This window comes from Oncorhynchus masou, chromosome 10 (assembly GCF_036934945.1).
Source record: "Oncorhynchus masou masou isolate Uvic2021 chromosome 10, UVic_Omas_1.1, whole genome shotgun sequence".
Classification (NCBI taxonomy): domain Eukaryota; kingdom Metazoa; phylum Chordata; class Actinopteri; order Salmoniformes; family Salmonidae; genus Oncorhynchus; species Oncorhynchus masou.
Genome location: NC_088221.1, coordinates 13,901,577 through 14,009,108, shown reverse-complemented (window position 1 = coordinate 14,009,108; position 107,532 = coordinate 13,901,577). Strand labels below are relative to the sequence as shown.

Below are 107,532 nucleotides of genomic sequence, written 5' to 3'. Positions count from 1 at the left end.
AAGCTCCAGGAGTTCAAACAATCAAGAACAGGTGTATGGCTAATCAACTAAAAATACCTGCAAAATTCTTCTTCTTCGTGTGAATTTCCAGCAGACTAGGCGATTTTGGGCGAATTGCTGTACATTCCACATTGTGACAAAACAAAAAAGAAACAACGGGAAGAAAACAAAATTGCGCCACACATAACCCTGCAACTATAAAACCAAAACTGCTAAACACCTCCCTTATCCCACTACTTTGACCTAACCGTTCCTTCTCCTGGCCACCAGCCTGGGGGGACGGGACTCCTTCCTTCAACATCTCCTGTAATTCTTCTGGCTTAAAATCTTTCTCTCCCAATAACTTTTCTGCTGCTGCTACTACTTTTAGATTATGTGACTTCCTTTCCACACTTTGCAGTACAGTTAATTACCATAGCAATGAATGCCAAGAAACCATCCTTGATAAAACACAAACTGTTCGGGTCATTCAGTCCTGGCCTACTTACTACTTAGTGGTATCCGCTCATGATCCCTCACCCTTTGCCCATCATCCTCTACTTCCTCACTGCCTCAGCATATGACACTTTCTGCCCATCTCAAACCCTGGCAACCTCAACCTGTCTCACTCACACAGGACATTTCTGATCCCCAGCAACATGGGCTCCTCCCACAATTGAAACACTACTTTTTCCTCCAAAACTACACACTCCTTTGTCCGGTGCCCTCCTGCACACTTCTCACACCCCAGCATCTTCATCCTACACACTGCTGCTACATGACCATAGCCTTGGCACCTGAAACATCGTAGTGGATTTGGAACAAACGCTCTCAATGGATAACTCCACATATCATAGCATGACTTTATCAGGCACTCAATATCAAAACTCTAAATGATAGACGTGGTCTCCCCGGTGTCGCGCTCTCCACCAGGTCTGCATCTCACCAAACTGCATGCATCACAGACTCCATGGATCCTCAACTTCAGTTGATCCATCTTCACACTCAAAGCCACCGCCTGCAATCATTCATTTAAGTGGTACTCTGCTCCTGAGAGCAAAGCAATATACAGCTCTTGTCCTGAGGGCGCGAGGCAGAGCGTCCGCTCTTCAGGGTGGAAGATATACAGAATATCCACTTCTGGATACTTTCAGTGTGATAACAACAGCCAACTGCTTTTCCACTCCGCCAGATGCCACAAATGGTTTCGGCCAAAAGACATGACTCCACTTTCTCCACAAAATGCACTCCCACTGGAGTGGGAGTCATCTCAGAGTCATCTCAGGCATTTTCTTGATCATTGGGGTAAGGCTCAGAAGCCTTCTCCACACCTGTCAACGCAGGTTCTTCCTCTTCACTTTTGTCAGATTCTATCTCTAAACTCCCACTATCCGCCTCCATTTCATGGTTTGCAAGGTTCTCAAGCAATAAAGTCGATCCGTAAGTAATCCCAATTTGCTTGTATTCCGGGGACATAGGTTTATACTTAACACTATTGTTTCGCCTTCGCGTCATTGCACTTCCTCAGACAATCCCACTGCACAATTAACACAAGAAAACAATTCAAGGTACGCTTTGTAGTGCTGAGCTCAATATCGATTCCATGCCTGCACTTCAACGCCCTTTATTTCGTGCCCCACTCTCTATGAGCTTGACTGACTAGAGTGGAAATGGCATTTAAGAGCTGTTTTTACTTAAAGGGATCTTTTAATGTTGACTGTACTGTACTATACTGACTGAATATCTATTAGAGGTCAGAACATAGAGATATCTGGGTGTCCTCTTGGACAATAATCTTCAGTGGAGTAAATGTACAAACCGTATCTACAAAAAGGTTCAGCAGAGACTGTACTTTCAAAACGCTGGGATCTTTTAATGTTAACTGTACTACACTGACTCTGTTGTAGAAATCTTTCAATGAGAGAATTTGAACTTTTTGTATTGTTTGTTGGTTTGGCAATGCCACTGTCAGCCAGAAAAAATATGCTGAGAAGGTTTATCACCACAGCAAGCAAGCCACTTAGAGTCAAACGGGCAGGCTTGGATGAGATCTTTAAGGTCAGTGCCCTCATCAGGCTCACAAAATCCTTTTAGACCTAAGCCACCCCCTGTACCTGGACTTTGAACTACTCCCCTTTGGGTGTAGGTATAGGGCACCCGCCGGCAGGAAAAAAACAGAACTAGACAATAATTTGAGCCAGGTGTGATATCCCTCCTAAACAGCTTAGGTTAATGATTCTATCCAACCAGTAAGGCCAGCAGGCTGATCTTCTTTCATCGATGTATAATGTATCTATATACTGTAAATGTTATTCATTTTGTATTGTCAAATTGTTGTCTATTGTATTTAAACACCACTTTAAATGTGTACATGATACTGCAACAACATTTCCCAACGGGGACAGTAAAGTCGGTAAAGTAAAGTGGAAATGACAAAGGAAAAATTCAACCAAAATCTATCCACTGTTTGATTCAGTCCCAAAAGTGTCACTTGCCACATCGATTAAGTGTCACTTGTCGATGACGTTGATTAAGGCAGACAACTCTGATTCAGAGGGGTTGGGCTAAATGCGGAAGACACATTTCGATTGAATGCAGCTCATTTTGCTTATTGGGATTATTCTGTCACGCCTGCTCCCGCTCTCCCTCTCTGGTGCTCGAGGGCGCCAGGTTGCCTTTCATTACGCACACTTGTCACCATCATTACGCGCATCAGCGCTCATTGGACTCACCTGGACTCCTTCACGTTTTTGATTGCCTTCCCTATATCTGTCTGTTTCCTCTGTTTCATCATTGTGTCAGCATTATTGTTGTTTCCATTCCCCCTGTCCAGACGCTGTCCGTATTCTGTTCCTGTCTGTGGTTATTAAATGTTTTGTCCCTGTACCTGCTTCTCGTCTCCAGCGCTCATGATCCTTACAGAATGCTGACACCACTATACGAAGCATCATGGAGATTTTTGTTTTTTGTTTTGTTGGTGACGTCGGGTTCGGGTGCCGCCGCCGATGGAACCGGGGGTGCCTCAGCTGGCTCGTCAGGCTTTCAAGGCTTAGCTGGCTCGAGAGTTTTCCTTTCCCCGGTTGGGTCGGCAGGTTCCCATACCACGTCATGCCTCAGCCAGCTCGTTGGGCTCCTACGCCTCAGCAGGCTCATCGGGCTTCTACGCCCCAGCCGGCTCGTCCAGCGCCCATGCCTTGGCTGGCCCTTCAGGCTCGCCCAGGTGGGATGCCGGGTGGCGCCCCTAGTGGGGGGGTATTTATTTTGTCTCGCCTAGGGAAAGAGAATGGCCAGGACAGGATTTTTTCCCCTTTCCCCCCCTCCATCATGGTTTTACAGATGGGCATTGGCAGATTTGATTATGCTGAGCCCCGGAGCACCGGACTATGGCCCGTCACGTGAACGAGGTTTTCCCTTCCCTCAACCATGGACTAATCAGAGATGGGGCCAAGTCCTAACTTTAGTGTCTCAAGTCAAGTCCCCAAGTTTTTGAATCATCATTACTCATACAAATGCCATCCAAATGATGATTTACAGCTAGTGTTGATAATCAGCTATCGTTCGACTGACATTGTGAAATATCCAGTTAGAATCAAGTGTTTTCTCCTCGGCCACTACATGCACGTTGAGAGGTCTGTGGTGAACTGAGAATAAACACTCACATAAACTCTTGCTCAGAGCGCATATTTTCAAGTGACAAGCATTGAAAGTATAGGAGAGTGCTCTATTTTTCCCTTTGCGTTTCCGCACCTGCCGGCACTGTGGTGCTAAGAACATAATTTAATGATAATTTCCCATCTGCGATTCTCCACTTTGAGCAACAGAATTGTTTACGGTGTAATAAATTAATTTAACAGGAGAGGAAGGTGGTGCTGTTCTTTTGGGAGGGGGAAATACACGTCTCTCAAGTCTCTTGAGTGTTACAGCTCAAGTACAATTTCAGTCCTGAGTCATAGATACACAACTCGAAGTCGACTTAAGTATCTTTCTTTTTGCCATGTTAAGTCTCAAGTTGCAAAATTAGCGACTCGGGACCAAGTCACATGACTCGAGTCCACATCTCTGGGATTAATTTAAAAAATACCAAAATAATGTTTTTGAGTGGAGCTTGGAGGGTACTATGGTGTCGAATGCTGAGCTATAGTCAATAAACAGCATTCTTACATAGGTATTCCTCCCATCCAGATCAGAGAGGACAATGTGCAAAGTGATGGTGATTGCATCATCTGTGGATTTATTGGGGCAGTAAGCAAATTGAAGTGGGTCTAGGGTGGCAGGTAAGGTAGAGGTGATATGATCCTTGATTAGTTTCTCAAAGCACTTTACGATGACAGAGGTGAGTGCTCTGGGGCAATAGTCATTAAGTTCAGTTACCTTTGCCTTCCTGGGTACAGGAACGATGGTGGCCATCTTGAAACATGTGGGGACAGCAGACCGGGATAGGGAGAGACTGAATATGCCTGTAACCACACCAGCCACCTGGTCTGCGCATGCGGCTCGGGATGCCGTCTGGACTGGCAGCCTTGCGAGGGTTAACACGTTTAAAAGTTTTACTCATGTTAGCCATGGAGAAGGAGTGCCCACAGTCCTTGATAGCGGGCCGCGTCGGTGGCACTGTGTTATACTCAAAGCGTGCAAAGAATGTATTTATCCTGTCCAGAAGCAAGACGTCAGTCTCAGCGACGTAACTGGTTTTCCTTTTGTAGTTTGTGATCGTCTGTAGTCCCTGCCACATACGTCTTGTGTCTAAGCCGTTGAATTGCGACTCACATTATCTCTATACTGACGTTTAGCTTGTTTGATTGCCTTGCAGAGTGAATAACTACACTGCTTATATTATGCCATATTACCAGTCGCCTTGCCATTGTTAAATGCGGTGGTTCACGCTTTCAGTTTTGAGCGAATGCTACCATCTATCCACGGTTTCAGGTTAGGGTAGGTTTTATACACTTCCTTATGAACTCAGTCACCGTATCCGTGTATGCATCTAGATCAATTGTGCACGCCACCCGCAACATATCCCAGTCCACGTGATCAAAACATTTCTGAAGAGTGGATTCCGATTGGTCAGACCAGCGTTGAAAAGTACAAAGCACAGGCACTTCCTGTTTGAGTTTCTGCCTATAGGACTGGAGGAGCAAGATGGAGTCGTGGTCAGGTTTGCCGAAAGGAGGGCGGGGGAGGGCCTTGTTAGCATCCCGGAAGTTTGAATAACAATGGTCGAGAGTTTTAGTAGCGCGAGGAGGAGGAGAATTCTCTTGGGAGATAATATGGTCGACATTTAATTGTGAGGGTATTCTAGGTTGAGTGAACAAAATTACTTTAGTTCCTGTTTGTTCCTAGAATTACACCATGAGTTGTTAAAGTTGAACCCCCTACCCCCCCACCCTTCTGCTTCCCGGAGAGATATTTATTCCTGTCTGCGCGATGTACTGAGAATCCTGCTGGCTTTACTGACTCTGACAGAGTATCCCGAAAGAGCCATGTTTCCGTGAAACAAAGTATGTTACAAGCCTCAATGTCTCTCTGGAAAGAAATCCTTGCTCTAAGGTCATCAGCTTTCTTATCCAAAGAATGAACATTAGCGAGTAATATACACGGAAGCGGTGGGTGGTGTACGCACCTCCTAATCCGAACCAGCAGGCCGCCACGAGTGCCTCTCCTCCACCGGTGATGTTTTGGGTCGGCCTCCTGAATAAGTTAAATTGCTCTGGGGAGAGTGAACAAAGGATCTGCTCCAGGGAAGTCGTATTCCCGGTCATAATGCTGGTAGTCCTGGTGAGTTACCACCGCTCTAATATCCAATTGTTCTTCCCGGCTGTATTTAATGACACAAAACATTTTCTGGACTAATAATGTAAAAAATAGTACATAAAAAAACAAAATACTGCAAAGTTTTCTAAGAGCTAGTCCGCGATTCTGCCATCTCCGTCAGCACTATTGACACATCCTGCACCAGGTTTGACACCATACCCTGTTCCAGGTAAACCATACTTACCTGCAGGACAAAGCATGCCTTATCCAGTTCCAGTAACACCAGGCTTCCATCCAGGTTTAGCCGTATCCCAGTCCAGATGCACATTATCCTGCCCCGGGACAGATGGCACCCTACCCGGAGCCTGCTCCGCCACCTGGCATGGATAAGCTGATTGCCTCATCATATATAAGAATCAAGTACTCATGGCCCACCTGAAAATACAGAGTGCAGTTCAGCTCACTAAGGCCTACATGGACAACACGAGACCTTACACTGCTGCCTTACAAGCCCTACAGGACAAGTATGGTCAGTACTGTCTATCCACTCTGGTAGGCATGCTCAGGACCCTTGAGGGGCAGAACGGCTATGAGCTCAGATGTGGATCCAACATCGACCGGCTCTTGAGCAAGATGCCACAGAGCTACCGGGATGAATTCATTGAGTAATGCTTAGATCGTGGCATCCTCAGGACTGGCACGGACCAGACGTACACCCAGCACAACTTGTCAGCCTGGTTGCAGAAGAAATCCCAGGCTAGGCGCATATTAAGCAGAGACTCAGCCCTCTATCAATGTGATATGCCTAAGCCATTCAAGAAAGACCGCCATGACTTCACGAGACAGAAGGGGAAATCTGCTTAAATCTTTTTCAACGCAAGTGGAGATCCAAACCCCAAGGAGCCTGCTCAATCCAAGGAGAAATCCAAACCCAAGCCATACTGTCCCCACTGTGACAATAAAGAACCCTTTCTCAACTCATGTAAAGAGTTCAAGAAGCGTAACACAGGACAGATTGTCAAGTGGATAAAGAATGGAGGAAAAAAAGCTGGACGATCCCACAAAGCTGACCCTCAGACGACCTTGCAAGACATGTAAAGAGCAGCACCTAACGATCTTTCATGACACCATACAGGAAAACCAGAAAAGCAGGATCATGGTGAGTGTCCCTAAGACCAAGGTATACTTGGACAGTCCCAACCGATCACAGAAAGTAATGCTAAAGTTCATGAAGGTCTTACTTCACAATGGAGACCGAGCCCTGGAGACATATGCTGTGCTCGACGATGTTCATCACCCGTTTCTTATGATGTGTTACAAATGACAATTTGTATGATATGTTACGAATTTGCAAAATGTACAATATGTTAAGAATTTGCAAAACGTATGATAATTTACAAATTCTAACTAGGTGGCTAACGTTAGTTAGCTCGCTAACATTAGCTAGGCTAGGGGTTTAGGAGTTAGGTTAAAGAGTTAAGGTTAGGGGAAGGGTTGAGGTTAGGGTAAGCTAACATGCTAAGTAGGCACAAAGTAGCTAAAAAGTAGTAAGTAGGTGAATTAGCTAAAATTCTAAAGTTGTCCATGATGAAAATTTAACTAAAAACCATTGGGTTGCTAGATGTTTGCGATATAAACCCACCCATCATTTTTACTTAACCATACCAAACATTATATCATACTAAATCTAGTGTCTGAGATTTATGAATAGAATAATACGAAACGCTCTGAGACCGGGCTGGTTTGTTTTGTATTATAGGTGGATTCACACCGGTGTTCCTCAATCGTTCCATTTATTGGAAGTTTAGTAGTCAACAGCTCGTTTTTTTATCAATACATTGCTCTAGTGGTAGGCAATTGTATGGCAGTGCTTCCTCGAGACTGCAGTGTCGTCACTAGTTTCCACAGCCATAAAGTCATAAACCTCGCCTATGGAGGGATGTACTGCTTGGAATCTTTACCTACGATAGAAATAAGCTGAAACATTTTTATGTAATTAATTTCATAATTCTTTTTGCCAAATTTCATATTCACAAATGTAAATTTACAAACAAAAAAAACAAATGTTCTTACATTACAAAAAGAAATTGAACTGTATTTTAAGACAATTAAATACTCTACTAACAAAAAAGCTGTTACAATTATAAGTGTATGTATGTCCCTTAAGGTCCTTGTGTAATGTGATATTGTACCCCTTAGCCCTACTCCTAGCCCAATTGTCCATTGTATATTATTCATATATACTTGTGTTCCCACATGTACTTCCTGTATTGATTTGTTGTTAATAAAAAAAAATAAAAAAAATCATAAACCTCGCTTATTTCTACAGTGTATCATCTTAAAATGTTATTTTAAACCTAACCACACTGCTTAACTTATGCCTAACTTAAAATAAGACCAAATAGCTCATTTTAGTTTTCATTAATATGTTGACTTTGTGGCTGTGGTAACTGGTGGAAACCAGATTGAAGAGGGAGAAACGAAACTGAAAGTGCTTGCATTGACGGGAATAGAATCTCGATTGACTCATGTTGATTTAACTATTTGCACTGCAGTTAGCCTACTCTTCCGTGTGCTTTTCTACGTGACTCAGGACTTCGATGTGACCAGGCATTTCGTGTATATATCTCTGATCAACCTGATCGATGGCCACTGACAAAGATAACACCGCCAACATCAGTCTGATTGAGGACTTCAGACCGAGGCTGCGGAAACTCATTGAAATCGATTTTGTACTGGATCACCTGAACTTCTTAGACAATGACAACAAGGACTTGATCCGAACTAAGGCGAGAAAAGAGAGCAATCTAAAGGCAGTGGATCTACTTATTGATACAATCGTCAGGATCCGGCCACTTCCGAATGGTTGGTTCAGGGAGTTTGTGGATGCACTGTCAGCTGGGGGTTGTAAACATGCTGCCACCTACGTGGAGAATAGCCCTCCATGTCCTGCTCTGGAGGCAGAGAATGACAACTGCGTCAGACTAATTGAACTTCTGTCGCCAAGTCTTTTGGCGATGAAGACTACTGATGTTTGCTGGGATTGTTTTTCTAAAGGTATTCTCACCACAGAGGACCGTGAAATTGTAAGTAGTTGTATGTGCGTCATCCGGGTTTGGCCGGGGTAGGCCGTCATTGTAAATAAGAATTTGTTCATAACTGACTTGCCTGGTTAAATAAAAAACGTTTTTTTTAAAACTCTTATTAAATCAGATTATTAATGATGACCTAAATGTACAAGAAGGGTGCAATTTCGGCTCACAATCAAGGCATTCCTGCATGGCAATATTCTGGATATCCCCTGATTGTGTGCGATTTAAAATGTGGGTCAAAAAGGAAATAACAGTATGATCTGCGTTTTTAACTAGCTGTAAACAGAATGAACAGAAACAGATATATAATAAATATGCTATACACGAGATAAATACACAGGCCCGAATAGATATTTGTAAAGTATGATTTGCAAAGCCAATCCGGGCCTAGAGAGACTGCATGGCTATTGGTCCGATTGGCTGAAGCCATGAGCTGGAGGTGATATTAATCTCTCATGTGAAGGCGAGAAAGGGTGAGGTTTGGTGGGAGTCAGTCAGCGCAGCTCCAGTCACACATAAACAACAAAACATGCAGGGGGATTCTGTAACAAGAGTGTTATGGATGGGGGTGGTGGATGGACATAATCCCATGGCTCTGGTCCAAAGGTTTGTTTTAATGTTTTAACCCTATCCCAGACCTTGACCCTTACCGTAACCATTCGGAATGAGTGCCTCAATTTAACCCTTAAAATTAGACATTTTGAGAGATGGAAACGATAGAGTGCAGCAGGAGCAACAATCCCATGACTCTGGATCAGAAGGTTTCGTGTTCGATCCCAGTCGTGGACACTAGTTGTAATTTTTATATTAGTGTTTTGGAATTAAAAAAAAAAAATCTATTTGACCTTTTGGAGAAATTAAATGATACAGAGCAGCAGGAGCAACAAAAACACTTCGAAATTTGACTTTTAGAGAATGTGGATAAATGTCTAATTCTGCAGTGAGACCTTGTTGAGCTACCGGTGTCGCCCCCACTACCCTCCTGCTGTGTACCAGAGTCCTTCTAGAGATAACTATCTAGCTAGCTAACACACAGTGTCCTTCGCTCCCACCGGGAGGACACTGGTACACAGCTAGCTAGGACACTAGTAGACCGTGTCCTTCGCCTCCCAAAAACTCAGAATGCATTATTTGTTTCCCTTTTCTCCCACATTTTAATAGCATAGACAATCAGAGAAAATCCTTTTTGAGCATGGTATATTTGTCAGTGCCAGAAAGAGAATGGCAAAAAATCGTCAAGATGACATGCGGGCCCCAAACAGGCAAATAATGGTGCAGTGTACAACGGTGTACAGAACGGCATCTCTGAATGCACAACGCGTCGGTCCTTGTCACGGGTGGGACGGGTGTGGGCTATTGCAGCAGACAACCACACCGGAATCAACTAAAAACAAGAAGCGTGGGCAGCTATCACCAACACTGGACAGTTGAGGAGTGGAAAAAGATTGCCTGGTCCAAGGAAACCCGGTTCCTGTTGCATCATGCTGATGGCAGTCAGGATTTGGCTCAGCAGCATGAGTCCATGGCCCCATCCTGCCTGGTGTCAATGGTACAGACTGGTGGCGTAATGGTGTGGGGAATGTTTTCCTAGCACACGTTACATCTCTTGATGACAATTCACCAATGTTTTACTGTCCCGAAGAATTCACTATGTTCTGGGGGCAAAGGGGGATACATCCCGGTACTAGATGGGTGTACCTAATAAACTGTCCTCTTAGTGCATTTATGTCATATACCTCTGGACCAGATGAGGGCAGACTAATGCCACTAACTGCACTGCAGCTTTGATGTGAGTACATAACGCTTACATTAGCCTATTTTTAACCCATTCTATTTCTGTTTTAGATTTTAGCTGAATGTCAAAACCGAGGAAATATGGGTGGTGCTCGTGAACTGCTCAGGAGAATCGTGAGATTCCCGCCCGGATGGTTCTCCATCTTCTTGAAGTCCTTACAGGTCACTGAACACAATGACCTGTGTAAAGAATTGACAGGGGAGTCACCTGGTGATAACTTGATAGGTAAGAATGTATAGATTGCCCATACATTGTCCTTCATGCTCGCCGAAACCATGCTCATTTGAACTTGAAAAGTAGCTTTGAATAAGTTGTAAATATTGACTAGCCTATCCCTGTCTTTTTCCCATCATGATATAATTTATAACATGACAAATACACCAGATGAGCCAGGTGTCCTGATGGCTGTGAATGAAGCTCCAGGGAATGTGGATCCCATGGTGGAGGAGGGTCCTGTAGAAGCAGCGGGGAAATCTTTTCTCCCAGAGCAGGAGACATTGGATAGCAGTGTGACCAGCATGCATCTGGATGAACCTTCAGAGGCTGACTCAGAAATTGCAGGTGCAATATAACACAGTCACAACCTTTTACTGACCTTTACAGCATTGATCATGAGAGTCAAGGTTGTAGGGCTGGGCCTTTTGTTCATAAAGCGTCTCATAGTAGGAGTGCTGATCTGGGGTCAGTTTTGCATTTTAGATTATAATTCATGGACACGGGCGACATGCCTGTTCATAGGTCAGCACTCCTCCTCTGAGATGCTTTATGAACAGGTTGGATATTCAACCTTTAAGGATAAATAAGTAGAGTGCTAGAGGAAGGTGCATTGCAGACACATTTTTGAAACACTGAAGCAGTACTAGTTCAAAGCAGTAAATTCTGTTGAAGTCGAAAGTTTACATACGCTTAGGTTGGAGTCATTAAAACTTGTTTTTCAACCACTCCACACATTTCTTGTTTTACAAACTACTATTATTCTAACATTTCACATTCTTAAAATAAAGTGGTGATCCTAACTGACCTAAAGACGGGGAATTTTTACTACGATTAAGTGTCAGGAATTGTGAAAAACTGAGCTCAAAATGTATTTGGCTAAGGTGTATGTAAACATCCGACTTCAACTGTACAGTATTTATACTGAACAAAAATATAAACACAACATGCAACAATTTTACTGAGTTATAGTTCATAGAAGGAAATCAATCAATTGAAATAAATGAATTATGCCCTAATTTATGGATTTCACATGACTGGGCTAGAGTACAGCCATGTTGGGAGCCCGTCCCAGCCAATCAGAATGAGTTTTTCCCCACAAAAGGGCTTTATTACAGACAGAAATACTTCTCCGTTTCATCAGCTGTCCAGGTGCCTGGTCTCAGACGATACCGCAGGTGAAGAAGCCAGATGTGGCGGTCCTGGGCTGGCATGGTTACATGTGGACTGTGGTTATGAGGCCGGTTGGACATACTGCCAAATTCTCTAAAATGACGATGGAGGCGGCTTATGGTAGAGAACATTAAATTATCTGGCAACAGCTCTGGTGGACATTCCTGCAGTCAGCATGCTCCCTCAACTTGAGACATCTGTGTCATTGTGTTGTGTGACAAAACTGCACATTTTAGAGTGGCCTTTTTAATGCCCCCCAGCACAAGGTGCACCTGTGTAATGATCATACTGTTTAATCAGTTTCTTGATATGCCGCATCTGTCAGGTGGATGGATTATCTTGGTAAAGGAGAAATGCTTATTAACAGGGATGTAAACCAATTTGTGAACAAAATTAGAGACAAATAAGCTTTTTGCGCGTATGGAAAATATCTGGGATCTTTTATTTCAGCTCATTAAACATGCGACCAACACAATACATGTTGCATTTATATTTTGTGCAGTATAAAGTCTGTGTAAACAAATGTTAACACATTAAGCTGAAAATATCACATTGAGATGGATGACTTTAACCTTTGAAAAGTATTAACACGCCAGTTGTGTAAATAATTTATTGTTTGATATTTTTAGACATATATAGTGGCACAGAAGAACCAATGGAAAATGGGAAACCGGAAAATAGCTTGGATCTCTCAATGTCAGGTAATATTTAATTCACCTTGTCCTGTTCTGTTTCATATGCAGCAATTTTTGGAAAATAGCTCAACCCCTAATCATTCTTTGAACAAAAGTTAGAAACTGTATCTGACATTACCTTAGAAAATAATGCAGTTGGATCACATGTTAGATTCATAGCATAGGCTCTTTTTAAAACAGTTTGAACAACTGTCATGCCTTGGCCATAGTTTACTTTGTAGTGCCCCCCCCCAAGGTGCGGACTCCGGCCGCAAAACCTGAACCTATCGGGTATGGTCTCGGTGGGCATCTGTCCGCGGTGGTGGCTCTGGTGCTGGATGTGGCCCCCACTTCACCGCAGTCTTCCCCCACCTTGTCCCCTTCCGTGACCTCCCAGCCACGGCAACCCTACTTAACAACACGGGACAGAGGGGCAGCTCGGGACAGAGGGGCAGCTCGGGACAGAGGGGCAGCTCGGGACAGAGGGGCAGCTCGGGACAGAGGGGCAGCTCGGGACAGAGGGGCAGCTCGGGACAGAGGGGCAGCTCGGGACAGAGGGGCAGCTCGGGACAGAGGGGCTCTTCAGACTCCGGCAGCAGCACCGGACAGGCGGGAGACCCCGACAGCAGCGCCGGACAGGCGGGAGACCCCGGCAGCAGCGCCGGACAGGCGGGAGACCCCGGCAGCAGCGCCGGACAGGCGGGAGACCCCGGCAGCAGCGCCGGACAGGCGGGAGACCCCGGCAGCAGCGCCGGACAGGCGGGAGGCTCTGGCAGATCCTGGCTGACTGGCGGATCTGGAAGAGTCTGGCGGATCTGGAAGAGTCTGGCTGACTGGCGGATCTGGAAGAGTCTGGCTGACTGGCGGATCTGGAAGAGTCTGGCTGACTGGCGGATCTGGAAGAGTCTGGCTGACTGGCGGATCTGGAAGAGTCTGGCTGACTGGCGGATCCTGGCAGACTGACGGCTCTGGCTGCTCCATGCTGACTGGCGGCTCTGGCTGCTCCATGCTGACTGACGGCTCTGGCTGCTCCATGCTGACTGACGGCTCTGGCTGCTCCATGCTGACTGACGGCTCTGGCTGCTCCATGCTGACTGACGGCTCTGGCTGCTCCATGCTGACTGACGGCTCTGGCTGCTCCATGCTGACTGACGGCTCTGGCTGCTCCATGCTGACTGACGGCTCTGGCTGCTCCATGCTGACTGACGGCTCTGGCTGCTCCATGCTGACTGACGGCTCTGGATGCTCCTTGCAGACTGGCGGCTCTGGCTGCTCCATGCAGACTGGCGGCTCTGGCAGCTCCTTGCAGACTGGCAGCTCCTTGCAGACTGGCAGCTCCGGCTGCTCCATGCAGACTGGCAGCTCCGGCTGCTCCATGCAGACTGGCAGCTCCGGCTGCTCCATGCAGGCTGCCAGCTCTGGCTGCGCTAAACAGGCAGGAGACTCCAGCAACGCAGGAGAGGAGGAAGGCTCTGGCTGCGCTGAACAGGCAGGAGACTCTGTCAGCGCTGTAGAGGAGGAAGGCTCTGACTGCGCTGAACAGGCGGGAGACTCCGGCAGCGCAGGAGAGGAGGAAGGCTCCGGCAGCGCTGGAGAGGCGAGGCGCACTGTAGGCCTGATGCTTAGTGCTGGCACTGGTGGTACTGGGCCGAGGACACGCACAGAAAGCCTGGTGCGGGGAGCTGCCATCGGAGGGCTGGTGTGTGGAGGTGGCACAGGATGGGCTAGACCGTGAAGGCATACTGGAGATCTTGAAAGCAGTGCTGGCACAGGACATGCAAGGCTCGGGAGGTGCACAGGAGGCCTGGTGCGTGAGGCTGGCACCAACTTCACCAGCCGACTAGCACGCACCTCAGGACGAGTATGGAGCGCTGACCCAGGTGTCATCAAATCCCCGACAAGCCCCCAGTCGGGCGAATTCCATATTTAAAGCACCAACACAGCAACTCCCACATTACTCTCTCCTCCAATTTCCCCATTAACTCCTTCACAGTCTCTGTTTCGCTCACCTCCAACACCGGCTCTGGTTCTGGTCTCCTCCTTTGCTCCTCACAATAAACAGGGAGAGTGGGCTCAGGTCTGACTCCTGACTCTGCCACACTCTCCCTGAGCCCCCCCCCCCATAAATTTTGGGGCTGACTCTCGGGCTTCCATCCGCTTCGCCGTGCTGCATCCTAATACCGACGCCTCTCCGCTTTCCCCGTCTCCAGTTCTTCCTTGGGGCGGCGGTATTCTCCAGGCTGAGCCCAGGGTCCTTCTCCGTCTAATTCGTCCTCCCATGTCCATTCCTTCTTTTGTTGCTCCTGCTGTTTCTTTTGCCTGTTACCACGCCGCTTGGTCCTGTTGTGGTGGGTGATTCTGTCACGGCTTTCGTTGTGGGAAGGAGGAGCGGACCAAAATGCAGCGTAGTTGTGATTCATTTTATTTAATACGGAAACTATACACGACAAAATAACAAACGTACGAAAAACGATCTGGTGCAAGAGACAGCAACAATCACCCACAAACACACAGTGAAACCCAGGCTACCTAAATATGGTTCCCAATCAGAGACCATGACTAACACCTGCCCCTGATTGAGAACCATATCAGGCCAAACACAGAAATAGACAAACAAGACATCCAACATAGAATGCCCACTCAGATCACACCCTGACCAATCAAAACATAGATACATACAAAGTAAACTATGGCCAGGGCGTGACAGTCAGGACCTCGACCAATCGAATTTCAGAACCAGGTGTTGCGCTGATGAATAATATAGATCCCTAAAAATAATTATTAATTTGTAATTATAGTAAAGGTATAATAGGCATTGTTGCTTGTACTTTAGTTAACCTTTTGAATATGATAGAATGAAAGGAACTTTCTATTGGTTTTTCCATTCGGAGGAGAATCCATAGTTTGGGTGGGAGAGAAATGGAATGAGAGACCAGTTTGAATGGAAGGCTCTAGGGAACTCTATCCTATTTGGCTCAGAGAGTATGTTCAATGCGTATCATGACAAGCCACACAGGTTAAAGAGGACGGAGCATAGCCAAAGCTCCCAATTGCAAACACATGCTATTTAGAGTCCATATAGGGACTAAAGGAAGAGTTGGATGTTGTTACATGGTTATGATTCAGTAATATGCCAAGAGTGCACAAAGCTGTCATCAAGGCAAAGGGTGGCTACTTTGAAGAATCTAAAATCTAAAATATATTTTGATTTAACACTTTTTTTGGTTACTACATGATTCCATATTTATTTCATAGTTTTGATGTCTTCTACTATTCTACAATGTAAGAAATAGTCAAATAAAGAAAAACCCTGGAATGAGTATGTACTGGTACTGTATGTTAGACAGTGATGCCTTGGGTTTCCACATGTTTCACACGCTTGAAATCCATTTAAGTATGAAGGAATTTGGCCCTTTTAGAGGCAACACTTTTAGTTTTCTCACCTCACATAAAAAGGTGACTGATTAGTTCACTTTAATAGGCTTTTTATAAATCAGCCAATTGATATTTATGCCATGATTCCGCCACAAGGGGTCTGTGACATCATGATGATGATACGGAGTGATGAGTCATGGGATGTCAATGTTACGTGGCAGATGAGCCAGCTGCAGGCCTCGGCCAGGTGAAGCCTAACACACCGACGCGGACAGCTCCTGTCACTCAAACCAGCCTCTGATGACACCACTGTGTGCCTGTTTGTATATTGCCTTTAGTTTGAGTTACTCTCAATCTTGCTTACATTACTCTGCTATCGAGACCATGAGTCACCATATTCAGCCACATGTTGGGGATTTTTGATTTATTTAGCTACTCTGGAAGTTGGGCAGAATGCCTGACGTGAGCAGATCCAATACATATGGGGATATGGTGCATTTCCATAAACCAGTTGCATGTGTGCTCTGCGGTTTAAAGAAGACATTGGGAGTACTTCATTAAAATACAGTATATTGCGTTCTGCTTTCTCCATCAGGTGGAAAAATACTTTGTGGGATTCGTATCTTATTGACATGGCATTAACCATGGTGGAATCTCCTCTCTAATAAGTCTGGGATTTGCTGATCAAAGACCAGGAGACCACAACGTTCACTGTCATTTTCCTGTTGAGTTTAGGACACCATATCTCTCCGTTGGTTTTTGTTGCCGGAGTCCAATTTAATAATGCTAGTTGAGACAAGAGACCTCTAACATACAATGTATGCGTAGGGAGATTAAAATGGTTTCCTTGTAGTTATACATGGAAGCACACCTGCTTTTCCAATAACATAGACTGACCAGGTGAATCCAGGTGAAAGCTACGATCCCTTTTATATGTCACTTGTTAAATCCACTTCAATCAATGTTGGTGTAGGTGAGTTAAAGAAGGATTTTCAGGGTGCTGATGTGGACAACAATTTTGATCTGAACCTCGCTCCTCTGCTCTAAACAGGCTGCATTGCCCCTGCTGCTGAAAGCTCCCCAAAAGCTGTCATTGTTCTTCGAGATTATCAGATGGACGTGGCCAGGCCCGCCTTGGAGGGAAAAAACATCATCATATGCCTCCCGACAGGAAGTGGTAAAACCAGAGTTGCTGTCTATATTACCAAAGAACATCTGGACAGCAGGAGGAAAGAGGGCCGACCAGGGAAAGTGGTCGTCTTGGTGAACAAGGTACTCCAGTTTCCCATACAATGTCCCATGCACACAACCTGTCTGTACTGTATGTGTGTGTATTGTAAAATACTGTAGCTAGGCCTATAGAGATCACAAAGAAAGCTGCTAGCACAGTATAGTACTGGGCATGACAGTCTCTACTCTTCACAAATAATGACCTTTAAGAGTAATAGAATACACCACTTTACACTTTTCAGTTTGGCACAGACATTCCCATGTTCTTTTTCTATATTGGAAAAACCATCGTCATGTCACATCTAGCACGGTTCACATGTAGGGTATGCTGGTACTCATTTTGGGTGCCGGTACTGTTAATATTTAAGTGCAGGAGCTTCACAATACTTTTGAGCTAATATTATATGAGGTGCATGAAGTCCAGCAGTAGAAAAATGTAGGTCCCCGTACTCAGCTCCAGTGAGCTCCTGCCCAAGTCGAGCGCTGCATATAAACGATGCACACCCCAACAAGTGTGACTGTGTTATGGAGTTACTTAGTGGTCTTTTTCTCAGCATCTAAAATGTACATCCCGATCCAATTTGAGAAATTAATTCAATAAAAACACACAACATGATATGCATCTTCATTGAAGTAGAAATCACTTTTCTAGTGCTGTTTTTGGCAGGGAAGTGAGTACCTCCCCAAACTCAAAAACACTAAATATGTAATCTTGTTTGCACTCATTATTGTGCCACACGTCCAATTTGTCAGTCTAAACCATTTTTTTTTAAATGAACTCTGTTCATAAGTTGTTGTACTTTCAAACATAAAGAACTGTGCATATGCACCAGCTAAGTGCATACTGACAGTGAGAAATACAGTATAGCTTTCTTTTTAGAGGCAGACCCTCGCATATTGAATGTGAGTAACCTCTAGTCTTTCTAATATTGATATGTTCTCCTTCAGGTGCCCCTGGTCGAGCAGCATTACTCCACAGAGTTCTGGAAGTTCCTTAAAAACAAATACAAAGTTGAGAGGGTCAGTGGGGACTCCCAGCTCAAAATCTCCTTCACAGACATTGTCCAGAAAAATGATATTGTCATCTGTACAGCCCAGCTTCTAGAGAACTACTTGGAAAGGGCTCACAGTGGAGATGACGATGGGATTCAACTTTCAGGTTCGGCATAATTTTCTTGAATCGAGTTTCCTCATCACTACATCTGGGATGGGAGTAATGTTAATGGGAAACGTATCTGCAGTAAGCTAGGCATGTTTGTGTAAAACTTTGACCGCGGGTTTTTATCTCCTCCTTAGTCCAAAGTCAGCTTGCTGGCCACAGCTATGGACGTTAGCGAGGTTTCGAATTGGAAAGTAAACAGGACGTGTCTCCTCTGAGAATGAATTTGACAGGTTCTTGTCAGTCAGTTGCTTCCGGCTCTCCTGCTTGCTCTTGCTGGCACTCGCCAGTCCAAGGTGGAGTTTCCCTCGGTGTAACATATGCTGTTTGTTGAAACGCCTGAGAGGGTTAGTTTTTTTTTCTTCTTCTGGTGCTTTCCAGGCCACACGTCTGTTCAAGCCATCAGTGTGTGGCTGATCAAATTCACATGAGAGCCTCTGTCACTGCATCAGACTGAATGTTCCACTCCAGACTCTTATGCCCTCTGGGGAAGGGAATTATAGCACTTCTGTTTTGTATTTGTGGATGTTCATACCTCGTCACACGTCTCCCGGTGCTGTGAAATACACATTTAAACCTTTCTGAGAAATGGACTCTCGCGACACAGCAGTCAGGCAGTGTGGTGGAAAATGCATCGCAGACTTCCTAGAAAAGTAGTGGTTAGTGTGGGAGGCCCTCAGACATAGAGCCAGACCAGGGAGGGTGTAATTTGTGGGTGTCAATAAGCCACTTAAGTATATTTACAGCACTCGCATTATGGGAGACAAAACAAAGGGACTGTTGAAATCAGGTAGTAAAGCTAGAGCCAACTATTGTTCCTAAGAGCCCTACAGCAATGTAACCAGACCCACGGCAGAATGTAATGGAGGAGGAGACAAAGTGATCAGCAGACCAATGGTCTGGGCGGAAGCTTTTCTACGGTCTATGAAGGTCAGACGGTTTTAGATTGTTGAATGAGTAACAGCAGGAATGTTTGCAATTTGAAATGTACACCAGCTGTCTCCTATATCCATTATATGACCCGTTCTTATGTTAAACCAATATGTTTCCTTTTGTCTTCCAACAATCACATTGAGTGTATTTGCTCCTTGTTTCTGCTGTGTAGATTTGTCACTGATTGTGATCGATGAGTGCCACCACACACAGAAGGGAGGAGTCTATAACCACATCATGATCCGCTACCTCAAGCAGAAGCACAAGAACGCCAAGTTAAAGAAAGAGCAGAAGGATACAGTGGCCATCCCACAGATCCTAGGCTTGACCGCCTCACCCGGCGTCGGGGGAGCCAAGAAAATTGATAAAGCAGAAGAGCACATTCTACGAGTAAATACCATACACTACTACCAGACTACATATCTTTTTTTCTCTCTTTCTCATTCTCTCTCTCTCTCTCTAGACACATACCCTCGTCATTCTCATTCTTGCCCTTCCTCTTTTCATTAAGCACTTTCCTCCCTCCCTGTCAAGCCCCACCCACCCTTTGTCCCTTCCTCATTCAGTTCCTACTCTGCTAAGTGCTCACCCCTGCTCAGCCAAGCTGTTTCCAATGTTCCACATGGCCTCAGCACTCCAGGCAGCCGTAAACCTCACCATGCCTTTTTTTAACCATGACTACGTTGGGCTCCTGAGGGGCGCAGCGGTCTAAGGCACTGCATCTCGGTGCTAGAGGCGTCACTACAGACACCCTGGTTCGAATCCAGGCTGGATCACAACCAGGCCGTGATTGGGAGTCCCATAGCGCGGCGCACAATTGGCCCAGCGTCGTCATCGTTTGGTCGGGATAGGTCGTCATTGTAAATAAGAATTTGTTCTTAATGACTTGCCTGGTTAAATAAAGGTTAAATAAAAACTTTTTTCACCACACAGGAAAGAATTGGAAACAGCTTTTGGTTTTAACTCTCAATGGGTCACACTGAAGTGGTGATGCAAAGTAATGTTAGTGTTATTTTATTTGAATATACTCAGTGGTGTAAAGTACTTAAGTAGTACTTTAAAGTATTTTTACTTAAGTTGTTTTTTGGGGGTGTCTGTACTTTACTATTTATATTTTTGACAACATCTACTCCATTCTTGTGTGTTTTACTCCATACATTTTCCCTGGCATCCAAAAGTACTCTTTATATTTTGAATGCTTAGCAGGACAGGAAAATGGTCCAATCCATGCACTTGTTAAGAGACCATCCCGGTCATCCCTACTGCCTCTGATCTGGCGGACTCACTAAACATATGTGCTTCGTTTGTAAATGGTGTCTTGAGTATCTTTACTTTTACTTAAGTATGACAATTGGGTACTTTTTCCACCACTGAATATACTGTGTGATTGATTAATAGAACACTACTTTGGAAGTACCGTATTGCATTGCTAAGCTTTGTGAATGTATTACAGAGGACAGGTGGTTTCTAATAAAACCTCATGGTATTTGTTTTGATGTTTTTGCTCATTGGTTCAATTCATGTTCTGTCTTTTTTGTAGATCTGCGCAAACTTGGACGCATACAAAATAATGACGGGGAACCTTGGGGAAAACAAAAAAGAACCACACAAAAAAATAGCCACTGCCGAGGAGAGAAAAGAGGTACTCTTTAAAAAATAAAAATAATCATTTATTCCCAGTAGTGAGAGAGATGTGGATTTTCATGAAATTATATATATATACATCATCCTGAGTTTTTGAAGTATGTAAATGTATTTATGTGCTTACATCTGTTTAATTATCTCTTGTCAGGATCCCTTTGGCGATGTTCTCAAAGGAGTCATGAATGCCATTCACGTCCATGCTGAACTGAACCCTACCTGTGACCTAGGCACCCAGAACTATGAGCAGTGGGTGGTCCAGAAAGAACAAAATGGTGAGGGAACACATTTATTTTCATGTTCTTTTGTACTGGAGGGCTACTAATAAGAGGCGTAATCGAAATATATTTCAACCGTTCTCAATACCAAGTGTCATAGCTGAATAAATAGACACCCTATTATACCCCAACAGTATACTGAACAAAAATATAAATGCAGCATGTAAAGTGTTGGTCCCATGTTTCATGAGCTGAAATAAAAGATCCCAGAAACTTTCCAGATGCACAAAAAGCGTAGTTCTCTCGAATTTTGTGTACTCTTTTGTTTACATCCCTGTTAGTGAGCATTTCTCCGATGCCAAGAGAGTCCTTCCACCTGACAGGTGTGGCATATCAAGAAGCGGATTAAACAACATGATCATTACACAGGTGCACCTTGTGCTGTGGGCAATAAAATGTCACTTAAAATTTGCATTTTTGGCACACAACACAATGCCACAGATGTCTCAAGTTTTGAGGGAGCATACAATTGGCATGCTGACTGCAGGAATGTCCACCAGAGCTGTTGCCAGAGAATTCAATGTTAATTTCTCTACAATAAAACGTTGTTTTAGAGAATTTGTCAGTACGTCCAACCGATCTCACAACCGCCGACCACGTGTAACTACGTCAGTCCAGGACCTCCACAGCCGGCTTCTTTACCTGCGTCTGAAACCAGCCACCCGGACAGCTGATGAAACTGTGAGTTTGTACAACCAAAGAATTTCTGCACAAACTGTCAGAAACCATCTCAGGGAATCTCATCTGCTGGCTCATCGTCCTCACCAGGGTCTTGACCTGACTGCAGTTCTGCGTCGTAACGAGATCCTGAGGCCCATTGTCGTGCCATTCATCCACCGCCATTAACTCATGTTTCATCATGATAATCCACATCCCATGTTGCAAGGACACAATTCCTGGAAGCATAATGCCATCGCATTAGCTCAATGGGTTCAGGAAAACTCCAAGTTCGAGGAGGTCAGAGTAAAAGCTTGCCATGTGATTGGAGGAGGAGGCCAGAGTGTCGTGAAACCAATGACCGCTGTGAGTGCACGGTTTCTTCCATGCTCACAAGACATGTCACACATTGAGCCTGTTTGGGATGCTCTGGATCGACTTGTACAACAGTGTGTTCCAGTTCCCAGAATATCCAGAAACTTCGCACAGCCATTGAAGAGGAGTGGGACAACATTCCACAGGCCACAATCAACAGCCTGATCAACTCTATGCGAATGAGATGTGTCGCACTACATGAGGCAAAGGGTGGTCACACCAGATACTGACTAGATTTCTGATCCACAACCTGTTTTAAGGTATCTGTGACTAACAGATACATATCTGTATTCCCAGTCGTGAAATCTATAGATTAGGGCCTAATTTATTTATTTAAACTGACTGATTTCCTTATATGAACTGTAACTCAGTAAAATATTTGAAATTGTTGCATATTGCATTTATACACTGCTCAAAAAAATAAAGGGAACACTAAAATAACACATCCTAGATCTGAATGAATGAAATATTCTAATTAAATACTTTTTTCTCTACATAGTTGAATGTGCTGACAACAACGTCACACAAATTATCAATGGAAATCAAATTTATCAACCCATGGAGGTCTGGATTTGGAGTCACACTCAAAATTAAAGTGGAAAACCACACTACAGGCTGATACAACTTTGATGTAATGTCCTTAAAACAAGTCAAAATGAGGCTCAGTAGTGTGTGTTGCCTCCACGTGCCTGTATGACCTCCCTACAACACCTGGGCATGCTCCTAATGAGGTGGTGGATGGTCTGCTGAGGGATATCCTCCCAGAACTGGACTAAAGCATCCGCCAACTCCTGGACAGTCTGTGGTGCAACTTGGCGTTGGTGGATGGAGCGAGACATGATGTCCCAGATGTGCTCAATTGGATTCAGGTCTGGGGAACGGGCGGGCCAGTCCATAGCTTCAATGCCTTCCTCTTGCAGGAACTGCTGACACACTCCAGCCACATGAGGTCTAGCATTAGGAGGAACCCAGGGCCAACCGCACCAGCATATGGTCTCACAAGGGGTCTGAGGATCTCATCTCGGTACCTTATGGCAGTCAGGCTACCTCTGGCGAGCACATGGAGGGCTGTGCGGCCCCCCAAAGAAATGCCACCCCACACCATGACTGACCCACCGCCAAACCGGTCATGCTGGAGGATCTTGCAGGCAGCAGAACGTTCTCCACGGCGTCTCCAGACTCTGTCATGTCTGTCACATGTGCTCAGTGTGAACCTGCTTTCATCTGTGAAGAGCACAGGGCGCCAGTGGCAAATTTGCCACTCTTGGTGTTCTCTGGAAAATGCCAAACGTCCTGCACGGTGTTGGGCTGTAAGCACAACCCCCACCTGTGGACGTCGGGCCCTCATACCACCTTCATGGAGTCTGTTTCTGACTGTTTGAGCAGACACATGCACATTTGTGGCCTGCTGGAGGTCATTTTGCAGTGCTCTGGCAGTGCTCCTCCTGCTCCTCCTTGCACAAAGGCGGAGGTAGTGGTCCTGCTGCTGGGTTGTTGCCCTCCTACGGCCTCCTCCACGTCTCCTGATGTACTGGCCTGTCTCCTGGTAGCGCCTCCATGCTCTGGATACTACGCTGACAGACACAGCAAACCTTCTTGCCACAGCTCGCATTGATGAGCTGCACTACCTGAGCCACTTGTGTGGGTTGTAGACTCCATCTCATGCTACCACGAGTGAAAGCACCGCCAGCATTCAAAAGTGACCAAAATATCAGCCATGAAGCATAGGAACTGAGAAGTGGTCTGTGGTCACCACCTGCAGAACCACTCCTTTATTGGGGGTGTCTTGCTAATTGACTATAATTTCCACCTGTTGTCTATTCCATTTGCACAACAGCATGTGAAATGTATTGTCAATCAGTGTTGCTTCTTAAGTGGACAGTTTGATTTCACAGAAGTGTGATTGACTTGGAGTTACATTGTGTTGTTTAAGTGTTCCCTTTATTTTTTTGAGCAGTGTACTTTTGTTCAGTGTACGTTCCTAAGCAACTATCAATGTTTTCCTACAGCTGCAAAAGAGGAGAATCAAAAAGTGCGAGTTTGTGCTGAGCATCTACGGCAGTACAACGAGGCCCTGTACCTAGGCAAAACCATCCGCATGTGGGATGCCTTCAGCTTCCTGGACAAATACTTTGACGAGGAGCTGAAGAAGAAAGTGGCCCCAGAGGACGAGGAGGCCATCATAAAGACTGATACAGAGCGATTCCTTTTCACACTCTTTAAAGGTAGCTTACTGTACATCTAATGTTTTTAGTACATTGTAATGCCCTACATAGATACCTGGAAGTTTATTTTTCACGGCTTTCTTCAAAATCTACTTTCTTGCAGATAGCAAAGTGAAACTGCAGGAGTTGGCTAAGCTTCCCCAGTATGAAAATAATAGCCTAGCTAAGCTGAGAACCAAAATCCTGCATGAGTTTACATCTAGAGAAAAGGCTAGAGGGATCATTTTCACGAAAACCCGTCGCAGTGCCATCGCATTAGCTCAATGGGTTCAGGAAAACTCCAAGTTCGAGGAGGTCGGAGTAAAAGCTTGCCATGTGATTGGAGGAGGAGGCCAGAGTGTCGTGAAACCAATGACCGCTGTGAGTGCACGGTTTCACATTTTACAAAGGCTGGCTGTCTGCCAGCTCTGCTTTTTATACTTAAATAGATCACTTTGAAAACATTCACTGTGAAAATGTACTTAAGTGGATGACAGTAGTATTACATCAAATTGGTTCATCTTTGTTTGACTAATTGCACACTGTCATACATCCTCTTCTGTGTAAAGTTGTGCTTAATTACATTGTATTGAATCATATGTTTTGCCCACGTTTTGTGTTTCTCAGGCAGAACAAAGGGATGTTTTGAACAAGTTTCAGAATGCGGAGATCAACTTGCTGATTGCAACAACAGTGGCCGAAGAGGGTCTGGACATAGCAGCATGTAACTTTGTGATACGATATGAGCTTGTGACCAATGAGATCGCTATGATTCAGGTCAGTGATTTAAAGGTTAACTGGCTTTGCCAAAAACATGTCAATATCCACAGTGTCATTATTAACTAAGAACTATGAACTTAGATTCTGTATCGTCTGCTAACTCGTTTGGTATGCGCCAAATAAATAGTATTCACTGGTTAGCAGACGATCATGCTGTTAGCCTGACTGCAAGCGCTCACTGCCATGGTTTAATGAGAACATGTTTACTGTGTTTGTGTCTTGTAGGCCCGAGGCAGAGGCAGAGCTGAGGACAGTAGTTATACCTTAGTGGCAGGGGAGGGTTCTGGGGTCGCCGAACGAGAGAGTGTCAACGAGTACCGTGAGAAGATGATGAGCAAAGCTATCGATAAAGTCAAGAAATTAGATCAAGAGGAATATGAAAAGAGGGTAAGTCTCCTCTCAACTCTTAACTGCCAGCTTGATGTTAAATGAAATATATTTTAAGATTTGATTTCTTAAACCTAGTTGAGTAACGTCAAAAAAAAATGATATACTAATTGTGTTTTAATTGTTTGTTGCAAGATTAAAGAATTCCAGATTCAGGCAATCATGGAGGAAAAAGTGCGAACAACCAAGAAGAAGCAGAAAGGAATGAAAAAGGAGAGCCCGTCCAAAGTGAAGTTCAGTTGTAGAAGCTGCAACAAACCAGTCTGCTCTGGGGAAGATGTTGAAATCATTGAAAATATGCACAGAGTCAACGTAACACCCCAATTTAAGTATGTTCTGCTGCAAACAGCTGTCCTCTTGTCAAAGTAACCCAACCTGTGCACGTTTGTAGCAGTACTATACAGTACACGGTTGTTGGTAAAGATGTGTAGTACACACGTTCTAGCATTAGAAAACTAAAAGATATACCCCAAACCCCTATATTCACATTTTAAAATGCTTGCCTTGAGTCTGCATACAGCCCCTCAACCACAGATGTAAGTTATTATTGAAACAATGTCTTCTCTCTCTTTTGCAGGGAACTTTTCATTCAAAGAGAAAACACCTCACTTGTTAAAAGGCTCCTGGACTACGAGACCAATGGTTTCATAGCATGCAAAGACTGTGGACAGGTAGGCTTCTGCCCTGACCTAATTCTGTAAAGAGAGGTCGACACCAACGTCTATCGTTCTATCATAGACAACAATTAAACAGTTAAATTTTGAAAGGCACTTGCCAATCTAGCAAGTAAGGAGTATTTTTTTTTTTTTTTTTCGGATGCCTGAAGATTTGCCTAAAAATGTACATTTGCTTTTTACATGCAGGAGAGCCACATATGGCCTACCTTACACCTACACATATGGGAGGAATCAGAAAGATCAGTACTGGAATTACTGTATTTTGTTTGTTATCAGTCAAAGATTCTCAGAGCAGGCTCAACTTGTCCGACTGCCATAAAGTGTCTGTCTTTCACTTAAACCATTGGGAGAAACCCAAGTGATCAGTTTAAAGGCTACTAGAATTCTTTCTGTTTGTTTGTTTTCAGAGCAGGCTCAACTTACGTGACTGCTTAGTTCATTTGCCCAAGGCAATAGGGCAACCCTTAATGTCAATCCCTGAATAGATATTCAAACATTTCAATCTATATCCACTGTAAGTGCATGTTACAAAGCCAACTGTCCACTCACATCGATTTCTTCCTGCAGAGGTGGGGTTCAATGATGCTCTACCGTGGAATCGAGTGTCCCTGTCTTCACGTCAAGAACTTCCTGGTGAAGTATGATGAAAAGAGGAAGAACGTCAACAAGTGGAGCGAGCTGGGTATCCAGTTACCTGCCTTTGACTATGCTGAACACGCTCGATCTGTGGCCGAAAGCTCTGAGGATGAAGAATCAATGTAATAATATGGTAACGACAAGGGTTGTTTTGCGAAAAGTAAGAATCAAAACAAATGCATGCAGCTCCATGTATCTGTGGTAGTTGGATTGAATAAATCAGCCTTACATTTTCTCTTGAAGTTGCACACGTGCAAGCTTTTACAATGTGACTTTGCTCATATCCTTTTAATTGCGAAAGCCTTCATTGATGCAGTATGATACGGGGGGTTCAGGTGTCTTACAAGCTGCTGCTTTTAATTGTCATGAATTAATCATTGTATTATTCAATTTATTGTCAATGGCTATCAGTAAATGTTGAATCAAATGAATAATGTGCTTTTCTGATTGAAAAAAAAGGATTGTGGAGAAAATATGACATTACTATGTGCCCTAGATATCTCCATGCTTAATCACTGATTTGGGGAAACGGGTTCAGCAGGAAGAGAGATTTCTTGTTGAATATGGTGTGCAAACATTTTCTTTTAAAAACATTTCTAATCTGTGCTCCTAGACGAGCTGTTGTTGTGTCAGATACCTCATACATCATGAATGGGTCAAACTAAAAATGAAATTGAACTTCTCGACACACTTCCTCTCCCTTGGGATCCGCTGGTGTTTTCCCGGACCCTATGGTCCGCACCGGTCAGCACACGTTTATGTTTAGATCTAACACACTAGACAGGTGGGGGTTTTTTTTGTGTATTGTCGGTAAATTCACTTATCACTTTGCCCAATGTCACAGGTGTGACCTGTCCAGGGGTATGGTGATGTGTTGCCCTGGCTACTGTGACTTGATAGTTCAGGGAGTAATAAAAGGAAAAAATATGGGTGCCCACGTGATTACTTTTTTCTTCTTCATTGTTTTGTTTAATCCTAAATTCATAGCTTTCAAAATATTTCCATAATACAAATGTCTGCAATGTGTAAAGTGTATGAGACAATAAATTGAGCAGGCAATTTGCCCCAATGTGTGTTTGCTTTCAAACATCTCTGTCACTTGGCACACCCCTGCATGGAATAAACTGTATATACTTTGCAGACATACAAATTAATGTTAATTTATTCACAAAATGCCTAGAACTCCACAACTTGCGAATGTATTCTATATAATTCCAAAGGTTGACCATGTTCACTGATAATAACTGGACTACTTATGAGATGTGGTGAATGCAAAAGCCACTTCGTAAATTCAGCGCCCTTTGAAAGTTAATTGGGCTGCTGACTTCGAGGAGGCATCCCTGACTAGTATGCCTTACAATTTCCAGATTAATAAGGGATGCCAAGTGCAACTTTAATTGGAAGGAGTAACATATACTGTATATATATTTTTTTTTTGGTGCTTAAGTTTTGATTTTTCTGCGTTATGTTAAATATTTGACATCCAGAGAGTGTGCGATGAAGTTGACTTGTCATTCCACTAGCGGATGAATGCCTATACAGAATCGGTGCTACTACGGTCAGTAAAACTAATTCACATTAGAAATACATACAAATTGTGTTTTTAAATGTATTTAATGGGAAGCCTCATCAAAATGATCTTGAAAAATACCTCACAAATGTTTTGTTGCTAATATATATAAAGAAATCCCGTTTCAGCATTGTGAAGCATCATGTTGCCTTGTCTCGTTTTATGCAGGTATTCATTATCTATAGGAGAATAAGACAGAAATGTTACTTTTTGAGAGACACATGAGCAAAACGGGGTCACTTCAAAAACAAAACTGACAGTGACAAGGAATGCATGCATACTCTATTGGAAGCAATTGAATAAACAAAACAAGTAAATACCTGATATCAATCGCAAATGATAGATTTTATACCTAATGGTGTCATTGAAAGAATCTGCCAGGGTAAAAGACCTCGTGGCGCTTCAGTCCTTTCCGAACATGAAAATAAATGAACTTGTGGATATCTGTCTACAGTGTGTCAGATTTAACATAAACATATCTTCAACAAATCAGTGGAAATTGTACTGCATTCACAGAGGCAATAGCAATCACTTGGTGGCAACACATGGTTATCGGTATACTATATTGCATGTCGTAGGCCGACTTGAATTTGCAATGTTCACATAGGATGGGGTTTATTGAACCACCAATCTCACCTTTGGATTTAGCGATGTATGAAATGTAAAGACTTCTAGAATTCTAAAAACAAGACTAATTCATGAATGCTCATACTGGAAGTTGCAGTGAATCAACAAACTCATTTGAAATGTAAAATCATATTTCTGTTGATTATTCATTATGACTGACTCAATTGAACTTGGTGAAGTTGAATAATCATCCGTTTGAAGGGTCATTGGTCAGCAAAAAAAAAAAAAAAGCACAATAAGCTACTCAGTGGACACCATAAAAAAAACATTCTCATATAATTAAATGTTGAAATCATCCATGGATGATAAGATAAAGCAACTTACTATTTAGATATATTGCCATGGGGACGGTTATTAACGTGATGACAACAGCAACCCACTTTGCTGCAGCAATGTTATTAAAGCTGAGGGTGAAACAACGTCGCAAAAAGCAGAAAAGACAGATTTCCGTCGGTCTAATGTCCATTGCTTGTGTTTGTTGTCCCAAACATGTCTCTTGTTGTTATTGGTATCCTTTAGCAGTGGTTTCTTTCCAGCAATTCTACCATGAAGGCCTGATTCACACAGTCACCTCTGAACAGTTAATGTTGAGATGTGTCTGTTACTCGAACTTTGGGAAGCATTTATTTGGGAAGCAATCTGAGGCTGGTAACTCTAATGAACTTATCCTCTGCAGCAGAGGTAACTCTAGGTCTTCCTTTCCTGTGGCCGTCCTCGGGAGAGCCAGTTTCGTCATAGCACTTGATGATTTTTGCGGCTGCACTTGAAGAAACTTTAAAAGTTCTTGAAATGTTCCGTATTGACTGACCTTCATGACTGTTATTTCCCTCTGCATATTTGAGCTGTTTTTGGAATAATATAGACTTGGTCTTTTACCAAATTATTTCTTTATTTTTATTTAACCTTTATTTAACTAGGCAAGTCAGTTAAGAACAAATTCTTATTTACAATGACGGCTTACCAAACGGCAAAAGGCCTCCAGTGGGGACGGGGGCTAAAAGCATAAATAAAATGTAAGTATAGGACAAGACACACATCCCGGCAAGAGAGACAACACAGCACTACATAAAGAGAGACCTATGACAATAACATAGCAAGGCAGCGACACATGACAACACAGCATGGTAGCAACACAACATGGTAGCAGCACAAAACATGGTACAAACATTATTGGGCACAGACAACAGCACAAAGGGCAAGAAGGTTTAGAGATAACAATACATCACGCAAAGCAGCCACAACTGTCAGTAAGAGTGTCCATGATTGATTCTTTGAATGAAGAGATTGAGATACAACTGTCCAGTTTGAGTGTTGCAGCTCATTCCAGTGGCTAGCTGCAGTGAACTCCTAACTTGTCACAACGCAACACAACTGATTGGCTCAAACGTGTTAAACGCATCAAACACATTAAGAAGGAAAGGCACACCTTTTAACAAGGCACACCGGTTAATTGAGATGCATTCCAGGTGACTACCTCATGAAGCTGGTTGAGAGAATGCCAAGAGTGTGCAAAGCTGTCATCAAGGCAAAGGGTGGCTACTTTGAAGAATCTCAAATATAAAATATATTTTGATTTGTCAAACACTTTTTTGGTTACTGCATGATCACATATGTGTAATTTCGTTGATGTCTTCGCTATTATTCTACAATGTAGAAAATAGTACAAATAAAATAAAAACTTGAATGAGTAGGAGTGTCCAAACTTTTGACTGGTACTGTATATCTGAGAGCCATGAGAAAGATCAGGAAACTATTTTAAAATGTTTTTGCATGTATTTATCCTCTTAATTAAGGCGCTAAACTATCTCCATATAGACTGGCACCGAGACCTTAAGCCAAACGAAGAACATCATCCTGTTAGTGAATGTCTCATCTTTCAATAGAGGGGTCATAATAGTTTTGTTCGACCAAACCGTTCGGACGCAACAGACGTTTTTGTGAGGAGATCGATTTTCAGGACATCTCATGATCTGACAAACACTGCTCTAGCTCTGCCACCTCTCAGGGCGATGTCAGCGGATGTGGCGGATTGAGACGCAGCCCATGCAACAACAAAAAACAACAACATATCTCTAGTTTCAACAGATTTTGATGGGAATTTCTGTGTGATTTTAGGTATTCTTATTTTTTTAGGTGGTAGACCAGCTTTAATATTGCAGATAGATTGTAGCATCCATCTATGTGATTGTCTGCATCATTTCCAATCCCCCATATATTTTTGGGCAACTTTATATATATAGTGAACAACAACGCTTTGGCCTCTACTTCCAGTTTATATATACTATATACATATAATGGACACAGTCTATTTTACAATAGTTATATTCTGTTTGTTTTTACTCCTGTCCTTCCTCTACCCTCAACCTCCCCCATCTATTTCTGATGTCCATCCGGTTTGATTTCTATTTGCCATATATTTCAAACTGTGCTCTTTCACAAAAGTTCTTAGCCCATAAACGTTTTGTTGTTGCTTGTAACATTTGCAAAAAGCTTTGGGAACTTTGTGTCTGTAGTCAACTTCATTCTGATTCTGCGGTCGCAGTCAAGCTGATACCTAGCCTAAACATCTTGATTCTATGTTTAGCGTTGATAAAGGGAAGAAAAAAACCATCTAACAATGTCCTTTGGCTGCTCTATGAGTGGTCTGGATCACTCTGCGATGTGGGAAGGTGTTTAAGAGCAAAGTTACTAACGAAGGCTCTGGGAAACGAGGCCCTGATGTTTCCATCTTTTTCCCCCCCTAGAACATATATCAATATATCAAATTGTGCCAAAGGCCTGTTGCCAAAGGCACATCTTATCTTTAACTTTCACCCAAACACCAGATGTGCTCTCTCTCCCATGTCAAGTATGGGCAATGGCCCTGAGCGATAAACATGCAAAAGCACAGTGGGGTTAGCGCTGCACCAACCAAAAGAATCTGGAATAGGAAACCACTGAAGAGGAAGTCCCAGTAGGCTGTCTCTAGTGTAAACTAAAGAGAATGGAATGCTGACATTAACTTGACTATCGGTCTCTCTGCAGGCTTACGTCTGGAATTACAACATTTATTTGAAACCCAACACCACTGCTGGAGCCATGCAAGTCACCCATAATGGAAAAGATCATCAGATCCTCAACGGTGGCCCTGACTGGGCATATGAGGGTGAGTACTGAGTAGCATTGACACATGTTAGAGGGAAGGGACAAGGTGGGTTTCATCACACACAAGGCTTTTGAGTAATGTGATATCTTCCACTTTTTTTCAGAGCAGGTTTTCTCATCCATTGAGGCAATATGGTGGTCACCAACTGGAAAGTGCCTGTCTTATGTTGATTTTAATGACACAATCAACTTATTTTTGTATGGATATGGACAATACCCCAGAACGGTGGTTGTCCCATACCCTAAGGTGGGATGTTGTAATATGTGCCCTTTTTAAAACATGGTATGAATGTCAGAAGAATGATATATATACCAAAGACAGCAGGTAATATGTCAAATATACAGTATACCGTGATCACACATTATGTGTGTGTTGTACATTTTACAGAGTAAATACAGTATTTGAAGTACAGTGGGGCAAAAAGTATTTAGTCAGCCACCAATTGTGCAAGTTCTCCCACTTAAAAAGATGAGAGAGGCCTGTAATTTATTTTTATCATAGGTACACTTCAACTATGACAGACAAAATGTGGAAAGAAAATCCAGAAAATCACATTGTAGGATTTTTAATGAATTTATTTGCAAATTATGGTGGAAAATAAGTATTTGGTCAATAACAAAAGTTTATCTCAATACTTTGTTATATACCCTTTGTTGGCAATGACAGAGGTCAATTGTTTTCTGTAAGTCATCACAAGGTTTTCACACACTGTTGCTGGTATTTTGGCCCATTCCCTCATGTAGATCTCCTCTAGAGCAGTGATGTTTTGGGGCTGTTGCTGGGAAACCAAGATTTTCTATGGGGTTGAGATCTGGAGACTGGCTAGGCCACTCCAGGACCTTGAAATGCTTCTTATGAAGCCACTCCTTCGTTGCCCGGGCGGTGTGTTTGGGATCATTGTCATGCTGAAAGACCCAGCCACGTTTCATCTTCAATGCCCTTGCTGATGGAAGGAGGTTTTCACTAAAAATCTCATGATACATGGCCCCATTCATTCTTTCCTTTACACGGATCAGTCTGTCCTGGTCCCTTTGCAGAAAAACAGCCCCAAAGCTTGATGTTTCCACCCCCATGCTTCACAGTAGGTATGGTGTTCTTTGGATGCAACTCAGCATTCTTTGTCCTCCAAACACGACAAATTGAGTTTTTACCAAAAAGTTATATTTTGGTTTCATCTGACCATATGACATTCTCCCAATCTTCTTCTGAATCATCCAAATGCTCTCGAGCAAACTTCAGATGGGCCTGGACATGTACTGGCTTAAGCAGGGGGACACGTCTGGCACTGCAGGATTTGAGTCCCTGGCGGCGTAGTGTGTTACTGATGGTAGGCTGTGTTACTTTGGTCCCAGCTCTCTGCAGGTCATTCACTAAGTGGTTCTGGGTTTTTTGCTCACCGTTCTTGTGATCATTTTGAACCCACGGGGTGAGATCTGGATCTTGGAGCCCCAGATCGAGGGAGATTATCAGTGGTCTTGTATGTCTTCCATTTCCTAATAATTGCTCCCACTGTTGATTTCTTCAAACCAAGCTGCTTACCTATTGCAGATTCAGTCTTCCCAGCCTGGTGCAGGTCTACAATTTTGTTTCTGGTGTCCTTTGACAGCCCTTTGGTCTTTGCCATAGTGGAGTTTGGAGTGTGACTGTTTGAGGTTGTGGACAGGTCTTTTATACTGATAACAAGTTAAAACAGGTGGCATTAATACAGGTAACGACTGGAGGACAGAGGAGCCTCTTAAAGAAGACGTTACAAGTCTGTGAGAGCCAGAAATCTTGCTTGTTTGTAGGCGACCAAATAGTTATTTTCCACCATAATTTGCAAATAAATTCATAAAAAATCCTACAATGTGATTTTTCTGGATTTTTTTCCCCCTCATTTTGTCTGTCATAGTTGAAGTGTACCTATGATGAAAATTACAGGCCTCTCATCTTTTTAAGTGGGAGAACTTGCACAATTGGTGGCTGACTAAATACTTTTTTGCCCCACTGTATATGTACTGTATCCTGAAAGAATGCTCATCATTTTTGTTATTGGTGTTATCTCCTGTCAAGGCTGGTTCAACAAATTCTGAGGCAAAGCTGTTTGTGGTGGACACAACAAATCCGTCAAGGCTACCTGCCAGGGGTGGTCTTTGTTCAAATGTGTAGATTTGAATTATTGATTCCAGTCTACTGTAAATGTTAGCAATATCAGAATTCAATACCTACAGTATGAAAGTGTATATCATTTCAAAGGGAAAGGCAACACCCATTACCTCAGGCAAATGGGAGGTCATCTACACTTCAAAATAGAGTAAACCTACTATTTATCTATCACTTTGACCACATTGTCTTTAATGTGTTTCTCATAACCCCCCATGGATATTTCAGTTCAAGTGGTTTCTCTAAATTCATGATCCTGAAAACCAAATAAACCATGAAAGTATGTTCAATTGTTCATCGTTCAGATGGAGATGTTGACTCGTATGAACCTGTGTTTGTTTGTTTGTGGGGGTTATGATCGGAAGGAGCCACTCTGCTCCCCAGTGCGTCACCTGCGGCCTGTATAAGGACAGGTGTCAGTACAACTCAGCCTGCTTCAGCTACGATGCCTCTTACTACCGCATGGACTGCTATGGTCAGTGGTCAGTTACCCCATTCCCCATTCACACCCTGAGCACTAACCCATCCGTGATCAATGCACAAAAATAACTGTGCTGGTCAATATCAATGAGTAACACAATAAGTGTCCCAGATAACACCCTATTCCCTATGCAGTGCACTACTTTTGACTAGGGCCTATAGGCCACAGTCTCAGTTCTGACCTCTGACCTCCAGGTCAGTTAGTACCTGAGGTTATGTGGTGAACAATTGGCCTACGTGATGTTTTAGTGCATTGTGTGTGCTGATTGTTTCTTAACAGGACCTGGAACACCTTTGTTCACACTCAGGGACGATAGAGGCTCAGGTGAAGGTATGCAAAAAAGTACCACTATTATGAAAATACTCTTTGTAACTGACCAATACTCAGGTTCATGAATCTTCACCACAAACGGGCCAACTTCTGATATGTGTTACAGCAAATGAGTGAGGAGGTGTGGAGTCAGGCGCAGAGAGCAAAAGATGTGGGAAAAAACACGCTTTAATGTCCCGGAAAAATAACATGAACAAAAGTAGGAAAACAAATGATCAGAAATATTAACGGACAGTGTGAAACCCAAAATACAAACAAAATACACTCAAACATTGAACAGACGAACAAGCCCGCATGAAACAGAAGCGGGCTGAACAAACTATATATAACCCTACCCTAACAACCAAACAAGAAACAGGTGATACCAATCAGACAAAACCAAAGGAACACAGAACAACGGATCGGTGATAGCTAGTAGACCGGCGACGACGACCGCCGAGCGCCACCCGAACAAGAAGGGGAGTCACCTTTGGTAATATTTGTGACAATATGACTTTTAATTGATAAAGAAGTTTTGTTTTAAAGCTCCTGGTTCTTCGTGACAACAAAGATCTTGAAGACATGATAAAAATAATTCCAAATGCCGACCATGCAGTGTGGGACCCTGAGGGTAGCAGAATTTGGTGGAACTGAAGTTTTACAGACTGGCAGATCAAATCATACCACGCTAAATCAAATGTATCTCTATTGGCCTCATGTTTCACTACCTTTTTGCCAACAGATCTTTCGTATCAAATGATGTAACTCCCTTATTTCCTCCAAAAACTCAAAGTACCCTCTTCTAATTGATATGTAAGTACACAGGCCTAAGCATCTTACAGGATTTGCAGAGAGTTGATTATCCATTCCACTTCACTTTACTGCCTCCAGATCCAGTACATTATATTACAATAATTGTAATTGGTCAAGTTATATACTGATTTCCCTTGCAGATATGGAGGCCCCTGTAGTCAGAAGGCAGATTATTGCTACAGACTGAACTGGGGGTTCATACCTCTCCCGTACAGAGGAGATCATAGTGGCCAGTTTCGATGGATGGGGAAGCAGTTACCAAGGGGACAAAATAATGCACTCCATCTTCCAACGTCTTGGAACGTTGAAGGTGGATGATTAAATAACGGCCGTGGGGTAAAATGCTATTGAACTACAGAGACCTCAGTGTGTCAAGTATAACATCTGTTTAACAGTATGTAAAAACAATTTACAAGTTCAGCAATGTATTCATTTCTGATAATTCATGCAAATTGGAATACCCCAAAGTGGGCTATCTGTTGCTCTTGAAAATGGTCTCATTAATGTAATCTGCTCTCATCAGTTTTTGATTCTGATGAGATCAACACTTGAATGACATAATTCTGTAGCTAGAGCAGATCAAATAAATATGTTTAGTTTTTTTGTAACTAGGAAATTCATTGACGTGGGCTATATAGACCATGAACGAATAGCCATATTGGGTTGCTTAAATTGGCTATTCTCTTAGATTATATATATATTTCTGATAAAAAAATGTTGTTGTAAATATTTGTTCAATTCAATTAACTGATGTGGTTTGAAATAATCAGCTTTTCAGTCATATGGTGGCTTTGTCACGTGGATGGCTTTGGGTGTGTCACGTCTACTCCTGCTCCTGCCCTCCGGCGTTCGACGTCGCCGGGAATACTAACCACCGGTCCTGGGATCCATCATTACGCACACCTGGCATCCATCATTACGCACACCTGGCATCAATCATGACCTCACTCATTACCTCCCCTATATCTGGCACTCCCTTAGGTTGTTTCCCCACTCAGTATTGTTGATGTGTTTCATGTCTACACGTGACTCGTGTTTGTTATGTTGTTCGATGTTCCGTTTATTATTATTAAACTCACCACCTGAACTTGCTTTCCGACTCGTATACACCCAGATCCCACGATCTCCTTTGTGGTGGAGGTGGACGCTTCAGAAGTGGGTTTGGGGGCAGTTCTGTCTCAACGACAGGGTCATCCACAGAAATTGTATCCGTGTGCATATAACTCTTAAGAAACTGTCCCCTGTAGAGAGGAATTACGACGTCAGTGATCGAGAACTCCTGGCGGTGAAGTTGGCATTAGAGGAGTGGAGACACTGGCTGGATGGCGCCAAGGAACCATTTGGCATCCTTACCGACCATCGGAACCTGGAGTACATACGGACAGCGAGGAGGCTGAATCCGCGCCAAGCAAGGTGCGGATTCACAAGGTTTGACTTCACGCTGGCCTATCGCCCGGATTTTTTTGAAACACCAAGGCCAATGCCCTGTTCCGTCTCTACAATTCGGGAGAGGGTCCTGTCCAGAATGCACCTATAATCTCATCCTCCTGAGTCGTAGCTCCTGTGGTCTGGGACGTAGATGTGGACATTCGCCAAACTCTGGAGAGGGAGCCCACACCCACTAACTGTCTTCCTGAGCGCATCTAAGTTCCCAAAGGGATAAGGGATCGGCTGCTGACCTGGGCACACACAGCTGTTGTCACTTGACATCCAGGCATTTCTCGCACTTCCCAATCCATCTCTGAGAAGTACTGGTGGCCCACCTTGGCGCAGGACGTCACTCGTTACGTCAACCCCTGTTCCGTATGTGCCCAAACCAAATTCCCCCAGAACACTCCAGCAGGGAATCTCCTTCCCATGCCTCAGCATCCATGGTCCCATCTATTCATTGACTTTGTTACTGATCTCCCCTCCTCTGACGGTTTCACCACCACCAAACAGTGGCCCCCAATTCACATCACAGGTATGTAGAGCCTTTATGGAGAATCTTGGGGTCACGGTCAGCCTTACTTCCAGGTATAGGCCTCAGTCCAACGAGCAGGTGGAGAGGATGAACCAGGACCTGGGGAGCCTCTGAGGAGTCACTGTCAGGACCGGCAGGACCGGCAGGGAGAGTGGGCTCGATTCTTTCCATGGGCGGAGTATGCCCAGAACTTGCTACATCACTCCTCCACTGGGTTTTTTATTTATTTGACCTTTATTTAACCTTTATTTAACCAGGCAAGTCAGTTAAGAACAAATTCTTATTTTCAATGACGGCCTGGGAACAGTGGGTTAACTGCCTGTTCAGGGGCAGAACGACAGATTTGTACCTTGTCAGCTCGGGGGTTTGAACTTGCAACCTTCCGGTTACTAGTCCAACACTCTAACCACTAGGCTACACTGCCGCCCCCTTCCAGTGTATTCTGGGTTTTGGAGCATCTCTCACGTGGGACTGCAGCATGTCATCCACCGTCAAAAGGAGCAGGCAGACCCCCACCACAGTTAAACCCCCGTGTACCACCCTGGGGACCGTGTCTGGCTTCCTATCAGGAACCTCCCACACCGCCTGCCCTGCAAGAAGCTGACCGGAGGATCAACGAGGTCACATATAGGTTTCAGCTTCCCATTGACTTTTGTACCTCACCTTCTTGGTTCCCTAGCTGATGCTGTCCCCCACGACACTTCTCCACCCATCCTGGACTTCGAGGGGGGTCCGGCCTAAGCCGTCAGATCTCTACTAAACTCCACTATCTGGTGGACTGGGAGGTGGCCCGGAGGAGCGGTGTTCTGGGGGAAAGACATTCTGGATCGCAACATCATCCGTGATGTCCGCCGTCATCCTGCGTCTGGAGCCGCGCGGGGGGGGGGTGGGGGTGTACTGCCACATCTACTCTCACTCCTCCCCTCCAGCGTTCGATGTTGCCGGTATATTAACCACCGGTCCTGGGATCCATCATTACAAACTCTTGGCATTAATCATTAAACGCACCTGCACGTCATCAGGCACACCTGGACTCCATTATCTCACTTATTACCACTCCTATATCTGGCACTCCCTTAGGTTGTTTCCCCAGTCAGTAATGTTTATGTGTTTCATGTCTATACCTGCTTGTGTTTGTTACATTGTTCAATGTTCCGTTTATTATTAAACTCGCCACCTGCACTTGCTTTCCGACTCCCAGCGTCTACGTTACAGGGTGCTGGAAGTGGAGTTTTTAAGTGTCGAATAGCAGTTGCCCCAGTAGCTAAGTGGGTATATTATGGTATGTATCAGGGCGTATAATCATACAACCGGTCTAATACTATAAAAACATGCATTTAGTAATGCAAAAAGTTCAAAAGGCAATGTTTGTTTCATGTTTATATGAGTACAGTCACTAGCTGGATATTCCTTTCCCAGACTTGTGTATACTGAATGCTATATTAGGAAACCGGAGAAGAATGCTGAAGGTAAAGACATCAGAAATATCACAATGTCCCTCTTAGTCATCAAATAATCAATTGTATGTCAACTGTAAATGTGTCTACATTAAAAAATATATTATATTCTATAGAATTCTACAGTAACAACTAGAGCACAGAATTTCAAATCAGTGGACGATCTCCTGGTTCATGGGACAGCTGCTGGTATGTGTCTTTGTTTCAGTTAAATATTTTACATGCTACTCAGTCACGCACTCACACACAATGCTGTATTCTTAGTTTTTAATGTATAGAATCTAGTACTCGGTATAGCCATTAACAGGTGAATGATCCTGATCTTATTCGAAATTGGTTTTAATGGTATTTGACAGATGCATATATTTCCTTGTTCAATAAAGTATTACAAACAGTTTGTTTTTCTTGTAGACAATGTTCACTTCCAGCAATCTGAACAGATCTCCAAAGTCCTGGTGGACCAGCACGCTGACTTTGAGGCAATGGTAAATAATTGGTTTGGGGAGGACAACCTGAGGAAGGTGGTGGGGATGATGAGTTGCACTTGGAGTCCGCGTGAGGAGTGTCAAATATTCTTCATTGGTTCTGATCTACAGTATGCCTATGTTTGATAGTCATAGGGCTAACTATAGTACGTGTAATAATATTTTGGGGAGTTACTACTGTATGTTACATGCAAACTATATTACACACATTTGACAGTTTATAAGACATTTTGTATACCCTTCACTGAGTGGTTTGAATATGACCTAACTGTATCTATGATATGAACTACACTGAGTGTACAAAACATTAAGAACACCTGCTCTTTCATTGACATAGACTGACCAGGTGAATCCAGGAGAAAGTGAATCCAGGTGATCCCTTATTGATGTCACGTGATACATTCACTTCAGTCAGTGTAGATGAAGGGGAGGAGACAGGTTAAAGAATGATTTTTAAGCCTTGAGACAATTGAGGCATGGATTGCGTATGTGTGCCAATTCAGAGGGTGAATGGACAAGACAAAAAATGGAAGTGCCTTTGAGTGGTTTATGATAGTAGATGCTAGGCTCACCGGTTTGTGTCTAGAACTGCAACGCTGCTGGGTTTTTCACACTCAACAGTTTCCCCTGTATCAAGAATGGTTCACCAGTAGTGGTGACCCGTCATTCAGGTTTAGGTGGGGCAGAGCTCCACCTGTTTTGACCCCCACCTGTTCAGCAAAAAAAAAGTATTCAGACCCCTTGACTTTTTCCCCATCGATCTACACACAATGACCATAATGACAAAGCAAAAACAGGTGTTTTTTTTTATGTTTGCAATCTTATAAAAAACGTAAAACAGAAATATCTTATTTACATATGTATTCAGACCCTTTGCTATGAGACTCGAAATTGCGGTCAGGTGCATCCTGTTTCCATTGATCATCCTTGAGATGTTTCTAACGGGCTTGATTGGAGTCCACCTGTGGTAAATTCAATTGACTGGACATGATTTGGAAAGGCACACACCTGTCTATATAAGGTCCCACAGTTGACAGCGAATGTCAGAGCAAAAATCAAGCCATGAGTTTGAATACATTTTACGTAGAGCTCAGAGACAAGATTCTGCAGCACTGAAGGTCCCCAAGAACACAGTGGCTTCCATCATTCTTAAATTGAATACGTTTGGAGCAACCAAGACTCTTCCTAGAGCTGGCTGCCCGGCCAAATTGAGCAATTGGGGGAGAAGGGTGTTGGTCATGGAGGTTACCAAGAACCCAATTGTCACTCTGACAGAACTCTAGAGTCAGGCCTTTATGGAAGATTGGCCATACGGAAGCCACTCCTCAGTAAAAGGCACATGACAGCCTGCTTGGAGTTTTCCTAAAAGCACCTAAAGACTCTCAGACCATTTGAAACAAGATTATCTGGTCTGATGAAACCAAGATTGAACTATTTGGTCTGAATGCCAAGCGTCACATCTAGAAGAAACCTGGCACCATCCCTACAGTGAAGCATGGTGGTGGCACCATCATGCTGTGGGATATTTTTCAGCAGCAGGGACGGTGAGACTGGTTAGGATTGAGGCATAGATGAGCAGGGCAAAGTACAGACAAATCCTTGATGAAAACCTGCTCAGGAATTCAGACTGGGATGAAGGTTGACCTTCCAACAGAACAACGGCCCCAAGCACACAGCCAAGACAACGCAGCAGTGGCTTCAGGACAAATCTCTGAATGTCATTGAGTGGCCCGAACATGAACCTGATTGAACATCTATGGAGAGACCAAAAAATAGCTGGGCACTGATGCGCCCCATCCAACCTGACAGAGCTTGAGAGGATCTGCAGAAAATAATCACCCCCCCCCTTAAATAATCACCCCCCTTAAATGATTTAGATGCACTATTGTAAAGTGGCTGTTCCACTGGATGTCAGAAGGTGAATTCACCAATTTGTAAGTCGCTCTGGATAAGAGCGTCTGCTAAATGACTTAAATGTAAATGTAAAATAATAGGATAAACTCCCCAAATACAGGTGTGCCAAGCTTGTAGCTTCATACCCAAGAAGACTTGAGGCTGTAATCGCTGCCAAAGGTCCTTCAACAAAGTACTGATTAAAGGGTCTAAATACGTACAGTTGAAGTCGGAAGTTTACATACACCTTAACCAGATACGTTCAAACTCAGTTTTTCACAATTCCTGTATTTTAATCCTAGTAAAAATTCCCTGTTTTAGGTCAGTTAGGATCACCACTTTATTTTAAGAATGTGAAATGTCAGAATAATAGTAGAGAGAATGGTTTATTACAGCTTTTATTTCTATCATCACATTCCCAGTGGGTCAGAAGTTTACATACACTCAATTAGTATTTGGTAGCATTGCCTTTAAATTGTTGAACTTGGGTCAAATGTTTCGGGAAGCCTTCTACAAGCTTCCCACAATAATTTGGGTGAATTTCGGCCCATTCCTCCTGACAGAGCTGGTGTAACTGAGTCAGGTTTGTAAGCTTCCTTGCTCGCACACGCTTTTTCAGTTCTGCTCACAGATTTTCTATAGGATTGAGGTCAGGGCTTTGTGATGGCCACTCCAATACCTTGACTTCGTTGTCCTTCAGCCAGTTTGCCACAAATTTGGAAGTATACTTGGAGTCATTGTCCATTTGGAAGACCCATTTGTGAACAAGCTTTAACTTCCTGACTGATGTCTTGAGATGTTGCTTCAATATCTCCACATAATATTACTGCCTTATGATGCCATCTATTTTGTGAAGTCCCTCCTGCAGCAAAACACCCCCACAACATGATGTTGCCAAACTGTTTTTTTGTTTCATCAAACCAGAGGACATTTCTCCAAAAAGTACCATCTTTGTCCCCATGTGCAGTTGCAAACCGTAGTCTGGATTTTTTAAAGACGGTTTTGGAGCAGTGGCTTCTTCCTTGCTGAGCGGCCTTTCAGGTTAGGTCGATATAGGACTTGTTTTACTGTGGATATAGATACTTTTCTACCTGTTTCCTCCAGCATCTTCACAAGGTCCTTTGCTGTTGTTCTGGGATTGATTTGCACTTTTCGCACCAAAGTACATTCATCTCTAGGAGACAGAACGCATCTCCTTCCTGAGTGGTATGATGGCTAAGTGGTCCCATGGTGTTTATACTTGTGTACTATGAATGTGATACCTTCAGGCATTTGGAAATCTGCTCCCAAGGATGAACCAGACTTGTGTCGCTCTGGATAAGAGCGTCTGCTAAATGACTTAAATGTAAATGTAAATGTTGTGGAGGTCTACAATTTTTTGGGGGGTCTTGGCTGATTTCTTTTGATTTAACCATTATGTCAAGAAAAGAGGCACTGAGATTGAAGGAAGGCTTTGAAATACATCCATCCACAGGTCCACCTCCAATTGACTCAAATGATGTCAATTATGATGCCTATCAGAAGCTTCTAAAGCAATGACATAATTTTCTGGAATTTTTCAAGCTGTTTTAAAGTCACAGTGAACTTAGTGTCAACCCACTGGAATTGTGATACAGTTAATTATAAGTGAAATAATCTGTCTGTTTACAATTGTTGGAAAAATGACTTGTGTCATGCACAAAGTAGATGTCCTAACCGACTTGCCAAAACTATAGTTTGTTAATGAGAAATATGTGGATTGGTTGAAAAACTTGTTTTAATGACTCCAACCTAAGTGTATGTAAACTTCCGACTTCAAATATATGTAAATGTGATATGTCAGTTTTTATATTTGTAATACATTTTCAAAATAATCTAGAAACCTGTTTTTGCTTTGTCATTATGGTGTATTGTGTTGAGGGAAAAAAATATCTAATACATCTTAGAATAAGGCTGTAGCATAACAAAATGTGGTACAAGACAAGGGGTCTGAATACTTTCCAAATTCACTGTAAATAGTATATTGTTACAATAAAATGTTTGACCGCTTTTCTTTAATTATGTTCTTATTGATATTCTGAAGTTATATTGATATTCTGAAGTTATTTTACAAGTTATATGCTGTAATTAACATTGTGTTGCTTGTATTGACTATTTGTATTTGATATTAAATGATTTTGTTGATCACAAGAAAAATGTGACCATTGAATTCGCCAGTATGTACTGAAAGCCAATGCATGCTTGTATTGTATAGTATTTTCATATAAATGATTTCAGTGGTATTGGTTAAACTATTTATTGCACTGAATTAGTTGTGTAATGTTAATCTTGTTTTTATTTTAAATTGTATGAGAAATGTAATTCAACTGTATTGTAATTTAAACATTGGTATAAGTATAATGTACCAAGTGCCTTTAGAAATGCATACATTTTTTAAAATTAATTACAAATGAAAAGTTTTGATTCAATAATTATTCAAACTCAAATAAGTAAGAATTTGCCTAACAAGTCACATAATAAGTTGCATGGACTCACTCTATGTGCAAAAATAGTGTTTAACCTTATTTTCGAATGTCTTCCTCATTTCTGTACCCCACACATACAATTATCTGCAAGGTCCCTCAGTCAAGCAGTGAAAAGGGCACGTATTGGTAGATGGTTGAAAAAATGAAAGCAGACATTGGATACCCCTTTGAGCATGGTGAAGTTATTAATTACACTTTGGGTGGTGTATCATTGCACCCAGTCCCTACAAAGATACAGAAGTCCTTCCTAACTCAGTTGGCGGAGAGTAAGGAAACCTCTCAGGGATTTCATAATGAGGCCAATAGTGACTTTAAAACAGTTACACAGTTTAATGGCTGTGATAGGAGAAAACTGAGGATGGAACAACAACATTGTAGTTACTCCACAATACTAAGCTAATTGAAAAGAAGGAAGCTTGTACAGAATAAAAATATTCCAAGACATGCATCCTGTTTGTAACAAGGCGCTAAAGTAAGACTGCCAAAACCATTTGAAAAGCAATTATCTTTTTGTCCTGAATACAAAGTGTTATATTTGGGGCAAATACAAAACAACACATTACTGAGTACCACTCTCCATATTTTCAAGCATAGTGGTGGCTGCATCATGTTATGGGTATGCTTGTAATCGTTAAGGACTGAGGAGTTTTTCAGGATAAAATAAATGGAATGGAGCTAAGCACAGGCAAAATCCCAGAGGAAAACCTGGTTCAGTCTGCTTTCCACCACACTGGGAGATGAATTCACCTTTCAGCAGAACAATATCCTAAAACACAAGGCCAAATCTACATTGGAGTTGCTTACCAAGAAGACAGTGACTGTTTCTGAGTGGCCTAGTTACAGTTTGGACTTAAATTGACTTGAAAATCTATGGTAAGACTTGAAAATAGCTGTCTATCAACAAACAATTAGACAGAGCTTGGAGAATGTTGAAAAGAATAACAGGCAAATGTTGCACAATCCAGGTGTTGAAAGCTCTTAGAGACTTACCCAGAAAGACTGACAGCTGTAATCACAAACAAAGGTGATTTTAACATGCATTGACTCAGGGGGTTGAATACTTGTCAAATCAGGATACATTAGTGTTTTATTTTTCATGAATTTACAAATGTTAGCATTTTTCTTCAAATTGACAAAAAATCAACTTTAATTCCTCATTTTGTGGAAAAGGTCAAGGGGTGTGAACACTTTCTGAAGACACTTTATATGATTGCTTAATTGGTATATGATTGTTCAAATGGTACGCTACATTGCCAAAAGTATGTGGACGCCTGCTCGTCAAACATCTCATTCCAAAATCATGGGCATTAATATGGGAAGGCTTCTGGGAAGGCTTTCCACTATATGTTAGAACATTGCTGCAGGGACTTGCTTCCATTCAGCCACAAGAGCATTAGTGAGGTCGGGCACTGATGTTGGGTGATTAGGCCTGGCTCGTAGTCGGCGTTCCAATTCATCCCAAAGGTGTTCAATGGGGTTGAGGTCAGGGATCTTTGCTTGATCGTTGCTTCCCGTTCTGTGAGCTTGTTTGGCCTACCACTTTGCGGCTGAGCTGTTGTTGCTCTGAGACGTTTGCACTTTACAATAACAGCATTACAGTTGGCCGGGGCAGCTCTGGCAGTGCTGAAATTTGACGAACTGACTTATTGGAAAGGTATCATCCTATGATGGTAACACGTTAAAGTCACTGAGCTCTTCAGTACGGGCCATTCTGCTGCCAACATTTGTCTATGGAAATGTCATGGCTGTGTGCTCGATTTTCTAGACCTGTCAGCAACGGGTGGAGCTGAAATAGCTGATCCACTGATTTTAATTGGTGTCCACATACTTTTGGCCATGTAGTGTCTATGAGTATATACCAAGTTCACATGGTATATGATTCTTCAGTCTGGACACATTATTGATACAGACTGTGTGTTTTGCATATGATCACATTAGTATTGAACAAATAAACAAATAAATATAATACTGAATTACATTGTGTTCGTTCCTTGATCACCTAAATATCTGATCAGTCTCTAAATTCCACTCAGGGATAAAATGCTGAAAGGAGGTGTTTCAATGTTTGCTTAACTCCATGTTCTTACGTTCCACAAACACTGAACCTGCAGTGAGAACCAGGCTATCTGAAAACAGATGGTAGACTGTTATATAAGTATTTGGATTTGTTGGACAGGATGAAATCATGTTTGATTTCGACACCTAAGTGACAGCTTTTACCTCTGGACAGTTCCACATTTAAACAAAGATGGACTGCAAATGTATCTAGTGCGTTGAGTCGAGTTCTGACTAATGGATTGAGAGTAACGAATGTGCTTGTGCGTCTGTGAGGAGGGTGCCACCTGAGCAGACAGTCACCCAGCTCAACTATATAAAGGCTGGCCAGACCAAGAAGGGGCCAAGAAGCAGCTCCAGGGAGCCAAAGAGAGAAAAACACAGCAGAGATCTACTTACGCACAGCAGGCAGCCAGGTACAGACTCCCCTTTCTCACCGACACTCAACAGAGGGAACAGAGGTGAGCAGCACCAAACCCCTAAAACTCATTTTCAACCGCTGATACTTCACATCAGGAAGTTTCTCTGAATTTGTTTTTAACAATTTCCTATTTCCACTGCTAATATCTAGGAGGTCAAAAGATGAAAGGCACCCACTCTTTCGCTGGACTTCTGCTCTTGATCATTGCTCAGAGCAGCTTGCAAATCCCGCAGGAGGACACAGAGGACAACTCCAGGTAGGAGCCTCTAACTCTGAGAAACTTTTGAACTCTGCACCAATCAGGTTGTCTCTCTCTCTCTCTCTCTCTCTCTCTCTCTCTCTCAGCATCCTGTAACTACTGACTTGTCTGTTTCTGCAGCCTATTGACAGAGGACTCTATGTTCAGCGAGCCAAGGGAGCTGTCGAACACGAAGAGACATTCAGAGGGAACATTCTCTAACGACTACAGTAAATATCTCGAGTCGAGACGAGTGCAAGACTTTGTCCAGTGGCTAATGAACTCGAAGAGAAGTGGGTGAGTGTTTCTTTCTTTTTCTCCTACTGTGTGTGTCTGTTTTCCTCATTCCATTTCAAAAAGCAGTAGATCATCTTCCAATATGTTCCAGCTTAACCTGAAACTGTATGAATGCAGTACTTAAGCGATAGGATCAATGAGCTATAATGAGCTATAAACAAAGACAAAATGCCCAAAATGTTTATGACATACTGTAGATATTTACTACATGTTGGTGATTTTCATGGTTTTACATGGTTTTCAGTTACAGCTCAGAGAAATCTTACTATAGCAGCTTAATAATGCACAGTGAATCAATGTGTTTAACAACTGCTTATTTCTCATATATTATTAACTTTATATAGTTACTATCAACACTATAAAATCTCTCCATATTTTTTTCAGGGGTCCCATCAAACGACATGCAGAGGGTACCTACACCAGCGACGTGAGCTCCTACCTGCAGGACCAGGCAGCCAAGGAGTTTGTGTCCTGGCTGAAGAATGGCCGAGGCAGACGAGAATAGGGCTCCTCTACTCAGTGTCTTATTATTCAGCCACAGAGTCCCAGTGTCTTATTATTCAGCCACAGAGTCCCAGTGTCTTATTATTCAGCCACAGAGTCCCAGTGTCTTATGTCTTATGAGCCCCCAGTCAAGAGAGAATGCAACTCGTCCAGAATGACCCCCCCCTGTTCAATTTCCTGTTTCATAACCTGTATCCTCCTTCCTCTGGTCATGCTAATAAATCCCCCGACAAGAAATTGTGTTGCCTGTCAATTGCTTTTTGTTTGTTAACATAAAATGGTGATGTACTGTATTAACTAAATGCTTCACTTTGTACTTCAAGGGCAAGATTTTCAGTGTTAGGAGGGGAACAAGATCGAATGGTTAAACAATAGCCTAATTAAAAAAGTTAGATTTAAAAAAAACACTCTCCTTCTAAAAATAACAGGTTAAAAATGTTGGTAAAACTGGCCCAAAATCTGTAGTCTGTACCTTGCTAATTTTGTTGGAGAAAAATTTTAATAAACCATTATTCTTGCCATACAAAATGTATTCAAATATACAAAGATACACTCAAAAGTATGTGGACGCCCCTTCAAATTTAGTGGATTTGGCTATTTCCCGTTACTGACAGGTGTATAAAATCGAGCAAACACCCATACAATCTCAGTGCTCCGTTACTTTCAACGTGGCACCGCCATAGGATGCCACGTTTCCAGTAAGTCAGTTTCATCAAACTTCTGCCCTGCTAGTGCTGCCCGGTAAACTGTAAGTGCTGTTATTGTGAAGTAGAAACATCTAGGAGCAACGGCTCAGCCGTGAAGTGGTAGGCCACACAAGCTCACAGAGCGGGAACACCGTGAAATGGGTTTCTATGGACGAGCAGCCGCACACAAGCCTAAGATCACCATGCTCAATGCCAAGTGTCGGCTGGAGTGGTGGCCTGCACAAAGCCCTGGCCTCAACCCCATTGAACACCTTTGGGATAAATTAGAACGCCGGCTTCGAACCAGGGCTAATCGCCCAACATCAGTACCCAATCTCACTAATGCTCTTGTGGCTGAATGGAAGTCCCCGCAGCAATGTTCCAATATCTAGTGGAGAGCCTTCCCAGATGAGTGGAGGCTGTTATAACAGCAAAGGGCAGACCAACTCCATATAATGCCCATGATTTTGGAATGAGTGTCCATATAATTTTGGCCATGTAGTGTATCTAAATACTAACCAGAGAGATGCCTTATCATATGAACCCATAAACACAAATATTGTGGAAATACTATATTCAGTTCAAATATAATCCTTACTTTTATAATACATGTAATTGTAGTATATATACATATAGAACCTGTGTCAATCGATGAGTAACAATTCAAGATCATGTTCGAGTAGAGAACCTGTGATCACGGAGGTGGAACCCAAATCAATCAGCCTTGAGGACAGCCGTATCACCAAGGGGAAAACACACCCAGGGATTTCAATCAAGTAATGGAATGACGTGATGTGAATCAACAGCACTTCCTAGGTGTTACTGGCATGGAAATAAACTAGTCACATGTGCCAGATATATGTCATGCTTTGGGATGTGATACCTCTCTAAGCTGTCAGCTAGTGAATTGAAAACCATCTGTTGATTTAGAAAAAAAAATGCCTGCCCACACAATTCTATTTATATTCCAAATCTCTAAGGGTCATACTGGGCATTTGTTGTAATAGAATTTGGGTCTCTTTTGTTGTTGAATAAAACATTATATGTAATTCACTTCTGTGGATGAGGCTGTCATTGTTTTGTACAATATGTTCAAGTGAAGTCACAGTGTATAATCCAAAATATTACCTCCAGGCAAATTGAGGTCCTGCAATGAATGACTTCAGCAATTGTACTTCCTCTTTATCCAGCCTTATGCTCAACAAGGCAGATGTGGCTGTGAGTGAAGTGGAAGACTCAGTTCAGTTGAGGGGATTTCTGTCAAACACTTTCACCCACAGTGTAATGTGACCTGACCTTTGACCAATCACATCCAATTTTTTTTCAGAGCTGATCAGATTGGTCAAAAAAACAATTAGTGAAAAAATTATTCTGAATTGGACTGCCTGTCTAAACGCTGCCCTAGTGTACAAGGTTAGTCAACATTTGAACTCAAAGTTGACCCTCCCTGCCTTTATTCACTGGAAATTGCATACTCCTTGGCTTTCTCGTAGATAAAGCATACAGAGTAAATCTAAAAACTCTTACAAATTTAGAATTAGGGTTCTATTTAGGGCATTTGTTTTAGGTGTCAAGGCCACTTCAGATCACTAGTTGACTTACTCCAAATCAGAAATTCCAAACAGCATGCAGTAATATTGATGGGGACAAGAAACATGTTCAAATAAATGTATTAAGATTGAGTTTTATACTTTCATAATAAATGTGCGTGCATACAGTTGAAGTCAGAAGTTTACATACACTTAGGTTGGAGTCATTAAAACTCGTTTTTCTACCACTCCACAAACATCTTGTTAACGAACTATAGTTTTTCTACTTTGCACATGACACAAGTAATTTTTCCAACAATTGTTTACTGACAGATTATTCCACTTATAATTCACTGTATCACAATTCCAGAGGATCACAAATGTACATACACTAAGTTGACTGTTCCTTTAAAACAGCTTGGAAAATTCCAGAAAATTCTGTCATGGCTTTAGAAGCTTCTGATAGGCTAATTGACATAGTTTTAGTCAATTGGAGGTATGCCTGTGGATGTATTTCAAGGCCTACCTTCAAACTCAGTGCCTCTTTGCTTGACATTATGGGAAAATTAAAAAAAACAGCCAAGACCCCAGAAAAAAATTGTGGACCTCTACAAGTCTGGTTAATCCTTGAGAGCAATTTCCAAATGCCTGAAGGTACCATGTTCATCTGTAAAAACAATAGTACGCAAGTATAAACACCATGGGACAACGCAGCCGTCATACCGCTCAGGAAGGAGATGCGTTCTGTGTACTAGAGATGAACGTACTTTGGTGCGAAAAGCGCAAATCAATCCCAGAACAACAGCAAAGGACCTTGTGAAGATGCTGGAGGAAACAGGTACAAAAGTATCTCCAGTATATCCACAGTAAAAAGAGTCCTATATCGACCTAACCTGAAAGGCCGCTCAGCAAGGAAGAAGCCACTGCTCGAAACCCTCCATTAAAAAGCCAGACTACTGTTTGCAACTGCACATGGGGACAAAGATTGTACTTTTTAGAGAAATGTCCTCTGGTCTGATGAAACAAAAATAGAACTCTTTGGCCATAAAGACCATCGTTATGTTTGGAGGAAAAAGGGGGAGGCTTGCAAGCCGAAGAACACCATCCCAACCGTGCAGCATCATGTTGTAGGGGTGCTTTGCAACAAGAGGAACTGGTGCACTTCACAAAATAAATGGCATCATAAGGAAGTAAAATTATATGGATATATTGACGCAACATCTCAAGATATCAGTCAGGAAGTTAAAGCTTGGTCGCAAATGGGTCTTCCAAATGGACAATGACCCCAAACATACTTCCAAAGTTGTGGCAAAATGGCTTAAGAACAACAAAGTCAAGGTATTGGAGTGGCCATCACAAAGCCCTGACCTCAATCCTATAGAAAATGTGTGGGAAGAACTGTGCGAGCAATGCGTGTGCGAGCAAGGAGGCCTACAAACCTGACTCAGTTACACCAGCTCTGTCAGGAGGAATGGGCCAAAATTCACCCAACTTATTGTGGGAAGCTTGTAGAAGGCTACCCAAAATGTTTGACCCAAGTTCAACAATTTAAAGGCAATGCTACCACATACTAATTGAGTGTATGTAAACTTCTGACCCACTGGGAATGTGATGAAAGAACTAAAAGCTGAAACAAATCATTCTCTCTACTATTATTCTGACATTTCACATTCTTAAAATAAAGTGGTGATCCTAACTGACCTAAGACAGGGAATTTTTAGTAGGATTAAATGTCAGGAATTGTGAAAAACTGAGTTAAAATGTATTTGGCTAAGGTGTATGTAAACTTCTGACTTCAACTGTATACAAGATACATAATAAACAGTAATACTTCAGCTCTAAAGACCAGTAACAATAGCAGAAATTAAACTTAATTGTTTTGCAGTGCCATGTTTCCTTACACTGCTTCACGGATTTCTGCCATAAACAAAACTGATTGAGTGACTTTTCAAACACATTTATTCAGAGCTAAGTACAATTAGTAACACGAGTAGTAGTAGCAGAGTAGAAATGTTCAACAAGAGATTTCAAAATATTGTGCAGATACTGATCATTTAAAATGAAGCAAAATCTGTTATAGATAAATAGGCTTAGAAAATTAGATGTGAACAAATTTGTTTGTTGTTATTGTACAAAGGAAATATATTTTAATAATCTTTATAACAATAAATATAGCTCCTATAAATGTTCCCCTTCTAGAAAAGTGCTATTGCATTTCTTTCTATAGCCCATGTATGTTGCCCTTTTAGTAGACACCTTCAAGTATCAGTTAAGCTTCATATTTAGTTACTGAGTGGACAATCATTCCTGGGAACACACAATGCCCCCATGACAAACAACTCACATAAAAAATAACACACAAGCATTAACTTTGCAGCTTGAAAATATTGATACACTGCAATAACTGCAACTATTTCAACTTTGGCAACAAATATTATGATTTAAAATAAATGCCAGGATTTTATTTTCTTCTTGAACATTGTTTCACGACAATCTATTGATATGCATAACAGTATTCTACAACGTAAATCAGGCGTTTTACTAATCAAATGCTCAATGCAATGGTTGCTCTTTGTACAATAATAAATTGCCAACAATAAATAATATAAAAATGCTATTTTCAGCTAATCTCTTTACTGGTAGTAACACAATTGGAAAATATTCTAAACTTAAAGACTATTGCAAATAGCTAAACTCATAATGCAATACATTGAATGTTTTAACACAGATACTGTAGATTTTTATTTGCCAATGAAAGTAGCCAATTCCTGCAGTCAAACGACCTAGTGGCCCCATGGGTGAAATGTTTTTTTTTTACGCCGGGATGCAAACTTAAAAGGTAATAACAAATGTTTAAACCCATAACCATCTGTGTGAGGTGTATACTTTTGTTTCAAAGTAGATTTGTTTAAGACGACCAAGAAACACTCCAAGTGACCCTGATTGAGCCCACTGCAGTAAAAGGTTCATCAGATGCTGTATATTTCACAAAAGTGGATTAATTAAAGTTGCATGCATACAGTACATTTTCACTTTGCATATATTGTAGATATATGAACTCTTGTATATACTGATGCACAGTACATAGTCTTTAACTGCAGTATTGTACACACTTTTTTAATCGATTGTTTATCTGGTTGGATAATTTAGCAATTTCAAAACAACTGTCATATTATGATATTGAAAAAAATACAAAAACATACAAAATACATTCAATAAATTAAAAAACAAACACAAGCTGAAAACAGTTTCTCAATGTGACAGATACATCCTCGACAAGAAACATTCCGTTGCTTTCACATACAGTCAAACTTACCTCTCCTATATCACGCTGGTATTACTTGACATTTAAAAACACAAAAACAAATAAAAACAAAGAAGCAGCTTCCGACACATAAACTATAAACACTAACGCTTTTGAACACACAAAGATTCACAAGACGAATGTAAAGGAATGGTAAACTGTGGCACACAATTTTGATTTGTTTTCAACACAGTGAAGGGGGAAACGTCATAGACTTGTCTCCCTTGCGAAGGAGCCCTTGTACATATTTCTCCTCTTCTTTTGTTTCCTTCCACTGTTCTTGGATAAGCTGTGGGTATCAACACTGGCTGTTAGTGCTTTCAAGTATACAATTTCAGAACGTAGCTTATAACTATCAGCTGTCCGGCTCCAACAATGGAGATTCTCCATTATGAATCTTTTTTTTTGTCCAGGATTAGGCTTAATCTGTGTCCCCAAATGTATCATCAACTGATGTTTTAGTAGGGAGGGGCTTTAACGTGAACATTAACACCATAATGATGTGCTTTAGTAAATCGCATGGTAATCCCATCCCATACAGAGTTGCACTGTATGTTCAGGCAGCTGAGAAGTATAATGGGATCAGAATCTCAGACAATGTTCATGAAAGAGCAGTTTTCACAAGAGAGATGTACTAATATAATTACACTCTCCAGCTGTTGCGTAATGGGAGCCTGCAGCTAGTATGCTGTCGTGCTCCTTGCCGAACTGCCCGTCACGGCCATTGGCTGAGTCATAGTAGATTGGGTAGAGGGATGACTGTCATGCTAGCAGAGCCTGATTGGCACAGCAGCATCATGTTGTCAGAGATGCACTTTCCTACATGAACTTTACATCCTTGCTTTCTCAGTCATGTCACTTTAGACTGAGCACATTCATTTGTCACTGCCTGTAATACGCTGGGTTTATATCCCAAGCAGTGAACAGGTAACGGATTTAGCATCCATAATATTTACCTTTGCCTAACATTGTTAGTCATCAAAGAGTTTCAAAGAGCTGTGCTCTCCCAGTGTTCATGAACTCGAAAATGCATAACATGACAATTTGAAAGATGCAAAATAAGCAGCATCTAATTTCAACCTGATGGTAAATTGAGGAATAAGACATTGTACAATCCTGCCTCATATCATGCAAAGATAAGCATAATTATTTTTATTCCAAAAAGTGATGGTCACCAAATGGAGTAAGGATGCTCAAACGGGCGCGGGGATCAGACTCTTACCTTTGAGGGGTTCAGCATCTTAAGAGGACATAAGAGAGTTTATGACAGAGATGGAATGGGAAAATACAGTCAAGAAAATTCATCAGTTCTAAAGTGGAGAGACAACTCCTTTCTACAGTGAATAAGTAGCATCTAGTTGCAACCGAACAGTGAATCTGCAATTTCGTTCATATACAATAGCCATGACATATCAATATCCTGACAATTCTCTATGAGCATGGAACTTGGTCAATATGAGGCATTTTATGAATTCAATGGTACATTGTCATCCGTTTCCAATATAATGGATATAACACAATATAATGGATATAACACGGTATCTATTCAGTATAGGAGGTATCCTAACTTGAGATATTCTCAACAAGGATTGAAGACATGGGGAAATGTGCAAGAAAGTTTGAGTTGCAGGCACATATCTTAAATTAAGACAGATTTGTATACAAACTGACAGAAGAGAAACAAAGATACGTTTTAAATGGAAAACCCCAATGAGCTGATTTTGGGGAAAAATGCTTGAGGCAATGCAATACCATTTTGAGTTGTCGGCGTTGACATTCCACGTGTTTCCAAAAGAGCCTTTGGACATTTCATCTGTGATGTTGAGTACGGATTCACTCCTAAAAAACAAGACATAATCATGCATTATAATACACAACAAACAAGTCAACTATTTTACTACCAATGAAGCTTGAAGTCTTTTTACAGTTTAAAAAGGGAGATATAATGTCATCATAACGGCCTGACTTACTTTTGATATCCTTCTAATGGTAATTGCACTACTCCCTCTTCCTCTCCCAACATGCTTTGCTCCTCCTCCTGAAGAATATGATAATCAACAGGAAGTTATTAAACTATAGTGATAGTACTGTATATAATTAATTGGTTAAAACACATGCAGAGATAAATCATTACAACAAAAGTTAAATATCTACAGTAAAAATGAATATTATTTTGAGTTATTGACATAGCCTTGTTCTGTTCAATGTTCTCTACCTATATATAGGTTTGTGCCGTGAAAAGATCTTTGTGGGCTATACGGCCTTGTTGGCCTTGTCTCAGGGTAGTAAGTTGGTGGTTGAAGATATCCCTCTAGTGGTGTGGGGGCTGTGTTTTGGCAAAGTGGGTGTTATATCCTGCCTGGTTGGCCCTGTCCGGGGGTATAGTCAGACAGGACCACAGTGTCTCCCGACCCCTCCTGTCTCAGCCTCCAGTAATTATACTGCAATAGTTTATGTGTAGCGGGGCTAGGGTCAGTTTGTTATATCTGGAGTATTTCTCCTGTCTTATCCGGTGTCCTGTGTGAATTTAAGTATGCTCCCTCTAATTCTCTCTCTCTCTCTCTCTCTCTTCTCTCAGAGGACCTGAGCCCTAGGACCATGCCTCAGGACTACCTGGCATAATGACTCCTTGCTGTCCCCAGTCCACCTGGTCGTGCTGCTGCTCCAGTTTCAAATGTTCTGCCTGAGGCTACAGAACCCTGACCTGTTCACCGGATGTTCTACCTTGTCCCGGACCTACTGTTTTCGACCCTCTCGTCCTACCACACCTGCTGTCTCTAACTCTGAATGCTCGGCTATGAAAAGCCAACTGACATTTACTCCTGAGGTGCTGACCTGTTGCACCCTCTACAACCACTGTGATTATTATTTGACCCTGCTGGTCATCTATGAATGTTTTAACATCTTGGCCATGTTCTGTTATAATCTCCATCCGGCACAGCCAGAAGAGGACTGGCCACCCATCAGAGCCTGGTTCCTCTCTAGGTTTCTTCCTAGATTCCTGCATTTCTAGGGAGTTTTTCCCTAGCCAACGTGCTTCTACATCTGCATTGCTTGCTGTTTGGGGTTTTAGATTAGATTCCTGTTTAGCACTTTGTGACATCAGCTGATGTAAAACGGGCTTTATAAATGCATTTGATTTGAGACTCTAAATAACCAAATTCATGTTGCTACTTCAAAAGAATACAAGATTAAAAAAAATCGCTGGCACCATTCAAACCAATGAGGGTTTGGAACTTGAAAGCCAATTATCTCAGAATCATCTTTTTGCAGATAGAACCTTATAGTCTCAAGCTCTCGCTTTGTTATGTAGATGCTATTTTCATACCTCTTCTTCAGCATCCTTCAATTTCTTCTTCTTACTCTCTGGCATGAGATCATCCAGCCAGCTCATCTCTCTCTTGGTGAAGAAGCAATCCATCAGCTTCCTAATAAACACCAGAGCCAACACCTGCAAGGAACACAAACACACTTACTACTTAACTTACTATTCACGGATTGCATGTTTCGTCAAAATATAGTTTTGAACGTTTGTTTTGGACGGATGCCTGACTGAGCATTCTACTTAATGCATCAAGGAGCGCTGATGAATATTTAATCAAAAGTGCATTACGGTGGCTTGGAAATAGAATGACATTCAAAAGGGGCAAATAATTAGTAGGAAAACCTTTTGTCATCATTTTGATGTCACCAAATTTACTTTAGATGCCGTATAACATTAGCTAACTCGCTAAAATTGAGGGGGGAGGCACCGGATTTTAGCTAGCTAACGTTATCATTGCTAGCTATTCATGATGAACTTTGCTAGCTAATGACAACTGCCATCTGTCTGAAGATAATTTGACATGGTAATGCTGGCAAAGTTGTTTCCTACAAAACATGTCTCTACTTTATCAATGTCATCCTATTTCCATGCACTATATTGTAATTTCAACGAAAGAGTAGTTATCCTCCGTCCAGAATGGCTGAGTTTATCACCACTTTAGAGGGCTGATAGAGGGCTTGAGAACGTTCAAAAACAATGTCATGACGTAACCGAGTGACGGAGGTGCAACATATGACACTCAGACAAAATGATCTACGTAAATAATCCTTGTCCCAGCAAGAACGGCCCATTGGGCAGGAGCCTACCTCCCGTTTCTGGTGTGCATCTATGCAGCTTGATGCACAAGTACACCCACTGGACAGGACGCATTCTAATGTAAAACTTAAGTCAATGGCTGTACTGTACATCTCATAGTGGTGCTAATTGTGTGAAACTACAATGTGGCCAAATAAATCTACATGTAACCTATGACCCAGGGAGAAAGCTAGGAGAAAGGCATTTGCTAACCATCATGGGGAAGACGATGGCATAATTGGAGGTCTTGATGACCCAGAGCATGACCAGGCAGCTGAGCTGGATGATGGTGAAGAGGTGGACCTTCCTCAGGGGAACGTATCTCAGGTAGATGAAGTCTGGCTGGTGCTTGGCTGGCATGCCAAACAGCTTCAGACGGTCAAAGAACTGATGAGCAATAGAACAAAGGCTTTACATGATAACCTCAGGAGCATTCAATTCAGGCCAACTGTGTGGTGATAAGTCTGCGTTTTCTCAAGATGGTCTTTTTGAACTTAGCTTTAGATGTTAGCCAAGTGTGTTAGAACTTAGCCTTACAAGCCTATTTTGACTGAGTGTGTACATTAACTTTATCTGAGTGTGCTTCGTGACATCTTACCTGTATCCCTCTCAGCGAAGATGCTCCCATGTACAGGAATACTCCATACAATACAGGCATGGGAATATACTGAAGGGACGAGAGCAATCATATTATGATTCAGTTATACAAGCATCAGTAAAGACGGGAAACAGTCAAATACGTGGGATTGAACCACATAAAACATAATGGTATAAATGATCTGTTCACTTTGAGGCACTGCAGACTTATACTCTGGGTGCAAAATAAATACAACTTGAGCGAGACAGAGATACGTATATTGCATTCGGAAAGTATTCAGACCCATAGACTTGTTCCACATTTTAATACATTATAGACTTATTCTAAAATGTATTGATTTTGTTTTCCTCGTCAATCTACACACAATACCCTATAGCGACAAAGTGAAAAGAGGTTTTTAGAAATGTTTGCAAATTATACAAAATAAAAAACATTATTTACATAAGTATTCAGACCCTTTGCTATGAGACATGAAATTGAGCTCAGGTGCATCCTGTTTCCATTGATCATCCTTGAGATGTTTCCACTACTTGATTGGAGTCCACCTGTGGTAAATTCAATTGATTGGACATGATTTGGAAAAGCACACACCTGTCTACATAAGGTCCCACAGTTGACAGTGCATTTCAAAGCAAAAACCAAGCCATGAGGTCAAAGGGATTGTCTGTAGAGCTCTGAGACAGGATTGTGTCGAGACACAAATCTGGGGAAATGTATCAACAAATTTCTGCAGCATTGAAGGTCCCCAAGAAAATAGTGGAACCACCAAGACTCTTCCTAGGGCTCGCGCCGGGTCAAACTGAGCAATCGGGGGAGAAAGGCCTTGGTCAGGGAGGTGACGAAAAACCCAATGGTCACTCTGACAGAGCTCCAGAGTTCCTCTGTGAAGATAGGAGAACCTTCCAGAAGGACAACCATCTCTGCAGCATTCCACCAATCAGGCCTTTATGGTAGAATGGCCAGATTGAAGCCACTCCTCAGTAAAAGGTACATGACAGCCCGCTTGGAGTTTACCAAAGGGCACCTAAAGGACTCTCAGACCATGAGAAACAAGATTCTCTGGTCTGATGAAACCAAGATTGATCTATTTTGCCTTAATGCCAAGTGTCACGTCCGGTTGAAACCTGGCACCATCCCTACGGTGAAGCATGGTGGTGTCAGCATCATGCTGTGGGTATGTTTTTCAGAGGGAGGGACGAGGAGACTAGTCAGGATCAAGAGAAAGCTGAACGGAGCAAGTACAGAGAGATCCTTGATGAAAACCTTCTCAAGAGTGCTTAGGACCTCAGACTGGGGTGAAGGTTCACCTTCCAACAGGACAACGACCCTAAGCACACAGCCAAGACAATGCAGGAGTGGTTTCAGGACATGTTTCTGAATGTCCTTGAGTGGCCCAGCCAGAGCCCGGACTTAAACCTAATCTCTGGAGAGACCTGAAAATAGCTGTGCAGCGACGCTCCCCATCCATAGATTGATGAGGGGGGGAAAGGATTTAATCAATCTTAGAATAAGTCTGTAAAGTAACAACATGTGGAAACGTGAAGGAGTCTGAATACTTTCCGAATGCACTGTATATTACACTGTGATAGGAAAAGCCTTTGGACAGCCCGGAGGCTAGGGCCAAAACAATATGAGCTCAGAGAAGCTATCTGACCTTGAGCACAGAGGTCATGAAGACGGAGCAGCCCATGAGCAGGAAGATCATGAGGCCGGTGAAGCGCTGCTCCCGGATGCCCAGGAATTTGGGCTGTTCCCCGGGGGCCGAGCACTCCGACTCCAGCTTCAGACTGTTGACGTGGGAGATGGAGAGCACGGTGGCAGCCACGAACCAGGGCAGCCCCATGATGGAGCACACCCCCAGCATGATGCCCACCACAAACAGATCCAGATGGTACCCACAGCCTTTCTGTGGGAATTGATAGACAATACAGCACAACTGAGAATGCACTACTCAATACTTAGGAATGGCAACACTTTCAAATGGAATGTTTCAAGAAATGATGTTTACAGGAGTGCTCCACTGTCAAAATGTTGACTACTCTGCAATGATTTTTTTTTTAAAAGACTTCTGAAGGGGGCTTCTTTAATCCATGTCAACAACCAGTACCAAACAGGTAACGGTCAGGCTATGGTATACAAAGCCTCCCAGATGATCTGAGCCTCCCCATTCCAGTAGCCTACTACACGGTTTCCCAAACTCGGCCCTGGGGTGCACCTTTTGGTTTTTAGCACTACACAGCTGATTCAAATAATCAAAGCTTGATAATGAGTTTAGTTATTTGAATCAGCTGTGTGGTGCTCGGACAAGGGCCGACTTTGGGAAGCACTGGTCGACAGTACCTTTAGTTTGTGCTCCTTCCTGTTGATGATGACCGCGGTGATCTGCTGGTCCATGAAGATGAGGATGGTGCAGAGCAGAGCAGGGATCACCGTCACTAAGGTGGTCCACCAAGGGTTTCCGCCTAACGGGCTGATCAACCAACCACGGTCATCTCTGGTCGGCTGCAAGGATTTAGGTTCTTGGTAAATATTGCATCGACATAGCATGGCGACTGTTCATAGTGTAGAGTATCTTGAGTTAAAAATGCGGAATCACATGGTAATATCTTGTTATCTACCTCACCTTAAACACACTGGGGACTTTTAGTTTTGGAGACGGGACCCCTAAGACATAGTCCACCAGGACCATGGTAAAGATGGTGATGAACACAGCAAAGTCACTGATGACGGCTCTCAACTGTGCAAGAGAGGGGTGCATGTCAACTGTCTGGTTTTAGCATGGGGGAAAAATCTATATTATTGTTCAACATCAAACTACTTATGTCAATCACAGATTGCACAGGTAAATCAAACACAGAGCACCTTGGTTGTTGATTCAATTCTCACATGGGCCACACATTTGGCTTGAAGAAAAAAACGGGGGTTCTGTGTTCAGACAACGGGAGAAAAAGTGCTGCCTGAAACCATAATAGAATCCATAATAGAATCCAAAGGAAGTGGTGGAGGCGGACACTTCTCCATTAGAAACTCAGACAGTACTCACATATGACCACTAGAGTGCTCCACTGCACCATGAAACTCAGGAGCATGACAGAAACCATGTCTGCAGTCGACAAACACATAACAGATACAAATGAGTGGGATTACAGCAGGAACTGGGTCTGCTGCCTTACCTTGGTGGGGAAGTAACGGCTGAACTTGAACTCTTTGAGGAAAGCAGACATGAAGACAGTGGAGAAGAAGAGAATGACAGACCAGAAGAGAACATCTGGAATGTAGGGTCCATGAGGGCCACAGGCGGTGCCCACAAACTCCCCTCGCCTCTTTATGCAGCCCTGCAATAACAGGTGGTCATTCAAAACATCCTGTATTACAGGGTTGGGGTCAATTCCATTTCAAATCAGTCAATTTATACGGACAAGGGGACTGAGTGTACAGGGGATGTTGTTCCAAATGTGACTATTAAAACCTACCCAAACCAAACTGAAAGCACAAACCATTCTATTTAATCATGGTAAGGTGACTGGGAATATGGTTGAATACAAACAGTGTAGATATTCCCTCCGATAGGCAATCAAACAGGCAAAACATCAGTTCAGAGACAAAGTGGAGTCGCAATTCAATGGCTCAGACATGAGACGTATGTGGCAAGGTCTACAGACAATCACGGATTACAAAGGGAAAACCAGCCAAGTTGCGGACACCGACGTCTTGCTCCCAGACAAGCTAACCACCTTCTTTGCCTGCTTTGAGGATAACACAGTGTCACCGACGCAGATCGCTCCCAAGGACTGTGGGCTCTCGTTCTCCGTGACCGAAGTGAGAGACATTTAAGCGTGTTAACACCAACCACCCGAGCCACAGCCTGTTCGCCCCTCTATCATCCAGAAGGCAAGGTCATTACAGGTGCATCAAACATGAGACCGAGACAGTGAAAAACAGCTTCTATTCCAAGTCCTTTAGACTGGTAAATAACCATCACTAGCCGGCTACCACCCGACTACTCAACCCTGCACCTTAGAGGCTGCTGCCCTATATACAATTGAAGTCGGAAGTTTACATACACTTAGGTTGGAGTCATTAAAACTCGTTTTTCAACCACTCCACAAATTTCTTGTAAACAAACTATAGTTTTGGCAAGTCAGTTAGGACATCAACTTTGTGCATGACACAAGTAATTTTTCCAACAATTGTTTACATACAGATTATTTCACTTATAATTCACTGTATCACAATTCCAGTGGGTCAGAAGTTGACACTAAGTTCACTGTGCCTTTAAACAGCTTGGAAAATTCCAGAAAAGGATGTCATGGCTTTAGAAGCTTCTGATAGGCTAATTGACATCATTTGAGTCAATTGGAGGTGTACCTGTGGATGTATTTCAAGGCCTTCCTTCAAATTCTGTGCCTCTTTGCTTGACATCATGGGACAATCAAAAGAAATCAGTCAAGACCGAAGAAAAATAAATGTAGACCTCCACAAGTCTGGTTCATCCTTGGGATCAAATTCCAAATGCCTGAAGGCACCACATTCATCTGTACAAACAATAGTACGCAAGTATAAACACCATGGGACCACGCAGCCATCATACCGCTCAGGAAGGAGATGCGTTCTGTGTCCTAGAGATGAATGTACTTTGCTACGAAATGTGTAAATCAATCCCAGAACAACAGCAAAGGACCTTGTGAAGATGCTGGAGGAAACAGATACAAAAGTATCTATATCCACAGTAAAACAAGTCTTATATCGACATAACCTGATAGGTCGCTCAGCAAGGAAGGAGCCACTGCTCCAAACCCACCATAAAAAAGCCAGACTATGGTTTGCAACTGCACATGGGGACAAAGATTGTACTTTTTGGAGAAATGTCCTCTGGTCTGATGAAACAAAAATAGAACTCTTTGGCCATAAAGACCATTGTTATGTTTGGAGGAAAAAGGGGGAGGCTTGCAAGCCGAAGAACACCATCCCAACCGTGAAGCACGGGGGTGGCAGCATCATGTTGTGGGGGTGCTTTGCTGCAGGAGGGACTGGTGCACTTCACTCATGAGGAAGTAAAATTATGTGGATATATTAAAGCCACATCTCAAGACATCAGTCAGGAAGTTAAAGCTTTGTCGCAAATGGCAAAATGGCTTAATGACAACAAAGTCAATGTATTGGAGTGGCCATCACAAAGCCCTGAACTCAATCCTATAGAAAATTTGTGGGCAGAACTGAAAAAGCAATGAGACCTACAAACCTGACTCAGTTACACCAGCTCTGTCAGAAGAAATGGGCCAAAATTCACCCAATTTATTGTGAGAAGCTTGAGGAAGGCTACCAGAAATGTTTGACCCAATTTAAACAATTTAAAGGCAATGCTAACAAATACTAATTGAGTGTATGTAATACATAGGCGTTATCAGCAACCATCACTCCTGTGTTCCAATGGCACGTTGTGTTAGCTAATCCAAGTTTATCATTTCAAAAGGCTAATTGATCATTAGAAAACCCTTTTGCAATTATGTTAGCACAGCTGAAAACTTTTGTTCTGATTAAAGAAGCAATAAAACTGGCCTTTAGACTTTAGAGTATCTGGAGCATCAGCATTTGTGGGTTAGATTACAGGCTCAAAATGGCTAGAAACAAATAACTTTCTTCTGAAACTCATCAGTCTATTCTTGTTCTGAGAAATGAAGGCTATTCCATGCGAGAAACTGCCAAGAAACTGAAGATCTCGTACAACGCTGTGTACTACCCCTTCACAGAACAGTACAAACTGGCTCTAACCAGAATAGAAAGAGGTGTGGGAGGCCCTGGTGCACAACTAAGCAAGAGGACAAGTACATTAGAGAGTCTAGTTTGAGAAACAGATGCCTCAACTGGCAGCACCGTTAAATAGCACCCGCATATTAACACCAGTCTCAACGTCAACAGTGAAGAGGCGACTCCGGGATGCTGGCCTTCTAGGCAGTTGCAAAGAAAAAGCCATATCTCAGACTGGTCAATAAAAATAAAAGATTAAGATAGGCAAAAGAACACAGACACTGGACAGAGGAACTCTGCCTAGAAGGCCAGCATCCCGGAGTCGCCTCTTCACTGTTGACGTTGAGACTGGTGTTTTGCAGGTACTATTTAATGAAGCTGCCGTAGAGGACTTGAGAGGCGTCTGTTTCTCAAACTAGACACCCTAATGTACTTGTCCTCTTGCTCAGTTGTGCACCAGGGAGCACTATTGAAGCTGGGAACACAAGCATTTTGCTACATCCGCAATAACATCTGCTAAATATGTGTATGTGACCAATACAATTTGATTTGATTTGAATGAACTGAAAATTACAATTTAAAAAAATTCGCAGAGCATTTAATGGAATTGGAACATCCTACATTTAAATGGAATTGACCCCAGGGTCCTGCTGGGATAAGAGCATGCTTGTCCACAAAAAAGTTAAATTAATACTAAAAATGTGTTTTCATGATTTGTCATGGGGTAATCCAGAGTAATCCAGCCCACATGTCCTTAATCCCCTGCACTGGGCCAGCTCCATCTGGGAGAGCCTGCCACTTTGTGTGGAACAACCTAAATGTGCTCTTTTTTGGTCTCTACCATCATGCTGGGGGTGTGCTGCTTAAACAAAAATACAATACAACATTTCCTTTTGTGTGTAGAGTAAAACGTTTATCCTCAACATGTGACAAAACCTGGAAAAACCACAAGACTAACCATGGGTTCTATTTACAGTATCCATCATCTTCCTAATTTAACTTGATCCTATCAACAAATTATGCCACATCCTCTGATACACTACCTTGACCTCAAGTGCCTCCCAATAGATCTCCGAAGCAGTAATGTTGTTCTGCTCCCAGTACCGTAGGGTGGCATTACTGGGATCCGGAGGTTCAACACATGAACACCTATGGAAACAACAGAACACTTCACCATCAAATCCCTTACCGATCACGATCATCTCAAATGCTATGCAGGACTTCTTTCAAACACAAGTTAAGATGTTGCTGTCATTCTGAACTCTAAGGGACGGTTTGCTTGACACAGATTATGCCTAGTTCTTTGATTAAGGTGCAGTTTAAGAGGCCAAGAAGATGATCAAGGACCTCAGCGAACCGTGACGGTCTGTTCACTCTACCTTCTAGCAGAAAGAGATGGTACAGATGCATCAAAGAGAGACTGAATAACCACAATAACAGCTTCTACCTTCAGGTCATCCCTAGCCACCTGGGAATCTGCCCTGCAGTTTGAGACTAATGTGCCATGTACTGTATATAGAGAGTCATTGAACGCTGGTCACCTAATACTCTTTTTATATACTGTTGTTTACTCACTGTGTATTTATACTGTATTCTCGACATAGCCCATCCTAATATACCTACTACTGTACATACCAATTTATATCCAAATGATACACTGTCTATACACACCACGTATTTATATTCTGCTTCTGACACATGCTCACTCTAATATACAGTATGTTCTCAGGATTATTAATTGGACCCGTTCTGTCAATTTTTTATTTCATTTTTCATAAAAAAAAAACAATTAGTAAAAAAAAAAAACAATTGTACTTGCGAGACGTTCTATTGCACTGTTGGAGTTAGTACCACAAGCATTTTCGCTGCACCTGCTATAACACCTGCAAATCTGTGTATGCAATCAATAAATGTTGATTTGATTCAATGGAGTGAGTGCACACTTACGAGTATCGTGTGAGTTTGTCCAGGTTGTTGTTCATGTTGATGGGGTAGTGTTCCCCCAGGTGGATGAGTTTCTCCAAGGCCTCGTAGATGAAGATGATGCAGATGAGCGAGGCGAAGGCCTCCTCTGTGAATCGTGTGATGTAACAGACCAGGGAGCTGGCATCTGTGGCCACCAGGAGCAGACAGAGGAATGCTGTCCACAGCCCTATACAGGTTCTCAGTGAGAGGTAGGATAATCCATACTCCCTGAGGACAGAGTGCAAAACATCCCTTTCATTTTATATTTGTAAATGTAATCTTATTTATTCAGGAAGTCCCAAAAAGGGCAGCTCAATTAAAAAACACATAGATCCTTCACAGTACAGTGCATGCACAGCACCGGAAGAAAAATCACTGCCACTGCAGCACTAACATTTCGTAAATTATTTTGACAACATCTGAGGTTTTAACCTCCTCTCTGATCTATCTGCAGGATATGGGATCTGAGGTTGTCATTACCACAATGGTATTTTAATACTACTTAAAGCCGTATAGAACATTAAAACAAATGATCAATGTACTATGGCAGTACTGTATATGACATCCGGTCATCCTCCATCAGTATGTGACCTTAACTATTGTTATAGGGACGGATGATCATCACGCAATCAAATCGCACATTATCAGATGTGGTGGCAGAATTTGGGGTGAGCTGTTGTAACTTCTCAAGGGATATGTTCGGTGTTGGACTGTGATGTCATGCCTTTCACAGACTCCTGGTATGTCTGCACGCTAACACAAAGCCACTGTGTTCCAGAACTGTTGCTTGTATTGAAAGAGCTGTTGGGTAACAATATGATTGTATTATCACCTCCCACTATATAAGGGGCATGTAACCATTTATTATTTGAGCTCTTCCCTGTGAAATCAGAGGTGGATCTCCCCTCCAGCTCCTTGTATTAAAAATGTTTCTATGATATCATTATATTATATTATATCTCTGCCTTAATCTTTGGATCGAATTTTCCACAACACAGAGATGTGAGTACAGAAATGGTAAGAGTGCTATAGACAATACATAGAGATTATTAATCATGTGGGCCCATAGCGTTATACTACTGTATATGTAATTATAACTATATATAACAATACAACTATACTGTTGTCAACAAACTTACTTGCAGAATTTGTACAATATCTTCTCAAACACCAGCACAGGCCCTGTGCTGCCCAATATGGTGAGTGGCTGGCCAGCAAAGAGGGAATAAGCTATTCCTGTCATTGAGGCGCCAAACAGTGATTCAATTGCACTCTGCGGGACACAAAGAAACATACACTGTAAACCCCAAGGCAGTTTTAACTCAAATACTTCTAGTAAGTTGTACTCAAACTCAATGAAGTCATTATTACTTAAAATGTTAATGTGGTACTGACTCAAATCTAAATGAGGAGTCACACCAACTACATTAAAAAAAAAACGTATAATATCAAATGAAAAATCCCTGCATGCTCTTTTGCAGGTTGATTTTATGCAATTGTTTTTAACATCTGCATTTTTGCAGATTGATTGATTAAATGTTTAGCTACACAAATATTTTTTAGAAACTTATCCGATCATTGAATTTTTACATCCCGTTACTGAAATGGTTGTTCCAGTTTAAATGGCTTAGGTAGTTTCCCCACCACAGTTCTTGACCCTGGCAGTCGTTATGAATGCTGGTTACGGGTGAATACAAATGTAAACTGTTGGATAGCTTAATGCTGGCTAGGTTCCAATAGGAATTACACATCACTTTGCAAGCCAACAGATTGTGATTTACAGTGAGGGTTGCATAATTCTGCTAAATGTCCCAGGGTTTTCCAGAACACCTAGTTGGAAGATACCTGAACAAATATTTGGGAAAGCTTGTGGAATTTTGCAACCCTACTTGCAGGACTGATGTGCCCATGTGGGGGCGTTGAATTTAAGTATACCTTACAACAATAAACAAAAAATGCATTTGTGTTACTTATATGGAGGTAGTACTGCTCACTTCAGCTATTTAATCTTCTTAACTAATTTTTTTTTTAGGTAATTGGTTTCCTCAAAATGTTTGAGCAGACAGAATTGGTTTTACAGCGTAGATAACATTTATGAGCAAGAGAAATCTCTCAATAAATGTCGAAGCCGTTTATTATTCTATTACTGTGTACTTGATCGGGATGGGCTGCATCCTAAATGGAATGCTATTCCCTATATAGTGCATTACTTTTGACCAGGTCACAAAAGTAGTGCACTATGTAAGGAATAGAGGGAGCCATTTGGGATGAAACCCATGGTGTCTTACTATGCGTCCTTCTGTTGCCTCTCCCAGTAAACCACCGAACGTGATGACAGGTGACATGCAAGCACAGTACAGGAAGAGGAAGGAGGCCAAGCACTGCAGGCTGAGACCGTCTGTGTAGTCGGACAGGTAGTGGGGCGCCTTGCGTTTGATGTCCATCAAGAGACCACCAAATAATCTGTAAACATAATGATAACATAAGCCATGAAGCAGACGCTTTCATCCAAAATGACTAATATTATTGTGTGCGTACACGTTTAGGTGGCTCCAGTAGGAGTCGAAACCCACCATCCTTGTTTTGCAAGCTCCATGCTCTATCAACAAAGACACAGAACACCTACTGTATATCTAATACCAGCACAGATCAAATGATTTTATTTTATATAATGGTCATTTATTTAATCTCTTGTGATGCTCACATTGAAACTAACCTCCTTACAACTGCCTGCATTTCAAATCCACATCCAACCGCATAGGTAATATGCTGTCACGTGGGGAAGTGTGGATTTTACAGTTGGAGCCTTTTTATACATTTTTTTTTAAACTTGATGTACTCCTCACACTACTTAATGAGCATGAAATACTGTAGAGAGAGTAATGAGGATGACTTAGCATGAGCTCATGCGGAAGAATATAGACCAGGCATTTAGGAACCCATCAATAGGTTGCTACACTCTGAGGTTGCAAATTGTACTTAAAATGGTTCAAACGCTTGTCACTATAGTTGTACACTATAAGGTACATCAATTGTACTATTAGTTATAGGTACATAATTGTACCCTTATAGGCCATGCTCAAACTTGAATTAACAGACTATAGGCAAATTTTCCCCTCACGGGTGGCAAAAATAACTAACTGAAAGCCACTCCCCCACTAAGCCACACCTCCAATAATTATACCTTTCTATTCAAAATGTTGTGTACACAAATGTACCATTATACTAGATTGTCTTCACATATACCCTTAAAGGTACCGGACAGTACCATGTGAGATCATATGTGTACCTCTGTAAGTACATTATGTGTATTTTGATCTTTTGTACCCCATGGAACAACACTGTGCCCTAATCGTACCTTTATTCTAAGAGCGTATGGCAACCATTGCATGACTTTCGTTCACACCTAAAATGAACTGCATGCAATGGCATCCTGTCCTCTGTCCAAGGATCCATAGATGTTTTTTTTTAAAATAGGTGAAAAACCTGGTTACTTTGAATCTATCGTTATTTCTTAATACACAACCACGACCACATACACTCACACTCTCTGAGCACCAGGCTGCCCCGCCTCACCTACCGTCCTGTCCGCTGCAGCTCCGGACCACCATGTCCCTCGTGCTCCTCTTCATCACCTAGGTCTGTGCCGGTCTGTGCTGCAATCTTCCTCTTCTCCTGTTATTCAAAGAACACTTATCTGTTATTTCTTTCATTTTTTTGTTGTTGAATGAAAGACAATGCTGTGATTTGTATGTCTGCTGATGACAGACTTGTTAAAGAAAAGGCTTCAACTTACCTGAGACGGCACATTTTTGGGTGGCTCTATTCGTATAGAAGGATCCCACTCCCCTGGTGGCAGGACAGTAACTTGGTCCAGGAACTCATCAATTCCAGCAATCAGATCATTGCGGTCCTTCGCTTTGTAGGCAACATCATGGAAAACCTTGGAACGAAGAACAAGAATAAATTCCGTCATGAATTGACATGTTAATTCAGTCATGCGAAACAGCTATGTTCATTATCGGAGAGGCTGTTTTACCTCGTCTGTCATTAGTGTTGCGATGGATCGGCCAATCTCATGGTACTGTGGCCCTTTCCCAAGAGGCCCTAGTAGAATGAACAAGAACCTAAAAAAACAGAGCGGTGTAGAGACAGTTGAGGGTCAGCCCAAAAATGACTAAGGAGGGCATAGTGTTAGTCATAGACAGAAGACCATAGTTACAGACTTATAGAAGGTAGGGTTGTGAAATTTCCGTAACTTTAAAAATAAATCCCAGGCTTCCAGAAATCCTGGTTGGAGAATTCCCAGATGTCCTGCTTATTTTCTCCTGATTCCAGGAATATTCCATCCGGGATTTCAATAAATCCTGGGAATTTTGGGAGAGTTACGGGAATACTGCAACGTTAATTGGGGGTCATAGTGTTACTAACCTGGTAACGATGGGGACCTCAGCCAGCCCGTTGAGCATGACTGCAGGTGAGAGACGTACAAACGCCACCACAGGCTTGTCTAGGAACTCCGCCTCACCCACCAACACATTGGACGCTTCCGCTCCCGGGGGAATCTTCTTCATGAAATGGAGGTCTATCTAGATGGACACAGGATAGAATATGCCAACGTTTAGTGGAGCATTTTACGACTGAAGTCTTAATATAGCATTTTACTGTATTAGTATCTCAACTCCTCAATTCAAAAGAAGAGTATTCATGGATGGCACGTTTCGTCACAATATTGTTTTGAATATTTGTTTTAAGACTGATGCCCAACTGAGAATTCTACTCAATGCATTGTCAGTGGGCACTACAGTGCATTACTGTGGCTTGGAAACACGATGACGTTTCAAAAGTAGGCAAAACAATTGTAGGGAAACCTTTTGTTATCATTGTGTTGTCACCAGATTGACTTTAGATGCAGTATAACTTTAGTTAGCTAGCTAGAATTGAGGGGACAGCACCGAATTTTATCTAGTTGACATTACCATTGCTAGCTATTTTTGACAAACTTCGATAGCTAATGGCAACATTGCCATCTCTCTAAAGTAAATTTGACCACATCATAATCATGCCAACGTTGTTTCCTTCTAATAATTTGCCCACTTTAGCAATGTCATCATATATCGAGGTTAGTGTAATTTTAACGAAACAGTCATTAGTCCCTGTTATGTGTGGGCACCAGTCGCCTTAATGGCGCAGGTGTTGTAAGAATGCTCATAACAATGGCATGACGTAACCGAGTGATGAAGGTGCAACCCATAATAAATAGGTAAAGAAAAGCAGAACATCTGAAATATATTCTAAAAACAAAAATAACTCTACTGAAAATGTGTGACTAGGGATACAAAATTCTGGTAACTTTCCTCAAATTCCCTGGTTTTCTGGATTGCCTGCTAGTTTTCTCCTGATTCCTGGAATCGTCCAACCAGGATTTCTGTAAAATCTAGGAATTATGGGATACTTACCAGAATTATGTAACCCTGTGTGTGATAATAGTGCATTTCCTGTTAATAGCTAGACATAGATTGGCCAACTGGATCCTATTTCATAACATAACCATCATAACATACATATGAACATGTTTTTTCTAATAAACTATTACAGAAGAATACCATAAATCTGTCTAAAGTGCTATCTCCATTTACATAACATTTCCAGAGGTTATCATCTCCTTGTTGTTACACTGTCTGCCCCCGCAGTGACACATCCATCCAGACCTGAGCCTGCCTGGCTTCCTGCAAACTGATCCTCCTGTCTCTGTTCTGCTGTGATCCTGTCTGCCTGCTATGGAGCCGCACTGCGTCAAATGGAAGTGAGGTAACTTTAAGAAGAGGCAGTAGGGGCATCGGAGTCCTAGCTATAAACTCCAGGCTCACTGCTAACAGAATAACGAGGCCTCAAACTATATTGTAGTGAAGTGGATCAGAAAAGCGCAGCCTAAAGAATGTGTAGCAAATTGAAGTAACTTAGCAATTGCATTTTATTTATAATATTATAGGACAATAAATGTGTAACATGAGCTTCGATCCCCTGACAGAAGAGTAGGGATATGAACGAGCAGCAGTTACTGAGGTTAAATATATTATTTATGTAATTTGTACTTGTTATTGATAGATACAGTGAAGAACTGATTGAGAGAAGGGGGATAGAGGAGAGGGACATAGAATGGAAAGTGACACAGTCAGGGTTTTAACCCAATACTCTAGGGGCAATGTGTGGTCTGTGAGCAGCGGCACTACCACCAGATCAACCCTGGCACAATACTGAGGTTAGTAGGGGTTGGCGCCCCCCCCTTGGGTTGTGCCGTGGGCTATACTCGGCCTTGTCTCAGGATGGTAAGTTGGTGGTTGAAGGTATCCCTCTACTGGTGTGGGGGCTGTGCTTTGGCAAAGTGGGTGGGGTTATATTCTTCCTGTTTGGCCCTGTCCGGGGGTGTCCTCGGATGGGGCCACAGTATCTCCTGACCCCTCCTGTCTCAGCCTCCAGTATTTATGCTGCAGTAGTTTGTCGAGGGTCTAGGGTCAGTTTGTTATATCTGGAGTACTTCTCCTGTCTTATCCGGTGTCCTGTGTGAATTTAAATATGCTCTCTCTAATTCTCTCTTTCTCTTCTCTCTCTCGGAGGACCTGAGCCCTAGGACCATGCCTCAGGACTACCTGGCATGATGACTCCTTGCTGTCCCCAGTCCACCTGGCCGTGCTGCTGCTCCAGTTTCAACTGTTCTGCCTGCGGCTATGGAATCATGACCTGTTCACATTTGAATATCTTGGCCATGTTCTGTTATAATCTCCACCCGGCACAGCCAGAAGAGGACTGGCTACCCCTCATAGCCTGGTTCCTCTCTAGGTTTCTTCCTAGGTTTTGACCTTTCTAGGGAGTTTTTCCTAGCCACCGTGCTCCAACACCTGCATTGCTTGCTGTTTGGGGTTTTAAGCTGGGTTTCTGTACAGCACTTTGAGATATCAGCTGATGTACGAAGGGCTATATAAATACATTTGATTTGATTTTGATTTGAATAAAGGTGCTATTGTTAAAGTGTACAGTTCAAAGACAGGCCTAAGTATGTTAAATAGGCATGTTAAATCTAGAACATCCGTAGAACACTCTCTATTAAGCTTCTTTGTCCCAAAAAATATTTGGTTGCATTTTATTTATGGCTTTATTCAACCACATTAGACAGTCTTAAATACATTCTCAGAACAAGAACAAAAGGCTCTGATACTTTGCTATCAGGTCACAGACAAATGGTTACTGACAAAAGGTTAGGATTTAGAGGTAAGTGAGACTGCTGTTGTCCCAGTCTAATCTACAGTGCTAATGGCAGTGTTGGTGAGATGACTGTTTTGCTATAGAGTGGTTATAATGGCTTAAATCCTAATCCACAAAAAGAGGACTTTTGTGGATCAAAAAAGCAACAAGTACAAACAAATGAAAATGGAACAGATTATTTTTAACGTTCATACACCCGTCAACTGCAACAGCTGGTGTGTTAAGTGCAGTATGTGGCAGTGTGGTACGTTAGTGAGTTCAAGGCCTATATTCATAAAGTGTCTCAGAGTTGGAGTGCTGATCTAGGATCAGTTTGGCCTTTTAAATCATAATGAATGGGAGGGAGGGACCTGATCCTAGATCAGCACTCTTACTCTGAGATTCTTTGAGAATACGGGCCCAGAATGTCTTACTGTACCTTACTGAAGTCCACAGCACTGTTCTCTCTGCTGACATCAGCTTTGCCATCATTGGGGATGGGTAGAGAGGTCTGGGGAGGAATCACCTGACCTGGAACAAAAAGAGAGGAAGGAGTCCAATAAGTCAACTACTGAGCCCTCTATGTCAGACCAACATCAAGGTTTCACAGCAGTGCAGGTGCCAATGGTAATAAAGCACAGCGTCTCACAGAGAGGGAGGGAGAGAGAGAGAGAGAGAGAGAGCACTCTTGGGATACCAAAATGACCAACAGTGCTTTAGATATCTATAGATTTGCACTGTAATGGTGATGTAATCTGGGATTTATCAGACATTGGCAAAGTACCCTTATTTAGTGCAGATCCCAAGAGAGGACTGAAGATAAAGCCTAAGATTGGCTGCAGGGGGGAGGATGGGAGTCATGGATGGCCTTGGTGAGGATGGGTGGGCAAAGCTTGTCCATTAGGATTTCAGCATGATCATTTTAGCATTATCATTGTGTCAAGGAGACTGACTGATGCAAACAGGAAATTAGCCCACAGCTGCCAGAGTAGAGCAAAAGGATTTAAAAAGGATTACTTTTTATTTGTGAGAGGGCACAGATTAATACTAATTTCAGTGTTTGATCCGTTCACAAGCCAGCAAAAACTATCAGATGCATAACAAATCGAAATAATCAGAAATAAAAGCATGCCTTGCAATGATTCATTTTGACTCATAGTTCCACATGAACTCAACGAGAGAAGCCTCAAGCAATTTACCAAGCTGGCTGCCCATGAAGAAACACCACAGCCTCTTTAGCTTTAAATGGCATTACTTGCAGTGAGTAGGAGGGTGCCCTCACTAACATGGCCCTGGTTTTGTTAATTAGTCCCACACTCGCTGTTTGCCGCTCTTTAATTTAGCTTTTGGATAAACACTCTACCTAAATGAATATGCCTGTGTCACACCACTCTGAATAAAATTACAGCAGAGAGTGACTCGCTAAAAGGGTTTCGGGTGGTCTTCGTGTATCAAAATTGCCATGTTGAATGCTGGCAAACTTGCTTCTCGAAACTTAATTCCTGTAAAAGGTGATGGACATTCTGAATAAGGTCATTCCTTGTTATCAGTGAACCCTGCTGCTCAGGGTCTTTTCTCTTCGGAATGTTTCTCTGTCCACATCTTCTACACTGATCACACCGTATCTCTATATTTTCAATTCTGATATTAAAAACATATAACTCAATGTATAGTCGATGTTAATGTTCATGATATGTACAGCGACTTGATAAATATGCCTAATAACTGTCACTGATGTCTCATTGTGATCAATGGCATACATTTACAATGTACGGCTCATATGATATGAGTTGTTGTCTACACTATACACTAACTGACTCTTCGTTAAATGACCTGAAGCACAAAGCACAACCTCTAACTGCTATTGACAGAAACAACTTTGAAATTAGCAACCTTCACAAGTTATGTTTTAGGATGTGCTAGCAGTAGAGAAAGGTCCTGTCAAGGTTTAAGAGTGGCCTGGGTCTGGGTCATCCGCCTTGTCCACGGGATGGATATCAGACTGGGGTCTGAGGCCCTGTTTCTGGGGCCTGGGGCCTGTGTGTGGAGTGGCTGGAGGGTGGCGGGTGGTGGATGAGGTCAGGAGTGGAGAGGAGATGGAGGAGGAGACACACTGGGGACAACACAGTGGCCGTGGGGTGCAGGATGAGACCTGCCTTTCACTGCAAGACCCCGCTGCCATAAATGAGCACCAGAAGGAGGACTTAAGGGTAGAACAGAGTGATGGACCACCTGCCAGACACACATACACACATTCATCCACATATACAGACACACACAAGGAAACAAGAGAAGAGAGACACACTGAACACTGAACACAAGGTAAAATATGGACAATGTAATGTAGAATGAGAAAGTTATCCACATGGGATGATTGAAACCACTACTTACAAGACTATTTCCAATTTTAAAGTTGCTGTGACCAGAGGTAAAAAGTGATGAGAACTGAAACACTTCTGAATGCACCAGGGCCCAGGTTTCACCAAACATTTTTGAAGAAAAAAATCAAGGATTTTTCTTAAAAGAAAAATAAGAAGTTCATTAGATAGTTCTTAGGTGCAATTCCTAAGAACTATCCTTAAATCCCACACATCTTCTGCAATATTTTAGTGCTTCCATACCCTCTTAAACATTATGTGTTTGAGCTAAAGACTTCTGTAGTTCATTGTTGGCATCAGATTTGTCTATTTCTTCTGCATCCACTGATGCCAACCATTAGTCTGTGCGATTGACGGGGGCTGAACTAGAGGTTTGCGAGACTCGCGAGACTCGAAAACGCTTCATATTCAATTATTGCATTGCGATCTTGCCTAGTGTTTCCTCAATCTTTCCTATATCTCTCAGATGTATTTCAGACACTCATCTTGTGGATATTAATGTTTATTTCCCTCATTTCAAGTTCAAGGACAAATTCCGGCCAGGACATAGATTATATAATATTCTAATAACCTCACATTGTTTCTGTCACAAACTCCGAACTCCACACAGTTGTCACTGACTGGTTGTATATTAATTTCCAATTTCTGTACTATCAGGTTTTTGCTTGACAGACCTTATTTTTTTATTAACAATTTGTCAATAAAACTCAAGATTGCCAACTTCTTATGTCAATTTTGTGTTCTTCTTGTAGCCCTGGTTGTCCTGAGAAAACACTTCAATGTGAGGCTAAATATGAGGACAGAAAATATAAGATCAAATGAAAAGAGTGAATTTCAGGTTTTAGATCCAGGGACTGGCTGGATTAAATTAGATAAGAACTTTTCAAATATCTTCTTAAGATGATTGTTGCTACTTACTTGAGCAGAGAGCTGCCTGCTACTCACCGTTCTTGTCCATGGACTGGGGCTCGGACTGCTTCTTGTCAGCGAAGGAGCGTACAATGGGGATGCGGTTGGCCAGCTTCTTCTGGTTCTGGTGGTGGTGCTGCTTGAGGAGGGACTCTCTCACCTTCCTCCTCACCTCGTCCCCCAGAGGACCCACGGTCTCCTGCTGGTCCAACACCATGTCTGACAAACAGGACCACACAGTCAACAGTTCGACAGCAATTAGGAAACCATCTATAACATTCTGATTACAATGCTTACAATTAAAGATTGAAATGAAGATCATAGAACAGGGTAATTGTCACTAGGAACAAAACGTTATGTTGCAAAACGTTTCTCTACGGTATGCACTAATGAATACAACGCAGGCGTATGCGGTAGTTCCAGATATCACTCAGCACCACAGAGGTGATTTTCAACCTGTGGTCCGCAGACATTACTTTTCACAATGCAAATTGTTCAACAAACATCCATCTGTAATAATCTGCCTTTAATCTGTTACATTCCCTGATCAAATTGACTCTACATTCCGTGACTCAGTTAATGGTGGTCATCCAGAAATGTTGACTGTGACTTGATGGTCCCCTGAAAGGAAAAGGTTGGGAACCGCTGCTCTACTGTACAATACCTGCTACCTCCTCCACGGAGCTGGCCCTCATGTCTAGCAGCACGATGCCTGTGAGGATGCAGCTGCGCAACTCGAACAGGCTGTGCAGGGACAGCGTGGCCACGTAGGGCTTACTCCAGCGCTCTCCTCCATCCTCCACGTCCTCTTCAAACTTCAGCCACCTGTATGAGGGACAGAGGCCCAGTTTCAGTCAAACTGTTCCAGGGGACTAGGGGATAGATGACAGCCAGCTGTCCAGCCATCTGGAAGCCCTGTACTGATAGAGCTCAGCTTACACAGACGGGAACACCAAGAACGTACTGATGCTGTGCCGGAGTCTGGTCAAGCGGTAATGCACTCGACTCCGGACCATGCCCCTCAGTGATGGGGTTCGAACCTTGGTCCGGCTGCTGCAGTCTGTGCCCTCCCTACCAGTCATGCCTTCTTAATTGTCTGCCCCCTGTCCTGTCTAAAAACCAATATGAAAGGATGTTTGGATCTCTGATTTGCTTTAAAAACACAAAAGGAATATGTCTATGCTATGGAAGAGACTGACTGCCTGACAATCCATGTAAAGGTGCATCAGTCAATATCAACGTGACAGAAAGTATTGTAGTGTAGTGTGCACAACAGGATATTTATCCAGTCCAGACCTTATGCTTGTTGATTATAAGTAGAGGTACAGACATTTTTACTACAAGTAGACAAGGGTTAGTTTCCCTTTAAATCTGGGCTCCCTCGTACTCATGCACCAGACTTCATGCACCAGACTTTATAATCAGAGCTTTACTTAGCCCATCCGTCCCCAAGGTCTACAATCCCTCCTTATGTAACGTTGACTCTTTCAGGTAACAGTTTTGGGCATTAGGATATTATCACAGAGAATAAAATGATAAATAAATCAATCATATCATATATATCAATTCCATCACTTTGCATGATTAAAAATCAACCCATGGACCAACATGGAATCCCTAGGATGTGTCATTGGAATTCGATGAAAAGCTTTCAGTAGTGACAAGGGGTGTGTCATGTGACTCCCTACCTGGCGGTTTCCCTCCACTCGGCGTCCTCTCCGTCTTTCAGGCAGATCTCGTCCAGCTCAGTGAAGAGGTCATGGGGGATGTGCTCCTCGTCGTCATCCTCTGTGCCCAGCAGGAACTGCACTCTCTGGGATGGCGTGTCTGGAGCGCAGGGTCGGGTAAGGGCATCACTTACAGTACTGTCTGCCATACAGACTCCCTGACTAAGGAGCTCTGCAGCAGGTTATGCCCATAGTGTGGACAGCATCCCCTCTTTTGAAATGCACTATGCCACCATGTAGACATAACATATCGTATAGCTCATAAGACGATAGAAATATAATCCGGCTGCTGCTTTTTACATGGGCCAGCCAGACAGTGGCAATACTTACAGTATGTGGGAGACTCTCTTCCATTGTCCACTCCAGAGTCCAGCTCCCTGCTTCTCTTCCTGTGTCTGTGTCCGTGATGCCGATGTCTCCGGTGGCTCTTCTTCCCAATGGGGACATGTACCCCAATGTAGAGTGTCCTGTGACCTAGATGCAGCCACAGGGATATAAATATGATGAGATAAGATGATAACATAAGATAATAGGTTGAGAGATGTCACGTTGTATGAAGGATTTGGAGACAGGCGCAGGAATGCGTAATAGGGGGTCTTAATAGTCCGCCCAAAAATACAACATGCCATGAATAACCGACCCTAAATGTAGACAGCGGGAATGGCCCGTCCGACGCCGCCACAACTTCGGCAGCTGCAACTGGCCCTGATCGACCCGCACCGCATTCCTGTGGTCATCCTTGAGGCCGGTGTCGTCAGGAGATGGGTACGGCGCAGAGAAGCGGTGCTGGGCTCCTGCGGGGGACATCCTAGATGCTTCACTCATCAGGGATTTTCACCATTGGCGCCATGACCTACCCGCTCCGTGTCCCTGTGGTTGTCCCTGAGGCTGGTGTCGTTCCGTGCATCGGGGAGGGAGGGGGAGGTGGGGTACTGTCACAGATTCCCCCTGTACCGCTGCCCTTCAGTGCACCAGTTCCGCATGTCTACGTCACCGGCCTCTAGGCTTCACTGAACGTCACTCATTATGCACACCTGATTCCAATTCCCCTGATTAGTAATTGTATATATGTGCGCTTTGTTCACCCTTGTCTTGTCGGTTATTGTTCCCATGTTCGTTGGTCTGTGAGTACCTGTGCTTTGTTATTTCGGCTTCTGTGCTGCGTGTATTGTGCACTTGTTATTATGGGTCTCGTCCCGTGTATTGTTGTGCATTTGTTGTTACGGGTCTCGCGTCATGTATTGTTATTACGGGTCTCGTCCCATGTATTTATTCAAGGTTTTACCTCGCTCTTTTGTTTGGGTTACATACCAGCGTTTTTGTACATGTGTTTGTTTTGGGCTTCGTCCCCGTGCCTTTCATGGCCTGTTGTATTTTTGAGTGGAGTATTAAAACCCCATATTAAGTATTCCTGCGCCTGTCTCCAAATCATTTATACAACGTGACAAGAGATAGAGAAATCATTTTATTCAAAGAGGTCACTGATTAAGGCTGCCGTTTCTGTTTGTATTTACGGGTCAATATCAACAGAGATATACCCACAACAAAGACAAACATTGTGGTTTACACTTTATTTTCTATAAAATAAAGCAAGACACAAATTGCATAAAAATATCTTAGAATAATCTGGATTTCTACTTCTAAGGTCAAGCCACTGATTTTTCATTGAGCGATACAACAACCTACCACAAATCTCTCCGACATTAAACAACTGTACACAACCCTTTTATTGACATCGTTGTTTTGTATCAGTAGAGGTCTAAAAATACATCTCTAGAAATGTGTTATCTTCAACATCTGCCATAGAAGTACTATACAGGCCTCTTAAAATCCCCCTAGTGCATCATCTGGTACGATAAATAAAAAAAGACGTCCCCTTTTATTACATGGGTTGCAGTAAAAAGACCGTGAGAGCTTGAAATATGGCTGTCTCTGTTAGAATAACATGCAATATTGAGTCCAAGTACAGATGAATATTATGAAATTGATGAGTAATTGACCCTAGTCTCATATAGAAACTAAACCATTTGCAGTTGACCCGGGATCTGTGCAACCAGACAACTGCAGAATGGGGAGGATGATGAGACAGCAAGGAGTTTAGATGGGATATGCAGCAGGGTGTGGACCGTCACCTTGCTGATATCAGTGAGACTAAATTGATGTGCTGCTGTGACATTGTAAGGGTAATCCGCCCTGACTCCAGGCCCACTCTTGCCTCGGGGAGAAACACAGCTTTGTGACAGCTCCTTCAGGCCTGGGGCTTTAAGAAGGCAGCAAGCAGCCTCTGCTGTTCAAACCAATTCCAGTTATCTCACAAACACTAGCGTATCAATGCTAATCACTTCCTCTATTTACACAAGTACTGGGAACTTCAGTGCGATAAATGCATAGCAGGAAATGAAAATGAAATTATTTGGAAGTAACATCCTTGAAAGCTCAGCATAAATAAATATGTGCATTCATGCATGTGTTTGTGTGTGTGTGTATGTTTTCATGTGTGTGAGTGAGAGAGAGTTTGTGCCAGTGGAGGCTCCTCAGAGGAGGAAGGGGAGGACCAATTTTCAGAATTTCAGAAAAATGTAAATAGTGAAACATTAAAGTTACAACTATACTAAATATACTCACGTCACCAAATAATTAATTAAAACACACTATTTTGCAATGAATGTCTACAGTAGCCTCAACAGCGCTCTGTGAGGTAAAACCATGGTGTAGCCAGAGGACAGCTAGTTTCCATCCTACTCTGGGTACATTGACTTCAATACAAAACCTAGGGAGCTCAAGGTTCTCACCCCTTCCATAGACTTACACAGTAATTATGACAACTTCAGGAAGATGTCCTCCAACCTATCAGAACACTTGCAGCATGAACTGACATATCCTCCATCAAAGGATCATAGAATGAATCTAGGAACAAAAGCATAAGCTACAGTTAGCTAGCACTGCAGTGCATACAGTGTTGTGAGTAGTTGACTTAAAAAGAGAGAAAGAAAATAGTTGAACAGTTTTAAACAAATTAATTTATAAAAAATTGAAGGAAGAGCGAGAGAGCGAGAGGGTTAGCGAGAGAGAGATATATTTCATTGTAGTTTCTTCACTTACTTAGCTAGCAAATGCAGCTAGCTAGTTTAGCCTACACAAACACCCAGCTCAAACAGAGGGGGATGCTATGTTAGCTAGCTGGCTATGGCTATCCAACACTGGAACTCTTCCAAGTCAAGGTAAGCATTTGGTTTTATTAATTTGCTGACTGTACACTGCCCTGCATGATTATAACGAGTTTTCTAACGCTTTAGTTCTAGTAGCTATGTTGACTATGACGTTAGGTAATATGGTGACAACAATGTAGGCTGTGTGTAGCGATTAGCAGTTATGATATGTTTTTTTCGACTGGTCAGAGACAGCTGTTTTGTGTTGTGCACTGAAGTCCACAAGCGAATGGAAAAGGTGAGAGGAGAGTACGTAGATGTGAGAAGGAATAATTCAATGAGCAAAGTGATCATGCTGTTTGTATGTGGGTGCTATGAAAGTGTTTGCAGATAATCAAGGGTGTAATCATTCCGCCGATTCTTTTGAAAAATGTTTCTTAAACGGAAGCAAACGGAACGAAACGGTGATAAACATACCTGAATGTGTTCAATAGAAACTCTAGTTTGCAACTGTTGCACTAATGTTTACACCCTAGATCAGCTAGATGCACGCAGGAGTGTGCCAGGTGTATTGCAAGTGTATTGAATGTCTCACTGTCTGTCACCTTGATTACACACATTTTTCTCTCGGCCTGTGCACTTACGTTGTAAACTTTCAATAATAGCCTAGGTTATATCAACGTCATGATAGGTATAGGGAATATGTGAGTATCACATAGTAGCCTAAACCTATCAATGTTACATTGAACTGGGTGAAGGGAATATGAATGACAGTTATCCAATATGCTGTAATAGAAACAAGGCCATGCTCATAACATTTTTTATTTGTCCTCCCTCATCTTAAGCGGCACGGACCACCACTGGTGTGTTGTCAGACCGTATTGTTCAGATACTGTGATCCTGGCCTGGGGGCTTGTGAGTGACTTCACACGGAAGAGACCTGAGCACACACTGTTGGCGTGAGCTGAATCCTAGTCACAACATACAACACAGAGTCACCAGCCACTATGCATTAGAGCAACTTAAGAACCAGGCAAATCAAACTTCACAATGTGTTACTATGTGCTAAAATGAGCAGGTCTTCTCTTTGGTCGTCAGGTTTTTACAATTCAGATACAAAGATAGGTGATTTTCAGCGATCTACACACAACTGAAATCATGAGTCACGACTAACCGACCAATCAGAGCACTGCAGCTCAAGCAGCTCTCGTTACCACCCTCTCTAGTCTCACGGGTACGGTGTCCATATTAGGACAGCCTCAGTCTTGATAACAACAGCCTTCTCTCAATTGGCCCTGTGGGTTGGTTGCCTTCTAACCTTCTTTTCAGGCTTCCACACAATTAACTTAAGGTATTGTACTACATAATGTCAATGTACCTTCGAGTTCCTCCTTCTCAAAATTGGTTTTCACCATGGACCGGTATCCACCTCTGTCCACCACAGCCTCTTCATCATTTCTCTGTGAAGGAGAGACAAAAACTGAAATGATTGAAATTACATAATTCAAATGTTGAATCCATATAGTCATTATGTACATGTAGTCATTATCTTCCCCAAGAGAATATTATTGCTTTCTAAAAGACTGGATAACAGCCAGGAGTCTCATTTGGCATGGTTGCTTTGAGGTGCACTGAATCACACTGATCACACTTAGCTAGCAGATTGTAAAGGGCTAATGTAACGCGCCATTAACCAATACAGGTTAGGTACTGTTTGGCGTAGCACAGATTATTTTTTCACCAACCTTAACTTGGCGATACTTCCTCAATTCCCGACTTGGAAGACAACCAATGTCCGTTATTAAATAAAAATAAATGTTTTGCTCCTTGAAGTAATCCAACAATGTGTACAATGTGTACCATCTTGTCTCTTTCAAATCGTCTCTCTCATTGACTGAGACAGGTGGGTGTCCACCCCAAAGTGCTGCAGGTCACGATGACACTCAGCTGTCTCAATCAATGAGAGAAGATTTGAAATAGACAAGATGGCAGTACTTATCTAATAACCCCTATCAACCAGCTGGAACAGAGTAATGGTCGGACTAGGCAATATTTTTAGTAGCTATATCACACTTTGGTTCATCAGAATAGCACGTTATGCTTGTTGTCTTAGCTGCATGCTCATGGGAGCCAGGTCACCTAAGCATTTCAATGTTCCAGCTCAAACAATGATCTACTTGAGGGTCAACAAAAAAGTACTCAAAGTATAGTTTATTACGGACAAATAACGTTGACAGACTTACATATTATCAACATTTATAAACTGGCACGTTAGCTACAATAAGCATTGGGACTATAGAAGTGAGCGAAGTTATAACATCACAACAGAAAGGGTATATAAGGCCTTTGTGAGAAGTAAGTTGACCTCAGAAAAGGTCATTAAATGGTGACAGAAAAACAGCTGGATAGTGTAGATTTACACACTGCGTTTCCTGTTTGACAAAGCCCCAGTTTGACTAAAAGAGCCTCTTCTAAAAACCCTTATCAGAACAAACAACCACTCAGTCCTATTGCGAATGAACTGTGATGCAGTTACTTAACACATTTTAACACATATGGCACCTTACACCACACAATCATTGTGCAACGAATCCTCTGCTCTCCAAAACAATAGACGGAGGAAGAAGTGTCTAAATGAAGTGTGAACGTGTCAGATGTGTGATGCTGATGAGAGGGAGACGTGGGAGTATTAGTGGTGAGTGCTGCTGATTTGATGACCTCACATGTCCACCTATGTAATGGCGGCAGGGAGGATGATGAGAGAGAGAGAGAAACAGTGTGTGAGAGCGAGAGAGAGCGAGAGATAGAGAGAGACAGAAGGGACAGATGGGTGTCACGACAGAGCAAGATGCTCACAAATCTAATTTAAAGGGATTTCCCCTTCGAAACCCTAGGAATTACAACCTCCAACTGAGCAGTCTTTGTCCGGATGTGACGTGTTGTCAATGTAGATTACAATCCCACAATTATGCTTTGTCATTGTTATGACTTGGGCTATGGTCTCAGGGTGGCTGTTATATTTCGAAGTCCAAATGTTATGTTGCTGCAGCAAACAACAAGAATGTACAAATAACAGAGATGGCATGGAAATCCAACAACCCAACAACTTCAAGATGTCTTACCCCTGCTTCAGTTGAACACAAACCCTACATGGTGTGCTGTCTAAATGCAAGTACTTCTGCTGTTCTGTTAGCAGATATTGGCCAGCTCTATCACGACCTGCTGCTTCCCCAGGCACACAGCTAGCCGGATAAGGGCACTGAATTATCATCTCAACTCTGTTCAAGCCTTCGCAGTAGTTCACAGCTCTATATTTTAACATGCCTTATTGAGAGCCTTTGCAGTAGTTCACAGCTCTATATTTTAACATGCCTCATTGAGAGCCTTCGCAGTAGTTCACAGCTCTATATTTTAACATGCCTTATTGAGAGCCTTCGCAGTAGTTCACAGCTCTATATTTTAACATGCCTCATTGAGAGCCTTCGCAGTAGTTCACAGCTCTATATTTTAACATGTCTCATTGAGAGCCTTCGCAGTAGTTCACAGCTCTATATTTTAACATGCCTTATTGAGAGCCTTCGCAGTAGTTCACAGCTCTATATTTTAACATGCCTTATTGAGAGCCTTCGCAGTAGTTCCACAGCTCTATATTTTAACATGCCTCATTGAGAGCCTTCGCAGTAGTTCACAGCTCTATATTTTAACATGCCTTATTGAGAGCCTTCGCAGTAGTTCACAGCTCTATATTTTAACATGCCTTATTGAGAGCCTTCGCAGTAGTTCACAGCTCTATATTTTAACATGCCTTATTGAGAGCCTTCGCAGTAGTTCACAGCTCTATATTTTAACATGCCTCATTGAGAGCCTTCGCAGTAGTTCACAGCTCTATATTTTAACATGCCTTATTGAGAGCCTTCGCAGTAGTTCACAGCTCTATATTTTAACATGCCTTATTGAGAGCCTTCGCAGTAGTTCACAGCTCTATATTTTAACATGCCTTATTGAGAGCCTTCGCAGTAGTTCACAGCTCTATATTTTAACATGCCTCATTGAGAGCCTTCGCAGTAGTTCACAGCTCTATATTTTAACATGCCTTATTGAGAGCCTTCGCAGTAGTTCACAGCTCTATATTTTAACATGCCTCATTGAGAGCCTTCGCAGTAGTTCACAGCTCTATATTTTAACATGCCTCATTGAGAGCCTTCGCAGTAGTTCACAGCTCTATATTTTAACATGCCTCATTGAGAGCCTTCGCAGTAGTTCACAGCTCTATATTTTAACATGCCTCATTGAGAGCCTTCGCAGTAGTTCACAGCTCTATATTTTAACATGCCTCATTGAGAGCCTTCGCAGTAGTTCACAGCTCTATATTTTAACATGCCTCATTGAGAGCCTTCGCAGTAGTTCACAGCTCTATATTTTAACATGCCTCATTGAGAGCCTTCGCAGTAGTTCACAGCTCTATATTTTAACATGCCTCATTGAGAGCCTTCGCAGTAGTTCACAGCTCTATATTTTAACATGCCGTATTGAGTGCCTTCCATTCACTTAATATGCTAATGCTAATGTGTGCAGGTGGCAGCTTCGGAGGTAATATGACCAGAACTCCCAGGGGAGGGGGGGGGGGGGGGGATCTGGTACTGCAGGATGGAGCAGAAGAGTGCACGTCACCAGCCCACTCAGTGATTTCTGCAAGAGGTACATACACTGCCTGTGAGGGAGCCTTTGAGGAGACATAAGAGAGAGAGAGCTGCACACAGCAGAGAGAGAAGCATGGCCAGATGAAGATATATTCCCTCTAACACCTTGGCCTTTCCACACAGGGGCATGGAGTAGCAGGCAGAGCAAGAGAATTGTGGGAAGGCTCTAGTAAGCTAAGTGCAGCACTTCAATGATACTGCCCCCAACAAAGAGTCCTTGAATGTTTTTGTCAATCCTGCTCAACAGATCTACTCTTTGATTGGTTTATCAGTATGAACTGTCAGAAACATACTGCAACATTGGACAGGCCTGCATACATTAACCGGAAAGTTGCTCACGTTTGATGAATGCGCGGAGATATATGTGAAAGATCCGGTAGTTTGTTGTACCATGTGCTCTATATATGAGTCGCTCTCTATATGAGTCACCACACACACAGACACACACATAGACACACACATAGACACACACGCATACATAGGCTCACAGACATGAGAGCACTTAATTCAAAAGATAAGCATTTTATGTGCTAAAAAATGTGACATTTAGTTTGTATAAGACATGATCCAGATCTCTCTTCTCCTGACATAAATACTGTCATTACAATGTCAGCATGTCTATGGAAATATGTGACCCAAATAGCTGTCTTCTCCCTAACCGCCAAAGCCTACGGAGTGTTCTGGAGAACTAGCAGTAATAACCTCATTACTGACAACGAGTTAGGTGTCGAAAGGAAGCGTTCCACAGGGATGCTGGCCCATGTTGACTCTAATGCTTCCCACGGGTGTGTCAAGTTGGCTGGATGTCCTTTGAGTGGCGTCCCATTCTTGATGCACATGGGACACTTTGTGAAAAGTGTGTGAAAAACCTAGCACTCTTGCAGTTCTTGACTGGCACCTGCTACCATACCTCGTTCAAAGGCACTTCAATCTTTCGTCTTGCCCATCTCACCCCATGAATGGCAGACATACACAAACAATGTCTCAATTTTCTCAAGGCTTCAAAATCCTTCTTTTAACCTGACTCCTCCCCTTTATCTACACTGATTGAAGTGGATTTAACAGGTGACATCAATAAGGAATCCTCGCTTTCACCTGGCCAGTCTATGTCATGGAAAGAGCAGGTGTTCCTAATGTTTTGTACACTCAGTGTATATCAGTATTATAGCACCAGCGCTGCAGTAAATCAATGAGAAGGTCTGGCCTGTCAATAGTGCTATGTATAAAATTAGCACACCCCGAACACAATCAATAAACAAACAGGGTCCCATGTCTCATTGCTTCACTGTGTCAACTTGGACAGGGCATCAATGACATGGATATCACACAACCTTTTTCCACGGGTAGTTGTTACGAGCCGTTACGAGTGAACAGAAGCCAATTGAACAAGTTATGATATATTCTTCAAACACAGTTAGTGCACCATGTTCATACCAAGCACAAGAAATGTGAAACATTGACAAAGTCGATATGTTGTACATCTGTGCACACTAAGAATGACAGAATCATCTTTGTTTGGATGGGTTCTCTAAGATGGTCAGAAACTGACAAATGAAATCTACTTAGTAACCAAAATAAGTTGATTTTTTTAATTACTAAAAGCTTCTAAAGTGTTAACCTAACGAAGTGCGTGAAAACCATGCTGGATGTGGCAAAAAAGCTAAATGAAACTTTGAAGACAGCTGCTCTGATTCTTCAGCCAGGCCTCTCACGCAAAACGCACTCTAGTATGAGGATGTCATGTGCGTAAACAGGTTGTGGGGGGGGGAATCTCTTATTCAGAAAGCATCAAAAACAGAGACAATACATCGCGCACTAGCGACTACTGTGGCGGGCCGGGCGCAGTGCGCGTGGACCAGGTCGCTAGGTGCACGGTGTTTCCTCCGACACATTGGTGCGGCTGGCTTCCGGGTTGGATGCGCGCTGTGTTAAGAAGTAGTGCGGCTTGGTTGGGTTGTGTTTCGGAGGAGGCATGGCTCTCGACCTTCGTCTCTCCCGAGCCCGTGTGGGAGTTGTAGCGATGAGACAAGATAGTAACTACTAACAATTGGATACCACACAATTGGGGAGAAAAATGGGGAAAACATGTTTAAATAAAAAAAATAAAAAAAACAGAGACAATTAAACACAAAAAGTTCAGAGGTCAAAGATCAAGTTTTCGAAAGCATTGATGATATGGCCGCGTCTCGAATGTCACCCTATTCCCTATTCGGCGTACTACTTTTCACCAGTGCCCATTGGGACGCAACCAATCTATTGTAGAATAATGTACTAATGGTCAGGTCTCATCAAGTGCAGTAAGAGTACATCCAAGCTGTAACTACAGAGCAGCAGCATTTCTGTGTTCGAGCAAACATCTGGACTTGGGAGCATTACAGTACACATCACACACTACTGTAGTGCTTCAATGACGCATTACATTAGCACGCTCTGTTATCAGACCTGTCACTCCCACAACACAGACACAAGCATAGAGGTTCATCTACAAATGACATCTACAGTACAACTGAAGTATGGGTGAAGTGTGTTATCATTGATTACATGTGCTGTATAGATCTAGCATTTCTGGTTTGCCTTGGCTCATGTTTCCCTGAAACCTGTCTTGGACATCAAATCAAAATCAAATGAAACGTTATTGGTCGCATACACTTATTTAGCAGATGTTATTGCGGGCGTAGCGAAATACTTGTGTTCCTAGTTCCAACAGAAGCTCTGGCCCTGGACCAGCGCTAGGACATAAGGGCCCATTTGGATTCTGAAGGACACTGCTGTCCTTCCACAGCTGCTGTGGCACATGGGTCAGGCTCCGTGGCCAGGACCCAGGTTGGTAATCTGCATGCTGATACACAGGAGGGATCAAAGTCTGTACAGTGCTTCAGGATTAAAGTGCACCCCGCGCATTTTTTTTTTGCGATATATTAACAGAACATTTACTCACTTAGTCCTCTTTGTCCCGGCTGCACAGTACATTAGCTTCCATTGAAATGTGTTCTCACTACATTCAGTTTTGTCTGTGTGCATCCGGAAGTGTTCATGTTTGTCGTGGGTAGCGTTCTACGCTGTCTGTACAATATAGCAGGCCAAGGCGTGTATTGTTGTGCGTGTAAAATGTTCATGTAGTGTGTTTTAGGAAGCAATGGCTTGTGACCTATGTTCCCCCTAAACTACAATACCTCTCTATGTGGGGTTTCTGGCTAACCTGGTGTGACATCCAACACTCCATCCAACACTACATGTGTGCTTCTACACCTGCATTTCTAGGCTGTTTTGGGGGGTTTTAGGCTGGGTTTCAGTACAGCACATTGAGATATCAGCTGATGTAAGAAGGGCTTTATAAATGCATTTGATTTGATTTGATAGTGACTACATCCAACACCACATCCAACACCACATCCAACACTCCCAATGAGAATGACATCGAGCATACAGCAGCAGCATGACATACTGTAGGAATGAATGACAAGAGAGAGAAAAAGATGACCAGAGATCAGCAGGCTACAATACATGAACAATGGTGGTGAAAATAGAAAGGGTGGTGATGTGGAATAGTGTTGGCCTAACTCACACTGTGGAAGCGCTGTGCACTCAAAGGCAAAAGGCATATTTAAGAGCAGAGGACTGTGGGGGATTAGTGGGGGCAGCCCAAGTGTTTTAATTGGATGAGGCAGACATAATTTGGGGTCTGATCCGTGCAGATGGCAATGTTCACTCTGGCAGCAATAGCACCAGCAGCCTCATAATAACAACAACACCGTGCTCAGATGGCCCCGGGGTGAAGTTTCCCATAGGTACAGATCTAGGTTCAGCTTCCCTTCCCCCAATCCTAACCTTAACCATTAGTGGGGGGGAAGGCTAAACTGACCCAAGATCAGCGTCAACTGCTCAGATGAGCTCAGCTTAGCATAGTACATAATACAAAGAATACTGTCCTTCAACCTCCATTCACTTTTTCCGCAACAAAGTTGGCACCTCTATAAGAATCACAAAGGACATCCAAAACCATATCATCCCTACAGGCTCTGTAATACAAAATGGCAAGCAGGCTTTGCCTTTGCTGATACAGAATTAATATGGGTGCACTCATCTCCTCTCCTGTATCCCAAGGATCAATGGCTGACATCAGCAGGACAGGCTATCTCTCCCACCTCGGCCCCCTGGCTGCCCTCTATCTTCTCCTATCTCTGAGAGGTGTACTTACTGTACCCTTCGATACAGTGTTCACTCCGCTATTAACGTTACACCGTTCAAATAGTATACTTCGCTGTGTTAACTTTGCCCTCATTAAAGCACAGGATACTGCAAGCATGATAAAGTGAAGCTGTTTGACACTGAGTTGTACAGATATATCTAAAAGGCTTTTAGCATTAACAGGAAACATCAGCATCACACACACACACACACACACACACTTTAACCTTAGATAGCCTTAAGAACATCTGGCGAAGAACATCCTCCCAAACACAGAGCCGAACAGAGAGCAGAGCATAGTCACACCATTACAGAGTAAACAGAGCACAGTTATACCTTTAGAGAATAAAAACGACTTTTAGGACCCAAGCCTCCAGCAGAATGCATGAACATATCCTTAAGGTGTCCTCTTGTACTTAGGAGTGCTGCTGAGCCGAGGCCAGGAGGCTGAGCTGAGCTCCGTAGTACCTGTGTGCCTCTGCTGCCGGGACAGGCACACACTCTGCAAGGCAGTCTACCTTCTCACGATGACAGGAGCAGCCTTACACATGCACACTCACTCCCTCTGTTGATTTTAACAACTGAGCAACCATTTATCCACCAATCCTGCATGAGATTAGAACAATGACATCACTGGTGTCCAGACTCTTCTCTAAGTGGGAGATAGCTGGTGCTAAGCCATTGTGTTTCCCTCTTTTTGTATGGCTTTCAGAGTAAAGCCCCTGTTGTAGCAGCTTGCCATCGCTGCACCACTCCGCTCCGCCTTGACCTGTCAGCCTAGCCACTCTGGTCTGACCTTGTTCTTTCTCTCTCTCCCTCTCTCTCTCTCTTTCTCTTTCTCTCTCTCTCCCTGCAGACTGGAGCTCAGGTAAACCATGAGGCAATACAAAAGATGGGGAGCTATCACCCCAACGCACTCAACTAAAACCCTTCTATACAGTGTAAGTTCATTATTTTAAAGGCCCAGTGCAGTCAAAAACGTATGTTTTATATTTCTACACTATGAGGTTGGAATAATAGGATAATGCCTTTTTAGTGTAAGAGCTGTTTGAAAAGACCGCCTGAAACTTCCACAGTTTTGGTGGGAGGGAGTTGTGTTCCAAACCTCTGCCAATAACAGCAAATGTTCTGTTTTTTCTCCTCACACTCAAACCACTCCCAGACAGCCCTAGCTAAATTCTTGCTTGAGCAATGTCTCTTTGCTAAGAAGCTATTTTTGTTTATTTTTGACCATTTCAATTGAAAACAATCATAGTAAGCTACTTCAGTGTTACCCAGAAATAATTTGATATTGAGATAAAAACAGCTGCATTGGACCTTTACATGATGCATTGCCTACCAGTACCAGCATTTACATATTGAACCATGTTCGTTTGTGTATCAATACCAGTTTGAAAAAACACAACAATGCCACTGACACTGAGATAATTCAATTGTTTAGCACTGATTTTATGAATCTATTTTAGAGACACATAAGGATGTACTTTGATAGAGAGACCAGTGAACAGAAATAAAAATGCTTTTTCAAGCACATAAAAAATTCTTCTGAGAACTAATGTAACACACTTGTGTCCAGGTGTTGACACCTGAATGAACAGTATTGTCATTATAAGCATTTTTAAGGCAAGCAAGTCCATGGCAGTTCATGAAACATAACAAATACAAAAGCAGAAATGGTAACCTATTTTTTATTTTTTATTTAACCTTCATTTAACTAGGCAAGTGAGTTAAGAACAAATTCGCATTTACAATGACGGTTTACCAAAAGGCAAAAGGCCTCCTGCGGGGACGGGGGCTGGGATTAAAAATACAAATAAATTAAATAAAAATATACGACAAAACACACAAAACACACAAGAGAGACAACACAACACTACATAAAGAGAGACCTAAAGACAACAAAATAGCAACATGACAACACAGCATAGTAGCAACACAACATGGCAGCAGCACACAATGGTAGCAGCACAAAACAGGGAACAAACATTATTGGGCACAGGCAACAGCACAAAGGGCAAGAAGGTAGAGACAACAATACATCAGGCAAAGCAGCCACCACTGTCAGTAAGAGTGTCCATGATTGAGTCTTTGAATGAAGAGATGGAGATAAAACTGTCCAGTTTGAGTGTTTTGTTGCAGCTCGTTCCAATAGCTAGCTGCTGCAAACTGAAAAGACAAGCGACCCAGGGATGCGTGTGCTTTGGGGACCTTTAACAGAATGTGACTGGCAGAACGGGTGTTGAAAGAGGGTTTTATAAATAAGCATCAACCAGTGGGTCTTGCGACGGATATACAGAGATGACCAGTTTACAGAAGAGTATAGAGTGCAGTGATGTGTCCTATAAGGATATAATCACTACATCATTTCTACATAATACACTACTTTTGGTCAAAGCCCTGGTCAAAAGTAGTATAAAGGGAATTGGGTGCCATTTGGGACGCAGTCTGAGTGAGCCTTTTGGAGAGCAAAGGCCTCCACATGTCTAGTGGGGCACATTACTGGCATGATACTGTTCTATGCCATATGGTTCATCAATCACATCCGTTTGAGCCCCCAGTACTTCTCAACAGGGTTGAGATGACAGTTATGGTTTTTAGGCCAAATACTTCTCAGGGGGAAGCCAACATATACAGTGCATTAGGAAAGTATTCAGACCCTTTGACTTCTTCCACATTTTGTTAAGTTACAGCTTTATTCTAAAATGTATTTTAAAAATGTTCTCCCTCATCAATCTACACACAATATTTTTATTTTTCACCTTTATTTAACCAGGTAGGCCAGTTGAGAACAAGTTCTACTTTTCAACTGAGACCTGGCCAAGATAACGCAAAGCAGTGCGACAAAATCAAACAACACAGAGTTACACATAAACAAACGTACAGTCAATAACACAATAGAAAAATCTATGTACAGTGTGTGCAAACGTAGAAGAGTAGGGAGGTAGGCAATAAATAGGCCATAGATGCGAAATACTTACAATTTAGCATTAACACTGGAGTAATGGATGTACAGAAGATGATGTGCAAGTAGAGATACTGGAGTGCAAAAGAGCAAGAGGGTAAGTAATAATATGGGGGTGAGGTAGTTGGTTGTGCGATTTACAGATGGGCTGTGTACAGATACAGTAATCGGTAAGCTGCTATGGTCGCTGATGCTTAAAGTTAGAGAGGGAGATATAAGACTCCAGCTTCAGTGATTTTTGCAATTTATTCCGGTCATTGGCAGCAGAGAACTGGAAGGCAAGGCAGCCAAAGGAAGTGTTGGCTTTGGGGATGACCAGTGAAATATATCTGCTGGAGCACGTGCTACGGGTGGGTGTTGCTATGGTGACCAGTGAGCTGAGATAAGGCTGGGCACTACGTCACATAAACTTATAGATGACCTAGAGCCAGTGGGTTTGGCGACGAATATGCAGTGAGGGCCAGCCAACGAGAGTATACAGGTGGTGGGTAGTATAGGGGATTTAGTAACAAAACAGATGGTACTGTGATAGACTCATTCCAGTTTGTTGAGGAGGGTGTTGGAGGCTATTTTGTAAATAACATCGCAGAAGTCGAGGATCGGTAGGATGGTCAGTTTTACGAGGGTATGAGTGAAGGAGGCTTTGTTTGCGAAATAGGAAGCCAATTCTAGATTTAATTTTGGATAGGAGATGCTTAATGTGAGTCTGGAAGGAGAGTTTACAGTCTAACCAGACACCTAGGTATTTGTAGTTGTCCACATATTCTAAGTCAGAGCCGTCCAGAGAAGTGATGCTAGTCAGGCGGGAGGATGCTGGCAGCAATCGGTTGAAGAGCATGCATTTAGTTTTACTTGCATTTAAAAGCAGTTGGAGGCCTCGGAAGGAGTGTTGTATGGCGTTGAAGCTCGTTTGGAGGTTTGGGTTAGGGTGCCCAAAGAAGGGCCAGATGTATACAGAATGGTGTCGTCTGTGTAGAGGTGGATCAAATAATTACCAGCAGCAAGAGCGACATCATTGATATATACAGAGAAAAGAGTCAGCCTGAGAATTTAACCCTGTGGCACCCCCATAGAGACTGCCAGAGGTCCGGCCAACAGGCCCTCCCATTTGACACACTGATTGAGAAGTAGCTGGTGAACCAGGCGACGCAGTCACTTGAGATGCCAAGGCTATTGAGTCTGACAATAAGAGTGCGGTGATTGACAGAGTCGAAAGCCTTGGCCAGGTCGATGAAGACGGCTGCACAGTACTGGCTTTCATCAATAGCGGTTATGATATTGTTTAGGACCTTGAGCGTGGCTGAGGTGCACCCATGACCAGCTCGGAAACCAGATTGCATAGTGGAGAAGGTATGGTGGGATTAGAAGTGGTCTGTGATCTGTTTGTTAACTTGACTTTCAAAGATTTTAGAAAGGCTGGGCAGGATGGATATAGGTCTATGACAGTTTGGCTCTAGAGTGTCTCCCCCTTTGAAGAGGGGGATGACTGCGGCAGCTTTCTAATCTTTGGGGATCTCAGACGATATGAAAGAGAGATTGAACAGGCTAGTAATAGGGGTTGCAACAATTTTGGCAGATCATTTTAGAAAGAGAGGGTCCAGATTGTCTAGCCCAGCTGATTTGTAGGGATCCAGATTATTTAGCTCTTTCAGAACATCAGCTGTCTGGATTTGCGTGAAGGAGGAGCGGGGGGGCTTGGGCAAGTTGCTACAGGGGGTGCTGAGATGTTGGCCGGGGTAGGGGTAGCCAAGTGGAAAGCATGGCCAGCCGTAGAAAAATACTTATTCAAATGATCAATTATCGTAGATTTATCGGTGGTGACAATGTTTCCTATTCTCAGTGCAGTGGCCAGCTGGGAGGAGGTGCTCTTATTCTCCATGGACTTTAGTGTCCCAAAACCTTTGGGAATTAGTGCTAGAGGATGCAAATTTATATTTGAAAAAGCTAGCCTTAGCTTTCCTAACTGACTGAGTATATTGGTTCCTGACTTACTTGAAAGGTTGCATATCGCGGGGGCTATTCGATGCTAATGCAGGCAGTCAAGTCTGGGGTGAACCAAGGGCTATATCTGTTCTTAGTTCTACATTTTTGAATGGGGCATGCTTATTTAAGATGGAGAAGAAAGCCCTTTTAAAGAGCAACTAGGCATCCTCTACTAACGGGATGAGGTCAATATCCTTCTAGGATAACCGGGCCAGGTCGATTAGAAATGCCTGCTCGTGTTTTAGGGAGCGTTTGACAGTGATGAGGGGTGGTCGTTTGACTGCGAACCCAATACGCACGCAGGCAATGAGGCAATGATCGCTGAGATCCAGGTTGAAGACAGCAGAGGTGTATTTAGAGGGCTAGTTGGTCAGGATGATATCTAAGAGAGTGTCCATGGTTATGGATTTGGGGTTGTACCTGGTAGGTTCCTTGATAATTTGTGAGAGATTGAGGGCATCTAGTTTAGATTGTAGGACGGCCGGGGTGTTAAGCATGTCCCAGTAGATTGCAACTCCGCCCCCTTTGGCAGTTCTATCTTGTCGGAAAATGTTATAGTTAGGGATAGACATTTCAGGATTTTTGATGGCATTCCTAAGCCAGGACTCGGACATGGCTAGGGCATCCGGGTTGGGAGAGTGTGCTAAAGCAGTGAATAAAACAAACTTAGGGAGGAGGCTTCTAATGTTAACATGCATGAAACCAAGGCTTTTACAGTTACAGAAGTCAACAAATGAGAGCGCCTGGGGAATGGGAGTGGAGCTACCATAATACCCTTTTATGACTATGCAGGTTAATAGACATTTTTGCTATTTATTGAAAAAAAAAACTGAAATATTACATTTACATACATAAGTATTCAGATGCTTTACTCAGTACTTTGTTGAAGCACCTTTGGCAGCAATTACAGCATCGACTCTGCTTCGGTATGGCTCTACAAGCTTGGCACACCTGTATTTGGGGAGTTTATCCCATTCTTCTATTTTCAGGTCTCTCCAGAGATGTTGGATCATGTTTAAGTCCGGGCTCTGGCTGGACCACACAAGGACATTCAGAGACTTATCCCTTAAAAGCCACTCCTGCGTTGTCTTGGCTGTGTGCTTAGGGTCATTGTCCTGTTAGAAGGTGAATCTTCTCCCCAGTCTGAGGTCCAGAGTGCTCTGGAGCAGGTTTCCATCAAGGATCTCTCTGTACTTTGCTCCGTTCATCTTTGCCTCGATCCTGACTAGTCTAAGAGTCCCTGCTGCTGAAAAACAGCCCCACAGCATGATGCTGCCACCACCCTGCTTCACCGTAGGGATGGAGCCAGGTTTCCTCCAGATGTGAAGCTTGGCTTTCAGGATAAAGAGTTTAATCTTGGTTTCATCAGACAAAATAATCTTGTTTGTAATGGTCTGAGAGGCTTTATGTGCCTTTTGGCAAACTCCAAGCAGGCTGTCATGTGCCTTTTACTAAAGAGTAGCTTCTGTCTGGCCACTCTACCATAAATGCCTGATTGGTAGAGTGCTGCTGAGATGGTTGTCCTTCTGGAAGTTTCTCCCATCTCCACGGAGGAATTCTAGAGTTTTCAGAGTGGCCATTGGGTTCTTGGTCACCTCCCTGACCAAGGTCCTTCTTCCCCAATTGCTCAGTTTGGCTGGGTGGACAGTTCTAGGAAGAGTCTTAGTGGTTACAAACTTCTTCCATTTAAGAATGATGAAGGCCACTCTGTTCTTGGGGACGTTCAGTGCTGCAGAAATGTGTTGGTACCCTTCCCCAGAACTGTGCCTCTACACAATCCTGTCTCGGAGCTCTACAGACAATTCCTTCAACCTTATGGCTTGGTTTGTGCTTGGACATGAACTGTCAACTCTGGGACGTTGGTGGACAATCAAGTTGTAGAAACATCTTAAGGAGGATTGATGGAAACAGGATGCGCCTGAGCTCAATTTCGAGTTTCATAGCAAAGCATCTGAATACTTATGTAAATAAGATATTTCTGTTATTTATTTTTAATACATTTGCAAAAAAATCAAAACAACGAATTAATCCATTTTAGAATAAGGCTATAACGTAACAAAATGTGGAAAAGAATCAAGGGGCCTGAATACTTTCCAAAGGCACTGTGTACTATATAGCATTCAGCAACTACTGGACTAGAATATAATGAAAGAATATCCAATATTTATGATGATGATGCCTCTGAATATGAGTCTGATATATGAATGCAGTGAATACAGCAAAGCCATGTGGGCAATACATGAAGACATATCCCTCTGGGCAGAAACTGGCTGAATCAATGTTGTTTCCACGACATTTCAACAAGACAATTCAATGTGATGACGTTGAATCAATGTGGAAAACTGATTAGATTTGCAAAAAGTCATTATCGTAAGGGAATTTAGACATTTTTCACCCGACTTTTAACCTAAATCCAATGGCGTGGTGAAAGGTTTTGTTGATTTCACGTTAGTTGACAACTCAACCAAATGTAAATCAAAACTCGACGTTGAACTGACATCTGTGCCTCGTGGGATGTCACATAAAATAAGTTGTCATCTTCATGAATTCTTTGTATGCATATTTTAAATCTTTATATCTCATCTTTTTGTTGTGGATTTTTAACACAGGGCATTTTCTGCACGTAAATTACATTTCTGTAAACAACAGGCAAGGAAGATCTAAATCAAATCTAAATCAAATTGCTGATGAAGTGTGAGGTCTGATTGGATAATGAGCACATCAACATTTTGTGCACAGAGAATAGAGTCAGGAATACAGTATAGTGCTGTAAGCAGAGATTACTGTACTCATCATTCCACATGGCTCAAAACAACCTAAAGAGCATTCAAATGTTGGATCCTGACCTAAACCTCCATCTGCATGTTTTAGAAGGTTGTCCAGTCCTGCTTTTATCATCTAAAAAATATAGCTAAAGTCAAGTCTTTTATTTCAGTCACTGATCTGGAGAAAGTTATACATGATTTTATTTCCCCACACCTAAATGACTGTGAAATTGTTACACATTACGCACAGGAACAGAACAGCCTCGTCCACCGGTCATCCTCCTGTCCGTCATCACACCAGTCAATGCAGTCTATGAAGAGGATTGTATTTTGGGGGTTATATAAAAAGCTGCTTTACTGTCAACAGCAAATGGATAATGAAAACAAATCTCTTCGGAAGTGATTAGAGCAGCAGAGATGCCGGAAGTGCATCAAAATTCTATTTTTAATTTCATCTGGACTAGTTTGAAAAATGTTAATTGCATCCTTCCTTCCAGAAGCACTCAGAGACATGCTAAACTGAGGTTGACATCAGCGGCCTGTGCAGTTGCTGGATATGCTCTTAGGAAGCCCATCATCCAGTGCCGTTTCGAGGCATAAGCGACATAAGCAGCTTAAGGCCCTGCGACCACTATGAAGTCAGTCTGGGTCTAAACTTAATGTTAGTTTGGATAGTAGAATAGGCTACACAACGCGCAATTCAAAATTTGGTAGTGCATGAGCAGCCTTCCTTTTGTTATGTCAGTCACTGAAAGTCATTTAATTAACCCATGTCAGCTAACATTTAATAGATTGCTAGGTAAGTTGGTCTAGCCAGCTATCTACACCTTGTAGTAATCATGGCCAAATTGTGGCCCTGACCTCTAGAGGGCCCCAATTGATTTTGTTAGTCATTCTCACTCTGATATCTTATGAACATGGCATAAGTCAAAGCAAAATGTGATGAACTGCAGAAAATCTGCTTTAAAACGGCAACATTTTAAATCAAAATAAAATAAAATTGTATTGGTGACATACAAATCAAATCAAATTGTATTTGTCACATACACATGGTTAGCAGATGTTAATGCGAGTGTAGTGAAATGCTTGTGCTTCTAGTTCCGACAATGCAGTAATAACCAACAAGTAATCTAGCTAACAATTCCAAAACTACTACCTTATAGACACAAGTGTAAGGGGATAAAGAATATGTACATAAAGATATATGAATGAATGATGGTACAGAGCAGCATAGGCAAGATACAGTAGATGGTATTGAGTACAGTATATACATATATTTTTTTATTTTAATTTTTTTTACCTTTATTTAACTAGGCAAGTCAGTTAAGAAAAAATTCTTATTTTCAATGACAGCCTAGGAACAGTGGGTTAAATGCCTGTTCAGGGGCAGAATGACAGATTTATACCTTGTCAGCTCGGGGGTTTGAACTTGCAACCTTCCAGTTACTAGTCCAACGCTCTAACCACTAGGCTACACTGCCTAATGGTTAGATGAGTATGTAAACAAAGTGGCATAGTTGAAGTGGCTAGTGATACATGTATTACATAAAGATGCAGTAGATGATATAGAGTACAGTATATACGTATACATATGAGATGAATAATTTAGGGTATGTAAACATTATATTAGGTAGCATTGTTTAAAGTGGATAGTGATATATTTTACATCATTTCCCATCAATTCCCATTATTAAAGTGGCTGGAGTTGAGTCTGTGTGTTGGCAGCAGCAACTTCATGTTAGTGGTGGCTGTTTAACAGTCTGATGGCTTTGAGATAGAAGCTGTTTTTCAGTCTCTCGGTCCCAGCTTTGATGCACCTGTACTGACCTCGCCTTCTGGATGATAGCGGGGTGAACAGGCAGTGGCTCGGGTGGTTGTTGTCCTTGATGATCTTTATGGCCTTCCTGTGACATCGGGTGGTGTAGGTGTCCTGGAGGGCAGGTAGTTTGCCCCCGGTGATGCTTTGTGCAGACCTCACTACCCTCTGGAGAGCATTACGGTTGTGGGCGGAGCAGTTGCCGTACCAGGCAGTGATACAGCCCGACAGGATGCTCTCGATTGTGCATCTGCAGAAGTTTGTGAGTGCTTTTGGTGACAAGCCGAATTTCTTCAGCCTCCTGAGGTTGAAGAGGCGCTGCTGCGCCTTCTTCACGATGCTGCCTGTGTGGGTGGACCAATTTAGTTTGTCTGTGATGTGTACGCTGAGGAACTTAAAACTTACTACCCTCTCCACTACTGTTCCATCGATGTGGATAGGTGGGTGTTCCCTCTGCTGTTTCCTGAAGTCCACAATCATCTCCTTAGTTTTGTTGACGTTGAGTGTGAGGTTATTTTCCTGACACCACACTCCGAGGGCCCTCACCTCCTCCCTGTAGGCCGTCTCGTCGTTGTTGGTAATCAAGCCTACCACCATACACACATATATATATATTTAGCAGATGTTATTGTGGGTGTAGAGAAATGCTTGTGTTCCTAGCTCCAAAAGTGCAGTAGTATCTAAAAAAAGATTCACAACAATACAAACAAATCTAAAAGTAAAAGAACAGAATTAAGAAATATATAAATATTCGATCGATCAATGTCAGAGTGGCATTGACTAAAATACAGTAGAATAGAATACAGTATATACATACGAGATGGGTAAAGCAGTATGTAAACATTATTTAAACATTATTAAAGTGACTCGTGTTCTGTGTGTTACACTAGTTACTCTGTGTGTAATACAGACAAAACAAAACGAAACTGAAACATGGATCGGTGGTGACTCGGAAGCCGGTGACGTCGACCGCCGAACACCACCCGAACAAGCAGAAGGGCCGACTTCGGCGGAAGTCGTGACAGATGCACCTGTACTGACCTCGCCTTCTGGATGTTAACGGTGTGAACAGTCTGCGGCTCGGTGGTTTTCTGTACGGCTGAAGGCCAAAATGTGTAGAATTGCAGGATATTATATTTAAAGCTGTAAAAGTTTCTCGCCACTCCTCTAAAGTGTTTTGCCCGTGAGGTGGCGGGGATCCCCAAACAAAACTCACTTAGGGCACCAAAAAAGCTAGAAATGGCCATTCCATCACCCACCAATGCAGCCAACCAAAATACTTTAACAGTTATGTTCAGCGCAAGTTACGTTAACTTTGTAGAGAGGCAAATGTCGAATATAGTTTTATTCCTGGTTACAGACACCCTTGGTCTAAAGTGCACACAAAGGAATGGATGAATGTCTATAACCACTGGAATCAAACTGGTTGAATCAACGTTGTTTTAGTGTAATTTGTCGACGTATTGTGACGTGGAATCTACATAGAAAATATATTGTTATCAAAAAGTCATCAAACGTTTAAAAAAAAAACCTGTTTGGAAAACGTCATCAACAAAAACTTTTGTTTGATGGTGGAATTTCAACCATAGGATTATGTCATCATTGTAACCTCTTTTCAACATAGACAAACCCAGTATAAAATATGTTGCATTTGTATATTTTAAACTAAGTCAGATTTTCAACCTTACTCCCACTATTTGAAAAAATATATATATAGGCTGGGCAGCACCTCCTATGGAGTGTTGCTCTATCTACAGCTATTCAGTTGTTCTCCCACCAAAGGTTTCAACCAAGCCCTGCTTAGCGTTTATATTTGTCACTGTGTACGGTTACAGGCACACAATAAAGAGATTATTGTGAATAGTCAGATTAATGTAATATTTAGATTAAAATGCTTACATGCTTTACAAAAAGATCGATGTCCCTAATAACCCTGTTTACACGGACACATCTGAAATCAGGCTACCTGATGGCAATCCGATAAATGCAGAAAATCGCTAATCAGAATAAACTCTCTACTACACCACTATTTTTGGGAAACTACTTATAAAACACATAGATTCAGGTATTCCGAACTCTTCGCTTGGGCGAAAGAGGGAGGCTCACTCGGCTGGTGCTAGCACATCCGCAGATCAAATACACCGCTGGAATGCCGATTAGGTGTCCTAATAATTTGAAATTCCGCAGAAAACCAGATGTGTTTACATGACTATTGTGTAATCTGCCTACTGCCAAAATCAGTATAATATCTAATTATTACTGTGCATGTAAACGTACTCACTGACTACTACCAATGTGTTATCTTGAGAGTGATTATTGAGAGATGTCTTAAGACCGAAATGTATTCGAAGTCATTCCAAAGGGTAGGTATAACTGTGACCATACTTTATAAGTCAAATTTCATCAATGATACTATTTAGGCCTATAAAGTATAGCATTTACAAAGTAATCAACAGCTTCCATTACAATTCAACCCAGGGTTCAACTAAAAATAGACCATACATAAATGTATACGCCTAAGGTTTCAAGCTTTGGTTGAATTAAAATGTTAGTCATTAATATGTTGGATTCACATCTCCATCTCAACCAAAAATCTAAGTTAAAGAGTAGGACTAAATCAAATCAAAGTGCAATTCATTTGATTTGATTTGATTAGATTTAGTCATATTCTTTAACTTAGATGTTTGGTTGAGATGGAGACATGTGCCACTGACTTAGTCTGGCTTTAATTCCAGTTTGCCTACAAATGAATAAATGATATGTTGGATGTACTTCTCCATCTCAACAAACAATCAAAGTAAAGACTAAGACTAAATCAAATCAAACATTAAATGCACTTTACATAAAGGTTGATTTGATTAAGTCCTATTCTTTACTTTGATTCTTGGTTCAGATGAAGGCATGAATCCAACATATAAATTATTCATTTGTAGACAAACTGGAATTAAAGCCAGACTAAGTCAGTGGCACAGATGGAACTGCGTTGACAACCAATGGCACGAAAGATATATCTCCTTCAAATGTTGATATTTGGTTGCATTGACAACCAAACACAATTCAATATCCCTTTGGCAATAGAGTAAATAACATATTAACTTGTTAACATAATGTGTTAACTGTCAACAAGTTAATAGGCTATTTACTGTATTGCAAAAGTGGCCATGGATGTGTTACAAAGGTAATATTGTGTTTGTTTGACAACGCAATCAATTAACAACATTTAAAAGATATTTAATTATATGTTGGATTCCAACTAAACCAAAAATAAAAGTGAAAGAATAGGATTAAGCCAGTGACTCAGATGAAACCTTGCAAGCATTAAATATCCTTTAAATGTTGATATTTTGTTAAGCTGTCAACCAAACACAATTCAATACATTTTTTTTTTAAATACAGTAAATAGCCTATCTTACAGACAAATGTAACCATATTTATTCAACCTTAAAATAAATAACACATCCATGGCCACATTTTGAGGTTAGCCTACAGTAACTATACATGTTTTCTTGTGTAATCATAGAAAGTGTGCATGTTCAAGATAGCATGTTAACAAAACAAAGGAGCTGATTGTGGACTTCATGAAACAGCAGCGGGAGCACGCACCTATCCACATGGATGAGACCGCAGTGGAGAAGATGGAAAGCTTCAAGTTCCTTGGCGTACACATCACTGACAATCTGAAATGGTCCACCCACACAGACAGTGTGGAGAAGAAGGCGTAACAGCGCCTCTTCAACCTCAGGAGGCTGAAGAAAATTGGCTTGGAACCTAAAACCCTCACAAACTTTTACAGATGCTCAATTGAGAGCATCCTGTCAGGATGTATCACTGCCTGGTACTGCACCTGCACCGCCCGCAACCGCGGAGCTCTCCAGAGGGTGGCGCGGTCTGCCCAACGCATCACCGGGGACAAACTACCTGCCCTCCAGGACAGCTACAGCACCAAATGTCCCAGGAAGGCCAAAAGATCATCAAGGACATCAACCACCTGAGCCACTGCCTGTTCACCCTGTTATCATCCAGAAGGCAAGGTCAGTACAGGTGCATCAAAGCTGGGACCGAGAGGCTGAAAAACAGCTTCTGTCTCAAGGCCGTCCGACTGTTAAATAGCCATCACTAGACGGCTTACACCCAGTTGCGTAACCCTGTACCTTGGAGGCTGCTGCCCCATGTACATAGACTTGAAATCACTGGCCACTTAAAAAATGGAACACTAGTTACTCTAATAATGTTTACATGTTTTTGCTTTACTCATCTCACATGTATATACTGTATTCTATTCTATTGCATTTTAGTCTATGCAACTTTATATATATATATATATATATATATATATATATATATATATATATATATACCTTAATTCCATTATTTTACTTTTAGGTTGTGTGTATTGTTGTGAATTTTTAGATATTACTGCACTGTTGGAGCTAGAAACACAACCAATTCGCTACACCCGCAATAACATCTGCTAAACATGTGTAAACATGTGTATGTGACAAATACAATTTGATTTGATTCAATGCAAAGGTTGCAGGTCTGAGGAGATATTCACAATTGTTATAATAATCTGCACAGAATCTTGTACAGCATTGATCACTTGCACTATGTCCTTTTAATGTGATCTCAACTGCAATCCAGGTCATTTGGTTGTGCTATTAGATAAGCACAGTGATAATACATTAAGTTGTATAAATACAAAATATCTGACATTGTATTCCCATTTGAACTTTGTTGCAATATAAATGGTTGAAAGCACAGTGATAACACATTTAGATGACAACTAAACCAAAAATCTGACATTGTTTTTCCATTGGAATTTGGTTGAGCTTTCATATGGTTGAATGCATAGTGATAACACACTGGGAAATCAAAAAACCTCTTTCTGTCTTTTGAGTCGGTGAATTAAGGTTGAAATCTCATTGATCAACGTCTCAACCAAATATTACCCACATTTCCACGTTGAAATGACATAGTTTGCCCAATGGGTTGTCTCTATAGGTGGGACAACATATTTGTTACAAATGGCAGCCTATTCCGTAGTGCACTACTTTTGACGGGAGCCCTATGAGCCCTGGTCAAAAGTAGTGTACTGAAAGGAATAGGCTACCATTGGAACGCATACAATTTGTCTGATCACTTATCTCATTTGTATTAAGAAGGCTCTCTCTGATCTTTAGCAGGGCACTTGGCAGGCACCCTGAGACGATCCCCTAGCATCAGGCTTATGAGTTCATAGGTTGCACTCGTGAGTCTGTGATTCAGTGAATGTCAGTGTAAACATACTGTACAATCTATTTCCCTGGGTTCATATACTGTATAATCTCAGCGCATGAGGTCACCACTGGTTTTACCAAATGTAAAATTAAATGGCATCTGCCATAGGAGAAGCAATTACAACTATGTGTACAGGCCTGCAATGCTAAGCTACACTCTTCACTGAAAATGGTAGCCTGTTGTTGAAAGTCAACTTTTTTCTACAGATTCACAAATGTATTCATTAGCAATGTGTTAATATTAATATTTTAGAACACGGTGGTATAATTTGTCTTTGTGCAAGGAATTTACTCTTAGAAGAAAATAAATAACTATTATATTCTATTCTAGATGACATGAGTATGGAAGCTCGTTCCTGCCACCCAATAAAATCTATGAGATAGTAAGTAAATTATGAGATGATAAATCATAACTTTATTTGGTAAACAGCTGAGGAATGGGACAGGATAAATCTAAACACTCTCAAATACATAGACGAAAGGACTCTCCTATACAGTACATTCAGAAAATATTCAGAACCCTTCTCTTTTTCCACATTTTATTACATTACAGTCTTATTCTAAAATGGATTAAATACAAATGTTTCCTCAATCAACACACAATGACCCACAATGACAAAGCGAAAACAGAAATACCTTATCTACATAAGTATTCAGACCATTTGCTATGAGACTCGAAATTAAGCTCAGGTGCATTCTGTTTCCATTGATCATAACTGAGATGTTTCTAAACTTGATTGGAGTCCACCTGTGGTAAATTGATAATTGATTGTCTATATAAGGTCCCACAATTGACAGTGCATGTCCAAGCAAAAACCAAGCCATGAGGTCGAAGGAATTGTGGCCTCCATCATTCTTAAATGGAAGAAGTTTGTAACCACCAAGACTCTTCCTAGAGCTGGCTGCCAATGGTCACTCTGACAGAGCTCCAAAGTTCCTCTGTGAAGATGGGAGAACCTTCCAGAAGGTCAACCATAACTGCAGCACTCCACCAATCAGGCCTTTATGGAGTTTGACAAAAAGCACATAAAGGACTCTCAGACCATGAGAAACAAGATTCTCTGGTCCGATGAAACTAAGATTGAAATCTTTGGCCTGAATGCCAAGTGTCACGTCTGGAGGAAACGAGGCACCACTCATCACCTGGCCAATATCATCCCTACAGTGAAGAATGATGGTGGCAGCATCATGCTATGGGGATGTTTTTCAGAGGCAGTGACTGGGAGACTAGTCGGGATCGAGGAAAAGATGAACAGAGAAAAGTACAGAGAAATCCTTGATGAAAACCTGCTCCAGAGCGCTCTGGACCTCAGACTGGGGCGAAGGTTCATCTTCCAACAGGAAGCACACAGCCAAGACAACGCATGAGTGGCTTCGGGTCAAGTCTCTGAATGTCCTTGAGTGGCGCAACCAGAGCCCGGACTTGAACCCGACCTGAAAATAGCTGTGCAGTGATGCTCCCCATCCAACCTGACAGAGCTTGAGAGGATCTGCAGAAACGAATGGGAGAAACTCCCCAAATACAGGTGTGCCAAGCTTGTAGCGTCATACCCAAGAAAATTTGAGGTTGTAATCTCTGCCAAAGGTGCATCAACAAAGTACTGAGTAAAGGGTCTGAATACCTTTAGAAATGTGATATTTCAGGTTTTATTTTTAATACATTTACTAAAATTTTGAAAAAACTGTGTTTGCTTTGTCGTTGTGGGGTAATGTGCGTAGATTGATGAGGATGTTTTCCCCCATCCATTCTAGAATAAGGCCGTAACATAACAAAATGTGGAAAAGGTCAAGGGGTCTGAATAGTCTTGATACTTTCCGAATGCCCTGCATGGATGCATGGACTGACCATTTATGAGATCAAAATGATAGTTTTAACCATGTTTTGAAGATATTCAGTGTTTGTTTACAATTACATTGTTTACAAACAATGGAGTTAAACAAGTTTATATTTGGGGTTCTGATGGGGTAAGACTGTTTGCTCATAAGGCATTTCTAAGTTATATTCTTCAATAATAATTTAAAAGTCCAAAAATGGATGTACCAGTACCTGATTTTCAAACAGGCACCAACTCATGTCAACAAAACTCTCCATACCCCTTATTAATATAGGACAATATCACCACAAACTAACTCTCTCTCTATCTTTCTCACACACACACACATGCACCCTATGTTACTACTTACTAGTACTTTCATATGACTAACTTACTTAGTACACACTTACAACTTACTATAATACTATGACTTACATATCTCAAAATAATGACTTGTTATCTCAAAATAATGGCATACTATCTCATAATTATGACTTACACTCTCATAATAACATCTTACTATCTCATAATTATTACTTACTATATCATTATACTGACATATCTCATAATTATGACCAACCCTCTCATAACAACGACTTACTATCTCATAATTATGACTTACTATCTCACAATAATGTCTTACTCTCATAATTATGAATTACTATGTCACAATAATGTCTTACTCTCATAATTATGACTTACTATCTCACAATAATGTCTTACTCTCATAATTATGAATTACTATGTCATAATTTGTCGT

At 42.2% G+C, this 107,532-nt stretch overlaps 3 protein-coding genes and 1 pseudogene across 4 annotated transcripts; 3 read left to right on the top strand and 1 right to left on the bottom strand.

The window, feature by feature from the left end:
- Positions 1 to 8,197: 8,197 nt before the first annotated feature.
- Positions 8,198 to 28,073, top strand: LOC135547182 (interferon-induced helicase C domain-containing protein 1-like). Its single transcript, XM_064975939.1, has 16 exons — positions 8,198 to 8,816; positions 10,668 to 10,842; positions 11,002 to 11,178; positions 12,633 to 12,704; positions 17,104 to 17,324; positions 18,231 to 18,441; positions 19,547 to 19,764; positions 20,915 to 21,016; positions 21,167 to 21,290; positions 24,335 to 24,550; positions 24,654 to 24,910; positions 25,157 to 25,306; positions 25,535 to 25,696; positions 25,832 to 26,025; positions 26,274 to 26,367; positions 26,941 to 28,073. Exons 1-16 carry the CDS (start codon positions 8,376 to 8,378, stop codon positions 27,133 to 27,135), a joined length of 3,009 nt encoding a protein of 1,002 aa, XP_064832011.1. The 5' UTR covers positions 8,198 to 8,375; the 3' UTR covers positions 27,136 to 28,073.
- A 6,489-nt stretch (positions 28,074 to 34,562) lies between these two features.
- Positions 34,563 to 39,361, top strand: LOC135546818 (dipeptidyl peptidase 4-like; annotated as a pseudogene).
- A 7,455-nt stretch (positions 39,362 to 46,816) lies between these two features.
- On the top strand, positions 46,817 to 48,141 carry LOC135546923 (glucagon-1-like). 2 transcript variants are annotated; one of them, XM_064975478.1, is made up of 4 exons: positions 46,817 to 46,869; positions 47,025 to 47,130; positions 47,254 to 47,409; positions 47,794 to 48,141. In XM_064975478.1, the coding sequence occupies exons 2-4, from the start codon at positions 47,036 to 47,038 to the stop codon at positions 47,912 to 47,914; spliced, it is 372 nt and encodes a 123-aa protein (XP_064831550.1). In that variant the 5' UTR covers positions 46,817 to 46,869; positions 47,025 to 47,035; the 3' UTR covers positions 47,915 to 48,141. The 2 variants fall into 2 exon arrangements, with proteins under 2 accessions (XP_064831550.1, XP_064831549.1); XM_064975477.1 differs by having other exon boundaries at positions 46,817 to 46,914.
- Positions 48,142 to 52,076: 3,935 nt separating this feature from the next.
- On the bottom strand, positions 52,077 to 90,680 carry LOC135547180 (sodium-driven chloride bicarbonate exchanger-like). Its single transcript, XM_064975937.1, has 24 exons — positions 90,493 to 90,680; positions 82,647 to 82,728; positions 78,450 to 78,593; positions 78,081 to 78,219; positions 77,057 to 77,217; positions 76,429 to 76,611; positions 73,545 to 73,636; positions 70,295 to 70,452; positions 69,903 to 69,990; positions 69,660 to 69,806; positions 69,444 to 69,538; positions 68,152 to 68,326; positions 67,003 to 67,136; positions 65,846 to 66,091; positions 64,942 to 65,047; positions 61,324 to 61,485; positions 60,774 to 60,887; positions 60,491 to 60,652; positions 59,805 to 60,056; positions 58,151 to 58,219; positions 57,766 to 57,939; positions 56,761 to 56,883; positions 55,403 to 55,470; positions 52,077 to 55,271 (listed from the first exon to the last, which is right to left on the bottom strand). Exons 1-24 carry the CDS (start codon positions 90,547 to 90,549, stop codon positions 54,920 to 54,922), a joined length of 3,483 nt encoding a protein of 1,160 aa, XP_064832009.1. The 5' UTR covers positions 90,550 to 90,680; the 3' UTR covers positions 52,077 to 54,919.
- Between the last annotated feature and the right edge of the window lie 16,852 nt (positions 90,681 to 107,532).

What these genes read in the sequence shown, in the direction of transcription:
- LOC135547182 (XM_064975939.1), top strand. Translation starts at nt 8,376, where the DNA reads ATGGCCACTGACAAAGATAACACCGCCAACATCAGTCTGATTGAGGAC. An exon ending in TGGTCGTCTTGGTGAACAAG is followed by an intron (nt 17,325 to 18,230) that starts GTACTCCAGTTT and finishes GTTCTCCTTCAG; the next exon opens with GTGCCCCTGGTCGAGCAGCA. An exon ending in CAGAAGAGCACATTCTACGA is followed by an intron (nt 19,765 to 20,914) that starts GTAAATACCATA and finishes TCTTTTTTGTAG; the next exon opens with ATCTGCGCAAACTTGGACGC.
- LOC135546923 (XM_064975478.1), top strand. Translation starts at nt 47,036, where the DNA reads ATGAAAGGCACCCACTCTTTCGCTGGACTTCTGCTCTTGATCATTGCT. An exon ending in GACACAGAGGACAACTCCAG is followed by an intron (nt 47,131 to 47,253) that starts GTAGGAGCCTCT and finishes CTGTTTCTGCAG; the next exon opens with CCTATTGACAGAGGACTCTA. An exon ending in ATGAACTCGAAGAGAAGTGG is followed by an intron (nt 47,410 to 47,793) that starts GTGAGTGTTTCT and finishes TATTTTTTTCAG; the next exon opens with GGGTCCCATCAAACGACATG.
- LOC135547180 (XM_064975937.1), bottom strand. Translation starts at nt 90,549, where the DNA reads ATGTTCATGCATTCTGCTGGAGGCTTGGGTCCTAAAAGTCGTTTTTAT. An exon ending in TGAAGGATGCTGAAGAAGAG is followed by an intron (nt 55,471 to 56,760) that starts GTATGAAAATAG and finishes CATATTCTTCAG; the next exon opens with GAGGAGGAGCAAAGCATGTT. An exon ending in CCATTAGAAGGATATCAAAA is followed by an intron (nt 55,272 to 55,402) that starts GTAAGTCAGGCC and finishes CTTGTTTTTTAG; the next exon opens with GAGTGAATCCGTACTCAACA.